Source organism: Lynx canadensis, chromosome B1 (genome assembly GCF_007474595.2).
Source record: "Lynx canadensis isolate LIC74 chromosome B1, mLynCan4.pri.v2, whole genome shotgun sequence".
Lineage (NCBI taxonomy): Eukaryota > Metazoa > Chordata > Mammalia > Carnivora > Felidae > Lynx > Lynx canadensis.
The window spans coordinates 117747405-117859292 of NC_044306.2; the positions used below are offsets into that span (position 1 = coordinate 117747405).

The following is a 111888-nucleotide window of genomic DNA, read 5'->3' on the forward strand; positions in this document are numbered from 1 at the left end:
TCTAGAAGTCAGTGTCAAGGTCAAATCTTCACAAGGAGGTCTGATCATTCTTACGATGTTTTTGTGTGTGTGATGCTTGTCTCCTACATTGGACAGGATCTAGAGCAGCGCCTGACACATAATTATCACTCAATATATCATTATAATAAAGATAATATTATGACAGTAAATATTGACTGGATTGGTGAAGGCACGAACGCATATACACATTAATAAGTGACCATGAGCTCCTCAGGGGTGGTGGATGTTGTTTTGTTTACCTTTGAACCCTGACTTCACTGCTCATATACAGTGTACCTTACTGCAATTTGCTGGGCACTCCCATTTCTCCCGTTTCTCCAACCAGAGATTGGCTGGGGTGGGGGATCCAGATCCAGACCCGGGGCCAGAGTGTTGACTCCGGCCAGTAGGGGACGCCGGCGCGAGGCTCTGCCAGGACCCCAGCACCGCCCAGCGCAGAGCCGGACCGCCGTCTACGCCATGCGCGTGCTGCTGCCGATCCTGCGCACGGGTTGGGGCTGGCGCGCGTGGGCCCCAGCTGCTGCCCGCTTGCCCCCGGGAACGAGTACAGGGCCCGGGCCGCACCGCGCCATGGCCCTCTACCGCACGGAGGAGCGCGGCCAGCCCTACACCCCCGATTACCGCCTTTTCTTCAGTAAGTAGCTCGCGGGGACTCCCGCGGACGGCGCGCCTAGAGGAGGCTCGGGCTGGAGCCTGTATGGTCCGCGCGGCCTCCTCCCTCCTTCCTTTGGGTGGCCGAGCGGCCCAGGCCGCCTGCCCGCACGCGGGGACCCGCGCAGAGCCACGGAACAGCCAGCGAAGGGGACGGCGAACCCAACCCCCAAATGCGGAGCGCAGAGACGCAGGGCAGCCGGCGGCGCCGCGCCGAGTCGCCCTGGGCGCTGCCAACCGCCCTCTCCGAGCCGGGCGCGGAGCGCGCAGGGACGCCCGCGGTACCCCGCTGCGGCCGCGCAGCCTTAGGCGAGTCCCTGCCGCCATTCCGGGCTCAACGTAATTTGTCGTGGGAGGGAAGCGCAGAATCCAACCTCTGAACGGCTTCCTCGGGCGCGTAATCAAGCTCCTCCTCCCGGGGAGGGCCGCCTGCAGTTGGAGAGGCAGGCAGAACTTTGGAGGTTCCTCGTCCCGTGGGTCTTTTTCTGGGGCGACTCTGGCCAAGGATCTTGTCTCAGAAGCATGAATTTATACTCACAGGTTGGCACTTTGAATGCTGTGCTGCGTCAAGAGCCTAGTGGGCCTCAGGGTAGCCAGTGTCCTCCTCACATTGAACAAGCCCCAGAGGGCGACACGAATTGCAGGGCGCTGAGCTGGCCTGCCAAGTCGGAAAATGACCCGGGTTCCCGTTATTCTCATTTTTCTTTGCAGCCCCATGTTGCACCGTGTAGGTTAGCAATAACGCGAAAATAGCGAGGTTGGTCGAGTTGCTTTCATGCCTCATTGATTTCAGAGCCCTAAGGGGAGGAGTACTCTTTCTGTGAAGTCGGCCTTGCCTGATCGCCCATCTCGTTGGAGCACCAGCTTTGGAGGCTTTCAGATTTAAGCCCGAATCCTGGATTTTTCAGCTCTTGGCTCTGTGACCTCTGATGAGTTTCTGACTTTGCTACGCCTTGTTTTTTGTCTTATCTGTGAAACAGGGCTGTAAAGATTACAAGGTGAAGTGTATGTAGTGATTAGTCAGAGTGTATAGAATATAAATTATTATTAATAATACCTGTCTCATTATTGATACCTGTAATTTATAAAATGTTTACACGTATCCTTAACTGAACTTAGCGTCGAAGGGTATTTTATGGAAGAGGAAACTGAATTTGTATACTCTTAGGATTATGATGCAACTGATAGTGAAATACCCATATTCTTCAAAATTGATTGCTTTTTTCCTCTTTGGTACATATTTTTTTTTACATCCTTGTTTAGTCAAGACTGATCAGGTGGAGAGGAACCCTTAACAAGAAGTCCCAAGTTTCTGAATGGATGTGTTACCAAAGGTTATGTATGATGTGATGACTTTGGGCACCATTTTCTATTGAAAGAGTGTTATGAAATGGCATTTAGGTTTTTGAGTAGATAAAAGCTTGTCTAACATACATGGCATGGTAAAATTATTCTAGATTTGCAAGAAGTACAGTTAATAGTAGACCAAAAACGTCAGTACGTATTTATGAAGTGTGCTGGACGCTGTTAGACATGGCACTGGGGAGATTTTCATTATGGGCCCTGCTCTCAAGAGAGTCATAATACCAATATATTATATTATTATATAGTAATTAAGGAAAATATAAAGACACTGAAAAATATTTTACTTGCATGTTGGCTGAGAAACAATATCTTGAGGAGCCTAGAGCATATGACATAGTTGACTGAGCACTGGCTTTGGAATGGAGAGTCAGTCCTTAATCCTGACTTTGCGGTATGAGCTCTCACTTCCTGTTATTTGGGCAGGTGATTGCTTCATTTCATACAGGGCCAGTGTCTTTAGTTGTAAAATAACGCAGTTGACCTAGCATTTGATCTTCAAGGTCCTTGTTGGTGCTGCCATTCATTGATTGAAGGTGTTGGATCAATATTAGATATTCTGACATTCTCTCTTGGACAGGGCCTCTATTAGGCCATCTCCAGGGCGGAATTGGCCACTCACCATGGTTGGTTTCTCTAGCTACAAGTGTATTTCAGACTCATGAGTTGTCCTTAACTAGAACGCCAGAGATATCTTTTTTACCCAGTTAGGATAAATGACAGAAAACAAGAAAAAAAGGTTTCCTGAGGTAAATGTGCAAGAATTGGAAGGAAGGGTGGTTTGGGGGAGGGGCCAGGTGGTGAGGTTGTAATTGGAAGGCTATGTAGGGTTAAACAGTTCCTGAACCAAAACACCAGATGGCATCCTTGGCCCAGGACTGCGTACTGCTTGCTGGCAGGGGTAGGAAAAGTGAAAGGAAGCCCCTTCAGTGTGAGGGAGTACGAGGAAAACAGTGAACACATTGCTCCTTTTAAGGATGGTCTCAGATTGGGTATTTTGAACTCTGGCAGTGTCTACATGCAGCAGTAGAGTGTAGTTGTACGTGACTTCAAAGAAAAATATGAGGGGCGCCTGGGTGGCTCATTCTGTTAAGCGTCTGACTTCGGCTCAGGTCATGATCTCGTGGTTCGTGGGTTCAAGCCCCGTGTCAGACTATGTGCTGACAGCTCAGAACCTGGAGCCTGCTTGGGATTCTGTGTCTCCCGCTCTCTCTCTGCCCCTCCCCAACTCATGCTCTGTCTCTCTCTCTCTCAAAAAAAAATAAACAAGCATTAAAAAAAAATATACGAGTGTAGCACCACTTGGCTGAAAAGTGTTATTCAGCATTATTAGAGTGGAATCATTTCCCACATTTCCAAATATATCCCAATTCCCTGAAATACTACTGCATTGGGAGGTAGACCATTTTTGAGCTTCATATCTGCAAATGCTTTCTCTTTACTGCTATTCAGAAGAATCAGAATAAATGATAACTTTAATACTTTCTTTTTCCTTTTTAATTAGTGTGGACTTTTTAGAAACAGTAGTGAAGTGAGACAGAATGATGTAGAGGAAAAGGGATCTTGCAGGGAATCACCAGGCCCCTTTGGTGCCAGCCTTGTCCCTTTATTAACTTTCTGTGTGGCCTTGAGTGAGTCATTTAACCTATCTGTAACTCATTTTTTTAAACCATAGAAAGAGGAAATTGGACTAGATGATCATTTCCCAAACTGTGCCGAGTTGAGCACAGATGTACCATAGTTTATTATTAGGTTTCTTTAAACAGAGGGCTTCATGGTTTAATAAATGAGCAGAACACTTCCCATTTTATCACCATCTTGGAGAGTCACAGTGCATATTAAAGTTCTGGGAAATTCTGATGTGAAGTAACTTGTCCTAAAATTTTGACTCCTAGAGCCCTTATTTCTCATCACATTTGTTAATATCATAGTGACTCCAGAGTTTTGTGGAATTAAGTTGGGGAAGCAGTGGGTGAGATGATTTCTGAAACTTCCCAAAGCATGTGTATCAAAGAAACAATTCTACACTAATAGGCATGTCTTAATGGTCTTGGGCCTCAGCTCAATTTCTCCATCAGCAAAATGGGGATAATGCTAATAATATTATAGAACTGCTGTGGTAGTTAAATGTGTAAATATGATCAGTGTCGCACACATGGCATATGGTAAATATTTAACTTATGTTATTTCCTTTTTTTTTTTTTTTTTGAGTTCAAGATATAAGACCAAAATTCTTGTTATAATCTGTGAAGAGTGAAAACAAAAGGATGCGGATAAAATTGAATCTTTTGAATATGTCTCAATGTATTAATTCCTAGGCCTCAGTTTTAATGGATACTGCCCTGCAGTCTTTTGAATTAATTGTGAAATCATGATGAAGTTAGACTTGTTTATATGGGACCAAAGATAAGCACTGCATGTCAATGTTCCTTTGATAGTCTGTATGTTTTTGTTTTGCTAATAACTTGAAAATTCATTATTTCAGGTTTTTTACATTTTCTCAAAAGATGAGTAGAAGCTATGCTTTTCATAGTTTGCACTTTTGTTACTATGGGATGGTAGGGAGCAAGTGACTGGTTTATTTAGAGAAACAATGCTGTAGGTAATTCACATTGCTTTTATTTAGCATGAGAATGAATCATGCAGTTCTTTAACAATGAATGAATTTGTTTTATCATTTATACTAACTATGTGCTTAAGTTAAAGTTACTATTGGTTTTCTTTTAAGTACATCATTTGAGTGGTAGATGATAGAATCTGCAGTTGAATGTACCATACATTTGAACTTACTAAAATTTTCTGTGAATAATCCATACAATGTGTGTTTGAGTCTTAAATATATGAGTTTTGTAACCTTTTTTTTTTTAAGTTGGCTCATACCATGGAATTTGAATTCTGTGTAGAACATATAGAACATTATGGTTATTGTGTGAATATTGAAGAATTATTTGTACTTGGTATTCTTCATTGTTAAAGCTTCCAGTAAGTCTCTAGAAATGCTTTTAGTAATAATATGTAATAGTTTGTTGGTACTTGGCATCCATGTAGCTATCTTGTATATATACATATAACCAAATACCGGTTTTGCATTCCATTCCATTTTCTCACTTACTAATACCATTAATAAACTTACTAATACCATTAATAAACTTTGATCCTGATACAACTTGGTGTTATGAGAGAAAAACATAGGTAATTTACAAAATAATAGAATAAAATTTCAATTCAGTCTAGTTGAAGGGAAAGTTTTGACATTGGCCATGTCAAGTGTATGTATATTGATGGGCCTGAAAGAATTCATTAGTTTATGCTCAGGGATGCAGTCTGATTTTTGACAAAGTGAAATATCAAGACAGGATGGTAGGGTGACTACAGTTGTTTGTTGGATTTTCCCTCTAATAAATTTCCTATTGAATTGATAGTAAGTGAATAAAAAAGGATAACCCTAAAACAACAAATAAGAAGGACTCATCAGAGCAGGAGATTTCAGAATATTTATGGAACATGAAAAATAGTTGTAACTGTGGTTATTGATGAAACAGCATGTATGAAATCCCAGCTTAAGTATATGTGTCAAGGGTCTGTAGTTTAAGAAGAAGCCAGACTCCTTGTAGAACTGGAGAGTGGTTATGGGTGGGATGTGGCACTTATCGAGGGGTCGATATAAGTTTTATTATGGAATAGCACACAGATGCTTACCATGCAGGTTTAGGACTTGTGGGATTGGCTGGCTTCCTCTACAGAAATTGAAGAAAGTGTTTGGAGGGAAGTAGAACAACCTGATGGTATTGCCCCAGCAGAGCCTTCTACATTCTAGCACTTAGGCTCCTACCGACCCCAACCCCCAACCAGTGCAATAGCCAGCTTCTTAGGCATTAGGTGCCTCTCCTGGTTACACATCCGTTTTTCTAATCTCTTATTTTTATTATTTTTTCAAAAAAAAATTTTTAACGTTTATTCATTTTTGACAGAGACAGAGCATGAGTGGGGGAGGGGCAGGGAGAGAGGGAGACACAGAATCTAAAGCAGACTCGAGGCTCTGAGCTGTCAGCACAGAGCCCCAGATAGGGCCCGAACCCATCAACTGTGAGTCATGACCTGAGCCAAAGTTGGACACTTAGCCACCTGAGCCACCTAGGCACCCCTCTAGTCTCTTACTCTTAAATGTCAACGAAATTGTTAAGGATCACCCTCAGGCAGGCTTTCATCACTACTATTCTACGAAACTGCTTTTGTCAAAATGTGACTTCCATGTGGCAAATATAATGACCAGGTTTTTTTTTTTTTTTAATGTTTATTTATTTTTGAGAGAGTAAGTGAGTACAAACTAGGGAGGGGCCGAGAGAGAGGGAGAGAGAATCCCAAGCAGGTTCCGTATTGTCAGTGCAGAGCCCAGCTCAGGACTCGATCTCACAAACCACGAGATCATGACCTGAGCTGAAACTGAGTTGGATGCTGAACTGACTGAGCCACCCAGGTGCTCTTATAACGATGTTTTAAGTTCTCATCTCACATGAATTATCAATAGAACTTTTCAGTTGATTACTTTGTCTTCCGTGAAACATTTTTTTTCTTTTATCTCTAGGATAACATTCTCTTTTATTTTGATGGCTTCTCCAGCAGTCTTCTTTTCTGGATCCTCATATTTCTGAACTCTAACTTTTGAAATGCTCCAGGATTCAGTACTTAGCTCACATCTCTCTCTCTAGGGCAAGGGTTGGCAAATATTCTGTAAAGGGCTGTGATAGTAAATAGTAGCCTATGCAGGCCATAAGGTCTCTGCCACAACTACTTAACCCTGCCTGTAGCACAGGAGCAGCCAGAGACAGTAAAAGTCTGAACATGGCTTTGTGTTCCAACGAACCTTTATTTATACAGACTGAAACAGGCCATGGGCCAAAGTTTGCTGACTATAACCATTGCTCTCTGTGATCCCTTTTGGTCCCTTAGCTTTAGATACCATCTGTGTTTCCCAGATGTGTAACAGCCTGAATTTCTCTTGAACTCATTTTTACACATCCAGTAAGTGCAGTCTGTATTTCCGTTTCATTGTCTCAGAGACATCTCAAGGTTCATGTGTACAGGACTCCTGATCCCAGCCTCCACTCAGTTGGTTGTTTCTGTCCTCATATGTGTAACCAGCAATTTAGGAACCATTCTTGTTGCCTTTCTTACTCTCACCTCCCTTCTAGGTCAGTAGTTTCTCCCTTCATCTGTGCTTTTGAGATGTATCCAGGTGATGTTTACTTCTCTCCACTTGCACCCTTGCCACTCTATCCATCTTTCCCTTGACTGACTGCAGTCACCTGATGCTTCCCCTGCTGTCCCCTGTGTCCTCCTGTAGCTGCTTTCCATACAGAAGTCCCCTTGATCCTTTTGAAGTGGAAGTCACCTCATGTCCAGGCTCTGCTCAAAACCCCAGTGACTTTTCATGTCACTCTAAATAAATTTTAAATATTCACCACAGTCTACAAGGTCCCGTATGACCTACTGCTGGGGCTCCTCTCTGAAGTCGTCATTTACCACTCTTCCTTTGGATCATTCTGCTCTGGCCATTTTGGCCTCCTTGCTGTTCCTGTAGCATTCCTCCGTGGATGTCTGTTTGACCTGCTTCCTTACTTCATTTCTGTCTGTGCGGAAATGTTACTTACCTACCGGTGAGATCTCCATTCTTTCAGTTTAGATTGTATCCCTTCCCTTACTCCTTTCTTGCCCTTGTTTGTTTTCCTTTGTGGTACTTATTGTACCCCGTATAGTTAGAACATACCTTTTCATTGCTTCCGTACCTACGCCCCTACTTGAATATAAATTTCATAAGAACAAGGAATTTGTACACCTACGACCTAAAACTGCTTGGTATAGTATATGTGTTTGGTAAATATCCAATGAATGCATTTAAGGAAATCTTATGAATTAAATAGGAAAAAGAGAAAGTAGAAAGAAGAGAATTCGAATTTTAAGTAGTCCAACGGGTATCCTCTGAGATTTTAGAAACCTACATCCTTTAAAAAGGAAGAGGAAGCTATGAAGAAAAGATAATCACGGATGTATTAAAATGCTGTGATTGTAGAAACAAAGGACTCTGTAGAAGGTGTAGTGGGACAAATGGTGTTGTTGTTTTAAGCCACCAACTTTGTGATCATTTGTTATGGCAGTCCTGGAAAACTAATACAGAAAAGTTAGAATATAAGGTAAAGAAATCTATGAGAAAGTAGAACAAAATGTCAGACAGAAAAATGAGGTAGAAAGAGGAGACATAGAGATTTAATCTAGGTAGTCCCAACATTTGACTAATACAAGTGTCAGAAGGAATGGAGAGGTAATTACAAAGGGTTAGATAACAGAAGAGATCTAAGAATTTAAGGACCTAAGCATTCCTAGTCCCAGACGCATTATAAAATCTCAGAAAACTGAGGCTTTTATAAAGAAGATTCTGCAAGACCTGGGGCTGGGGACAGAGGAGGGAGGGAGAACAGGTCACCTGCAAAGGAATGATAATCAAACTGGTATGTGACTTACCAGCATAAATGAATGCTTAAAGACTGGAGTAGTGCCTTAAAAATTCTGAGAGAAAAGAATTTTCCCCCTACAATTTATCCAGACAACATTAATCTAGACTGAAGACCAAATAAAGATATTTCAGACATTTAAGGACTTGGGAAATTTACCTTGTATGCATCCTTTCTTACAGAACACAAATTAGGGATATGCTCCAGCAAAACAAGTAAGTAAACCAAAAAAGATGGATGAGTGCATGGGGTCCAGAAAACAGAGCTGAGCTGGAGACCAAAGAAGCAAAATCTTAGGGTGCCAAAAAAGCATTCAGTCCGTGTTGCACCAAGAGGATAGCGATTTCAAAGGGAACTGTGTAAAGAGAGAATTCCATAGTCTCTGTGGAATCTGTGAGGCATTTGAATAATTTATAGATATGATTATGACTGACAATGGAAGAAACATAATTAGAAGCACAAGTCAAAATAGAAGCCAAACAGGAAAGGAAATTTAACTGTAACACTATACTTGGCCAAAAATCAGCACATAGACAATGCTTCTCAAACTTACTTCAGTGTAAGAATTATTTGCGGATGCTTGCTAAAAATCTAGATATCCAGATCTCTTCTTAAGATTCTGATTCCCGGGGGGCTGCCTGGTTGGCTCAGTCGGTTAAGCGTTCGACTTCAGCTCAGGTCATGATCTAACGCTCTATGAGTTCCATCCCCGCGTCGGGCTCTGTGCTGTCAGTTCAGAGCCTGGAGCCTTCTTTAGATTCTGTCTCCCTCTCTCTCTCTGCCCCTCCCCCACTCACACTCTGTCTCTCAAAATATGAATAAACGTTAAAAAAAGAAAAAGATTCTGATTCCCGGGTCTCCTGGGTGGCTCGGTCAGTTAAGCCTCTGACTTCAGCTCAGGTCATGATCTCACAGGACGTGGATTCAAGCTGCTCCGCATCTGGCACTGTGTTGACGGCTCAGAGCCTGGAGCCTGCTTTGGATTCTGTGTCTCCCTGTCTCTCTGCCCCCCCTTGCTTGCTCTCTGTCTTTCTCTCTCTCAAAAGAAATAAATAAAACATTAAAAAATTTTTTGAAAAAAGATATGGGGGTTCCAAATACTTTTTTTTTTTAACAAGCACTCCCAAGTTTTTCCTATGATTAGAAAAATTTTGGAAATACACTAATAGGAAAAGCACAGAGAATTCAGTGTGATTGTAGAACATTTGTCAACCTTGAAATGAAGAAAAGATGAAAATGCAGAAGATAGAAATTAGGAGAGAGAGAGAAGAATGAGGAAAAAGCCAGTTAGTAGGGTCAAGAAATACTGTATTTGGTGGAACATTGGAATCAAGCTATAGTGTGTTAAGATTGGTCAGTAGAGAATTTAAGAGGAATACGTTGGGGTCAAATATTATATCTTAGCATTGGAAACAGTAGATAATCTCTAAAATTGGTAAAGTAAAAAATTATCATACAAATATATTATTTAGGGAGATGTAGATAATCACTAGACCTAAGGTAAGTTAAAGAGGTTAAAGTAGGTTGTTCTAAAAGTGGATCTGAATTAGAGAGAGGTGGGTACTGATGTCATTTTTTTTTAATTTTAATTTTTTTATGTTTATTCATTTTTTGAAAGACAGAGACAAACACAAGCAGGGGTGGGGTGGAGAGAGAGGGGTCCACAGAATCGGAAGCAGGCTCCAGGTTCTGAGCTGTCAGCACAGAGCCTGATGCGGGGCTCAAACTCACGAACCGCGAGATCATGACCCAATCTGAAGTCCGATGCTCAACCGACTGAGCCACCCGGCGCCCCCTGATGTCATTTTTTTAACCATGTACATGCATTGCTTTGTTTAAACAACAAAATAGGTATTTAAAAAGCAAACTGATAGCAACAACTTGGTTTTAAATCTAAAGAAACAACCAGTCTGAACTTCATATAATGAAGTTCTCACTCAAGATTTATTACTAATTTATTATTCTGAGGCTCTGAGAAAGGGCTGTCTGTACTGTGCCTCAGTTCTGTTACCTTTACAAAGTGCCATACATTGCCACAGTGCTTGCTGCATATACCACATCTCTCTGTCTATGGTTCGTATGTATAATATAGATTACCCTTTTTGTTGTATAGAGAGGATCAGGATAGATTCTACCTATCTTTAAGTCTACTTTTAGGGGCTCCTGGGTGGCTCAGTCAGTTGAGCTTCTGACTTCGGCTCAGGTCGTTGTCTCATGGTTCATGGCTTTGAGCCTTGCATCGGGCTCTGTGCTGACAGCTCAGAACCTGGAACCTGATTTAGGTGTCTCCCTCTCTCTCTCTGCCTCTTCTCCACTTTGCTCTCTTGTCCTCTCAAAAATAAATAAATAAACTTAAAAAAAAATAAATCTACCTTTAGAGATTCTTAATACTCTTTATATGGAGCATACTAACATACTCATAGCACTGACCTTAGAAAACTTTTAATGGGTTCTCGTTCCTTCCTTTGTGCATTAGGTCAGTGATTAGCTTTCTGATAATGATGCCAAGAGGACCTTTGTCTTTGCACTTACTGGATAATGCTTATGTAGATGATTTAGTGCATTCCCTTTCTTGGCTGTGGATATAGCTCACTTTTAGCACGTTTGTATTCCAGCATCTAGTACATTACCTTTTATGTACAAATTGTACATTGCTCAATTGAAAAAATTGAGAAAATTAAGTTTCAGAGAAATTGAGTGGCTTTATCAAGCTCAGTAACTAGAAGTCAGGCTCTTGATCTCTGTATTCATTGCTCTGTGTGAATTTACTGGTGTATTGCTCATCAAAGCATTATCATCTGACATTTAAAGCCATATTTTATTTTTATTTTAGTATGTGTAATTCTTTTATTCTTTTTTCTTCATTAGTACATTTTTATTTATACTGTTTCATGATCCAGATGGCTTCCAGTAGGTATGGTTATCTGAGACCACTCATTCACTAATAACTCTTTTTACTTTCCAAGATGCCAATTAGATACCACTTAAACATATGTATTGGCATTACCATAGTGTTTGAATATGATGTTTGTTTTTAAAAGTTTATTTTTTTTTAATTTTTAATGCTTATTTTTGAGAGAGAGAGAGAGAGAGAGGGAGAGAGAGAGACAGAGACAGAGAATGAGTGGGAGAGGGGTAAAGAGAGAGGGAGATAGAATCCAAAGCAGGCTCTAGGCTCTGAGCTGTCAGCACAGAGCCTGATGCGAGGCTTGAACTCACAAGCTGTGAGATCATGACCTGAGCTGAAGTCGGACGCTTAACCAACTGACCCATCCAGGCATCCGTATTTTTTTTATTTTTTGACAGCACACACATGTGCTTGTGCAGGAGAGGGACAGAGAGAGAAGGAGAGAGAAAATCCCAACCGGGCTCTGTGCTCATAGTGCAGGACTTGATCTCTCGAACTGTGAGATCATGCATGACCTGAGTGGAATCCAGAGTTGGATGCTTAACCGACTGAACCACTCAGGCACCCCTGAATATAACATTTAGATTGCAATTTAAAGAGATAGGTACCTAAGCACACTTCACAAATCTTTAGCTTTTAGCAATCACAGCTTAGGCTAGTGCCATTTTTCGCTCAGACTTGAGTAACATGCATTCATCTTAAATCTTAGTTTATTGGGGCTTGTCCCCAGTTAACAAGAGCATTGGAGCTCTAGAGAAATTTAACACCAAATCAGTGTACTAGAGGTATTTTTCACTCTTAATTACAAAGGCAGCCCAGCTATTTTGTCAAATTTCCTATACTTCCTTAATTTTAATAATGAAGTTCCCTGGTCTGTGCAACATCCTGAATTCTTAGAGCTGGGATTATTGTTAATTCCCATCACAGTGATAGGTCTCAAATGTAATTATTGATATAATCTGCTAAAGGATTGCATTTTTCTCAAAACTGCCTTATCTTTGTGACTTAAAGTGAAGAATTACAGACTGATTGCTCATTGGAACAAGACCTTCCATTTATACTTTTTTTAAATTAAAAAAATAATTTTTTTAATGTTTGTTTATTTTTGAGAGAGAGAGCGCGCACATGAGCAGGAGAGGGGCAGAGAGAGAGGGAGACACAGAATCTGAAGCAGGCTCCAGGCTCTGAGCTGTCAGCACAGATGCGGGGCTCAAACTCACTAATGGTGGGATCAGACCTGAGCTGAAGTTGGATGCTTAACTGACTGAGCCACCCAGGCGCGCCTTTTATTTATACTTTAATACATACTTTCCTTAACTGATTTTTTTTGCTCCATATTTATTTTTTAAATTGCATACATTAGTTCACTTTTTTTGTGTGAACAGTTCTGAGTTTTGATAAAATATAGATTCATTTAAATACTGTCATAGTCAAGGCATAGAACAGTTCGTTACCCCGAAATAGTTTCCTTGTGGTCTCTCTTTAGCCCCCTTACCCTGAACCCTCAAGCCCTGGCAGTCACTGATCTGCTCTTATCCCTATAGTTTTGCCTTTTCCAGAATGTCATGTAAATGGAATGGTTTGAGTCTAGCTTCTTTCACTTGGCAATAGTTCATTCTTTTTTATTTGGGACTAATATATCATTGAGTAAAACACCCATTATATGGGTGTAGCAGAGTTTATCTGTTTACTATTTGTACATTTAGTTTGCTTCCAGTTTTGATTTTGAATAAAGCCACCTATAAACATTCACTTATAGGTTTTCATGTGAACATAAGTTTTCATTTCTCTCGGTCAAGTGCTTAACAGTAGGATTTCTGGGTCAAATATTTAACTTTATAAGAAATTGCCACACTGTTTTCCAAAGTGTCTATCATTTTCAGTTTTCACTGCCATAATTTATTTTAATAGAAAATAAAGGTGACCCATTTAAGTATCTGTGTTACTTATAGAAAAGTAAATAATCATGCAGCAAACTGATAATTTCATTTCTTGTGTTACTCACAGAGGATTTTAAATTCAGGCAGAGAATTTGACGTTTGATCTGGTATGGAAAAGCATTTTTTTAAGATGCATCTTTTTTAACTAATGAAAAGAGCTTTATAGGTCATGGCAAGATTTTTATATATTTTGTCACTTATGTACTCTTAGTCATCTTTATCCTACCTTGTACATGATCTTTCATGCACAACTCCCTTGTTCCTAGAGTGGGAAAAGAAAAATTACATGAACTTTTTGGACGGAAAAATGAAATTGTAATAGAGATGTATTTATTGAATGCCTACTAAGTGCTGGGTACTTTCTGGATGCTGGGGACTGAGGAGAGAGCATAACAGAACAAATGAAAACAAACAACAGAAACTCCTTCCTGCAAGAACTTTAGTAATAAGTGCTAAGGAAAGCCTGTGAAGCATGAGAAGAAGAAATGCAGTTTTGGTGGAGTGAGAGCCATTGTTAAATTCTATGCTTCTCACTTTAGTGGGCTGACGCCACAGCTTGTTTTTGTTTATTTATTTTGTTTTATTTATTTTGTTTATTTTATTGTGAAATAATTTCAGATTTGGCAGAGTTGCAAAGATAGTACAGAATTCCAGTATATCTCTTACCAACTTTCCCCAAATGTTAATATCTTTCATTAACAGTGTACATTTTTTAAAACTAAGAAACCAACATTGGTACCAACTGTGAACTCCAGATTTTATTTGGATATGACTACACTAATGTCATTTTTTTCTTACAGAATCCAGTTCAGGGTACCACATTATACTTAGTTATTGTATTTCCTTACATTCCCCCCAATCTAACAATTTCTCAGTATTTCCTTATTTGTTTTATGAGTTTGAGACTCTTAAACAGTATTGGTTAATATTGTGTAAAACGTCCCTCAGTTTGGATGTATCTGCTGTCATTCTTGTGATGAGAGTGCGGTTATGGGTTTGGGGGAAAAATACAAGTGAAGTACATACCCTTCTCATCACAGCATATCAGGAGGTACATGTTATTAACATGACTTTTCACTGGTGATGTCAACTTTGATCACTTGGTTAAGGGTACTTCTTGCCAGAGTTCTCTACTGTAATGTTATTGTTTTTCCCTTTCTATGTTGAAGTGAGTCAGTCATTAAGTTTAGTCTGCACTCTGGGAGAGCAGGGTAAGCTTTCCTTCTTGGAGGGGCGACATCTATATGTATATATTTCTTGGAATTTTTTGTAAGAAATGTTTGTCTCTTCTCCCTCATTTATTTATTTATTTTTTTTCTTTTTTTTTTTTTTTTTTTCAACGTTTATTTATTATTTTTGGGACAGAGAGAGACAGAGCATGAACGGGGGAGGGGCAGAGAGAGAGGGAGACACAGAATCAGAAACAGGCTCCAGGCTCTGAGCCATCAGCCCAGAGCCCGACGCGGGGCTCGAACTCACGGACCGCGAGATCGTGACCTGGCTGAAGTCGGACGCTTAACCGACTGCGCCACCCAGGCGCCCCTCATTTATTTATTTAAACAATCATTTATTTGCATTAGTGGGTCTCTTGTATTATTTATTTAATAATTTGGTTTGTGATCGAATACTCTTGTTATTTGTTCCTCAGTTTGTTCCACCTTTGACCTTTGGGAGCTCTTGTAGATTGGCTCCATTTCCTTTCATCTTGTATACTTTTTGTCCCAGCCTTAGAATCCACCTCTTCTTTAAGAAGTCCTAGTTCTTTTTACTGGAGAATAGTATTTGGAAACCCAAGATTTGGGAGCTGAGTATACTCATTGCTATTAGGCTGTCAGCCAGTTCATGTTTTATTTTGTTAATTTTTTTTTTAAAGTCTAAATTTGAAAATTATGACAAAGAGGTAGCAGGCCAGAAATAAAACATATCCTGACTTAGGTAATTATAAACTGAAAAATTTTTGTGGCTGTATTAAGCCCAGCTTTTAAAATATGCATTTTTATATGCAGTGAAGATAAGACAGTTTCTATTATTAAAGTTTGTTTTTGTTTTAAGCTTACCTTAATATAAACATTCTTATCACTGAGTGGAAACAAATGATTTGTTCTTTTCTTTTAATTGGGTAGGATCTTTACATCCTGTTCATAGGATTGTAGACAGAAATTGGGAATTCTGTTGTTAGATTACTCCTCTGAAAAGTGACATCAGTTTTAATCCAGTCACTTATTAATGAGTATCTGTTCACAAGTGAGATATTTCATATTTGGGGCTTTAGTCAATTTTAGACATTTTCTGCTTTGGATGTGTTAAGCTAGAGAGAGAAGTACAGTTGATCCTTGAACAATGCAGGGTTAGGGGCACCTGCCCACTTCACAGTTGAAAATCCACGTATAACTTTTGACTCTTCAAAAACTTAACTTCTTTTTTTTTTTTTTTTTAACATTGATTTATTTTTGAGACAGAGACAGAGCATGAACGGGGGAGGGGGAGAGAGAGAGGGAGACACAGAATCGGAAGCAGGCTCCAGACTCTGAGCCATCAGCCCAGAGCCCGACGCAGGGCTCGGGCCCACGGACCGCGAGATCATGACCTGAGCCGAAGTCGTACGCTTAACCGACTGAACCACCCAGGCACCCCTCAAAAACTTAATTTCTAATAGCTTATATTGACTGGTAGCCTTACTCATAACATAAGTAGTAGATTAACACACATTTTGTATGTTACATGTATCATATACTGTATTCTTACAATAAAGTAAGCTAGAGAAAAGAAAATGTTACTAAGAAAATCATAAAGGAGAGAAAATATATTTACAGTATTATATCAAAAAAAATCTGTACCTAAGCAGTTCAAACTTATGTTGTTCAAGGGTCAACTGTAAATTATTTCAGTAAACCAAATGTGGATTATTTGGTATGTATTCTCTGTGGTCATCATATTGGGGCAAGTTTTAAAAGTCGAATTAAACTTTAAATTGGGAGTTAAAGTTAATTTCGAAAAAACTTTAAAAACTCCTTTTAGGTTTAAAAGTGGATAAGGATATAATTGCTCTGAAGAACAGGATAGTTCATTGCTTTAAATCTGTATTTTTATTTTTGTTTTTTGTTTTTCCTTTGCAGAGAATGTAGCTGGTGACTACATTTCCCCCTTTCATGATATTCCTCTGAGGGTGGACTCTACAGAGGTATAGTTTTTAACTTGTTTTGGGGGTGACAACATGTACTTCTAGTATCACCACAAAATACTTTTTAGAAGCATTTTGAAAGGAAAGAATGTGGGTTGGAAGTCAAGAAGGATAACAGAGTTATCACAACAGGATTGTAAGCCTCCTTCATGAATTAGAATTAGTGTGAGAATAGCATCATTCCAGGAGGAAGGTTATGGAACACTGATGTGGGATTGGTGCTGCCTTCCAGCCCTTCAGAGGCCTGGACTGTCAATAAGATGGCTGCAGGGAGAATAATAGTGAAGATTTATTGAATGCTCATAGTGCTTATCCAAGCACTGTGCTCAGAGCTTGAGTTGCATTATCTGAGTACAGCTAGGGCTACTGTTATTACCCTTATTTTGCTAATGAGGTTCAGTACCTTGCCCCTGGTCACAAATCTATCGTCTGTTGTGGGAAGTGGGATATGAATTTAGGTGCTCTAACTCCAAAGGTTGTATTCTTAATTGCTCTTGTGCAATCATTCCAGCTCATTACTTCTAAGTAGTATTCAGCTGCAGGACAGGAGGTCATATAATCTGGAGAGAGAAAGAAGGCAAAGAGAGGGCAGAAAGAACTCCATTTTACTGTATGTATGTCCATGTGTTTTGTTTTGGCCGGTGAACAGTCCAACCCAAATATCTCCTGTCTCCCAACACCACTGCTTGCTTTTGGCCAAAAGTGCATGCATTTATTTATTCACTTACTAATTTCTTCTTTCAGTAAACAGTTCTTGCAGGCTTATTATGAGCTAGACGGCATTCCAGGCACTAGGGTTGCAGCAGTGAGTAAGATAGATAGGACATATAGTTCCCACTCGATGGAAGGAGGTGGACAACCAGGAAACAAGTCAATCAGAGAATGTTAAGTGCTGTAAAACTAGAACAGGATAATGAAAGGAGTGATTGGTGGGTGCTGCTTCATGTGTGGGTGTACCATGACAAAATCTGTTCACCTAACAAAAAATATTTTGTGGAATCAGGTAGTAGGTAGGGGTGGCGGTGGAACAAAGAATGGACTAGAAACATTCCAGTGGGCATGATATTCTGCCTAAGGAGAATGGGTTTTGGGGAATATGAGAAAGTTGAGAATAGGGCAGGACTAACATAGAACAGGATATGCCTGTGAATTCTGGGCACGTGGGGATTGGTACACACAGTGGTTGTGTACGTAAGTTTCTCCCATCCTCAACTATAATGATTAGAACTGTTGCACCTTGTACTTTGGGAGGTGGTTATTTTAGGAACAGAAATAATGTTTCAGGGCCTACTTGGGATAGTCATTTTTCTGTTTTGTTTCCTTCTTTGGTGTTTTTTGTTTGTTTTTGTTTTTTTGGTGTGTAAAGGTTACATGTAAGTGTGAGCATTTGTGAATGGAGTAATTTTTCTTCCCAACCCATCATGTAGTCTTTTTTAATTTAAAAGTGCTTGATGGAGGCGTAGTAATCACACCTTTGTGGAATTTACAGGCAGGAGGTGTAGCTGAGTACTTTCATGGCTTGTTAGTCATGCTCCCTAGAGTTTCATTTCAATAATGAAATGACTGTTTTAAGTGTAATCACGGGAGACTGACAGTCTTTCCTTTAAGACCGAACAGAGCCTTTGCTTATTTTTATAAAAACTAGGAAAATATACTTGAAAGCGATTTAGCTTTTCTAATAATTTATTTTATGAAACACCTTGATGCTCATGCACTGGGGATGCAAATGCTGAGAGAAAAGAAACTGGGCATTCGGTAGTTCTCTGTTGAACCCGGTGTCTGGACAGCTTCTATAGTGGAATATTTCTGCAGTAGGCTTACTTGGATTGCTTTGCAGTGCAGGTGTATTCTTTGATGAGATATTACAATCACAAATACCATCTTTTCTTTTATAGGAAAATGGCATTCCTACAAAGAGAGCACGAAATGATGAATATGAGGTATATCTAAAGGTTTTTATTTTTGTGAATCACTTCTGTTGTCCGTTAAAGACCTCGATGATTGTTTGCATTTGTAAAGTGCTTCTAAAGTTTTCCCCTCTATGAAGATTTTTGTGTGCGTTCTGATGTTTTCATTCTTCCAATATGTGTGTATGGCAGCTAGGGATGATCTTACCATTTCATTTCTTTTTCTTGTTTATAAAATCAAATTTACCGTTTTCTTTATTGCACACTTTTTAAAGTGTACAGTTCAGTGTAGTTAGGTACTTCCGCATGTGCAGCCATCACCACCGTTCATCTCCAGAATTTCTTCTCAGACTGAAACTCTGCCCACTGAACAGTGACTCTCCGTTCCCTCCTTCACCCAGCCCCTGGTAACTACTATTCCATTTTCTATTTATGAATCTGACTATTCTAGGAATCCCCTTAACATTTCAACTTATAAGTGAAAAACCAGAGAGAGTCAGGAACAGAACCCAGGTTTTAGTAGCAAGTTACTTATCATGGTAGATAGTCTAAAGTAAAGGTACTTTATGAAAATTGGTCACTTTGTCATTTTTTTATTATAAGGAAAAAGGTGGTTTGAGAGGCTGTTTTAGAATGCAGGGACAAATCTTTTTGGGGATAGAGGAGGAAAAAAGACCACCTATATGCTAGAATAAACATGTTCTAAATATATCTTTTAAATATGTGACTGTCAAACCTTCAATAGTTGTTGACTTAGGCCCAGAACGTCTGACTGATGTCTGTCATCTCATCTCATGTTGTTGATGCCTTTTTATCTTACTGATGCCAGACAGCATTTCTTATCACCTTCCTCAGCCTTCTTTTCCCTTCAACTTTATTTCCATCTTTTTTTTCTCTATTTCAACTGAAACTCATGACCCCAGCCTTTGAATCTACTTCCACAAATAGCCCTGGGTGTTGTTCAGTCCCCACCACCATTGCCTGCCGTCCATCTTGTATTCTCTTAAACTGGTGTTTGTTAAAATGGTCCTTAAACCACATACATTGGAATAATGTAGAACACTTGTTAAAATTTCAGATCCAGGCCTTAATTACATATCTACTACACCAGAATCTCTGCTTGATGGAGACTAGTTAGTCCACATATTTAACGAGTGTTTCAGGGCATTTTACACTTACTGAAGTTTGAGAACCACTGCCCCAGATGTTGGGTGAATAGACATTGAGGGGTTCGAGGCTTTATAGTTTCCTAGAGACTTTATGTATCAACCTGGAAATAGTTTTCTCATTGGGGAAAATGTATTCTGAGAGCATATAGCCAACTTAAAATTTAATTCTTAGAACATGGTTCATTTGTCAGAGACTGCCTGATTTGAGTCTGTTTGTGGTTTGTGTGTTTATTTATTTATAATTCTGAACGATTTTTCCCAACCCCAAGCCCTTGGCAGCCACTTTTCTACTTTCTGTTTCTATGAATTAGTCTGCCCCCCCCCTTTTTTTTAAAGAATTCCATATATAAGGTTTCATATATAAGAATTCCATATAAGTGGTAAAATGCAGTATTTGTCTTTCTCTGTCTGGCTTATGTCAATGAGTATAATGCCCTAACAGTCTACCCATTGTTGTCGCAAATGGCAGGTTTCCTTCTTTCCCATGGCTGAATAATATTCCACTGTATATATTAAGCACATCTTCTTTATCTGTTCATTCATTGATGGACACTTAGGTTGTTTCCTTATCTTGGCTATTGTAAGTAATGCTGCAGTGAATATGGGGGTGCAGGTATCTTTCTAATATCCTGTGTTCTTTTTTTTTTTCTCAGATAAATACCCAGAAGTGGGATTGCTGGATCATACAATAGCTCTGTTTTAATTTTTTGGAAAACTGCCATACTGTTTTCTGTAGTGGCTGCAGCAATTTACATCCCACCAACAATGCAGAGTGTTCCCCTTTTTCCACATTCTCGCCCACACTTGTTATTTCTTACCTTTTTGGTGACAGCCATTCCAGCAGGTGTGAGGTGATATCTCATTCTCTGATAATTGTGATGTTGAGCACCTTTTCATGTCCGTGTTGACTGTGTGTCTCTTGGAAAACTGTCCAATTCCTCTGCGCATCTTTTAATCAGATTGGTCTTTCCCTGTTGTGTTGCAGGAGTTCTTTATGTTTCAGATATTAATCCTTATCAGATACATGGTTTACAAATATGCATTTTCCCATTTCTAGATTGTCTTTTTATGTTGTTAATGGCTTTCTTTGCTATGAAGAAGTTTATTAGTCTGATGGTATCACTTGTTTATTTTTGCTTTTGTTGCCTTTGCTTTTAGTATCAAAACGAAAATTTATTTGATCTTTTAAGAGTTGGAAAGAGAAAAGAAGGGTGATTTCCTCCCATTTTTCCCAAAGGCATATAAAATTTACTGACTTTTTTTCGTATCTTATTAGTTATCTTTTTGGTTTTTGCAACAAAAATAGCAGGGAAAAATGGAGGAGATAACTGAAGGAGGTAAATGGTCCTAGCTCATACCCAACTTTCTTGGAAATGTGTCCCCTTGTGTCTTTGTGATTTTGTACTAGATGTCAGTAGACTGTTACTGGTTTATAATTAACAGTAGTCTTAGGATAACGCAACTAACACTGGCTTTGAAAAATTATAGATTATATGCATTTTATCTGGAAAGAAGAAAAGCAGACTGGAAATCTGTTCTTTAGAGATCAGAACAAATGATGAGGGGAGATGGTTTGCAGGCTTAAGATTCAAACCTTATCTTTTGTTCTTTTGGCCTAATTCAAGTCTCTGAGTGGTTTTGGTAGGTGTCATTGTGTAAAACAATTGCCACTAGCCTGGTCTTCTCTATCACCTCTGAGTATTCATCTGTATGCCTTTGTCCTCTTATAGCCAGGCTTTCAAGGATGAATAAATTATGTGAACATCTGCCATTTACTTAGGTTTTTCTTTTTAACAGCTACTTGAGACATATTTAAACAGGTGCTGGGATACCTCATGAAAGAGCATAGAAAATGAAACATAACAGCAAGACTGTGTATGAGGTTGCTAAGATAGGTATGAGACATACTTCTAAGGAGCAATTGTTGAGAATTCATTCTTGGCTTTGTTCTTCATCTCATTATGGATATGCAGTTCTGTCATTGGTAAACTTTAGTCTTACCTAGAAAAATTGAACAGCCGTCATTATTTTTTGCGGCTCAATTTAAATTTATACTTAGTTGTGTAAATGGCATCCTTTGAATTAATAATAGCATTTGTGTTTCACTTGGAAAGCCCTCAGATATTGTTTAGCAATGCTGCAAACCAGAAGTTCTCCACTCTGACTACATATTAAAATTGCTTGGAGAGCTTTGAAAAATAAGCAGTGCCCTGCCTCAAAACCATTGAATTCAAATAAGTGGGTATGTGGGGGGTGGGGCTCTAGGAAGTTTTTTTTTTTTTAATTGATAAAATCTCTCCTGGTGATTTTGACGTGTGGCACAATTGAGAGTAAGTATATTTAATCACTGGTTTCTCAAATGATCTATACTAAAGGGTTAGTTTTTTGGTTTATTTCTAATCTGTTGTGAACTGATACTTCTAAAAAATACAATTATTATTAGAAAAGTGTAATTAAAGAAAAGTGTAATTAAAGAAAAGTGTAATTCAGGGTTCAACAGACCTAAAAATTACTGCATCAGATTGCTGTAAATGTTTCTAAGTGAACCTATAACAGTCAGCTTGCAATTAGCTCTGGTTCTCGGCCACAGTTGGTGTAACACTGTTTTAAACCATTACTGTGCTATGGTAAGCTGTTAGTTACTGATATCAAAATGGCATGCAAGGCAGCCTTACCCTTGAGACTTTCTCTTTATAAGGCCCAAACTGCAGGAAATTATAGCCTTGTATTCCTAAGTATTGTGGGAAATTATTTTTGCTAACCATTGACCTATAATCTGCTTTGCTTTAAACAGTGCAAAATTCAAACATGATAAAAAGAAGTAGTAGTCCTTTTGTAACTTTAGGGAACCAGAGATCACTAGATAAGCAAACTAAGTGTAAAAAGGCGTTAGTCTGTCTCTTTGTAAACTTGATACCAACCTACGCAGATATCCTTAATTTCACATTATGATCATAGTAACTTGAATTTAAATAGTGCTTTGTGATTTTCAAAATATTTTATAATTTTTTTTTGTATTTTCATTTAAATTACATAATTGATCTTTATAACAACCTTACGTAGGTGGTGAGTAGGACAGAGTATTTACACTTACTTTGCAGATTGGAAAAGTGAGACATTCAACTCACAGGATGGACCCTGTCTATCACTCCTGTTTTAGTGGGAAAATAAAACTTGAAACTGGTTTCCTGACCCCATTCTAGTTGTGTCACTATACTGTGAAGGTATTTCCAGAAATATAGCAACTTCTGACACTGCAGCACTGTTCAAGTGACATGATGGCTTAAATTCTGCTGTGTTTTAGACAGCTTCTCTAATTTTTCAGAAGAAATTTAAGGCATATGCAGATGTATGATACAGTCTGCACACATTTTTGTAGGGAAAGAAACTAAAGCATTGTCACACAAGAGGTGAGTGATAAAGAATAGGTAAAATTTAAAAAACGATCTCTCTTTGTTTTTTGTTGTTGTTTTTTTTTAACTGCAGACTTTGTTTAATATGGTTGTAGAAGTACCTCGGTGGACAAATGCTAAAATGGAGGTATGAATATTTTCTATTAATATCAAATGGAAATTATAAGTAATAATGATATAAAAACTTTGTTTCAAGTCGTTTGGCATAATATTTTTGAATTTCGCATGGTTGACAAACTACTTTATGATACAAACAATTGAAAACACTTTTGTGAACTTTGAATCTCATTTCTAAAAGCAAAATAGAGCTGAATTTTTACTTTGAAGCACGTGTTTTCTATTTTTGCCGTTCTAGTTTGTTATACACATATTTATTTAATTTTCTTTGACTCTTCTGTCTTTGAAAATAACAAATCTTTTCAAGGTTTATTTAAACAGATTCTGAGATATATTTTTGTTCATAGATACAGTTGAAATATACTTATTTGGGAATCATGGCAAGTTTAGTTTGTAAGGACTTAATTGTCCTTTAGATTTTACTCTACCAGGAACGAAAACATTTTATTGGCCAACTCTTGATCAATGAGCACTACGAGTGTCTGCTAATTCCCCTGGTTACCTTTTTTTTTTTTTTTCTTTTCTATCTTTTCATGAGGAATGAACCTATCAAGAACTTCCCTTTTGCTTTTCAGAATTTTATTGTTCCATCTTCAGTTAGGTAAGATCCCTTAAAGTTCTGAGTGAAATTTAATTTGTGGCACTTAGTTTCTTTCATTATTTAAGTCTTTTCCTATAGCTTTGGATGCAATGGCAAATACTATTTAAAGTATTTTAATTAAAGATTATTATGTAGGTATGTATTTTTCAGAATTTATATTTAGAGAATTGTCACTAATTACTAGCATTGCTTTGGTTAATATTTTGATAGGGAAAAGTAAAAATAATAGGTTCTTTTTTTGGTCTTCCTTCAGAATGTTTCAGAATTCTGGCTACTTTCTACCTCAGGTATAGGATCAAGAATCTGAGAATCTACCTAATTTAAGCAGTGTTTATTCACTAAAAAATGGCTTCAGTTATTCTTTATAGGATAGATTTTTTTTTTTTTACAAGGCAGTTTGAGTATGTTTGATAGAAAGAAAACAAATGAAATTACTTGGTGAAAATTAAGTTAACCTTTTTATCATAAGATTGATGATAAGATGCCCAAAATTAGTATTTATTTTCACTAATTTTTACTAATTAAAAAAACAAAAACGAAACAGCAAGTAGGTTAATCTTTATCCTCTTGCCATTTCAGTCATTCTGTTATTTGTATTAGAAATGAATGCATAAATAATAGAATACTTAAATCTATAATGGGATGTTTCCTTTCCAGATGTTTTTTCTTACACAACACTGTAAATTAGAAATGAGAGCTGGCTTAGCTTATTTTACAGTGTCTTTGACCAGTAAGTTAGAATATAAATATTTAACCTGATAATACCAGATTTAAAACATACAATTTGAATATAGGATTAATCATTTCTCATTCTCCTTCCCCCTTTTTTCCATGATCTGTGTAGATTGCCACGAAGGAGCCATTGAATCCCATTAAACAAGATACAAAGGATGGCAAGCTACGCTATGTGGCGAATGTCTTCCCTCACAAGGGTTATATATGGAATTATGGTGCCCTCCCTCAGGTAACGTTCTTGTAATAGTGGTAAAACTTCTCTGTCTTCTGAAAAAATTTTCTTGTAAATCCTGCGGACTACTTGAAGTTAAATTGGTTCTGAGGACGTGTCAGTTTGACAGATTTGTAAATTTAAAATTTTTTAATGGGGAGTTTCATTGTATCTGTAAATTTTTTTCAAATTATATATATGTCTGTACTCAAGTTCTTGGAGTTAGGGATATAGAACACTCATATTTGGCATTTTGAACATATTTCCTTTTCTGGGCTTGGCTATTAACAGTCAGTGAAAAATGTTTTATCGCTTTATCTTCAGTCATTTCTTTGAATGTGACAAATTATGCTTTTATATACCTTCATATGTGATAGCATCCTTTCTTATCCCACTTTGTTTTCTTTTCATGTTTCCTCACTCCTGGAAAATGATATCTCCTTCCAAATTATTTAGTGAGTGAAACTCAGAGTATATAGAATGAAAATTTTGTCTAGGCTTAGTGGATATAGAAAAGTATTTGTCTGTATGATTATAAGAGCCATCTATATTAGACCATCTATCTGGATATTTAAGCTTTCTATTTTTATTTTATCTATTAATTTTAATATTTTACATGAAATTCCAAAATTATTTTGGAGAAATATCTGAAAAAAGGGAGACTTGCTTTATCCAACTCAAAAAACCAGCTGCCCTTGTAGAATAAATATTTACAGGGGAAGAAAAAAGAAAATTGTTTTCTAAAGAGTCAGCCTGCCTTTGATGCATTTAGACCACCCACATGGATATGTTCTTGGTTAAAACAAGCCTTTCTAAAATGATGTACTAAGAAAAAGAATGTCTGGCCTGTTGAAACCATGAAGGCAGGTGTTCTGACTCCCCAGGTGCCTAAGTAGACATTCGGTTTGACCTAGCAGTAAAAGGGTAAAAAAAAAAAAATTTGTTAAGCTTAGGGGATACTGTCTGTAGGAGAGGATGTATGGATGAGGGGAAGGCCAAAGAAGCATTTGAATTAGAGAAAGACAAAAACAGAGACAAAGTAGGCAGGGGATAAACTAAAGTTGATGTATTTGTTTATTTCATTAAACATTTATTAAGTATTTATGTGCTAAGCAGTGTATGGGTGTTGGGTATACAAAGAAAAATGATATATTAATATAAGGCAGCAAATATATATTAATGAAGGCAGCAAAATACGTGACTGAGAATGTGGGTTTTGGAGCCATACTGCCATGTAATAGTAATGTGATTTTGGTTAACTTACTGTGTCGTTCTGTGGCTCACTCTCTTTACCTGTTAAATAGAGATGATAAAATACCTATTGCATATGGTCATGTTGAGGTTAAATGAGTTATCGCACATTCATCTTAGAAGAGTGCCAGATGGATAGGGATCACATTATTACATCTACTATTACTTTTTTATTATATGATCTTTCTTCTAAAGGAATTCAATCTCATGGGGGTAATCAGCAACTGAACCACTGGTTCCCATAGAGCATAATAACTGCTACTAATCATCTACTAATTATGAGCTTTTGTAGTTTATCTAAAGTCCTGACAAATTTTTTTACTCCTCCAGATATGTTTGAATTTTCAAGATGCTCCTACCTTCGATTATGTTAGTCTGTTAGGTACAGTAGCTCTACTTTAATTATAACAGAATTAGACTGTGGCAGTCTCTTAATGCATCCTGAACTATTGCCTACTGAAATTTAATACTCCATCCAGCATCCAAGATAACATTTTAAAACTTAAATCTGCTAATGTTTTCCTCCTCTAAGAACCTTTTTGGTGGTTTCATATTGCCAAAAGGATAAAACATGATATTCTTAACATGGCTCTTCCACCCTGCCTAATCAGTCTGGCCTCTGCTTTGTGCTCCAGCCTCGTTTTGCAACAGTTGTCTTTTCTTGCTTCCATTTTACCACAGCGACTCCTTCAGTGTTTCCAATTTCTCTTGTTTCTACACCAAGCCTTCACAGAGCTGTTCATTCATTCAGTACATGTTTTTTGAGCGCCTGATGTTGCGAGGCAGGGTTGTCAGTACTGGAGTTAAAGTAGTAATCAGAATGACAGAGATCCTTCTGGGTCTTTTATTCTGGACAGAGTGACAAGGCAAAAAAAAGTAATAAAATGTACAGTGTGTCAGATGGTGATAAGTGTGTTGGAGAACGATAAAGCAGGGAATGGGGCTATAATATATTGGGATTGTTGCAGTGTTAGATAGGGGGAAGACCTCAGTGAGTAGGTGTTGAGTGAAGACCTCAAGGAAGTAAGGGGACAAGTAGCATGGACCCCTAGGGGAATCCAGCAAGAAGCAGCAAGTTGTAAAGGTCCCAAGGTAGGAGTAGGCCTACTGTGTTGAATAACAGGAAAAAAGGCCAGTGTGGCTAGAATGGAAGTGAGGAAGAATAGACCTGTATTACACTCTCTGCCGTTTTTAACCGGAAATTTTTACTATCTTTTTAAACCCAAATCCAAAAGAGTATGTTAGTCTTTAGCAAAAGAATATACTGTCTATCGCATTGAAGTTACTTACCAAACAAAAATAACTAAGTTGATTAATGTTTTTTTTTTTTTTAAGTTTATTTTTCAGAGAGAGTGTGAGCGGGAGAGGGGCAGACGGGGGGCGGAGAGAGAGAGAATCCCAAGCAGGCTCCACATTGTTAGCACAGAGACCATTGGAGGGCTCAAACTCACTAACTGTGGGATCTTGACCTGAGCTGAAATGAAGAGTGAGACACTTAATTGACTGAGCCACGCAGGCACCCCTAAATTGATTATTGTTTATAGAAAATTGAAATTAGACCAAGTGTTGATGGGATGGGATAATTGTATCTATTATCTTTTTGCTTCATTGTCAGTGTCAAGACAGAATTAATCTTTTAAAATGATAGCCAGCCCCTGATCCCATTTACGTTTTTTATTTCATCTCCAGCTTCCCATCCTTCTCCTCCAGCTCCCTCACTCTTACACTGGCCTGTGCACAATTCCTCTTGTTCCCCAGGCACACTTGTGCCTCAGGCCTTCACATTTATTGTGTCCTCTGGCTTGGAACACTCTTTCTCAGGTACACACATGGCTTACCTCCGTTATTTATTTATTTTTTTTATGTTTATTTTTTTGAGAGAGAGATTGACAGAGTGTGAGCAGGGGAGAGGCAGAGACAGAGAGAGAGGAAGACACAGAATCTGAAGCAGGCTCCAGGCTCCGAGCTGTCGGCACAGAGCCCGACGTGGGGCTCGAACCCATGAACCGTGAGATCATGACCTGAGCTGAAGTCAGACGCTCAACCGACTGAGCCACCCAAGCACCCCACATGGCTTACCTCCTTAAACGTTTGCTCATAAATGACCTTCATGATGTCTGCTCTGATGATCCTCTAGAATTTTAACCCTGCCTCCTTAATTTTTGTTCTGCTTCATACTTTATTTTTTCCCTTTTCTATAGAATCTACCAACTTCTAACACGTTCCATAATTTAGTTATTTATTATATTTGTTGTTAATTTCTTCCAGCTAGAATGCAGACTCCAGGAGGATAGGGATTCTTTCTGTGTTGTACATTGACATTTTCCAACTAACTGCTTAGCTTAGTGCCTGGCACAGAGTAGGTGATTAATAAATATTTGAGAAAGGGTAATGAATTCATTGTGTGTGTTGCATTTGTTTCATAAGCTTGTATGGTATTGGATTTTGCCGTTTTCTTATGCTTTGTCTTGTAACAGCAGGATATGTGTTAAGAGCAGTTACCAAGCCAGCCGTGCTTGGAAGAACATTAAGCTGTAGAGTATTGTTTAAGTAGGAGTCTCTCTCACTTACTGGTGATTCATCAGTGTGCTGTGTTTAGTTCAGATCTGTTGAACCTTGATAACTTCTCCCTCGCTGGCAGTAGTGCTGTCCCCAAAGGTTGAGTTCGGCCTGAGCAGAAGCTTGCTTTGTTTTCTCCCAGTTATATTTCCATGTATAATGGATTATTCCAATGTTATATCTTCTGAGTGAATATTTAGGAGACCTGTTAATGTTAGTGGACTGGGTAATGTTAAAGGACTAGAATCATGAAATTTTAGCTTTCTGTAATTTTTTTTAATAAACAATAATATTTTTTAGTTGAAGTATAGTTGATATACACTATTACGTTATTTTCCGCTGTACAGCACAGTGATTGGACAGCTCTGTAAGTTATGCTGTGCTCACTACAAGTGCAGCTACCATCTGTCACCATATAATGCAGTTACAATACCACTGATCTATCCCTATGCTCTACCTTTCATCTCTGTGACTTACTCATTGCATAACTGGAAGCCTGTACCTCCCATTCCCCTTCACCCGTTTTGCCCACCCCTTCCCTTATCCCCAAGATTTCTTCAGTATTAATGTAATGCTGTTGTGTTTATTATTCATATGTCATTATGAATGTGGTTTATTGACCCCAAGTATCGATTAGTACCACCTATTAGTTTTATAACCTGGAACCAGTGACTCAATCTCTTTAGGCCTATTTGTACATCTCTGTCATCATACCACCCACCCCAGAAGGTTATTGTCAATATCGAATGGGATAATCAAAGCAAATGTTTTAGTTCCATAGTTAGTTTTCAAGAATATTATTTCAATGTTGACACTGTTGCTGCTGATAGTAGCTGCTAATAGTAAAACATCTCATAGAGGCTTTTGCTTCAGATCGAATCTATTAAAATAGATAGTGGCTAGGTAGATCCTACTTCCTTTGATCTGGTTATAGGAATCCTGATTAATCAGGAAGTAGCTCTCAAGAAGCACCTGTATATACAGCTCTGTACAAGTCAGTTATGTTTCGACCTAAGGCCCAGAGCATGGTGACTACAGATGTATTGATTAATATTTATAGATTGTAAATAATGATACCAAACACCTGCACAAGGTTGAGAAAGATTTATTTTAGGCTAGATCAATAATCTTTGTATTTTGATTTATTTATTTTCATAGCTTATAGTCATCTTTTTTATGAGAGTAACATTATTTATATTTCTGCTGATAGTTTCTCATTTTTTTAATGTTTTTCTTGGGTCCATGCTAAAATTTTTCTATATAGGTGGTATACATACGTATGTACTGGTAGGTATATACCTATAAGTCAGATTGCCTACTATGCGTTGCACACTTATTTTACTAAGTATTGTCAACTGTTTACAAAAGACATTGTTACAGTGTACACACCCATTAGCAGTATATGGGGTTCCAGGTGCCTTACATTCTTACCAGTACAGTTGACCCTTAAACAACATGAGTTTGAACTGCATGGGTTTGAATCCACTTATATACAGAGTTTTTATAGTACAGTATTATAAATGTATTTTCTCTTTATTATGATTTTCTTGATAACACTTTCTTTTCTCTAGCTTACTTTAAGAATATGGTATATAATTCATATAAAATATAAAATGTATTAATTGTTTATGTAATTGGTAAGGTTTCTGATCAACAGTAGATTGTTAGTAGTTAAGTTTTGGGGAAGACAAAGGTTACAGTCAGATTTCCAGCTGTGCAGGGGTTTAGCATCCCTAACCCCTACATTGTTCAAGGGTCAGCTATATTTTGCATTATTAGATTTTTAGGTTTTTGACACAGTGTCATGTTAATGGTTTTAATTTTTATTTTTCTGATCAGACTAGGTATCTTTTCATATATTTATAAGTCATTCATGTTTTCTCTTTAAATTACCTATTCTTGTCTTTAGCCCATTTTGTATTGAGTTGCCCTTTTTCTTATTTAGTTGTGGAAGTTATTTCTATGTTCTGAATGCTAATCTTAACTTTTGGGAAACAAATACTAAGATTTGGAATTTTCTCTTGTGGATATTGAGGGTTTTTTTAGTTGTTTCTCTGCCTAGTTATACAGTTAGGACTCCACAAGAGGGCGTCATCAAAGTTTTAAATTTGTCAAGATTTCTTCTCCTGGTGATTACTTAAAATTATACTATATAATAAAGTTAAGTTAGAAACCATTTAGTGTGAATCTCTTTTTGTAATAAAAACTGAGGCCTGTGCATATAAAGCATTAAAGACAGGACTGGAAATAGAATGAACCAGTCTAGTGTTTTGCTGTAAAGGAAATCACGAAGAACTTGCCTTAGAAGTGACAAGATTGTAGAGCTTGCACTTACGTACTTATTTCCTCAACAGGAGGAATCAATTGATAGATAATATGGAAAGTTGAGTTCTGAGAGGAATATAGACCAACCAATTAACAAATGGAAAGACTTACTAAAACCATATAGAGTACAAACTTATGTGACGACTATTTTTGTCTCAGTTCACGGAGAGAATTTCTTAAAATTAAAGCTGATCAAAATGAGCTAAGTTATCTCATGAATTTGTGAACTTCCTATTCACTGGTAGTATTCATGTAGATTATGAATGACCACTAAACTAACAATCATAGAACTCAGGACTGAGATGTATCTAGCAATTGTCTCTAGCCATTTTTTTAATAGGTGAGGAAACAGGTCTGGATGTTCTGGCCAAGGTAGTTTGTGACTGAAGTAGGACTAGAATCTAGGTCAGAGTGACTTTAGCTTATCACATTTGTTGCCTGAGAGTGAAAGTGAAGTTAAAGGAGGTTCAAGAGAGGATTCCTGCATTAGGAAGGAAGAACCTTTCAGATATTTTTCTGCTTCTGCTTCTGGCTTTTCTGATTTCAGTTATAGTTCAGTCCCATCTTGGTTTCTCCAGCACATTAAGATTAATTTTATAGCATTTATGACAAATGCTGTACCATTTATTAACATGACATTCTTCAGGGTATTGACTGTGTCCTATTCATCTCTGTTCCTAACTCCTGGCCCAGAGTAGGTACTCAGTAAATATTGACTGTGTGAATGAATTTCTACTTGGGAGATTCTGAGAGTAAGAACAGGTATTTAAAAGAAGAGAACCATGAAATAGAATAAGGTTTTATCTGAAAGTAATTGCTGATCAGTTGCCATTGAAACTTGGGCATCATAGCCTAATAATTAATACCTTGAGTCTCATCCCATTGCCACCATTTAGAAAATGTGAGCTTGGGAAACTTAAGTTCTTTATGCTTCAGTTTACTTATCTGTAAAATGAAGTTAACATGTGTGGGGGGGGGGGGTGGTTGTGTGTATCATGCAGAAAGTGCCTCTCACCTAGAACCAATGTGTTTATGTCAGTTCTTCTTATATTTTGCTAGTAATATTAGTATTTGGGGTAGTGACATCTTGGTTTACTGATTTTTTTTTTTTTTTTTTTTTTGGTAAGGGTGGGTTCATTTTATTCCTAAATATAATTAGCACCAGAAGGAAAATATTGGAGTTTATCTAGGGTTTAGCTATAAATAAGGGTATATTTTTAAAATTATCTTTATAAAATTAGAAGAACCAAGCTTGGATAATCTGAAATTACCTCTAGATAACAGTCCTGAGGTAACACAGTCTCTGCGTATCTTGTAATGTAAATCTGAGGAAAATAATTTTGGGGAGCTTCCACATTTCCATTTAGAATTAGGTAATTATGAGGCTTTTTGGGAACGATTGTGCCTAGGAGATACTTAAATTTGGTAACATTTCTGTTAGTGGTGTGCATTTATAAAAATGCCCATGTGTATATTTTGTAACCAACAAGGTATATCTTTTAAGTAAACTATAGAGTTGACAATTTTTTGTCAAGGTCTTGAGATTTGATGGCAAAATAGAGGATTTTTTTTAACTGAAATGAAATGAGACAAAAATAGATTTTTCTTTTATTTGGTGTAGATACTATCTTGTTCTTTATGAAGGCAAAGCTGTTTTTTTGTTTTTTGTTTTTTTCCTAGTAGAAGTCATTTAAAGAATAGGAAGTGTATTTTCAAACACGGAAAGCTAGACTCAGTGCTGTTACCATGTCAAAGGAAGCAGTGAATGATGGAAGCAACAGTTTAGGCAGCCAGTGGAAATGGCATAGACAGTGGAAATCTCTGAACTGAAACTTGAAAAGTGAGCATGAATTTACATGCTGACTCAACTTGGAAGAAGAGTATGTTTGTATTTTCAGATGTGATTACACAGAAAAATGAGAGGCAGGAGGGAGGAAATACTGTAAATTTGTCTTAATTATTATGATGTTTAAGGTTTTACTGGCATGTTGGCATGGAGCTTGTGTAGTTTCTGAAAATGTTTCCTTTGGATTACGACTGCAAAACTTTGATCATGTGGAAAAATTGAGATACATTTTAGTGAGTATTAACCTATATTTTTGCCTCACTTCTCCCTTTTTTTTTAGACTTGGGAAGATCCCTGTCGAAAGGATAATAGTACAGACTGCTGTGGAGATAATGACCCTATTGATGTTTGTGAAATAGGCTCAAAGGTTTGTTTTCTAGACAATGCTGTTCTAATATATGTTCTAGTTTATTCATGCTGTAGAATTTCAGTTCTCTTTAGTTCGTCAGCTCTTCTAAGTTCTAGCCTATTGATCCCTCTGATACGAGTCCCTTTTTGTATCTTTATTTCTTTCTCTTACACTAGGGGTTGGTCAACTGCAGCCATGGCAAGTCAAATATAGGGCACCACCTGTTTTTATTAGTAACACATTATGCCCATTCACTTACGTATTGTGTGTGGCTGCTTTTGCACCAAAGTTGGGGAGTGGTAGCAGAGATCGTGCCATCCACAAAGTCTAAAAATAACGACTATCTGAGTTTTTACAGAAAATGTTTGCTGAGTCTTGTCTTTAGTTTCCTTACCATTATCCAGACAGGAAATGTAATACTGAGTAAAGCCAGCTGGTACTCTTGTTTTTGTGTCTGCTTCCAGGTTGCCAAGACCTACTGAAGGAGAATAAAACCTACAGTTTCATAGGTTGCTGCTACTTCTAGAATTCTGTGTGTTTTGGGTCTATTCTTCTATTGCATTTCTTGCTAATATTTGTTGTTCTCTGCAGACATTCAACGGCTTGCACTTCGTTCTCACCTAAAGGCAGAACATTTTGTCTTTAAATTTTGTAGAGCCCCTAGAAACCAGCAGATAAGAGCTCCCTTACCCTTCTTAGACAGCCAAACTACCTGGGTCCACACACATTATTTCTTCCCTTTCTTCTCTTACTGTGAGAACTGTCTTTCTTATGTGAGACCTGGGCTTCTACCTGTGCTCTAGATCCTGCCCCTTCCTGCCTCTTGAGTGACAGTTTTCTTATCCCTTCTCTGTTCTGTATTCACAACTTCTCTTTCTTTATTGGCTTCTTCCCCCTCACATGAAGACTCACAAAAAGAGTTTTCAACACTCATCTTCATCGCTACTTTCCACTTAATCTTTAGCCTGCTTCAGAATTGTTTCCATCCCCCATTATTTCTGTGAAACTACTCTCACAAAGGTCCCTGCTAACTTTCTTTAACCCAAATCTAGTAGGCCTGTTTCATAGGTTTTGTCTATCTTGAATTTCCCTTAGCATTTTATACTGTTAACTTTGTCTTTCTTCTTGAAACAGCCTCCTCACTGGACTTTGTGTCATAATATCTTGGTTGTGCTCTAATTCTGTTTTCTTCTTGATTTCTTTTTCAAGCTCCTTAATTCTTAGGTATTGGTTGGCCTGAGGGTCATGCCTTTGTCCAGCTCTTTTCCTTTAATTGGATCTACCTTTATTTTCCTTCCAAGGGAACAGAATCTTTGTTTTTCCCTGGTTTTGTTTTTATCTTTGACCCAAATTCCTTCAACATTTAGAACTTTTTGTTCCTTTGGTAATATTTATTGTTCAAGAAAATTGTAGTTATGTTAATGGAAATGAAATCAAGCATGAACCTTCCCTCACAATCCTGCTGTCCCAATAATTCATTTTGTTTTTTATCTTTTCCATGTTTTCTTCCTCTTGGGATAAACATATAAACATTTTGATTTTGTTAGACGTTTTTTCCAGTTTATTTTCTGTTATACAGTTAATAAAGTTAAAGGCTTTCCTGAATATAGCTTTTCCTTTTTTCATTTCTTTTGGGACAACTGGATATGGGGGGCAGGGTTTTTAGACTGGCCTCTCAAAGCTGTCTGCCCTAATCCCTAGAATCTGTGAATATGGTAATATAGCACTCCCTTGATAATATTATTTTATATAGCACAGTTTACTTTCAAGTAGGATTATCCTGGATTTCCCGTGCAGACCCAGTGTAATTAAATGAGCCCTTAAAAGTAAGGAGCTTTCTCTTACTGGTGGGAGAAGAACTCAGAGGTTCAAAGTGTGAGAAGTACTGATGTGCCATTGCTGGTTTGAACATGGAGAAGGGGGCACATGAAAAAGAATGCAGTTGGCTTCTAGTTGCAGTGAGTGGTCCCTAGTTGACATCCAACAAGTTAATGGGGTCCTCATTTGTACAACTACAAGGAACCAACTTTATGTGGATTCAGTTTTTGAACCTTCAGATCGGTGCTCAGCCTGTGCAGCACCTTGATTTCGCCTTTGTCAGGCAGTAAGCAGAGAATCTAGCCATGTTGTGCTTGGACTTCTAACTCATGAATACTGTGAGATAATAAATTTAAACTGTTTTAAACCTTTAGGTTTGTCATAATTCATTATACTACAGTAGAAACACAGGATAACAGGCTTTAAGCCGTTTTACTTGCCATGGTTTTCTTGTATTGATTGGGTCCAGCTGAAGTTTTACCTCCTTCAAATTTGGAATCAGAACTTTTGTGGTAGACCACTGTTATATCCTGCTCATACCAGGCCCTTGAGAAGTTAGCAGTTGACAAGTATGAGCTGATAAATACAGGTAGAGCCCAGAGAGAAAAAAATATTATCTGTAGAAGACTCTTACATTCTAGTTCATGAATGTGTTATATCTCTTGCTCTTTACTTCAAGGAATAAGTGATAGGATCTCCATTTCACTGTTGAGAAACCAAGTCCTAAAACATTATGTGAAGTAATTTGCCAAACACCTTTACGAATGATGGAGAAGGAATTCAGCTTCATAGTATTTATGACTTAAAAATCCTGTGTTTTGAAATCTTTCCATAAGAGCTAGAAAGGTTGATGATAATTCCCATCTGATTCTTCCTAAAAGCTTTGTGGCACACCTACATTGTTTGAGAATCTCAACTCATTTTTCAAGAATGAACTACAAGAACTGCAAGAATTAGTAACAGGCTCTTCTGGAGCCATTGATTTCCTTGGAAGGGTAGACTGATAGTTTTATAATGGAACTGGGAAAATAGGTTTTATCTTACAGCCAGTGCAGTGTATTCCTTTAGTTAATGAGACCTGAAACAATAGTAAATATGAAGTAAGTGTTAATCACCATCTAAAGAATAGGTCTTGGGGCATCTGGGTGGCTCAGTCAGTTAAACATCTGACTCTTGATTTTGGCTCAGGTCCTGATCTCATGGTTGTGAGTTCAAACCCTGCATCAGGCTCTGCACTGACAGCACTGACAGCATGCAGCCTGCTTAGAATTCTCTCTATCCCTTTCTTTCTGCCCCTCCCCACCCATGCTGTTTCTCCCTCTCTCAAAATAAATAAATAAACACTTACAAAAAATGAAGACTAAGTCTATGTTGGTATGGTGCTCCTTTCTTTGGTGTCTGGGTATGCAAAGAGTCCTTAAATCATCTGTAAGGAACATCATGGTGGAAAGCATCTTTGAACACCACACTGTAAATGGACAAAAGGGAAGGGAGCAGAGTCCTGGAAGTTGATAATAGAGTTAGAGCCACAGGATACAGAAAATTTTAAGGCTGTTGCAGTTCCTTGAGAGATCATGTATTATTCATTTGGTGTCTAACACTACTGCATAAATTTGTTGAATTGATTTAGAATGAATTGAGTTATGGAGGATTCATAAGAGTTTTACCATTTGTTCTTAAATATCTTATTCTCAGTTTTTGGTTTGATTGACAGTTTCCTTTCTAGTCTTTAAAGGTATTATAGCAAGGCAGTGGTTTGTCCAATCCCTTTCTGTTGCTTATGAGATTAGAGAGCATGTATCATTCTGATGAAACTTGATAATCCCAAGACATGTTTCCTGTTTGCTGGTGTAATCAGAAACATCTCAGATCTGCTCTTACATTATATGAAATTTCAAAGTAGATTAATTTTTGTGAATAAAAATAAAACAGTTTACAATGTGCTATCTTTAAATTTTTTTCCTAATCAATCAAGCTTATTTTCTTTCTTTCTTTCTTTCTTTCTTTCTTTCTTTCTTTCTTTCTTTCTTTCTTTCTTTCCTCCTTTCTTTCTTTCTTTCTTTCTTTCTTTCTTTCTTTCTTTCTTTCTTTCTTTCTTTCTAAGAGAATTTATTGCCAAGTTAGCTAACGTACAGTGTATACACTGTGCTCTTGGTTTTGGGGGTAGATTCCTGTGATTCATCATTTATATACAACACCCAGTGCTCATCCCAACAAGTGCCCTTCTCAATGTCCATCACCCATTTTCCCCTTCCCCCTTACACACCCCCCATCAACCCTCAGTTTGTTCTCTGTATTTAAGAGTCATTTATGGTTTGCCTTCCTCTCTGTTTGAAATTATTTTTTCCCCTTCCCTTCCCCCATGGTTTTCTGTTAAGTTTCTCAAATCCCACATAAGAGTGAAAACATATGCTATCTGTCTTTTCTCTGATTGACTTATTTCACTTAACATAATACCCTCCAGTTCCATCCACATTGTTGTGAATGGCAAGATTTCATTCTTTCTCATTGCCGAGTAGTATTCCATTGTATATATAAAACCACATCTTCATTATCCATTCATCAGTCGATGGACATTTGGGCTCTTTCCATAATTTGACTATTGTTGATAGCGCTGCTATAAACATTTGGGGTACATGTGTCCCTATGAATCAGCATTCCTGTATCCTTTGGGTAAATTCAAAGTAGTGCTGTTACTGGGTCGTAGGGTAATTCTATTTTTTATTTTTTGAGGAACATCCACACTTTTCCAAAGTGGCTGTACCAGTTTCCATTCCCACCAACAATGCAAGAGGGTTCCCATTTCTCCACATCCTCGCCAACATCTGTTGTTTCCTGAGTTGTTACTTTTAACTATTCTGACCTGTGTGGGGTGGTATCTCAGTGTGGTTTTGATTTGTATTTCCCTGATGATGAGTGATGTTGAGCATTTTTTCATGTGTCTGTTGGCCATCTGGATGTCTTCTTTGGAAAAGCGTCTATTCAGGTCTTCTGCCCATTTCTTTACTAGATTATTGGTTTTTCCGGTGTTGAGTTTGGTAAATTCTTTATAGATTTTGGATACTAACCCTTTATCTGATACATCATTTGTAAATATCTTTTCCTATTCCATTGGTTACCTTTTAGTTTTGTTGATTTTTTCCTTTGCAGTGTGGAAGCTTTTTATCTTGATGAGGTCCTAATAGTTTGTTTTGCTTTTATTTCCTTTGCCTTTGGAGACATGTCAAGTAAGAAGTTGCTGCAGGTGAAGTCAAAGAGGTTGTTGCCTTTTTTCTCTTCCAGGATTTTGATGATTTCCTGTCTCACATTTAGGTCTTTCATCCATTTTGAGTTTGTTTTTGTGTATGGCGTAAGAAAGTGGTTTAGGTTCATTCTTCTGCATGTTGCTGTCCAGCTATCTCAGCACCATTTACTAAAGAGACTGTCTTTTTTCCATTGGATACTCTTTCCTACTTTGTCGAAGATTAGTTATCCATACATTTATGGGTCCAATTCTGGGTTCTCTATTCTATTACGTTGCTCTATGTGTCTGTCTTGATACCACACTGTCTTGATGATTACAGCTTTGTAGTAGAGGCTAAAGTCTTGGATTGTGATGCCTCCAGCTTTGGTTTTGTTTTTCAACATTACTTTAGCTATTCATGTGGTCTTTTTGGTTCCATACAAATTTTAGGATTGTTTGTTTTAGCTCTGAGAAGAATGCTGGTGCTATTCTGATTGGGATTGCATTGAATGTATAGATTGCTTTGGGTGGTATCGACATTTTAACAGTATTTGTTATTCTAGTCCATGAGCATGGAATGCTTTTCCATTTCTTTGTGTCGTCTTCAATTTCTTCACTAAGCTGTCTCTAGTTTTCAGCGTGCAGATCTTTTATCTCTTTGGTTAGGTTTATTCCTAAGTATTTTATGGTTCTTTGTGCAATTGTATATGTGACTTTGCTGAATTCAGGTATCAGTTCTAGCAGTTTTTGGTGGAGCCTTTTGGGTTTTCCATATAGGGTATTATGTCATCTATGAAAAGTGAAAGTTTGACTTCTTTGCCAGTTTGGATGCCTTTTATTTCATTTTGTTGTCTGATTGCTGATGCTAGAACTTCCAACACTATGTTAAACAACAGTGGTGAGAGTGGATATCCCTGTTGTGTTCCTGATCTCAGAGGGAAAGCTCTCAGTTTTTCCCCATTGAGGATGATATTCGCTGTGGGCCTTTTCATATATGACTTTTATGGTAGTAAGGTATGTTCCTTCTATCTCAAATTTCTTGAGGGTTTTATTAAGAAAGGATGCTGTATTTTGTCAAATGCTTTTCTGCATCTGTTGACAGGATCATATGGTTCTTATCCTTTCTTCTGTTAATGTGATGTATCACATTGATTGATTTGTGAATATTGAACCAGCCATGCAGCCCAGGAATGAATCCCACTTGATCATAGTGAATAATTCTTTTAATATAGTGTTGAATTTGATTTTCTAGTATCTTGTTGAGAATTTTCATATTCATGTTCATCAGAGATATTGGCCTGTAATTCTCCTTTTTAGTGGGGTCTTTGTGCAGTTTGGGAATCAGGGTAATGCTGGCTTCGTAGAATGAGTCTGGAAGTGTTCCTTCTGTTTCTATTTTTGGAACAGCTTGCGAGAACTTAACTCTGCTTTAAATGTCTGGTAGAATTCCCCTGGAAAGCCATCTGGTGCAGGACCCTTATTTTGTTGGGAAATTTTTGATAATGGATTCGATTTCTTCACCGGTTATGGGTCTGTTCAAGTTTTCTGTTTCTTCCCATTTAAGTTGTGGTAGTGTGTGGGTATCTAGGAGTTTGTCCATTTCTTCCAGATTGTCCAGTTTGTTGGCATATAATTTTTCATAGTATTCTCTAATAATTGTTTGTTTTTCTGTGGTATTGGTTGTGATCTCTCCTCTTTCATTTGTGAGTTTATCTGTTTGGGTCCTCTCTCTTTTCTTTTTGAGAAGTCTGGCCAGGGGTTTATCAGTTTTGTTTATTCTTTTAGAAAACCAGCTTTTAGATTCATTGATGTGTTGTACTGTTTTTTTGGATTCTGTGTTGTTTATTTCTGCTGTAATCATTATTTCTCTTCTTCTGCTGGCTTTGGGGTTTCTTTGCTGCTCTGTTTCTAGTTCCTTTAGGTGTGAGGTTAGATTCTGTATTGGGGATTTTTCTTGCTTCTTGAGATGGGCCTGGATTGCGATGTATTTTCCTCTTAGGACCTCTTTTGCTGCATCCCAAAGGGTTTGGACTGTTGTGTTTTCATTTTCATTTGCTTCCATATATTTTTTAAGTTCTTAAATTCCTGGTTGACCCATTCATTATTTAGTAGGATGCTCTTTAACCTCTGTGTATTTGGAGGCTTTCCAAATTTTGTGTTTTGTTGATTTCAAGTTTCATAGCATTGTGATTGGAAAATATGCATAGTATGATCTCAGTCCTTTTATATTTGTTGAGGGCTGTTCTGTGACCCAGTATGTGAGCTGTTTTGGAGAATGTTCCATGTGCACTTGAGAAGAATGTGTATTCTGCTGCTTTTGGATGAAAAGATCTGAATATATCTACTAAGTCTATCTGTTCCAGTGTGTCATTCAGAGCCATTGTTTTTTAACATTTTCTGCCTGGATGATCTATCCATTGACGTAAATAGAGCAAATATAGTAAATAGTCCCCAATAATCACAGTATTGTTATCTGTAAATTTATTTATGTTTGTGATTAGTGGATTCCTATATTTGGGTGCTTTCACATTGGGGGCATAAACATTTATAATTGATCCTCTTCTTTATGGATAGACACCTTAATTATGATATAATATAATTATATATTTAATATATAATTAAATATAATTAATATAATTCTTCATCTCTTGTTACAGTCTTTGTTTTGAAATCTAGTTTGTCTAATATAAGTATGGCTACTCTGGCTTTCTTTTGACATCCCGTAACATGATAGATGGTTTTCCATCCCTTCACTTTCAATCTGCAGGTGTCCTCAGGTCTAAAATGAGTCTTTTATAGGCAGCATATAGATGGATCTTGGTTTTTTTATCCATTCTGATACCCTATGTCTTTTGATTTAGTATTTAGTCCATTTACATTCAGAGTGATTATTGAAAGATATGGATTTAGTGTCATTATTCTATTTGTAGGTTTCATGCTTGTGATTATGTTTCTGCTGCTTTGTAGTCTTTGTTGCTTTGCTGCTTTCCACTCGCAGAGCACCCTTCGGATCACTTTCAGGGCTGGCTTAGTGGTCATGAACTCCTTTAGTTTTTATTTGTATGGGAAAGCCTTTATCTCTCCTTCTATTCTGAATGACAGCCTTGCTTGATAAAGGATTCTTTTTTTAAACATTTTTAAAAATGTTTTTATTTATTTTTGAGGGAGAATGAGACAGTGTGTGAGTGGGGAAGAGCAGAGAGAGAGAGAGGGAGACACAGAGTCCGAAGCAAGCTCCAGGCTCTGAGCTGTCAACACAGAGCCCGATGCGGGGCTTGAACCATGAGCTGTGAGATCATGACCTAAGCTGAGGTCAGATGCTTAACCGAGTGAGCCACCCAGGTGCCCCTGGATGAAGGATTCTTGGCTGCTTATTTTTCCTGTTCAGCTCATTGAACATTCCCTGCCTTTCCTTTCTGGCCTGTCAAGTTTCATTGGACAGATCTGCTTACTACCCTTATGTGTCTACGCTTGTAGGTTAAGGCTCATTTGTCCTTAACTGCTTTCAGAATTCTCTCTTTATCCTTGTTTTGCCAGTTTCACTATGATATGTCATGGTGTTGACCTGTTTTTATTGTTTTTAAAGGGAGTTCTCTGTGCCTCCTGGACTTAGATGCCTGTTTCCTTCCCCAGATTAGGGAAGTTCTCAGCTATAATTTGTTCATTTTTGTTTTTTTTATTTTTTAACGTTTATTTATTTTTGAGACAGAGAGAGACAGAGCATGAATGGGGGAGGGGCAGAGAGAGAGGGAGACACAGAATCAGAAGCAGGCTCCGGGCTCTGAGCCATCAGCCCAGAGCCCAACGCAGGGCTCGAACTCACGGACCGCGAGATCGTGACCTGAGTTAAAGTCAGACGCTTAATCGACCGAGCCACCCAGGCGCCCCATCAGCTATAATTTGTTCAAATAAACCTTCTGTCCCTTTCTCTTTCTTCTTCTTCTTCTTCTGGAACTCCTATAATATGGATATTATTTCATTGCATTGAATCTCTTAGGTCTCTAATTCTCTTCTCGTGGTCTAGTAATTTCCTTCCTTTCCTTTTGTCAGCTTCCCCATTTTCCATAATTTTATCTTCTATTTCACCTATTCTTTCCTCTGCTTGTCCCATCCTTGCTGTCCCTGTGTCTAGTTTATTTCGCACCTCATTTACAGCATTTCTTAATTAATCGTGACTATTTCTTAGGTCCTTGATCCCTGCAGCAGTAGATTCTCTGCTGTCTCTTGTACTTTTTTCACGCCCAGCTGTTAGTTTTACGACTATTATTATAAATTCTTGATCAGATATATTGTATCTGTTTTGAGCAATTCTCTGGCTGTCAGTTCTTCCTGGAATTTGTTTTGAGAATTCTTACATTTTGTCATTTTAGCTAGTTTTCTGTCCTTTACATGTTTTAATAGCTTGTTATGTGTCCTGTACCTGTGAGTACTACTGTATTAAAAAGGGGTCATACACTGTTCAGGGCCTGGCAGTTCAGAAGGGGTTTTTGGAGTGTGTTACGTGCACTCTGTTCCTGTGTCTTGGCTGCTTTGTCTCACTCCTTGTAGTGGTGGATTGGATCATCCACCAGGTGTGCTTTGATTGGTTTGTTGAAATAAACTTCGAAATGAGAAGGATGGGGGGAAGAGAAACCATATCCCAAACAGAGAGAGATGATAGGAGTGGAGGAAAAAACCAGGCAGAGAATCAAACTATAGGGTTTAATCCACAAAGAGAAAGAGGAAAATAAAGAAGAAGGAGATACAGAAAAGGTGTAAAAAGAACAGAGTAAAAATGCCTGATTAAACAAACAACCAGAACAGAGAAAAAAAGAAAAAGAATATATATATATAATTAAGAATTGACCAAAAATCAAATCAGAAACTATATGGCTCTGTCCCACCAAGCTGTCTCCGTATACCCCTGGACATGCCTCTGTCAGTTTGTAGCCTGGGTTCCTGGAATTCCAAGTATTCTGACCTCAATACTACTGCCTTTGAGGGATGAGGGAAATTCTGGTATCCCTACTCCTCCACCATCTTGACTCCTCCCCTACAAGGTGCTTTTTAAAACTATATGATTCCTCGGAATTCCCCCTGCCACCAACGGCTTCTGCAGGGTCCTCTATTGGCACCATTGACATTTTGGATGGATAATTCTGTTACAGTGGACTGTCCTGTTCAGTATCCCTGGCTTCTTCCCATTAGATGCTAGTAATACCTCCCTGTTTTTGACAACGAAAATTGTCTCCAGACAATGTCAGATAGTCTCGAGAGGGCAAAATTACCTCTGGTTGAGAATCAATAATCTCATTTATAACTGAGCTAACCAGTGTGGCCAGCCTTACACTAGTAATTATGTGATAACTTCAAATTTGAACATTTTTGTTTTATAAAGATCTCCTGGCATGAGGTGTGTAAGTCTCCCCAGCAAGATCGGAAACCTTTGAGAACAGGGATTTTGTTAGATACATAGTGTTTAACATAGTGATGAGTACTTAATAGAGCTTAGACATATGAGAGTCTGGTTAATATAATTGTGCATATTGCCCTACAAGTGAGATTTCAGTTTACTTTATAAAATCGTGCTAATCTGTTGTGTGTAATTAGGTTGTAACTAATTATAAATTCCTGTAGATTTATATTAAGATTTTAGATTCATTTTGCGAATGTTCTGAAAGGACTTATTTGACTTTATGGTTTCAGATCTGGGTTTTTTTCCTTCTCAAATTTCAAGACACAAAAGTGACTTTCTTTTGCGTCCCTTGCTTTCCAAATGTAAAGCTGCATTTTGAATCGTGAAGGAATTTGTTCTGAAGCATGTGTTCAAATTTTAGCTTGCAGTGAAATTCTGTAGGGCCAACAGGATATAGGAAGGATGCATGCATATAAACTTGGCATTGGCAACTTTGAAGGAACCACTGAAATAACTTTCTTTAATGCATGGAACATCTGCTTCAACATCATGCAATTTCTTGGTTTCCTTTAAAATCTTGTTAAGGCATTTTATGAACCTGTTTTATCTGTATTTTTAACATATTAATTCTTCCAGTGTCATTCATTGTCTTAAGGCTGTATTCTAATATGTTAAAAATTTACTTTTCACTTGTAACTGATAAATGTGGTTTGCAAAACAGCATTTTAAGAGGATTCTCAGCTCTCTATTTTATCCCCAAGCAGCAAAATCCAGGTTTATACTATGTAATGATATGCATGGGTTTATTTTCTGTTTAGTAGGAGTTTCTAGGCCTCGTACATTAAATTTCAAGATCTATAAATAACTTTAGTTTCTAAAAAGGAATCAAGATACTTAATTTTAAAAGGGATATCATAATAGGCTTTATAGACTATTTTTACATTATCTTTAATTATTAAAGCTTTATTAAATTTCATTCTGTAATGCTTTTAACCTTTCATATGTATTTTCTGATAGATGAGTAAATTTCTCCAAAGCCTTGAAAATGCTGAATTTCTTTTCTCTTTAAAGGTTCTTTCTTGTGGAGAGGTTATTCGTGTGAAGATCCTTGGAATTTTGGCTCTTATTGACCAGGGTGAAACAGACTGGAAAATAATTGCTATCAATGTGAATGACCCTGAAGCCTCAAAGTTTCATGGTAAGTCTATAACTTTCCAGAAACAGAAGTAAATCAGTATGTCATTCGAATTCTTAGCATCTAAAGGGGGGCTCATGTAAAACAGAATATGTATATTTGATTTTTTTATTCTCTTCATCCACATATTATAATCTATTATGATTGTATCTGAGTTGTGTCATATTGCTAGGAAGAACAAGAAAGAGAAAAGGCTAGATAGACAGGTGGTACCTCAGACTAAGAAAATACAGTCTGTAGGTTCCCTCCCTCCTTCCTTCCTTTTTTTTGCTTAAATTTCTCTTGTTCATCTGAGTAAGTAGAAAACTAAGGAAGGCATGTTCATCAAGGACATACGCTGTTTCTGTATCTAGTTTTTGTCCTGTGTTGCAAAAGTGGAGGGAAAGATAACTGTCCTTTGACAAAATTTTGATGTCCTAGAAATTTAAGTTCTAGAAATAGCTTGGTATGATAAAGAGTGGGACTTTCTTTGGAGTCACACACACCTCAGTTTGAGTTCTGGCTGTGCTACTTTCTGAGTGATTTTGGGTAGATCATCTAACATTTGTGAATTTCAGTTTGGTCACCCATTAAGGGAGATAATTATATCGGCTTGTGAGCTTGTCCACAGTAAGAGATGATTCACTTAAAGCATCTGGCTGTCATATCAAGTGTTGAATACATGGCCACTGTTATTATTCTCTATTTTCCCCCCCTATTTTTCTAGCCTTTTTTCTTTCAGTTTCATTCTTTTCGCGTTCCTGGTTTCTTCTAGGCCTCAGTTAGAAAATATGCCATTTCTGAATGGATGGGAACTCATTAACACTTAAGTGTTAACCTCTCTTATTTTATGTGCATTTAAAACCTTTTCTTGCACATGGAACAGCTAGAGATTTTATGCCATTCTTGAGTGTAATTGAGAAAGGAAAGGATCTGATAAGGTGAAGTACAAATAACCTCAGGGGCAAAACTAAAACATAAAACTACAATTAAAATATGAGGCTTTAGTTCATAACCATATATATTTCTTGTCTGTCTTTTATTTTATCCTGGGTTTCTTTAGTATATTTCTCATATATATGTATGTAAGAGAAGCAAAATACACTGTTAAACATTCTTTAATGCATTAACTGCTCCTCAAATGAGAACTGATAAAATAATGGTGCAACAGCCAGTCAAAACAAATCACGTAACTAACTGATTGGTGATATGACACACTGAAGTTATGAAACTCTGCTAAGGGATGCCCCCTCTACACTGGAGAGGCTGAGTGCCTGAATGAAACTATGTGTTAGGTGGAATAAACTATTCTTTAGCCCAGTTCTGTTCCAGATGTGATTTAACTTTGTGAACTCTCATCATATGCCAAGCACTTGTACCTGTTCTAGTACATATTATTATTCTTAATTTAAAAGGTGCTCTAAGGATTTAAATAATTGGCTCAAGTTTGCACATCCATTACATAGTAGAACTATGATTTGAACTCATTTCTGTCTGATTATAAAGTCCACTGTCTATAATATTGTACTAAGCAGTTAATACTTGATTGTAGTAATTCGTGGTTTTTGTAACTAGCAGTATTATTGAAACAAGATTACATAAGGCTAATAACTACCTCATGTTTCTCTTGAGTTTGCTAAGGGTTAGAATGAAAAGTTCTCTTTCCTTACTTTAATTCTATTTGTTTCCTGAATGGAGATGACTTTGCACTTTGGCATCTTCTAAATTCTTTTTGTGTATGTTTGTACAAAAAGACACACCAGAAGGAATACTGAAGCTTATTTAGGTTGAGGTGACATCAGACCAGAATAATTACAAGAACTTGTTGAGTACTATTGACATATTTTGCTCTGAAATGATGTGCTGACATTGTGTTTTGTATTTATTTTCTGAATGAGTAAGGAATATGGGGGGAAATGGATATTATTTACTTTAAGGATATTTGCCTATTGTTCAATCTGGGTAGTACCTTAAGTAATCATAAATGTAGATTTTGTAGAGTAAGTTATTCTATAGTTTTTTTTTTTTTTTTTTATGAAATTTATTGACAAATTGGTTTCCATACAACACCCAGTGCTCATCCCAAAAGGTGCCCTCCTCAATACCCATCACCCACCCTCCCCTCCCTCCCACCCCCCATCAACCCTCAGTTTGTTCTCAGTTTTTAACAGTCTCTTATGCTTTGGCTGTCTCCCACTCTAACCTCTTTTTTTTTTTTTTTTTTCCTTCCCCTCCCCCATGGGTTCCTGTTAAGTTTCTCAGGATCCACATAAGAGTGAAACCATATGGTATCTGTCTTTCTCTGTATGGCTTATTTCACTTAGCATTACACTCTCCAGTTCCATCCACGTTGCTACAAAGGGCCATATTTCATTTTTTCTCATTGCCACATAGTACTCCATTGTGTATATATACCATAATTTCTTTATCCATTCATCAGTTGATGGACATTTAGGCTCTTTCCATAATTTGGCTATTGTTGAGAGTGCTGCTATGAACATTGAGGTACAAGTGCCCCTATGCATCAGTACTCCTGTATCCCTTGGATAAATTCCTAGCAGTGCTATTGCTGGGTCATAGGGTAGGTCTATTTTTAATTTTCTGAGGAACCTCCACACTGCTTTCCAGAGCGGCTGCACCAATTTGCATTCCCACCAACAGTGCAAGAGGGTTCCCGTTTCTCCACATCCTCTCCAGCATCTATAGTCTCCTGATTTGTTCATTTTGGCCACTCTGACTGGCGTGAGGTGATACCTGAGTGTGGTTTTGATTTGTATTTCCCTGATAAGGAGCGACGCTGAACATCTTTTCATGTGCCTGTTGGCCATCTGGATGTCTTCTTTAGAGAAGTGTCTATTCATGTTTTCTGCCCATTTCTTCACTGGGTTATTTGTTTTTCGGGTGTGGAGTTTGGTGAGCTCTTTATAGATTTTAGATACTAGCCCTTTGTCCGATATGTCATTTGCAAATATCTTTTCCCATTCCGTTGGTTGCCTTTTAGTTTTGTTGGTTGTTTCCTTTGCTGTGCAGAAGCTTTTAATCTTCATAAGGTCCCAGTAATTCACGTTTGCTTTTAATTCCCTTGCCTTTGGGGATGTGTCGAGTAAGAGATTGCTACGGCTGAGGTCAGAGAGATCTTTTCCTGCTTTCTCCTCTAAGGTTTTGATGGTTTCCTGTCTCACATTTAGGTCCTTTATCCATTTTGAGTTTATTTTTGTAAGTGGTGTGAGAAAGTGGTCTAGTTTCAACCTTCTGCATGTTGCTGTCCAGTTCTCCCAGCACCATTTGTTAAAGAGGCTGTCTTTTTTCCATTGGATGTTCTTTCCTGCTTTGTCAAAGATGAGTTGGCCATACGTTTGTGGGTCTAGTTCTGGGGTTTCTATTCTATTCCATTGGTCTGTGTGTCTGTTTTTGTGCCAATACCATGCTGTCTTGATGATGACAGCTTTGTAGTAGAGGCTAAAGTCTGGGATTGTGATGCCTCCTGCTTTGGTCTTCTTCTTCAAAATTCCTTTGGCTATTCGGGGCCTTTTGTGGTTCCATATGAATTTTAGGATTGCTTGTTCTAATTTCGAGAAGAATGCTGGTGCAATTTTGATTGGGATTGCATTGAATGTGTAGATAGCTTTGGGTAGTATTGACATTTTGACAATATTTATTTTTCCAATCCATGAGCAGGGAATGTCTTTCCATTTCTTTAAGTCTTCTTCAATTACCTTCATAAGCTTTCTATAGTTTTCAGCATACAGATCCTTTACATCTTTGGTTAGATTTATTCCTAGGTATTTTATGCTTCTTGGTGCAATTGTGAATGGGATCATTTTCTTTATTTGTCTTTCTGTTGCTTCATTGTTAGTGTATAAGAATGCAACTGATTTCTGTACATTGATTTTGTATCCTGCAACTTTGCTGAATTCATGTATCAGTTCTAGTAGACTTTTGGTGGAGTCTATCGGATTTTCCATGTATAATATCATGTCATCTGCAAAAAGCGAAAGCTTGACTTCATCTTTGCCAATTTTGATGCCTTTGATTTCCTTTTGTTGTCTGATTGCTGATGCTAGAACTTCCAGCACTAAGTTAAACAACAGCGGTGAGAGTGGGCATCCCTGTCGTGTTCCTGATCTCAGGGAAAAAGCTCTCAGTTTTTCCCCGTTGAGGATGATGTTAGCTGTGGGCTTTTCATAAATGGCTTTTATGATCTTTAAGTATGTTCCTTCTATCCCGACTTTCTCAAGGGTTTTTATTAAGAAAGGGTGCTAGATTTTGTCAAAGGCCTTTTCTGCATCGATTGACAGGATCATATGGTTCTTCTGTTTTTTTTTGTTAATGTGATGTATCACGTTGATTGATTTGCGAATGTTGAACCAGCCCTGCATCCCAGGAATGAATCCCACTTGATCATGATGAATAATTCTTTTTATATGCTGTTGAATTCGATTTGCTAGTATCTCATTCAGAATTTTTGCATCCATATTCATCAGGGATATTGGCCTGTAGTTCTCTTTTTTTACTGGGTCTCTGTCTGGTTTAGGAATCAAAGTAATACTGGCTTCATAGAATGAGTCTGGAAGTTTTCCTTCCCTTTCTATTTCTTGGAATAGCTTGAGAAGGATAGGTATTATCTCTGCTTTAAATGTCTGGTAGAACTCCCCTGGGAAGCCATCTGGTCCTGGACTCTTATTTGTTGGGAGATTTTTGATAACCGATTCAATTTCTTCTCTGGTTATGGGTCTGTTCAAGCTTTCTATTTCCTCCTGATTGAGTTTTGGAAGAGTGTGGGTGTTCAGGAATGTGTCCATTTCTTCCAGGTTGTCCAATTTGTTGGCATATAATTTTTCATAGTATTCCCTGATAATTGTTTGTATCTCTGAGGGATTGGTTGTAATAATTCCATTTTCATTCATGATTTTATCTATTTGGGTCATCTCCCTTTTCTTTTTGAGAAGCCTGGCTAGAGGTTTGTCAATTTTCTTTATTTTTTCAAAAAACCTACTCTTGGTTTCGTTGATCTGCTCTACAGTTTTTTTAGATTCTATATTGTTTATTTCTGCTCTGATCTTTATGATTTCTCTTCTTCTGCTGGGTTTAGGCTGCCTTTGCTGTTCTGCTTCTATTTCCTTTAGGTGTGCTGTTAGATTTTGTATTTGGGATTTTTCTTGTTTCTTGAGATAGGCCTGGATTGCGATGTATTTTCCTCTCAGGACTGCCTTTGCTGCGTCCCAAAGCGTTTGGATTGTTGTATTTTCATTTTCGTTTGTTTCCATATATTTTTTGATTTCTTCTCTAATTGCCTGGTTGACCCACTCATTCGTTAGTAGGGTGTTCTTTAACCTCCACGCTTTTGGAGGTTTTCCAGACTTTTTCCTGTGGTTGATTTCAAGCTTCATAGCATTGTGGTCTGAAAGTATGCATGGTATAATTTCAATTCTTTAAACTTATGAAGGGCTGTTTTGTGACCCAGTATATGATCTATCTTGGAGAATGTTCCATGTGCACTCGAGAAGAAAGTATATTCTGTTGCTTTGGGATGCAGAGTTCTAAATATATCTATCAAGTCCATCTGATCCAATGTCTCATTCAGGGCCCTTGTTTCTTTATTGACTGTGTGTCTAGATGATCTATCCATTTCTGTAAGTGGGGTGTTAAAGTCCCCTGCAATTACCACATTCTTATCAATAAGGTTGCTTCTGTTTATGAGTAATTGTTTTATATACTTGGGGGCTCCGGTATTCGGCGCATAGACATTTATAATTGTTAGCTCTTCCTGATGGATAGACCCTGTAACTATTATATAATGTCCTTCTTCATCTCTTGTTACAGCCTTTAATTTAAAGTCTAGTTTGTCTGATATAAGTATGGCTACTCCAGCTTTCTTTTGGCTTCCAGTAGCATGATAAATAGTTCTCCATCCCCTCACTCTGAATCTAAAGGTGTCCTCAGGTCTAAAATGAGTCTCTTGTAGACAGCAAATAGATGGGTCTTGTTTTTTTATCCATTCTGATACCCTATGTCTTTTGGTTGGCACATTTAATCCGTTTACATTCAGTGTTATTATAGAAAGATACGGGTTTAGAGTCATTGTGATGTCTGTATGTTTTATGCTTGTAGTGATGTCTCTGGTACTTTGTCTCACAGGGTCCCCCTTAGGATCTCTTGTAGGGCTGGTTTAGTGGTGACAAACTCCTTCAGTTTTTGTTTGTTTGGGAAGACCTTTATCTCTCCTTCTATTCTAAATGACAGACTTGCTGGATAAAGGATTCTCGGCTGCATATTTTTTCTGTCTAGCACCCTGAAAATCTCGTGCCAATTCTTTCTGGCCTGCCAAGTTTCAAAAGAGAGATCCGTCACGAGTCTTATAGGTCTCCCTTTATATGTGAGGGCACGTTTACCCCTTGCTGCTTTCAGAATTTTCTCTTTATCCTTGTATTTTGCCAGTTTCACTATGATATGTCGTGCAGAAGATCGATTCAAGTTACGTCTGAAGGGAGTTCTCTGTGCCTCTTGGATTTCAATGCCTTTTTCCTTCCCCAGTTCAGGGAAGTTCTCAGCTATTATTTCTTCAAGTACCCCTTCAGCACCTTTCCCTCTCTCTTCCTCCTCTGGAATACCAATTATGCGTATATTATTTCTTTTTAGTGTATCACTTAGTTCTCTAATTTTCCCCTCATACTCCTGGATTTTTTATCTCTCTTTTTCTCAGCTTCCTCTTTTTCCATAACTTTATCTTCTAGTTCACCTATTCTCTCCTCTGCCTCTTCCATCCGAGCTGTGGTGGTTTGCATTTTGTTTTGCATTTCCTTTAAAGCGTTTTTCAGCTCCTCGTGACTGTTCCTTAGTCCCTTGATCTCTGTAGCAAGAGATTCTCTGCTGTCCTGTATACTGTTTTCCAGCCCAGCGATTAATTTTATGACTATTATTCTAAATTCACTTTCTGTTATATTATTTAAATCCTTTTTGATCAGCTCATTAGCTGTTGTTATTTCCTGGAGATTCTTCTGAGGGGAATTCTTCCGCTTGGTCATTTTGGATAGTCCCTGGTGTGGTGAGGACCTGCAGGTCACTTCCCCTGTGCTGTGGTGTATAACTGGAGTTGGTGGGCGGGGCCGCAGTCAGTCCTGATGTCTGCCCCCAGCCCACCGCTGGGGCCACAGTCAGACTGGTGTGTGCCTTCTCTTCCCCTCTCCTAGGGGTGGGATTCACTGTGGGGTGGCGTGGCCCGTCTGGGCTACTTGCACACTGCCAGGCTTGTGATGCTGGGGATCTGGCGTATTGGCTGGGGTGGGAAGGCAAGGTGCACGGCGGGAGGGGGGGCAGGCTTAGCTCGCTTCTCCTTAGGTGATCCACTTCAGGAGGGGCCCTGTGGCAGCCGGAGGGAGTCAGATCCGCTGCCGAGGTTTGGCTCCGCAGAAGCACAGAGTTGGGTGTTTGCGCGGAGCGAGCAATTTCCCTGGCCAGAACCGGTTCCCTTTGGGATTTTGGCCGGGGGATGGGCGGGGGAGATGGCGCTGGCGAGCGCCTTTGTTCCCCGCCAAACTGAGCTCTGTCGTCCGGTGGCTCCGCAGCTCACCCTCCCTTTGTCCTCCAGCCTTCCCGCTTTCCGAGCAGAGCTGTTAACTTATGACCTCCCAGACGCTAAGTCGCGCTTGCTGTCGGAACACAGTCCGTCAGGCCCCTCCGCTTTTGCAAGCCAGACTCGAGGGCTCTGATTGGCTGGCGAGCCGCCCCTCCGCCCCGGCTCCCTCCCGCCAGTCCGTGGAGCGCGCACCGCCTCGCCGCCCTTCCTACCCTCTTCCGTGGGCCTCTCGTCTGCACTTGGGTCCGGTGACTCCGTTCTGCTAATCCTCTGGCGGTTTTCTGGGTTATTTAGGCAGGTGTAGGTGGAATCTAAGTGATCAGCAGGACGCGCGGTGAGCCCAGCGTCCTCCTACGCCGCCATCTTCCTGCCCCAGGCCTTTAAATTCTATAGTTTTAAGAGTTTGAAATGTTTTATTCTTAATTCCTTTTGCCTTCACCTTATTGTGATATATTCTATGTATCTGTATTGAATTTTTTCTCTCTTCTTTTTATAGTGACCCAAGAAAAAAATAGATACAGGCACAAAGGCTGAAGAAATCATAGTAGAAATTTTTTAAATTATAAATCATGGAATACTAGATGACTCTATGTGGCAGAGTCATAATAATTATTAATTATTTTTAATTTAAGCTCAAGTTTTTATTTACACTTGTTGTATCTCTCAAACATGATCCAGCTGTTCTCTCAACTATTTCAGACAAAAGACAGATTTTGTTGTCCTGCTGCTGGAGCAAATGTTAATTGACAGAAATCATTCTTTTTTTTTTTTTTTAAAGTTTTATTTATTTATTAGAGAGAAAGAGAAGTGGGGGGAAGGGACATAGAGAATCCCAAGTAGGCTCCACATGGTCAGCATGGAGCCCAATGTGGTGCTTGAACCCACGAACTAGAGATCATGACCTGATCCAAAACCAAGAGTTGGATGCTGAACCAACTGAGCCACTCAGGTGCCCCTGACAGAAGTCATTCTTAATTTTACTTTTTTTTCTTCATTATTTAGCCTGGTGTGTTGTTTGTGTTTTCATTACCACCTACTAAAGTGGGGCATTAGAGGGGATGAGAACTGAGAGATGCTCCGTAATTGCAGGGGTGGAAAGCTTCCTAAATTTATGAAGAAATTAAAAAAAAACAAACAAACAGTTAATATGATTTGATTATGATATTTAATAGTCTTCTATTATAATAATTTATCTTCTCAAGGTACCTACCGTGTAGTTCAGTAAGAGCCTAAGTATTGTAAGCATGTGGCTTATTTTATATGTTCCAGATTAAAAATTGACCTTTGGCAGGAGAGAGGAGACCTTACAAACAAATAAAGGAATCAATTTCTTAATTTCTAGATTAGATGAAATACCTATTATAACAACTTGTGATTTTATTGCAGTAAGATAAAAATGTATATTTGGACCCATATGATTAAATAAATATTAGCTAACAGATAATCAAGTTTGTTGCTGTTCTCTCTCTACATCTTTGAAAATTAACAATATTTAATCATAAATTAAGCAACATTTAAACATTTTATTATGTGTCCATTCCACATCTAACCTTCCAGAATCACAAACACAGTGTTTTGGATGGCATTTTTAATTATAAAAATAATCATATGCTTGGAAATAAAAACTCAGAAGTGTAAAAATATAAAATAAAAAGTACAATTCTCCTTCCCACTTCTCACGCCAGTCTGACTTCTCCAGTCTGTATCTTCTTCCTTGTATGTTTTTAGTTCCCCTGCACAGTTGCTTCTCTACTCAAGCATTGTATTTCTTAATTTATGTCTTTCCTTTTGACTCAAGTTGCTGCTCCAAAAACTTAGGAATTTAATTTCTTATACATTTTTAAATTATGTTACTGTATTTCTTCTTCGATTATGTTAATAGCTCTAATTATTATACTTTGGGCATTATTTATCACTTCATTACTTTTCAACAATAAATTGTGGTTGCCCAGTACAAAACCAGGGCATGGAGGTTTCTGCACTACTTCTCTGTCCTTTTCAGACCAGTTTCTCTGACCTGTACAGTAGCTCCACAGTGGCTAATTTTATCATATTTAAATTCTGTTCTTTAACTGGTTTTCGTATTTTGTCTCTTGAGTCTGAAAATTGAAAAATAACAAATAACATTTATAGTGTTTATGTGAATAATACTATTATTCACCTCCTTTATCATATTAATTATGGACACAAGAGAATAGCTTGCTGCACAGTGATCATCACGGGGTTTCTTTTCATTGCCCTGTGTTAATAGTTCTGTTTTTTCTTAGATTCTTTCATGTCCTCTTTTTCATTTTCATTGTTGGCTGGTGTACATTTTCCAAAAATTTTTACATGACGTGGTTGGGAGATTGATTCTGAGTCCATACATGTCAGAAATGTCTTTTTTGGGGTCACTTTCTACTTAAATAGCTTTAAAAAACCTAATGCAATAACTTAAAAAAATTACTGTGTATAATTTGGGATTTTATCACAAAGGAGTGATTTTATAACAGTGTAAATATTTGTTGTCTTTACTTCTTGGAATTTTTATTAGATCAATAGGAAGAAAGGTTAAAATCATGTAGGGGAAGGGATAGCTATCTATAATTTTTTTTTAATTCGGTAGTTTTCTGAGGATGTGTGTAATACAGAAATTTATAAAGAAATTTTTGTTCATTTTCATTGTTGTTTAGACATTTAAAAAATAAATCCCTCATTAATTTCCACTATCTTAAGAAAAAAGCTGTTTTTTGACATGTACCTATGTTTTCTTTTTTGAAAAAAAGAAGTCTGTTTTAATTTACTAACAGTATGTCCTTCTTTATTTCCATACATATTTTTAAAATTTTTTGGAGAATTATTACAATTCTACAAGGAAGTTTTAGGGTTGTTGTATTATGAAATCACTTCTTTGATCCAGATGAACAGACTGTGGTAGGCTGTAATGACCTGTTCTAGTATTTGTAGTTTTTAACTTTGACATGGCTGAACTAAAACTAGCCATTGCATCAGAGAACGTATTTCAGCTAGAAACTGTGATTGCTGGCTGTATTTCTGTAATTTTAATCTTATTATTTAAATCTTCCAGGTTTTTCTTCTGAAGCAGAAATAGCCATGGTGAAATTCCAAAAAGAAAAGTCTAAATAACATTTAAAAACAAATTTCTTGTGTTCCCTGGTAGAAAATCAGTCACTTTGGCTGGCTCATTAACACCTGGAGAGCACTAAGACCTTTTAATACCCTATAATTAGGTTCCAGGCTCTAATGCTCTTAATGGTACCTTAATGGCCTGAAAGAGTTAATAAGACTCCCAGGGCTCCTAAATTGTTACTAGAGAATGCCTTGGCCATTAGGGATAATAGTGCTTGGTTATGAAATAACCAAGTTCAGAGCTTTTTAAGAAAATTGAAATGCGAGGGCATGTGTAATTTCTCCTTGGGTTAAATTAACCACCTTCTATAATGTAGAGCTTCACATACTCACCAGACAGATGTTTGAACCTCTTCAGAATGCCAGTGATGCCTGAGGACCTTATGTCAGGTGAAGTAACCTCATAGGAGGTAATTTAGGCCTACAAGCTACTTCAGCTTGCAGACTGTTAAAGATTTTTTTGTTTGATCTTTAAATAAATGAAAACAATTGTCTGTTCTATTGCTTGTGCAGTGATTTTGCAGTTTTTAAAAACAAAAAATTAGAAAACAAAAATTGAAATCAGAACAATTATATTGGTTTAGATACATTCTGGGATGAATAAATTACATGAGTAAAAAGGGAATTATTGAAAATGAGGACTTTTGGGGACTTTTTCAAAGGCCAGCACTGTACTGATCTTAGAAGTATCAGAATTTATCTGTATTTCATATATGTAGAATTTCAGCTTACTTTTAGAGAAATTTAAAAGTCATATAAAACTGTATAGTTCTTCAATGTCTTTCAAGGCAGTTATAAACCTGTGAAAACCAACTCTCTTTGACTCAAATTTTCATTAGCTGAATGAACACCTAGTGTCCATGCAATTATGATCTTAAAAATAAGGAAATTTACATGGTGTTTGATTTCCTTACTTTTTAAAACACAATTTAATACTGTTATTTAGGGAGAAAAAAACAGAGAATAGCATAGAAATCTTAAAGGAAAATATTTGTGTTATCCTTTAGAACCAGCAAGAATAGAGTTCAGTTTGCTTTTCTGTGCATGGACTCGTTGGCCCGGAAGGGGGCTGGCATATCACCACTGTCATCTGAATGCTCTCACATTTCTGTAACATCTACTACATGTTTAGTAATTATGCTGAGTGTTTCTTCTGGAATATCTGTTTGGCTTATTTACATAAGTTTAGGCAAAATGTGATAGTGTCTCCCCTACCTTTTTTTCAGATTAAGGAACTGAGGCACTGGGGAGGGGGGATTCTTGGTTAGTAACTTGTCTAAAGTCATACATGGAGCCACTGGAATCCAGTTGGTCTCCAGAGCCTGTGCCGTTCACTGCATCCCACCACTCCTCTGAAAAATACTGGGGTAGTTGAATGTATCTGTGGCCTTGGACAGTGTTACTTTCTGGGAGTGCTGACCCTTTGCTCTTAAATAATGTAGGCATCAGTGAGTTAATTATGATTAGAGGTCCCAGTAAAAGGATGGTTTTTTTGATCTTCATTCCTTTGATTTCACTAATAGGTACTTCAATAGGCATGGGTGTGTAGGGATGGGGTGTGGGAAGAGGTAGTTTGAGGAACAGGGACAAATTGAGTAAAATGTACTATAATTAAGAATAGAATTACATCACTGGGAATATTTTGCTTCTTTTTTAAACCTTGACCTCTTCCAGTGTTTTTTAGGTTTCAGTCATACTCTTGTGGTATGGTGAAGGGTAGAGGAGGCCTAAATTCTAAAATCCTGTCTTGTGTTTGTTAGTTAGCTGGCCTTGGGAAAGTCTTATAAGCTCTGGAAGCTTTACTGTCCCCAACTCTAAAGGTGCAGAATTTATCCTCTAATCGGTAAATGATCCCTAGCATTTTTTCCATCTCGTAAATTTTGGTTGTTCTAGGAAATATTTTTATTTTTGCTTTAAATGTTTATTTATTTTGAGAGAGAATGAGAGGAAGGATCAAAGAGAGAGAGAGGGAGAGAGAATTCCAAGCAGGCTCCACACTGTCAGTGCAGAGCCTGATGCGGGGTTTAACCTTACAAATCTGAGATCATGTCCTGTGATCACGTCCTGAGCAGAAACCGAGTCAGACTCTTAACCGACCGAGCCACCCAGGTGCCCCGGAAATATTTTTAATTCATTATTTTCAGCTTTCCTTTAAAGTGGAAAGACCTAAATAAATTGTCTTCAAAGATAGTGCTGAAGGAAACACAGTTTAAATTAAAGGATTACGAAATAGATTTCTTGGGGACATGGCACATTTTTAAGTTTTCTAGGGTAGCTCTTAGATGATGGAGCTGGAACTTCATTGGAGGTCTGTCTGACCCCAAACCTGAGTTTTTATCCATTCTGTTAAATGCTTCCAGTTAAAATCAGGTTAGAAAAATTATTTGAATTTCTGCTGTGTTTAAGGCACCCGAATGATTTTCACTTTACTGGTCATAAAGTTTCTTGTGAAATGGCAATGAATATTTGTATTTTGGGGGAAGAAAATCTACCAAGGTCTTTTCCAGGAGGTTTTTCTGATACAATACAAATAGGCCTCTGTGTAGAATTACCTTGTTTGGTATTTCTTATTTTGTTGTGTGTTAATTTCCATTATTTTTCATGATATTAGTGTATATTTTTAGTACAGGTGTTGATAAGAGTAGAATTAGTAGAAAAGGGTAATGGAGAAGGAAAGGTCAATAAAATGAGGGTTACTAAATTCATCAGATTGTACTATGAAGCATGGATGTGCAGACCAGTGTGGAAAACACAATCTTTCAGAGATCTGAGTAAACTGAAAGTATTCAAAGTATTAATTCTGAGCTAGAGACTCTATTTGTGATGCAGAAAATATAATGAGTGTTGTGGAATGGAGCTGTTGTTTCTTGTGAATGCTTGTAAGATATCGTTAAAAACGTTATGTTCTTGCTTCCCACAGATTTTGTTTGAGGCCTGTTGTGCACATATTTAGCTCTGTGAGAGCAGCAGCTATAGTGCTGGAGTGAGAGCTTTGTGCATTATTTCCTTTGGTTAAATCCCATAGAATTGGAAACTCTTTTTTTTTTACCTTTTCCTTTTTCTTTTTGCCGCCTTTGGACAAAATTTCAAACGTGTGGCCATTTTCTAGTATCTTCTTCCCTTTAAATAATATGAGCAAAGAGATATGGCATTACATTTATGTTACTGGTTTTTATCTAAAAATAAAAACAAAAAATCCACAGCTGATGATATGCTTCCCTCCCTTTGTGTTGTAGCTTGGTGGAAATAATCCAGATAACAACAGCATTTTAATTTTTTTCTACAGATTACTAAGAAGATCTTGTATATTCTATGTTAGGTTCGTGTCTAAGTTTTTTTTTTTGTTTTGTTTTTTTTTTTTTTTTTCCAACGTTTATTTATTTTTGGGACAGAGAGAGACAGAGCATGAACGGGGGAGGGGCAAAGAGAGAGGGAGACACAGAATCGGAAGCAGGCTCCAGGCTCTGGGCCATCATCAGCCCAGAGCCCGACGCGGGGCTTGAACTCACGGACCGCGAGATCGTGACCTGGCTGAAGTCGGACGCTTAACCGACTGCGCCACCCAGGCGCCCCTCGTGTCTAAGTTTTTAATACTAATTTTTCCATTACAATAGCTTATTTTAGAGGGAGAAAATATTTATACTTAAAATTCTGGAGTTTTTCAACAACTGCTATTCTGTTTCTTTAGAGTCGTGTGTACATTTCCGTTACGTGTACATATCTATTCTTTGCATAATGCTTTGGAGATTCCTGCATATTGTGTGTAATCAGTATGCTTTGTTTCATTTGATTGCTGAATAGTGTTCCATTGTATAGATAACACCACAGTTTATTGATGTACTGAATGAAAATTTGGGTTTCCTTCCAGTCGGGCTGATACAAATAAAGTTGCTGTGAACAGTTATATACAAGTTCTTGTGTGAACATAGGTTTTCATTTCTCTTAGGGATATATCTAGGAATAGGGTTACTGGGTCAGATGATAATTGTATGCTTAATATCATGAGAACCTGTGACACTGTTTACCAAAGTGGCTGTGTCACTTTGTGCTTCCACCGGCAGTTGTAGGAGAGAGCCAGTTGCTCCCAGAACCTCCATCCATTCTTTGTGCTTTTGTTTCATATTGTCTTAAATAATAAAATGTCTTCTAAAGAAATTACGAGAAGTGGGGCACCTGGGTGGCTCAGTCGGTTAAGCATCCGACTTCAGCTCAGGTCATGATCTCACAGTCCGTGAGTTTGAGTCCCGCGTGGGGCTCTGTGCTGACAGCTCAGAGCCTGGAGCCTGCTTGGGATTCTGTGTTTCCCTCTCTCTCTGCTCCTCCCCCGCTCATGCTCTCTTTCTCTCTCTGTCTCTCTCTCTCTCTCTCTTTCTGTCAAAAATAAATAAAAACATTAAAAAAAAATTTTTTTAAAGAAATCAGGAGAGGCGTGCGCGCACACACACATATTCATTTACATTTACCCACGTATTTGCCTTGTCCATACCCATAGATTTTATTACAGAAAACAGAAACAGAAAATCTGTAGTTGCCATTTGGTGTCCTTTACCTTCAACTTGAATCCTTTAGCATTTTTTTATAGCTTATTATTTTTTAAAAATTTATAGAGAGAGAGACAGAGGGAGAGAATTTTAAGGAGGCTCTGTGCTGACCCCCAACGCGGGGCTCAGTCCCACAACCCTGGGATCATGACCTGAGCCAAAATCAAGAGTCGGGCGCTCAACCAGCTAAGCCACCCAGGCTCCCCGACTTCAGCATTTTTTGTAGTGTAGTTCTGCTGGTGATGAATTCTCTCCATTTCATTGATCCGATATTGTCTTTTCTGACCTGTTTTTTGGAAGTGTAGTTTCACTGGATATAGAATTTTGAGTTGAAGGGATCTTTACAAAGATGTTCCATTTTCTTTTCGTCTCCACTGTTTCTGAAGAGAAGTCAGCAGTTAATGTGTTGTTACCCAGAGTATATGTTGTTTTTCTGAGACTATTTTAAAGATTTTCTCATTTTTGATTTTCAGCAATTTTTCTCTGATATACTAAGTAGTATCCTTTCTTTTATATTTATCCTGCTTAGAATATACTGAACTTTGTAGACCTGTATGTTCATGTTTTTACACATTTGCGTAATTATTTGCCATTATTTTTTTCATCCCATTCTCTCTCACCTTCATTCTGAGACTCCTAACACATATTTTTAACCACTTTTTATTGTCTCACAGTTCACTAAAGCTCTCTTTATGTCTTTTCAGTCTTTATTCCTTATTGTTCTTCAGACAGGATAATTTCTGTTGTTTTATTTTCTACTTCTGTGATTTTTTTTTTTTTTTTTTTGCCATATCCAAATGCTGCTATTAAACCCATCTGACTTTTCATTTACTTCCTCATTTGGTTCTTTTTTTCTGATAGTTTTTTAGGCTTTTTTTTTTCTTCCTTAACTGAGATTTCCACATGTTCATCAATCATAACCATAGTTTTTAAAAGTCCTTGAACATATTTGTAACAACTACTTTAAAATCCTCATTTGCATGGGTTGTCTCAGGATTGATTTCTGTTGGCTGTTTTTCCTCTTGATTAGGAGTCTCAGAAATATTCTAGTATGTGCAATAAATCATATGGCCATCTTGCTTTTGCCTAACAGGCATTTTTGTCCCATATTGAGTCTACAGGGTGCTTATCTTGTTTTTGAGTATTTTTGGTTTTCCGTTTTTATGTTCTTTATCTTGGTGTTGGTTAACCTGTATGTTGAAACATGAAATCAGTGCTTATCTTTGACAGAGGTTTCTGTTTTCTGTGAAGAGAAATGCTTCATAAAGTTGGGCATTGTTTTTAATTATTGATAATTTGGTTAATATACTTGAATTGAGTCTCATTTCAGAAATAAAGGAATTTTATTTATGTATTTGCTTCCTTTCTGTTCCAATTGTTTTTAAAAAGTGGTTATTTAAGTTTAATTTAAACACAATAGAAATGAAAACACTTTATGAGAACTAGAAAGAAAGGTAAATGCATTTGTCATAAGAAATTAATTACAAATGCATTTGAGGCCCCATCTTTACCGTAAGAATAGATGTGTTTATAGAAAACTGTTAGGATTAAGTATGCATGTGTATCTGTGTGCATGTATATCCACATCCCTTTCACGTTATTTTTAGGGCATATTTATATTGTGTGTATCTGTGCCTGGCTGCATTGATTTCTCAGTAGAGTCATACACATTAAACATAAAATAACTGTCAGTATTAATATAAGAATGTTCAGTAATTTTCTAAATTATTAATTCATGTTTATTTATATATTTTTGAGAGATGAAAGCATGTAAGGCCCTAGGTTTGCCTGTGAATATAACTTTGTCTACATTCCGTGGAAAAGGTTTTAGGGGATTGGAGGGATGACAATTAATATTTCTTAAGAATGATATGATCCCTTATTTTTATTAAATTATTTTTAATATATTGCTTTATTTAATCCTTACAACAGCTTAGATTTTCTACATTTTATGGAAGAAAATATACAAAATAATGTCCTTTCCCAAGGTGATGAAGTATATGAATTCCAAAACTGGAATTTGAACTTAGTGCTGATTCCAAATGGGATGTTTTTCCTAATTTACCTAATTTCTTCTTATAAATTTTGAGTGTTCTTATTTTCATTGTTCTCTGAATATTCTTAGAGTTTTTATTTTCTTTTGGACCAAAAAGTTTTTTGTTAAATAAATAACAAAAGAGTATATTTTTCTTTTTTTTTTTCAATGTTCTATTTTTAATTATACAAAAAGTTGAAGGGACTGGGTATGGTTGTTTCTTGGAAGGCAAGAGAGGTATTTAAAATGTTTTATTGTTAATCTGTAGATTTATTGTATTTGCTTACCAAGTGTGTTGTCATAATTTTCTCATGCTTAAAATTTCTTGATGTTTTGTTTGTTTTTAATTCACAATCATTTTTTAGGCCCATTAGTGCTTTAATGTATCTCTAGATTAAAAAGATCTCATACCTTAGGTATTTCTTTTTCATTCTTGATGGGCGGTATGTATAAAATGAACCTTACCAGTTTGAGTGTTCGCCTCTTTTATATCATTTATTTCTGAAGTCTGGGTAAAATAGAAGTGACTAGAATCTCCCCCTGCTGTAAGAGTGTATCTTTAATTAAAAAAGAACAGGAGAAACTTTAATTCACAAACCACTTTCTTTTTCTTTTTTGCTTAATAGATCACAATTTGTGACATTCTTTTAGGTTTTAAAAACAAATGAATTGGTTTATATGGAGAAGAAACCTAATTACATGGAAGGTATACCACTGTCTCCGATGAAGGAAAAGCTAAGTCACAAAGATTGCTTTTAAAAAATGTAAAGTGTTATTATGATCCTCTAATGTTTACAGAGATGGAATGATAGGCTTTGACTAAGATATTTTTAGATTAATTTCTTTGCTTTTGTAAATTCCTAAATCAAAATTAGTCAAGGAAAACTAAATTAAACTGGAGAGTACTAGATTTGGAGAAGCCAAATTGAACTTTAAAATTTGTCGTTATATTTTATCATTATTCTCTGTTTTTCCTTAAAGCTAATATTTAATAAAGAAATTATAAATTTTCTAGTGAATTTATATAGAACTATGATTGTTTATAAATTTTAAATCTCCAGTTTTAACATAAAAATTCTCTTAAGTAAACTCCATTTAATCTTTTCTAATTAAATTTTCAAGTTTGGAAACCACTTTGTTATAAAGTAAATAATGGCTGTACACTATTTGTCAGCCATTTGACACCTTTTTATGAAACTTAAAAAAAAAACTACAGTGATAAATATTTAGGTGACTGCTTAATTGATTGTACTATAATTTAAATTGTTACTTAATGTTGCCAGCTATTCCTTTTTCATTCTTTGATACTTTAAATTTTATATAGGTCTGATCTTTACTGGGTTTTGTTTTTAACTTTTTTTCTTTGGTAATTCCTTTTAGTTCTGCTTTCTAAAAATATCCAAAATTGACCATTTGTCACTACCTCCATACAGCTACCATTTATCTCGGCCCTCATTGTATTTCATCTACAGAGACTGGATTTCCTGACTCCACTTCTTCCTTTATGATCTTTTCCCTACACAGCAGAAAGAGCAATCTTCCTAATCTGTACTGTTTGGCCCAGAACCCTCTAATGGCTTCTTATCTCAAAGTAAAAGGATGGCCTTTAGAGTCCCTTGTGACTGGCCTGTGGCTGCTTGCTTCTCTAATCTCATCTCCTAACATTCTTTCTTCACTCTGCTGTAAATACAGGGCTTTCTTAACTGTCTTCGTTAACCATTTTAAGCACAATCATACCTTAGAATATTGGCACTTCCTATCTTCTTCCCAGGACTTCTCCTCTTCTAGATATTTGAATGAGTTGCTCCCACACTTCATCCCAGAATTTACTAAAACTTGGGGTGCCTGGGCGGCTCAGTCGGTTAAGCATCCTTCTCTTGATTTGCGCTCAGGTCATGATCTCACAGTTGTGAGATCGAGCCCTGCAATTGGGCTCCACAATGAGCATGGAACCTGGTTGGGATTTTCTCTCCCTTTCTCTCTGCCTCTGTCCCTGCTTGTGTTCTCTCTCTCTCTCTCTCTCTCTCAAAATAAGTAAACAAACATTAAAAAAATAACAATTTACTAAAGTTTTATCAGAGGCTGTCCCTGACCTTTCATATCTAAAATCCTCTTTCCTCACTATGCAGAGCAATCTACATGCATAATTGTGGATTTGTATGTTTTTTTTTCCTCATCTTTAACTATTTTTTTACTCAGGCCTAATTTGACAGCAGATATTTTTAGCAAACTGTTTTATTGAATTCTTTCAAAACATTGAAGTCAACTTTATAGAAATAATTTTTTATACTGGTAAAATCACTGCCTTATATAATATTTTATAAATCTCATAATTACAACCACCGATACGGTTGGCATAAGTGCTTTGGGAATAAACATACCTGATGCATGATAAAGCTAAAACTTAACTGGTAGAAGCAAAGTGTGGACTTCTTTTCAGAGTTTTCTGCCAGACTCAACATACAGACCACTATGGACAGCAGTTAAAATATTTTACGGAAGTGGAAAGTCTTTGTTAATCATTCAGGGAGTTGATACGGTAGATCTCAGTTTTTTAAAAGAGCTTGATTTGTAGTTAAAAACAAACTGAAATAAATTGATTGACTATATAATAGAACTCTTTTAGATTATTCTGATTTTATTGTTGGGTTAGTTCATCTTGAAAATACACTGTGGGGCACCTGGGTGGCTCTGTTGGTTAAGTGTTTGACTCTTCTTGGTTTTGACTTACGTCATGAACTCAGGTTCCTGACTTCAGGCCTGGTGTAGGGCTTCTCGCTATCAGGGATTCTCGCTCTCTGCCCCTCCCCCACTCACGTGCACCTGCATGCATGTGCTCTCTTGCTCAAATAAATAAATATTAAAAGAAAATGCATTGTATAATTATAGTAGAAACTTCCATAAGAAGTTAATTCCAAGAATGGGTATAAATCATTACTAGAGAATTCCTTTTCTTAATATATATTCTAAAAAAATATATCTAATGAAAATGGAATCTGGAAATGGAGAATAGTAATGGTTATACAATATTGTGGATGTACTTAATGCCACTGAATTGTACATTAAATAGCAAGTTTTACCTTATGTATATTTTACCACAATAAAGGAAAACTAAAGGGGCACCTGGGTGGCTCAGTCAGTTGAGCCTCCGACTTTGGCTCAGGTCATGATCTCACGGTTTGTGGGTTGGAGACCTGCATAGGGCTCTGTGCAACAGCTCAGAGCCTGGAGCTCGCTTCCAATTCTGTGTTTCCATCTCTCTCTGTCCTTCCCTCCCCCCTCCCCGCCATCTCTCTCTCAAAAATAAATAAACATTAAAAAAATTTAAAAAAAAGAAAACTAAAAAATACATCTACACTTTCATTCATTCATTCATTCATTCATTTACTTATTTAATACATTTCAAATTTTTATTTAGATTCTAGTTAACATATATGGTAAAATTGGTTTCAGGAGTTGAATTTAGTGATTCATCACTTACATATAACACGAAGTACTCATCACAAGTGTCCCCCTTAATATCCATCACCCAGGGGTGCCTGGGTGGCTCAGTCGGTTAGGCTTCCGACTTCCGCTCAGGTCATGATCTCGTGGTTTGTGCGTTCGAGCCCCGCATCGGGCTCTGTGCTGACAGCTTGGAGCCTGGAGCCTGCTTCAGATTCTGTGTCTCCCTCTCTCTCCAACCCTCTTCTGTTTGCACTTTGTCTCTCAAAAATGAATAAATGTTAAAAAATTAAAAAAAAAATATCCATCACCCATTTAGCCCATCTCCCACTCATCTCCCCTCCAACAACCCTCAGTTTGTTTTCTGTTGTTAAGTTTGTCAGGGTTTGCTTTTCTTTTAATATAAATAAAACCAGTGACAATATAGCTGTACAGTGTAGAAGAAAAGAATTCATGGAAGACTTATATTTATAATACTAATTCTACCATGAATGTGTTGGATAAATTTTGGCAAATCTTGTACATTTTCTTAGTTGTAGTTTTCTTATGTTTAATATGAATATACTTACTCTTCTTAGTTTTATAAAGAACAGCTGAGTTTTTTATAGACTGTAAATCAGTTTCTAGATTATAGGTGTAATTTTTCATATTTTCAGAAGAGTAATTGAATTGACTATTGGTATTGATATAAGATTTTTGGCTTGAGGTATTTGCTGTTGATAGATTTTCTGAATGTTGCTTATTTTGATTTTTGTGTGTGTGTGTGTGTGTGTGTGTGTGAGAGAGAGAGAGAGAGAATACAGCTTTTATTCCAGGTTCTAATTGAGATTAGAAACATTTCGCTTATGTCTGCAGAGTTTTATTGGGCATTATTAAATTGTTGGGGTTTTTGTTATTGGTGTCTTTACCAAGTTCGCTTCATAATATCTGAAGAGAAAGCCGCCTAAGCCAAGATAGATACTGGCTTCTCCTTAAGCTTTTCCTTTAAAGTCACTGAGTTAAAAACATTTACCTTAAAAAAAAAAAACCAAAAAAGTCTATGCATTGGGACAGAGAACGGTAGATTTGGTAAGGTACAATGATAAAGTCATAAATCAAATTTAAGTAATAGAAAATGATTTATTTTGGACATTGATTAAATTACATTTCTGGTTGTTCACCTTCAGTGAACTAAAAGATTTCCTTTCCCTTTAAGAAGACAATGCATTGGAAGAACTCAGTAGTAGTAGTTAATTTAGGAGAGATTTTGCAAAAATATAGAATGTAGGAAAATGATCAATAGAAAGCTCACTTTAGAAAGAAGCACTTTTAATTAGATAAGTAGAAAGTCAGAATTTAAAGAGGAATCAATGTGCATTAGGTGAAATAAGTATCAAGTGTTCTATTTTGGGCATGACAAAGAACTCTATGACTCAGGGTACAATGTATACTACTAAAAATATCTTAATCTTTAGACAATGTATACTACTAAACATATCTTAATCTTTAGACTTCGTTATCCTAAACATCTTACACCACTTAATAAATATGTATTTACTGTGATTAATAGAGAGGTGTGCCCTGTGTTCAGTTTCAAGTGATTATTTGTTCCCTTAGTTATAATATTTCTGCTGTTTGTCCCAGAATTACCCTAGATAGATGTGTGGCCCATTGACATATTATAAAATTTTAAATTTGAATGCCTTAGGCAATATACGCAGTCTTTTGTTTGCCATGGTTTCTGCCATTTTTACATGCCTTACCACACTTACGTCACTTAAGCCAAACATCTGGCTTCTGGAGGCATATGTAACTCTTACCAAACCTTTTCAGAACAGGCAAAAGGCAGGCGTCCTGTCTACCTCATGCCTGCAAAATGCTTACTTTTCCCTATCATGCCTAGTGCTTGGGGATTCCCACAAGGTTGGATGAGCTAGTCTGAAACCAAGTGATCTTTAAATTATCCGAATGCATGGTGTCATCTTCTACTTTTAGTTATACCTTTCTAATTTCTCGAGTGCTACCATGTCATTTTATACTGTTTCCCGTAAGTCACAGTCTGGTGGTGAGTAAAGACTTCTTTCATTTAGTTATTTCCCATATTTTTTGAATTGGTATTTATTGGAACGGATACATTTCTTGGAGACCTGTTTTGGGGAGGAGTCTGTTATTAATATGGTACTGTTTCCAGTTATATTTAAATGAATATACTAAATATGCTCAGAATGTGATGGTTAAGTTTGTTTGTTTGTTTGTTTGTTTGTTTTTTAAATATAGAATGCTTCACGAATTTGTGTCACATCCTTGTGCAGGGCCCATGTTAATCTTTTCTTATCATTCCAATTTTTAAGCTGTTTTCAGTAGAACTAAAAATAAATTCTGAAAATCATTATAGAAAATGAATGTAAAAACTGAACCATCTAGATATCACTTTGTTTAAAATTGCCCTGTTTGCATTCTCTTTCATATTCTACTTTATTTTTCATCAGACTTTTCACCACTTAACTTTGTATATTCTTTATTTGTTGTCTGTTTCTTCCTATTGTATAAACTGAGAGAAGGGGCTTATTTCTGTTTACTGTTATATTTCACTGCTTAGAACAATGCCTGACACATAATGGGAAACTTACTGGAGCATCTGGGGGCTCAGTTGGTTAAGGGTCTGCCTCTTTATTTTGGCTCAGGTTATGATCTCACTTTTGTGAGACTGAGCCCCACGTTGGGCTCCACTCTAAGTGTGGAACCTACTTAAGATTCTCTCCTCCCTCTGCCCTTCTCCCCTGCTCGCGCTCTCTCAAAAAAACAAAACAAAACTCAGTATTTGGTGTGTGTGTGTGTGTGTGTGTGTGTGTGTCTGTGTGAGTGAAACCCTTCTCATGTGACTTTAGTATGTTTTCTTCTGGGGACTGCTCTCTCTTTATCTTCTGTATTCCTTTAGCTTAATATTTCTAAAACACAGGTCCTGATGTAACTTACCTTACTCTAAACTCTCCGTTGCTCACAGAATGACGTCAGTCCTTAAGTATATCTCACTTAATCTCACTTCATTGCTATTTGTTGTCTGTTTCCTTTAATTGGAATCTCTGAGCTCCTTGAGGAAAATAACTTTGTTGTCTTCATCTGCTTATACCCTGTACCTAACATAGCATCTGGAGGTGCTTAAGAAATGTTCGTAGAATGAAGGAGTAGTGTTTTACATATGAAAGAAACCCGCAAGTCCAGAGGCGGTTTGATACATGATGATTATGCTGCTAGCTAGCAACAAAGGTGGACTCCCTCAGTCCAGTGCTCTACCACTAATAGGAATGAATTTCAGTTTTTAACAAAGTATTTTGTTTCTTCACTTGCAGATATTGATGATGTTAAGAAGTACAAACCAGGTTACTTGGAAGCTACGCTTAATTGGCTCAGATTTTATAAGGTGCCAGAAGGAAAACCAGAAAACCAGTTTGCTTTTAATGGAGAATTCAAAAACAAGGTGAAGATGATACTCTTTATTTTAAAATACGCCTTGTGATACTTGTACAATACTTCTTTCACCTTTGGGGGTTTCTTATGTGAATATTTGTATATAACATGATAATGCTTTATACTGACTCGAATACTTAAGGACATTATTTTGTCAAATTTATTTTAAAGGATTTTTTTCAGGAGGTCTCTAAGTGAAGCAGTAAGTCTTGATAAATATCTGGATTAATCTCTTTATCTGTTGATATCTCCTTCATCTCAGAAAACGAAGGGTTTCCATGATCAGTCTCAGTCTGCATATTACGTATGACAAACCACCTTCCATTTACTATTGTGGAGAGGAGAAAGTTAACTTACCATTAATGTAAATCCCAAGAGGCTTCTCTTCTAAGTGTTCATTCTACCATGACTGACTTAAGCTGTTTAACAGTTAAGAAAGCACTTAAATTATCCTACTGTAATAGAATTTTTCTGTTGGAATACCACAAAGTTACCATGAAGTGTCTCTCATGTGATACAAATGGAGAAAATAGGCTAAGGATGTTAAGTCTAAGGCATGGAATATATTTTTTTTAAAGTTTTTACCACCACTGGGGCACCTGGGTGGCTCAGTCGGTTGAGCGTCCGACTTCAGCTCCGGTAATGATCTCACACTCCGTGAGTTTGAGCCCATGTCGGGCTTTGTGCTGACAGCTCAGAGCCTGGAGCCTGCTTCAGATTCTGTGACTCCCCCTCTCTCTGCCCCTCCGCTGCTCATGCTCTGTCTCTCTCTGTCTCAAAAATAAAGAACATTAAAAAAAATTTAAAAAAAATAAAGTTTTTACCACCATATAAATTACACACAGTACACACCAACAGTTAAGTGGATACTAATAAGTAAAACATGTTTTGTAAGTAAGGTAAGCCATGTTAATGGAAACTTACAGATTATAATAAATATCTTGTTATATAAGAATTTATTGCTTAACCTAGTATTTTTTAAAAGGGCACATCGAAAGAACCCTTAACATCTTGAGGGCTTTGTCTAAGACTTATTAAATGTAGATATAAAACTATTATTTTCAATTAAATACTCTTAAAAATAAATATTTAAGATTTATAAGATAAATTAATTTTTGTCTTTTTCCTCTAAAAATATGTTATAATATGTTATAATTTATGTTTGAACTTTTTATGGCTCCTTATTGCCTCAGAGTATGGTTTGGGTGGTTTTTTTTTTTTTTTGTTTGTTTTTGTTTTTTTGCTTGATTTTGATAAATGTTAATTCTTTTCTGAATGAAGACTAGATTATTTATAAACCTGGTTTCAGAAAATAATCATTTTTAGGCATTGCTTTGTACCACTTCTGTTTAAAATGTAGGGCCTAACTCAGGAAAATTAAGTTGTATCTCCTTAACATGTTTGAAAAGGTGACTCCTGTGCTATCTAGATTTTTCCTGCTGATTCCTTTAAGCAAGTGCTGGAAAAGTGATTCTAAATAATCATAATTACCCGAATGATTTGGTTAAAAATCTTTCCTTGTGTTATCCTGACAACAAATTGGCTTTTTTGTACCATATGTTAAGGGGGACTCCCCATATCACCTCATTTAGCCATTCTCCTTCATGTCACACGACAATAGACCTGAGAAAACTTTTTTTTTCTTTTTCAGAAGATTTCTCATTATTATTACATCTTGGTTCCAAAGATTCTTTAATTTCTTCATTTCTTACTGTAATATGTTTAGTTGTAATTGAAGGAGAAAAGAGCTAGTAAAATTAGTTAATATCTAAGGACTCTCCTTAAGAAAAAATAGCAAGGAGAAAAAAATCAAAAGAATTTGCTGCTTTGGAATAACAGAACAAGTGTTCCTTTAGATGGTCTTGCTAGATAAATATCTAGCAAGAGGTGTGTGTGTTTCATTGGTTTTGCATTTTCAGACACCATATAAGTTTATACTAAGAAAAATAATTGAAAATGTTAAGGAGGTTTACCACCTCTAGACAGTGGATGTTCTTTAGAACATGTTTATGCAATTAGACTATAGTTTTGATGATGATGAAGTTAATAGGTGTATGGTTACCTTATAAGCAAGGGACTAGACTAAGCACTTTGCATACAACTTATTTATCCTTTCAACAGCTAGGCCTTTTGGATTAGGTGTGGCATCTTGACTTTGTAGGCCATATGGTCTTTGTCACAAGTTCTTAACCTCTGCCATTGTGGTGCTAAGGCAGTCTTAAACCACGGCACAAATGAATGATTGTGTTCAATAAAACTTCATTTACAGGGGCGCCTGGGTGGCTCAGTTGGTTAAACTTCCGACTTCAGCTCAGGTCATGATCTTGCTGTTCATGAGTTCAAGTCCCATGTCAGGCTCTGTGTAGACAGCTCAGAACCTGGAGCCTGCTTTGGATTCTGTGTCTTCCTCTCTTTCTGCCCCTCCCCGCACTTGCTCACTCGCGCATGCTCTCTCTCTCTCTCTTTCTCCCTCCCTCCTTCCCTCCCTCCTTCTCTGTCTCAGAAGTAAAGTAAACATTAAAAACAAAAAACAAAAAAATCCTTCATTTATAAAAATGGTGTTTTGGTGAGCTAAATTTGGCCCATAGGCCCTAGTTTGCCAACCCTAAATTACAATATCTCTATTACCTTCCATTTATAAATGAAGACTTAGTGAGATTAAGTAACTTGCTCAAAAGTCACACAGCTGGTGAATAAGGATGCCAGTGTTTATATTCAGGTTTGCTTGACTCCAGAGCTCATGTTCTTAGAAATTAGCTGTCATAGTGATAATAGTTCCATGTTAGTATGGTGATGTGATCTTTATATCTGTTTTTGGTTTGGAATTAGGCCTTTGCTCTTGAAGTTATTAAATCTACTCATGAATGTTGGAAAGCATTGCTTATGAAGAAGTGTGATGGAGGGGCTATAAATTGGTAAGGATTTGTCTCTTCTATGTAATGTTATTGTATTATTAATTGGTACTAAACAGCCATATAATACTATCCAATTTGATTTTTTTAAAAAGAGAATTACAATTCTTTTTCATTTAAAGAATACTCATGAAACACCAATATGGAAAGCATTACCAAGTGCTGGGTGGACAGCATGAAACTGGGAATTGACATGGTCCCTTTTCCCAAAAGATTTATAGTTTAATGGGGGATATTGTTGAGTAAACAGGCATTTAATTATAATACATTGTGATATGTGCAAAGAGGGAATAAATAGCGATTTTTCAATGTGCAGACATGGTTGTTTATGTGTAAACACCACATCATTTCTTGATGAAATAGTACAAAGCCTTTTTATCCATCATGATCTGGGTCACTAGCTGATTGATTACAGGGAATCAAACAACAGTAACAGATGTAACTCAAACATTTTATTTTAAAACATTTAAATGTGTACTCACTTATCTTTGGATATAGGGCTAAGACCTTTTCTATATAAGTTCCATATAGATTATATATATAATCTAGTGTAATATAGAATAGAAAACCAAGATAAGATCCTCTAATTCTTAAACTCCTTACAGTTAAAAACCTTCATAGGTTTTTAAGGGTCTTTTTTCTAACCTTTTTACAGTTTTCTTACCCACATCTACTTTGACACCAAGTTATTATAGTGAGTCACCTTTATTGAGGCTTTTTAGCCTTACTAGTTTTTAGGGCCTGCATAGTATTCATAGAATCAGTTCTCTTTCCACATCCTCTTTTTCAATAAGCATAATTACTGCTTAAATTATGAAATAGTAATAAAGACAGCTCTTATAAACAGGTTTAGAAACAAAAACAACTGACTTTTGGCAAGCCTAACTACAGAAAGCAAACACACGTGTCATCCTGTAGAGTACCCAACTCCACTGTCCCCTTCTCCGAATCAGGAGAAATTGGGAAGCCATTCACTCAACAAACACTGATTTGAAGATCTGCGACCAGGGAGTGTGCTGGTTCCAGGACTATTACTGTGACTACAATAAATAGAGTCTCTGCCCTTTTGGAGCATGAAGTCTGGGAATCAAGAGAGACATTAAAGAAATCATTAGAATACAGTAATCACATGGAGTAAAGAATTAGTCTCAAGATATATTTTATCTATGTCATCAAGAGACTCATCTTGCCTATGACACAAATGCTTAGGCATTAACCTTCAGGTTGTGTTTCTTTGTAAGCTCGAGTAACATTGTCAACTCCTTGATTTTCTCCTTTCTTTCTTCTTAACCACTTAGGCAGATCACTCCTTTTTTTTTTAGCAGAGTCTTAAAATCAAGTGATTATTTCTAATTTAAGTAGTACAATTTATTAACAAAACTGGGTATAAGTGAATGTGTTCTAGTCCTGACTATCCTAGTAATTAGTAGACTGAGCTATTCTTTATAATATTCTAAGTCATTCATTCATGTGGTGAGCTCCTGTAAAAAGGGTCTCTCACTGTCCGAAGAAGTATTTGCTCACTGTTTGCTTTCATCTTCTTCCTCATGATACTTTTGGAAAAGTTTTTGCAGTCCTTTAAGGGCCTGTGTGTTTTCCAGGTTCCTCAGCTACACAGGTAGAGATTACCTCTGCTTAGTTTTTCTGTAGCTTGATGTCATTCCTTCTGTGCTGAGACTAATTACCTTTTCTCTGAGGGTAATTTTATTTCTACTCTCTGGAGTCATTTTGCTGTAGCCTCCTGGGTGATGATAAGGATTACGTTAACAACAGGAGTCGACATTTATTGAACTTTGTACTATTTTGCAAGTTCGAAGTGTTTAGTATGTGTTACCTAATACAACGATCCTGTAAGATGTGTATCATTGTTTCCATTTTATACATGACGAGATTGAAACCACATAGAGATTAAGTGATCTAAGGTCACCCTGAGTGGGAGAGCCACCATTTAAGCCAGATACCAGACTTAATGTTCTTGCCAGCTATATTCTACTTCTGTCTTTTCAGAGAATACAACAAAATAAATCTTTTTTTAGCTTAAAAATTTTCAGGGTATACATTTCTGGGTATAAATTTTATTCATGTAGGTAATTTAAAGTTAACATCTTTACATTTTAATTTATTTTGGCCATTTTTTTCTTATTTTTATCACCACTTGATTGTAAAAATGTATTCATAGTAGCTTTTATGTCCTGTCTTAATGAGTTGCTTCTTCCTCTTAATTCCTTAAAATGTACACTGTTACTGATTAGCAAGCTCCCCCTGTCTTTTACAGTATATTTTCCCTACTCAGTTGAGTGTAGGCCCACATTTTGTTACCCCAGCATTTCTGTCACTATATAGTGCGTAATAATTACCTAGGAAAACTTGGAAAATTCAGATGCATTCGTCTCCTTTAAACCTAGTGAATTAGGGTCTCTGAGGAGTAGTGTCTAAGAATCTGAATGTTTTAAAGCTTCCTACCTAGGTGCTTCTGATAAGCCTTTCTGCTTAAAAACCATAAAGTCTCAACTTCTCATAGAAGAGCAAACAAGGCCTAGTCTAGGATTTGGTCCCTGCTCTCTGTCTGGCCTCATTTTCTGTCACTTCTTGCCTCTTATTTTCATGTTCCAACAACTTAGAACCACTTGTCACTCCACAGACACCATGCTCTGGTTGACCTCTAGGCCATTCCTCATGCTGTTACCTTTGCCATGATTATCTTCTCATTTCTTGAACTAGCTAACTTCCTCATCTTTTTAAGATTTAGTTTTGACTTCACTTTCTCTAGGAAGCTTTCCCTCGTAGCCAAGCTGCCATTATACTGTGCATTCCTTGCTTCCCTGTGTCCTTTTGTTATTACGCTTACCAGTTCTTAACTGCGTGGTTTATGAATTTGTCTCCTCCTCTAGCACGTAGCTTCCTCAAAAGCACACGAAGAAGGATACCTTATTCATCTTTCTCTTCCTAATGCCTGACATGTGCTAGCCACTCAGTGAATACCTCTTGGAGCAAATTGTTGACTAATATTTTAAAACCAACAGATGTTTGTTGTTTTTCAAATCTAGTACTACTCTTCTGCTTCCAAGATCCCTGCATTTATTAAATTCTGTAATTGATACTCTGAGTAATCCTCTTCTTCACAAGAGGTTTGGTTGTTATTTTGGGGTTTTTTTTTTCCCATTGCTTAATATTTACTCTGAAAGCTACACATTCTTTTAACACAGAGAAGTTCATTATTTCTGTTCTTCCCTAAAGTCACTTTCCACTGTGTTGCAGGAGAAATAAAGTTTTTTGCTGTTGAGTTTTACTCTTCAGCCCCTCTTGCTCTTTCTTCAGCCGTGGCTTATTTGCCTTATTTTTAAGAAATCAGAAATGTACTGTTCATTTTGCCAGTTTATTTTATTTCATTAACCATTATCTATTCTGACCCATCTAAATTTTTCAAATTTTGGCTGATTCTCAGATGCTCTTCTAGAGCATCTGGGTTTCTTTAATTTAGTTTTTAATTTAATAATTAATTCAGTTTTACTTACTTGATTCAGTTACTTGTCATTTATTTACTCAGTTGTTTTATATTGCAACTCCTTTCTTGTTTAATAAATCTTTGTGGTACTGTCAGAATTATATTTGAAAAATACAAATGTGATTGTCATTTTTTGCTTAAAAACTTGTCGTGGCTCCCTTTGATCATAGAATCCAATCCTACTGTTCTATGTATTAATATGTCTAGACCTACTTTTCCAGCCTCATGTTCTGTTTCCTCCTGTCTCCTGTTTTTCCTCCATGAATGCCTGCTCATTCTTCAAGGAGCAGTTTAGATGCTACCTCTACAAAGAGTTGTTATTTGTTTTGGGCAAGATTACCTGTACCCTCACATCACTGCTGTACACACCTCTGTGTAGAACCTGGAGTGTTATTATCTTTTTATGCTGTAAATTGAGTTTGTATCATGGCACTTAGTGTCAGGACTTGCCACTGGTGGTTTAAACATGCTTACTGAATGAATGAATATATATATAGATAGATATATATATAGATATATAATTCATATAAATATATATTATATATAAGTATATAAAAATAATATATAAATCTATATTATATATATATAATATTTATATAGATTTGTTCTTCCAAATTGTTTAGGTCTTAAAATTATTTCATTTTACTTTTCTAGAGGAAGGTGTACCTGATCTATATATGGGTAGCTATATATATAGCTTTGTATATAGATTTACTTCAATGTCAGTTTTCTTCTATAGACTCTGGAGGTTGTGGTTCAAAATCCTTGTCATTCTTATCTCTTTAAATTAAATTTTCTCTTTTTTTTCTTGACTACTTTGCTTGAAAATGAAAGGCCTTGACAGATCTGTATCCTAGACACTGTCTTTGGGGATTCTCATGAGTGTGTGCCTTTGTCTGCCTTGAAGAAAATCGTTTTCTCTTTACTAAAGAGTTCCATATCTCTGGCCTTGTAAATTTCATCTTTATATGTCTGCTTATTATGTGCAGGTAATTTTCTGTTTCTGTATCTTTTTATGTTATCAGTTATTTTGCGCGATTATGTATCAGTACACCTTTTTATTATTTTTAAATGCAATTTGATTTGTCATCCACAGCATTTTTGGTATTGCTGATCTTTTCTTCTAATGTCATGTCTGCTTGTTTTGGTCAGCAAGATTGCGTATAGGCTATACAATTTGTGTAAATTTACAACAAAATACTTAGTATCTTACTGTAAAAAGGAAAGCAGCACATTTTTCTCAGTCATTATTTTAAATCTCATTTATAATAGATACCTCTAGCTTAGTCATCCTTCAAGTGATTACACTGCTTCTCTTGCAGGCCACATTCATAGTTTTAAGACTAAAAAGAACCCTTAATGTTCTAACCTCCACGGGAGCTCTTTGGTTCAATACTGTATCCCCAGCATCTAGAAATGTCCCTAACACATAGTATAAAAAAAATTCTTTGAATCAATCAATAAATATGAATCAGTGTTAACTCTTTTTATACAGGGGCCAATTTAGAGGAAATAAAAATAAAAATGTTTCTTGATAACATGCCTTCAAACATTCAAAGTATTTTAAATCTCGGGGGAAATCTATTACAACCCAGATTATATACTTTTTTAACTAAGAGAATGTCGGTGAGGAAGTTGGGACTATTTTTAGCTAACCAAATGCTACTATAAGAGCCTGTTGAAGAAATAGTAACAAGAGGCTTTATGGTCTCTCATCTTTATATTGTCTTGTACGAATCTCTCAAGTCTGTTTGTATACCTTCCATTTCATTATTGAGCAGTCATACTAATCATTTGCCCAAGGCGAAAATGGCAGAGCCTCTTGGCTTTCCTCAGCTCCGTTGGTTACTTGTCAAGATACTGTATGAGAGATATTTAGAAAGTTATTCAAAATTTTAAAAACTTACCGAGTTGGCTTTAATATTGTCTGTTTTTGCCGTTTCTGTTTATGATTTGTTGAGTGGAGGGTTACTTTATTTTTTTTGTATTTTTCTAGATTCAGTTTTATTTAAATCCAAGTCAGTTAACATATAGTATAATCATGATTTCAGCAGTAGAATTTAGTGACTCATCACTTACAACACTCAGTGCTCATCCCAGCAAGTGCTCTCCTTAATGCCCATGACCCATCTAGCCCTTCCCTCCACTCAATACCCCTCCAGCAGCCTTCAGTTTGTTCTCTTTAAGAGTTAGAGGGTTTCTTTAGAAGTAGGTTATCAAATTTAACATAAAATACCAGACGACCAGTTAAATCTAAATTTCAGAGCAATACATCTTTGTAATATAAATGTCTCATGCAATATTTGAGACATACTAAAAAATAGTTTGATGTTATCTGAAATTCAAATTTAATTGGGGATTCTGTATTTTATCTGGCAGCCCTATTTAGAGAAGTCTCCCCTGTTCTGTTACCATCATTTTTCAGAATTTCCAAAGGTATGTTTTACTTTGGCTTAGTTCTAACGTTAAAAACATCATATATAGCATATTTAGAATACACCATGCTTCCTTCAGAGGACTAGCACTTAAGACTTCACAGTGTCTAATTTTTTGCCTTGTTCTTTTAAATTTAGTTTTGACATTCTTTAGGGAAATATCTGACTTATAACCTTCCCTTTTTCATTTTTTAGCTTACTTAAATATGGGCTGTGGAGAACAGAATAAAAAATAGCCTTAAAGATAATGCAAACTTGCATCAAATTTTATTCATGCCAAGAATGAAAATAAATCCCACATTTTGAGTCTGGATAGAAAAGAGAACAACCACTTACCTGTAATTGCTATATACCCAATGTCTGATTACAGACATTATATAAATAAATAACTAGGCAGATCTTTTTATCATATATATCCCAATGTATTTTTCACAAAGCCATTATAAAAATGTATCCGATAATCTATATCTCTTAGGTCCACTTGGGGGACAAGTGTGTGTATGTGTTTCCTCTTATTTAGGGATCTGCTAATTACTTTTTCCTTTGGCTTTAACTCCCTTCTCTACTGCTTCTTTCTATATCCATTTTAATCTGATTTCTTTGATAAAATTTTAAACAATCAGTCTTAATATGTTTGAGAGGAATGATGCCTTTGCTTTCATCTAGGAAGTAGGAAATACACAATGGGCAGCATGCTTGTGGAGATAGCATGCATTCCCTGTTGTGTGGGAAGGCTTTGATTTCATAGAGCCTTTCCTGACCATGGAAGGGGGTCTTGTCTTATGCCCTGCTGATCTTCCCTCCCTGTACGAAAACCAAGTTTTCATATCATGTGCTTTCCTGTCACGACTCTTAGCTTAGCCTTCCTCACCTGTCTGAGAAAGAGATTCCATAGCATCATTCAGTAGCCAGTAACTGTTTATCACCTCAAAGGAAAATTCTTCCTTATAGTCATCATTTCATGGGTCAAGTTTGGTGTTTCTTTTCCTCACAAAAGGTAAAGTGTAGTTGTGATGTATAGTCTTTTATATTCAAGGAGATTATTTAGATCTGTGTACTATTTAAACTAAAAACATATTCTGGAATATGCAGTGCTGGGAGCACTGTATTTATAACTCTGCCTGAAAGAATGTACAAACATCTCAGTTTATATTCATTCAGGTCCTTTATCACTGGCTGGAAATAAATAACTGGAGTTACACAGCCAGTGTGGGATATTTGGAGTTGGTTTTCTTGTTTGGTAATTGCTCATTTTTTATCCTGATTGATAATAACATTGTCTTTTCCTCACCAGCACAAACGTGCAGGTATGCGACAGCCCTTTCCATTGTACTCAAGAGGAAGCGAGATCAATAGTTGAACTGGTAAGGGGCAAAGCATCCTTTAATCTTACAAATGTCATGGGGAAGTCTAGCAGAAGTTCTGAAAACTCTAGCAATGAAGTGTATCAAGTCTTTTGGGAAATATGAAATTAAAAAATAACATTAGAATCCATCTTTTTTTAATCCAGGGAATTTAAATAAAAAACCTGAAAATCTTTCAGCTTAGTTTTTAAATTGTTTTCTAAAGTACATTAACCACTTAGCCAATTTACTATGATGCTACTTTTCTTAAAATCACCAATTTATTGCTTATATGTATTTGCTCTCCTTGTACCATTCTGTTCCCTTGAGTTACCCACCATCTAGTGTCTAAATTGCAACTGGCTGTTGGTACAGGTGCATTTTGGCTCAAGAAAGATGAAACAAGACTTTTTCCTTTATTTCCATTTAGTTAGGCTGTCTTACAAGCTTTCCTTCTAGCTAAGGTGGTATCTTGGATTTTTACATGTCTGTCTCATTGATAAGGCTGCCTGGAGGCAACTGAATTTATTAGGAAAATAACGGCTTGATTTAGAGACCACTAAATAAGAAAATTCATACTCAGATAATTAAGTAATATTGCTGTATAAAGTGTGTTCAGGAGTGGTTTATAAACTAAGCTTTTCTTTTTTTAATCTTAAACTACTTATGAGCTAGAAGCTAGTGAATTTAGATCTTTACTTCAGGAACATCAAAAAACGTTTACCTACTGTGGCTGCTTTGAATTTTTTTCCCCACTAATTCATCAGCTATTTAATTAGTACCTGCTATGTGCAGTGAGATCCTAGGTACTGGGGATTCAGCATTAAAGAAAAGATGTGAAAATGTCTGCCCTTGTGTAGCTAATATTCTAGTTGAGGAAATGGATAATAGATAAATGCACAAGTAAAATACTTGTGTATTGATCCTGAACAATGATCCTGAACAGTATGGGAGTATTGGGAGTGCTGACCCCCCTGCATACTTGAGAATTCATGTACAACTTTTGACTCCCCAAAAAGTTAACTACTAAGAGCCTACTTTTGACCAGAAGCCTTACTGATAACATGATTAGTCTGTTAACGCATTTTGTATGTTATATGAAATTGTATACCGGATTCTTAGAATAAAGTAAGCCAGAGAAAAGAAAATATTAGTAAGAAAATCATAAGGAAAATACATATGCATTTACAGTATTGTACTGAATTTATTGAAAAAAAAATCTATGTGTAAGTGGACTTGAGCAGTTCAAACCCCTAATTGTTCAAGGATCAACTGTAGTGTGTCTGAATGTAGTAAATGCTATTATGAAAATGAGCAGGTCAGAGGGGATGAAGTTCCAGGAGCAGATTGGAGTTGGAGTTATTAAAAAGAGACAGGGACAGCCTCACTGGGAGAAGCCAGACATGAGTCATGATTTGTAGAAGGTAAGAGAATGTGCCGAGTTACCATCCGAAGGAAGAGCATCACAGTCCATAGGCCCAAAGGTCATGAGACAAGAGGATGCCTGATATGTTTAAGAACTACTCAAGGAACCACAGTGACTAGTGGAATAGAGTGAGTTCAGGGGAGATAGGAGGTGAGATCAGAAATGTTTACATCTGGGGGTGAAAGTCGTGGTAAATTATTATGAAAGACCCTGTAAAATGGTCTGTAAAGAGTATCTTAAGAAATTTGTTTCTTATTCTGAATGACATACGGAACCACTAGCTAGTTTTAAGCAGAGCAATAATAGGATCTGACTTAGATTTTGACCAGATCACTGGGGCTGCATGGGTGAGAATAGATTGGAGTGAGGGAAGGGAAGATGAGGGAAGCCGTTGTAGTAATGCAGAACACAATTTATTTTCTCCAAGTTTTCAATTTTGTATATAAGCAGATTGCATTCTGAACTTAGTTCTCATTAGTATACTTCTTTAATGAGAAAAATAAAGGAAAACAAGAAACTTTTTATCTTTGTCCATGGAGTCTCCCTCACTCATCTCAGATTTTAGGGCACCTGTGTGGCTCAGTCGGAAGCATCTGACTTGATTTGGGCTCAGGTCTTGACCAACTGAGGTCAATTAGGAGCCTGCTTGGGATTCTGTCTCTCCCTTGCTCTTTGCCTCTGTCCTGCTCACACTCAAGTGCACACTCTCTCTCAAAATAAATAAATGAACATTAAAACAAAGTCAATTGCATTTTAGTTTGGGATTTATAAATAATAGATATAACAGATTCTTATCTTAAAATTAGCTTCAAGATTAAAGTTTCTATCTTACATCCTGTTTTTTAATTGTTTCCTATATTAGTAGGAAAACAATCCTTTTGGGAAAAAAAATTGGAGGATATGGATGTGATCTACATAGTTAGGTCTGAGGAACAAGATTAGAATTCAGAAACATTAACATCCAGCTTTAATTACATGGTCTGGTAACTTTGTTGTGCTTCATAATAATGAAGAAAGAGAGTGCTATACTGATTTTTCACTGAGATCACCACAGTAGACAATCAAAATGCAAGAAATCAGTCTCTCTTCACTACCTCTAATGGAACGTATCATATATGGGATTTCACCATTAAAAGCATGGAAGTCAAGGGGCGCCTGAGTGGCTCAGTTGGTTGAGTGTCCAACTTCGGCTCAGGTCATGATCTCGCGGTCTATGAGTTCAAGCCCCGCATCGGGCTCTGTGCTGACAGCTCAGAGCCTGGATCCTGCTTCGGATTCTGTGTCTTCATTTCTCTCTGCCCCTCCCCCGCTCATGCTCTGTCTCTCTCTCTCTCTCTCTCTCTGTCAAAAATAAGTAAACATTAAAAAAAAATTTTTTTTTAATGTGGAAGTCAAAGAATTGCTCTATTAGCAGCATCTAGTGATTCAGGAGATTAGATAGTACTTTCTTGTGAAGATTTTATTAATTTGTAATAATGAAATTCTTTGTAGTCAAAGCATTTTGACTTGGCATTTCATCTCTTCAGAACCACACTGAGATGTTTGAATCATAATTATTCCGGTATATATTCCAAGATCTCTCTATTTTGCTATATACTGAACATTGCACTGATGTCAAGCCAAGTTTTTCTTTGGTTGCTCAAAAAAATTAAGATGTTCGAGTTACCCATCAAACTTCATCATATTCTGACCACAGCAGTCCTGGAATTGTGTGGAATCAAATTGTAACTCCAGTTTATTGGCGGGCTCAGAATGAATGAACTCATTCTAACAAGTTTAATCAACAAGATCTATATTGATAGACTATTCAGGATCAGTTGATTAGGTGAGATTTTAGGATAAATTAACTGCTTTGGTGAATGGATAGTTTTAAAATACAAAAAAGAAAAAAATGGATTAAACTTTTGAGTGATTAACAGAACTGTTGCAGGAAGTATATACTTGTGAATATGTATTGAGCACAATTTAATGTAGTAGCATTGAGACCAAAAAAGAAAAAAAAAATGACCATTAAGTAGTCAACTGACAATATGTACAGATCAGTTAGAAAAAATATTGTCATTATTACCAAGAAAAAATAAAAGCCAACAACCTGATGAGTATTATGTGAGAGCATTTGAAAAACAAATTGGAAAATATCTATAGCAGTCGTTTGCCATGCTTAGGGCAGAGATCTTAAGGGTAGTGGCTCTGAGGAAGATGAGAATAGAAATGATCAAAAGAATTATGGGATGTTGTTTATGAATATAGATGTTTGAATGTATTATAATCATGAAAGGCCAAGCTGTGTCAGAATGAGGATGTTGTGCAGATCTCAGTGCACTGGGGATCTTCAGAGGCAGAGAGCACTGCCCTCTTACTGGGTGTCCAGGCCACAATGTGGGTCTCTGACAACAGGACTAACGTCCTGTCACAGTTCAACCACAAGACCATCCAGTTGTGTGTTTTGGAATATTGTGTCAAGCGTTTTTTAACATTTATATGACTTTACAGCCAAAAAATACGGGATTCCTTCCCAATTCTTGAGGACCATGTGACTAGCAATTGGGGCTTCGTTTCCAGGAGCAAGGTGCAGAACATTTATAGGGAACAGATGTGTGTTTGTATATGTATATGCATACATGATGTAATTTGTCTTTTATATCTAATATTAGTTGCTATTAATGACAGCTTATTTGACTACTGAGATTTAAGATACTGTTTTTAGGATCCTTTATGTAAATATTTTTTGAAAATATGTTGAGAAGATTGAAACAAAGTTTACAAGCTTAACCTAACAGACATATGTTATTACTCAGTCCATATATATAGTACATGTGGACACTTTTAAAAATTGAGTATTAGCCCACAAAGCAAGTTGCAAAAAATGACAACATTCTCTGTCTACAGTAAAGTTACCAATCAGCTATGAAAATATTAAAAGAAAAGAAATCCAAATCCATATGTTTGGAAACTAAAACCACTTCTGAATAAGTCATGCCTCAAAGAAATGAATTATAAGAAATTATAAAATACTTAAAGTTGAATGACAGATGGGTCAGTATATGTCAAAGCTTGTGCAATGCAGCAAAAATAGTTTTTGAGAGCAGTAAAATGATATAGCAGAAATGAAGAAAATTGAGACTAAACATTGAACTCAACAGTTACTCTGTTCTTTTTCTTATCTTTTAATATTATAAGAAAGGAGATTACAGAGTAGAGCAAATATTTAATGAAAGAAAACAGATAATGGCAAGAATCAGTTAAAAGGTGGGTTTCTTTCTTTAAGAATAATAATATAGGGGCACCTGGGTGGCTCAGTTGGTTGAGCATCTGACTTTGGCTCATGTCATGATTTCATGGTTCATGAGTTCAAGCCCCACATTGGCTCGCTGCCGTTGGCGAGGAGCCCACTTCAGATCCTCTGCCCCCCCCACCTCAGCCCCTCCCTTGCTTGCACTCTCTCAAAAATAAACATTTTTAAAAGAATAATAATATAAACAAAACTATTATAGGAAGAATGATGAAAGAGAAGCACAAACAAATATATCAAGAATTACAGACAGAATTATGGACATAGGAGATACATAAATAATCAGATGGGAATACTGTCAGATGCTTTTGGCAATACCTTTCTAAACAGATGAATTGACAGTTTTGTTGAAGATATAAATTACCGATATTAAATCAAGATTCAATGGAAAAGTGCAAATAGAAAAGCATATGTAACGAGTTAAAAACTAGAAAACGAATATACTTATAACAGTTATAAAGAATAGTTAATTATGAAAACGGCAATTTCTCCCATATTAGTTAATGAAGTCAGTTTATTTTCAATCAGAATCCTAATTGGGTTTTTAATTGAATTTGACAGGATGATACTGAAATTTATATGGAATAGTAAAGGGCCAGCAATAACGTGGAAGGGATTGATAAATTTAAATGAAGTTAAAAAAAAAAACCCTGTAAACAGTTATAAGAGACCATAAAATAAGTTAAAACATAAGCCATTGATTGGGAGAAGGTATTTGCATATAAATGACAGAAGATTTAACAACTTGTTCAGATCAACAAGAAAAAGATAACCTAGTCAGATAAAAATGGGCAAACAATATTAATGGACAGGTCACAAAAGAGGATTCTTAAATGACCAGTAAACCTGTGAAAATTTGCTGTATCTCACCAATAATCAATGAGATGACGCTAAGACACAATACAATTTCATGGTTATCAGGTTTGCAAACGTTTAGAAGTCTTATTTTCCAAGTGTTTTTAAGCAAGTGAGGAAAGGAGACCTCTCATACTTGTTGATATGTTTGATGGGAATATAAATTGGTACAGCCACTTTGAAGAGCAATTAAGTCATTGTAAGTAAAGTTGAAGATACTTATAATCCACCATCAGAAATTACCCTTCTGTGTACACATTCTTTAGAGACACTAATATGATCAGATGTGGGAAAATTGGAAACTGAATAAATGTCTATGGATAAAAGCTGGGTAAATAAACTATAGTTTATTTCTGTGGTGCAATACCATGCCATAGGTGAAATAGGTAAATTAGAACCATGTGACTACATGGATAAAACCTGAAAGTGCAGTGTTGGGCAGAAAAGCTTTTGCAGCAAGGCATACATAGTTCATAGTATGCAAAACACCCAAGGCAGTACCGTATGTTTTTAATGAATACAGACAGATACGGTCTTCACATTTTAGAAACATAAATAAGAATAGTAAACACCAGTGTTAGCATGGTGGTTAGAAGTTACTTCTGAGAAGGAAAATAAATATTTTTATTTCTGATGAGTATGGAGAAAAAGACTTCAGTTGTAAAGTTTCTGAAATAATGTTACTATTTTAAAAGTGTAGGGAGTAGATATGTGTTATGTCTTCGTTTTTTGCATGTTTGAGGTATTCATAGCTTTAAAAATTTGTATGCCTAGGAAAACAATAGAAAAATTAATAAAACTAAAAGCTATTTTTTTAAATGATCAGTAAAATTGATACATCTTTGGCCAGAATGATCAGGAAAGAAAAGAGAGAAGACAAGTCTTCATTGTCAGGAATGAGCCAAGTGACATCACTGCTGATTGTGACAGTCATTAGGAGAATAAAAGGAAAATACTGTGAAAAACTTTACACCAGTAAATTTGACAACTTTGATGAAATGGACAGATTCCTCAAAATACACTGACTACCAAAATTCCCTGAAGAAGAAATAGGCATAAACAAATTAAATGGGTACTTAAGAAACCTTTCCATAAACATAACGCTTGGCCTAGTTAGCTCCCACTACTTTTATTCAGCATTATAGGTTCTAGCCAGTGCATTAAAAAGAAGGAAAAGGCATCCAACTTGTAAAGGAAGATGAGGTGAATGTCTCTGTAGAATGTTCAATAAAATCTACCTGAAAGCTACTAGAATAAGTGACTTTAGCAAGTTTGTTACAGGATACAAGATCACTATACAACAAACTATTATATTTGTATATGCTAGCAATACACAATTGGAAACAAAATAAATACATTATTTATAATGGCATCAAAAATATGAAACACTTAGGGAAAACACTGGAAAAAATATGTGAAGAACCTGTGACCTATAAAGCATTGCCAACAGAAATCGGAGAACTAAATAAATGGAAAGATATATTTATAGGTTGGAAGATGCAACATTGTTGTGTCAGTTCTCCTCAAATTTTGATCTATAAATTCAGTGCAACATCAATCAAATTCTAATACACTTTTTTTTTTTACAAATTAATAAACTCATATACATATAAATACCAGAGACCTTGAATAAACAACCTTATGAAGAAGAAAGTTGGAATAGTAATTTCCTTTTTTCAAGATATTTTATAAAACTACAATAATCAAGAGAGCTGAGTAATGGGGTAAAACTAGACAAAGAAATGAATGGAATTAAATACAGAAATAGACCTACATGTATGTGCACAACTGATTTTCAAAATGATAATCTTTTAAATAAGTAGGACTTGAACAGTTGGTTATTCCATAGGGTACCAAAGAAACCTCACTTCAGTCCATACCTTGCACTTTATATGATAATTGTCTAAAATGTATCCTAGACCAAAATTTAAAACTTAAAACTATAAACCTATTTTGGTCTTGGGTAGTTAGGCAAAGTTTTTTAGATATGGCACTAAAAGCATAACCTGTTTTTTAAAATGGTAAATTAGATTTCACCAAAATTAAAGTTTTCTGTTCTGTAAAAAATACTCTTAAGAGAATGAAAAGAAGCCACATACTATAAGAAAATATTTGAAAATCATATACCTGATAAAGGGACTTGTATTAGAATAAAGAACTCTCACAATTCATTAATAAGAAAATAAACCATCCCCTCACCTCCAAAGGAAATGTGCAAATGGTCACTTTACCAAAGAAGACATACTGAAAACACATGAGATGATGCTTAACTTGACTAATCATTAAGAAAATTCAAATTAAAAACCACAGTGACATGCTTATGCACGCTTTTTAGAATAGCTAAAAATTTAAGAGATTGGCCATCCCAGTTGTTGGCATGAATGTAGAGGTACTTCCATAGCCTGCTGGTTGGAATGAAAAATGATACAACCACTGTGGAAAACAGTTTGGCATTTTCTTGAGAAGTTAAATATCTACCTACCATATGATCTAGCCATTCCACTTTTAGATATTTACCCAAAAGAAATGGAAGTATATGTCCATACAGAAACACTTATACACAAATGTTTATATCAGCTTTATTTGTAATAGACAAAAACTGGAAACAGCCCAAATGTCCATCAACAGATGAATGGATGGATGAATTGTGGTATTTTCAGAGTGTATGTTAAGCATGGGAATACTGCTCAGCAGTAAAAAGAAATGAATATTTGATCTGTGCTATAACATGGCTGAGTTTCAAAAAAAATGTTGAGTGAAAAAAGGCAGACATACATATATATATTAAATCATACCATTTATATACACTTTTAGGAAATGTAAATGCTAATGTATGATGACACAAAACATCATTGGTTGGAGAGTTTGGGAGAGAGCCAGGAAGGAAAGATTTTACAATTTCTCTTACAGGGACAGGAAGAAATTGGGGATGATGGTGAATATATTTATTATCTTGATTGTGATAATGACTTTATGAGTGTGTACATGTGTCAGAACTACATGCTATAAATATAGTATGCACAGTTTGTTTCATGTCAGAGTTAGTCCAAGGAAATTTTTAACAGGAAAAAAAAAGGTTTGTTCTGGAGTCAGGCTGTCTAGGTCCAAATCCCAGGTCTTTCACTTATAACTTAAAGCAAATTATTTAACTTGTTTATGCCTGGTTTCTTTATTTATAAAATGGATCTAATAATAATATCTTTCTTACAAGAGTTAGTGTAGAGAACTGAATGAGATAATCCAGGTAAAATGTGAAACAGAAAGTATTCAATAAACGTTGATTTTACTGTTACTTGGCATTAATGTTGTTGAGTTAAATTGACCACATAGAGAAAAATCCCTTCTATTCCAGCCTCTTGAGTATTTCCAGTGTTATACTCCCTCATGGGATAGCCCATTCCATTGTTGGGTATTGTAAAAGTCATTGTGACTAATATAAATTATTCAGTGAGGATTAGTCTTACATTCAGAGACTTAAACAGGAAGAAGAGGAGGGGGAAAGAGAAGAAATTAGTTTTCACAATATAACAACTTATTCTAATACTTAACTACTTTTCCCATCTGGGAATTTTTACCCAGAATTCTCCCACATGCTTTTATTTAAGCACTTTCCTTGTAATCTGCTCTCTGAGGAAATGGATTGGGGAATGTCTGAATTGGGTAATTTGTAAGGTTTTTAAATATTTGGTGACAGTAGTCATTTTACTGGGGGAATAAAAGAACTTTGTGAGGTGGCACACACAAACTCAGTATATGTAGGGCGACAAAGAACCACACTCATTGTTAAAGAAATTCCTAGACCTGCCTCAGACCCTCTACACCCTGGTAGCCATGGGGATTAAAATTCTTAAAATCTAGGATTCAGGGCAAGGAGAATAAGCACACTCCTGCTCAGTTGCAGGGGCCCAATCTCATGAGACTGTGAATCTTTAGCTCATAGGAGTGATGGAAAGCACTAGAAACTTCTGGAACTGGGATGAGAGAGTGCCTCTCAGAGAAGTCTTAGCAGCTGCAGTGTTTGTTTTTGCTTTCACATGGCCAGGTTCCCCCTAAAAGCAGTCTCAGGTAAAGCTGGAGCACACAAAGCTTAGAGATGGCAGTGGTGATGGTTCATGGATGCACAATGAGTAGTACTTGGAAGGAGAAGGAAAAAGGGGATTTTTCTATTTTACTTAAAAATATATTCTCTCTAAAAAATAAAAGTGGGGCACTTGGATGGCTCAGTCAGTTGAGTGTTCAACTCTTGATTCCGGCTCAGGTCATAATCTCAAGGTTGGATGCTCAACTGACTGAGCCACCTAGGTGCTCCTGGACAAGAGAAATTAAAATAAAATCAACCATTTTGTTAGATTCTAGCCAATTACATACATTATTGAAAGGGAGAGGCAGTAGATTAAACTTACACGACTTAAAATACTTCTACATTTTGTCTCTGGATAACTAAGAATTGGTCATATTTTGCTGGATTTCTAAAGCAAAAATCAGAAAAGGAATATAAAAGTAAAATTAATGTAGAGCAACTGCCCTATGAACTTTGGAAACATAATTCAACCAAAAACCCTGTTATACCTGAAAGAAAAACCAGGAACTTTTTTTCCCTTTAATTTTGAACCCTTATAATAATAAAGTGAAAGAATATCAACTCATACAGTAATAGCACAATTTTATATTGTTTCAATTAGTGTATCGTGTTAGTCAGTTTGAACAAATGTAACCTGGAATGAAAGATGCTCGTAGGGACCTAGTGGGCTTTTTAGAAGGAGAAACACTAAGTACAGAGCAGTTTTATTAATGGTTCATATCAACTCAAAATACAGTTTATGCATGAATAGGGATGAGGCTAGAGTAAGCTTTCTTTGATGGGTCAAAGAAAAAGACATACTTTGGTAATGCAAACCGTAGATTAGTTTGAAAGAAATCAAATATACTAATATTCATGAGGAAGTATTTTTGGAGTGGGAAAAGGGGAGAAGATAGTATTTTGAAATAAGAGTATAAAATAATACTCTTTTGTGGAGAATTTGTATTGGATTATTAGAGGGTGCCCACATTTTTCCAGTAAGTAACTAAAAATCCTTTGTATGTTTCTAACCATGAAAATGTAGTGATGGGGACACCTGACAGAATTGGGATTGGGTCAGTTTTAGGTGCTTCTCTTAGTTACTCCACTTCCTGTAAGAAGGTGTAGTTTGTTGTCATGTTTATGAATCAGGAGGCCATTGACTAGGTGAAGAATTAAATAGTAGTGGCTGTGTATCATGCACCCCTTGTTGTTTTCAAATTTAAATATCCATCTCTCTTTTGGCACGAGTTAACATGGAAAAAGGTTAAAAAAATGACCTTGAAACTATAATAGTTCTTATCTCTGAGTTCTAGACTTGTGATGTTTGTTTTCTTTTATACAAAGCTTTGTGCACACTGAATATTTTTACAGACCAAGAAATATATTTTAAGAATGAGGAAATAAGAGGGCACCTGGCTGGCTCAGTCGGTAGAGCATGTGGCTCTTGATCTTGGGTTTGTGATTTCGAGCCCCATGTTGGGTGTGGAGATTACTTAAAAGTAGAAATGATCTTTAAAAAAGAATGAAGTTATAAGAACATTCCAGAAATTATTTTTAAAATAAAATGGGATGATGTTTCTGCTAGAGTAGTTTGTCCATTTCTTTCCTGAGGCTAATGAGGAGTTGCCCAAGTGTTCTATTTTGTACAGGCATACCTCCTTTTATTGCAGTTCACTTTATTGTGCTTCACAGATACTACATCATACTCATATTGAGGTTTGTGGAAACTGTGTTGAGCAAGTGTATTGGTGCCGTTTTTCTAAAAGCATTTGCTCACTTTGTGTCTGTGTCATATTTTGGTAATTCTCACAATATTTCAGACTTTTTTTATTATTACATTTGTTATGATCTGTGATTAGTGAACTCTGATATTACTCTTGTAATTGTTTTGGGGTGCCACAAACCATACTCATATGAAATGGTGAACTTAATGGATAAATGTTATATGCGTTCTGACTGTTCCACTGTCTGGCTGTTCCCGTCTGGCCCCTAGAGAGGCTTTTCTATTGCCTGAAACACAATATTGAAATTAGGCCAATTAATAACCCTACAGTGGCCTCCAGGTGTTCCAGTGAAAGGAAGAGTCGCACATCTTCCATTTTAAATCAGAAGTTAAAAACGATAAAGCTTCATGAGAATGCACATGTTGAAAGCCAAGACAGGCCGAAAGGTAGGCCTCTCGCTTAATAAAATTAACCTAATTGCGAGCACAAAGGAAAAGTTCTTGAAGGCTACTCCCGTGAACAACCAAATGATAAAGCAAAACAGCCTTATTGATGAAACAGAAAGTTTGAGGGGTCTGGATAGAAGATCAAACCAGCCACAACATTCCCTTAAGCTAAAGCGTGATCCAGGGCAAGGCCCTAACTTTTCTGAATTTTGTAAATTCAGAGCTGAGGAAGCTGCAGAAAAAAAGTTGGAAGCTAGCGGAAGTGGCTTCATGACGTTTTAGGAAAGAAGCCTCTCCATAACACAGAAGTTAAAGATAAAGGCAGCTGCAACATGTTACCCAGAAAGTCTAGCTAAAATATGAGAGTGGCTACACTAAACAACGGATTTTCAGTGTGGATTAAACAGTCTTCTTTTGGAAGGTGCTGCCATCTAAAACTGTCATAGCCAAAGAGGAGAAGTCAGTGCCTGGCTTTCAGAGTTTCAAAGAATAGGCCAATGGAGCTGGTGACTTTATTGCCATCCCCCACATCCTTCGGCCCTTAAGAATTAGGCTAAATCTACTCTGTCTGTGTTCTGTAAATGGGACAACAAAGCCTGAATGACAGCACGTCTGTGTACAGTATGGTTTGCTGAATATTTTAAGCCCACTGTTGAGACCTACTGTTTAGAAAAAGACTTTTCAAAATATTATCACTCATTGACAATGCACCTGGTCCCCCAAGAGTGCCAACAGCTATACAGTGAGATTCATGTTGTTTTCGTGTCTGCTGACACAACATGCACTCTGCAGTGCATGGATCAAAGGAGTAATTTCGACTTTCAAGTCTTAACATTTAAGAAGTACATTTCACGGGACCTGGGTGGCTCGGTCAGTTAAGTGTCCGACTCTTGGTTTCGGCTTGGGTCATGATTTCACAGTTTCATGAGTTTGAGCCCCACATCTGGCTCTGCACTGGCAGCCCGGGACCTGCTTGGGATTCTGTCTTTCTGTCCCTCCTCCACTCAGGCTGTCTCTCTCTCAAAATAAAAATAAAACTTAAAAAAAAAATTTCATAAGGCTGTAGCTGCCATAGATAAGTGGTTCCTCTGACGGATCTGGGCAAAGTAAATTGAAAACCTGGAAAGGATTCACCATTCTAGACATCATTAAATACATTATGATTCATAGGAAGAAGTCATAATTTGGAAGAAGTCGATTCCAACCCTCATGGATGACTTTGAGGGCTCAAGACTTCAGTGGAGGAAGTAACTACAGATGTGGTAGAAATAGCAAGAGAGCTAGAATTATAAGTGGAGTTTGAAGATGTGACTGAATTGCTACAATCTCATGATAAAAGTTGAATGGATGAGTTGCTTTTTATGGATGAGCCAAGAAAGTGTTTTCTTGAAATGGAATCTGTTCCTGCTGAAGATGCTTTAAAGATGGTTGAAATGACAATAAAGGATTTAGAATATTACATATATTCAGTTGGTAAAGCCAGGGGCAGGGTTTGAGAATACTGACTCCTGTTTTGAAAGAAGTTCTACTGTAGGTAATATGCTATCAAACAGCATCACATGCTACAGAGAACTTATTCATGAACGGAGGAGTCAATCAATGTGGCAAACTTCGTTGTTGTCTTAGTTTTAAAAATTGCTACAGCCACCCAAACCTGCAGCAACCACCACCATGATCAGTCAGCAGCCAGCAATGTGAGGGCAGGTCCTTCCACCAACAAAAAGACTGACTCGCTGAAAGCCTAGGTGATAGCATTTTTTCTCAGTAATTTTTAAATTAAGGTATGTACATTGTTATTTTAGATATACTATTGCACACTGTATTTTAATAGACTATAGTGCAAACATACTTTCTTACATACTAGGAAATCAAAAAATTCATTTGACTCACTTCACTGCAGTATTTGCTTTATTGCAGTGGTTTGGAACCAAACTCTCCATGTCTCTGATGTACATATGTATACCATACGTTTTCTTCCCCTGAAATGTTTGGCAGCTCCAGCAAGAAACAGCTGCCCATTCTAAACAGGAAATCTAAACAGCTAACTTTCCAACAAACTTTGTGATAGATGTCCTGCACTGTTGATTGAGCATACCAATTTCCAAGACATAAACAGGTTACTCTGTTTTATAATCTGTGTAGTAAAACAGAGCCATCAAATCCCAAGGGCCTACTCTCAGTATAATTTTTATACTGTGGTGGTGCTTTCATACCCAGTTTTTTTTAATTTTTTTTTTTCAACATTTATTTATTTTTGGGACAGAGAGAGACAGAGCCTGAATGGGGGAGGGGCAGAGAGAGAGTCATACCCAGTTTTTACATAAGTTCTATCATCCTCAAAACCAACCAGGATTAAGCATTTTCTCTGTGCTAGGAAGGTGAATAGAATTTTTGTTTTTTTGAAGTACTTGGAAATCTCAAGGAGGTTTTACATGACATTATACAGAGGTCTTCTTTATTTATTTACATTGTTACCTGATTTTTCTGTGACCGAAAATAAAGCATATTTGATTGGCCTTTTTCGTAAAGAGTAGAGGGAAAAATAACTAGAAACCATTTATGATTCAGGAGAATATATTAAGGTTCTCCAAAGAAACAATAGGATATGTAGATATATGTAAAAAGTGAGTATGGAGGCTTAACAAGTCCAAAATCTGAGTAGGCCAGCAAGCTGGAGACAAGAGGGGAGCCAGTGATGTAGGGGAAGTCCAAAGGCAGTTCGCTGGAAAATTTCCTCTTGCTTGGGAGGCTGGTCTTTTTGTTCTCTTCACACCTTCAACTGATTAGTTGAGGCCCACCCACATTACAGAGGGCAGTCTGCTTCACTGAGAGTTTACCAATTTAAATGTTAATCTCAGCTAAAAACACCCTCCAAGGTAACACATTAATCATTACAGGGACTATTTTAATATTGCTGAAATTTAAGTTTTTCTTCCTTACTGACTTGATCTTAGTAGTACCCTTATACCTAAACAAGGAGAGCCCTACTTTGCATTCTGCTTTGTAGAGGGTCCTGCTTTGGCCTTCATCCAGTTACATCCCTTCCCACAAGACCAGGGGACCATAGTTGTGCATTCACCAGGAGCCAAGCGCCCCCGTTCCATACCACCCTCTAGCTACTCAAGACCCTGGAATTCTTTGCCCAGGTTGCTACAAGCCTGTTCCTACAGCCTCTGTGGGCATTTCCCCAGGTCTGTGCTCATTCCTGTGTGAATCATTTGCTTGCATCATTTCTGCAGGGGCCAGTGGGTGGCTGTTTGGAGGAAGGGAGTGTGTAGGTTTGTGGCCTGGAGTTTCTGCCCTTGCACAAATGAGGCCCTCAATACAGACTGGAGCCTGAGGAAAGAAGAGAAGTGGGGTAGGTTGAGGGCCCTGTGCCTCTCTTCCTTACTCGGCTATGTTCAGGCAGTCTCTGAGGTGTCTAGAATGCCAAGCAAGGCTTCCAAGTCATCACAAAAGTATATTTATCAAGATAATAGAATGGAACATACTTTATGTTCAATTTATCATTTTGTTAGCTTGATTTAGAACTTTTAAGTATTACCATGTGTGGTATGTGGTCTTCCATTTGTACCTTTGCCCCAGACCTCAAGTGTTAGAGGCAGATCTTTCCTACTTAGGATGAGCAAATTCAGAGAATTAGAATTAGAAGTTGATTGTTAAATTTGAAATCTGAAATGTGTTACAAAATTTGGGTAGTGATTATCCCTAGGGGAAAAGAGGTTATGACTGGGGAAGGGCCTGGCCTATTCCATTTCTCGACTTGGGTGGTGACTGCATAGATGTTTATCCTTGGGCTTTGTGCATTCCTCTGTGTGGATGAGGGAATCTCTAAATAAAACAAGATGAAAGAAAAAAAAAAACTAAAAAATGTATTGTTCTTAATTATGAAAAAAATCTGGTATCTCAGAAAAGCTTTTCTTTCAAACTTGTCTATCACAGATTATACTGCATCTGTTCTAAAAATCTTGGCCCAGTCATGGAAATGAACAGAAAAATTAATTTAAATGCTCTGGAAGACAGCTAAATAAATTCCACAATGTGTGTGTGTGTGCCTGACGTATCCATGAATGTGTGCGTTGGGTTTGCGTCCCCTAGTCCTCGGCCAAAGAAACAACTGAAAGGAAACCTCTCTCTCTTCTCTTCACATTCTCAGTAGTTCCCATGGGTTAATGAGAAAAATATTTTCGAGCATGCTTTTTCTGTTTGACTCTGAGTCTGTGGTTTGTTTATCCAAAAGAAGAAGCAGTGATAATTAAAGGCAAAGAGAAGTACTTCCTTTTTTCAGGTTAGAGAACCGTTGCTTGTAAACTTTGTTGTATAGTTCCATAAAAATACAAAACAAAACGTTCTGGGCGTAGTTTCCACATCTAAATATTCATAACAGGGATTCATCTCTGTCTTTATCTTTCAGGTGTCCTCGTCACTGAATAAGGAAAGTAATGAAGAAGGTATGGTATATTTTGGTTCTTGAGCTAGATGTGGAAACCAGACAAAAAAGCACAATAGATTAATTAGAGTTATATAAACCAAGTAAAATAACTGTTTTAAATAGTCACTAAAATTTTCAAATGAAATCATTTATTTTGTAATTTCAAAAAATGAGAAGGAGCACATTTACTGCTTTTAGGCTAGACAATAGTTTGATTATGTTAGCGACTTTTGGTGAAGTACTGAAAGTTTTCAGGTAATTCTGATAAATTTAATGAGACTCCAGGTAATCTGAATTTGGAAGATTGTTTTAATTATCGTGTCACCTTAATGAATCATTCGTTTTAAATAAATATCTTAAAATCACAGTTTATCGTAGGATGGAAAATAACTTTATTTTTTGTTGCCATTATCTGAAGCTGTTTTGAGAAACAAGTAAAAATGTTCTGTAGTAAAAATTTCAAAATACAAGCATAGACACATATCATTTGTCTTTGAAACTTTGCAAAATTTTTGGCCCTTTGTTTTAATATAAAACATTAGAAGAGCATTCAGCTCGCAAAATTGGAGGAAGACTGAGAACTGTTTACTCTGTCAAGTTCTACGGTGTTTAGAAAAGAACAAATCCATAGACATTTCATGGGAAAGCAAGCTATATTCCTTATATGGGAAACTAACAGATTGTTTCTCTGCAATACTATTCCATTTTTTGGATATTTGACAAGCAGTCAAATTTTACCATACAGGGTTTTTTCCCTAGACCTTTCATGCTGACGCTAGGGCACTAACTTCTGTGTTATTCAGTAGAGACTAAAATGATCCAGGAAAATGTAGGGAATAAAATGGGAAGGCTCCGGAGTGTTTAGCCCAGTTTTATATAAGGCTTGAGCCAAATGAGAGAACTTGGGATTTAAAGGGGAGTAACTTTAAATAGGGAAGTGTGTCATAGCAAGCTCATGATTGTTTTTATCTGCCTAAATACTTCCTCAAGGTGTAACTGAAATTTCTCTTCCCTCCATCTCTCCCTCTCTCCCTTGCTGTTTACCCCTTCCCTGACACCCCCTTCCACCATTTCAGACACAGAGCAAGTATGGCACTTCCTTGGCAAGTGACTGGAACATTTGAAGTTCTGTCATCAAGATTCCAATCTCCGAGGACTCCACGACTCCCTCTCCCCAAATGCTAGAGACCAGCAGAGCTATGAGAATTCACTGACTTCCTGTTAAAACTTCATTTTTTTTCCCCAACTTCTTTTGAGATATACAATATGTAAATAAACTGAAATTTTTGAATTATTTGGGATATTTATTGGTATGAAAAGAAGATTTTGTTTAATTTCATAGCAGAAATTTAGAAGCAGTGAGTTTTGACTATACTAATTTCTGGGTTCCAAAGGAACCCAACCATTGTATTAGCTTTATTTCTATGGGTTAATGTAGAATTTATAAATTTAGTAAGTTAATAGATTTGTATAGATATTATTCTCATTTTCACACCATATTATCTTTTTGCAAGTTGCTGGTGGAACCTTTCTTTAGCCAACCTGTGTCCTCTTACTAGTCCTGTGTACGTGTTTACATTTATGAAAGCTCTTTCCTGTAACTTAATATTTTGGAGGGCCTAAACTCTCTGAATCTCAGGCCCCTTAGTTTCAATTCTCATCCCTCTGGTGATGACACCCAAATCTACAAAAGAAGCCCAGGTCTGTCGTCTGGGGTCTCTGTTGGATGTCTCCTCAGATTCCTTCAACCCCTCTGGTCCAGAACTGTACTCTTATCTTCCCGGGGCCTTCAACAGTGGAATTAACATTCTCCTAGCCCCCCACTCAAACCCTTGGAATCATATTGAACCTCCCTTCTCCTGTCTTTGTTGATGAAGATCATCTAAATGTTGCTTTTCCCTCTCCATTCCTTTGTACCCACACTGTGCTGGATTTCCCATCAGGTCACTTGGCTCCATTTACCAGCTTCCCGGCTCTTCTCCATGCATCCCAGACCGAGCCCTCTGCCTCGGCCTCACTGGCCTAGCTCCACTTCATGCCCTGTTGTCTCCTCAACATGTTGTTCTGCCTCTGGCTTTTCTCCTTTTCATACCATCCTCCACATTTCCAGTTATTTTCCTAAAGCATAGGTCTTGCGCAGTTATATTTTTCTCGGAATGCCTTCAATGGGGTTTCCACGTTCTGGAGAATAAAAACCAGACTGACTTCCTCAGGAGTCTCACCCTCCAACCACGCCATGCCACTCACTCCTCCCCAAGCACATCTACTGTGTTCACACACTCCCTGTTCTGTACTTCCCTTGCTGATCCTGTTCACATCTTTTCTCCCCCTTCCTTTCTGTTATCATTATGAGCATGCTGTATCTGCACAATGTGCTTTGAAGTTTACAAAGCACTGTTCTAATAGCTACCATTTCTTGAGTGTTTGTTGTGTATCAGGTGCTGTTGTAGGGGCCCTGTGTGCGTATGCCCTTGTACGGTGGAGAGTGCTCACTTCATACTGAGGCTCTGAGAAGTTCTATAACTTGCTTGAGGTCATACAGTAAGGTTCACAGCCAGAATTAGAACTCTTGACTACATGGCTCTAAATCCTGTGTTTTCCCAGGGCACCTGGGTGGCTCAGTCGGTTAAGTGGCCGACTTTGGCTCAGGTCATGATCTCGGGGTCCGTGAGTTCGAGCCCCATGTCGGGCTCTGTGCTAACAGCTCAGAGCCTGGAGCCTGCTTCGGATTCTGTGGCTCCCTCTTTCTCTCTCCTCCCCCGCTCATGCTCTGTCTCTCTCTTCTCAAAAATAAATAAACGTTAAAAAATTAAATCCTGTTTTCCCACCCTGCTGTGCATGCTGCTTCTCACATACAGCCACCGTGGGATGTAGGCGAAGCCCAGAGTACGCCTGTCACAGATGAGGAAACAGGTGTGGACAGTTTAAGTGATTAGCCCAGGTGACATAGTAATGTTCACCTGAGACATCTTTGGGAATGTGTAAACTTCTTCGAAGGACATCAAAAAATGTGAGGGAATCTGTTGTTTTTAATTTTATTTATTGACACATTGATTTTTTATGTTGTGGAAATAATAAAACACCAAAAGGGAAAATAAGGAACAACTATTACTGCAGTAGTTGTAAACAGTAAGCCAAATTATCAAAGGATAAATTACTGGGCTCTTGGCATACGGCATAATTAATCTCCCAAGAGTTGGAAGAGAGAGGCCATGTCTGGTGGGGTAGCTCACACCTGCTTTACTCCTCTCCTCCTGGAAGTCCGTGACACTTAGATGATGCCTGATTAGTGAGCCTTGCTCACTGCAGTATGGTTGATCAAAATTGTCTTCATAGTGTATGATTTTGCATAGTTATGGTCTTAAAAAATACATAATGTTAGGGGCGCCTGGGTGACTCAGTCGGTCGGGCGTCTGACTTCGGCTCGGGTTGCGATCTCACGATCCGTGGGTTCAAGCCCCGCGTCGGGCTCTGTGCTGACAGCTCAGAGCCTGGAGCCTGCTTCTGTTTCTGTGTCTCCCTCTCTCTGCCCCTCCTTCATGTTCTCTCTCTCTTTCTCACTCAAAAATAAATAAATAAACGTTAAAAAACTTGAAAAAAAATACATAATGTTAAATTTTAATTTTTTCTTATAAATGTCTGCATTGCTACATGGTCATCATTATAATGGTGACAGTTATATTTAATTGAATGGCTATTTCATAGTGTCTCCCAAATGAGCTAATCTGATCTTCGCCAGCCCTTTCCCAGAGAACAACTAAATTGAATAGATGTTATACTGTATAGTTACAAAGGAAAACTCCTGGGAAAAAATAGAGTGAATCATTGTTAAAATTGCCTAAAACTAATTAGGAAACCAAAAGTGATCCATGGATGGGTTAGGTAACACCCACAACCAGTTCCCGTGGCTATGAAAAAGTGGGTAGACTATCGATTCATTGTTCTCAAACTTACTGTTATTACAAATGTCTAAAATTGAAATTTTTATGAGGTTTTTTTTAAATACAGAATTATTTTATACATGGTATATTTAATATCACACCACTGTTCTACAGAAGGAGTGCACTGAATTTCATAAAATCCATTTCTCCATCAAGAACTACATGTATTTTTAGCAGTTTGTGTACTCATTAATAGCCCCCGGAAGAGGGCTCATTGCATTGTCATAGGTAAAGATATGTCTTTTTTTAATGTTTATTTATTTTTGAGAGAGAGAGAGAGTGCAAGTGGAAGAGGGGCAGAGAGACAGGGAGACACAGAATCTGAAGCAGGCTCCAGGCTCTCAGCTGTCAGAACAGAGCCCAACATGGGGCTTGAACCCACAAACTGAGATCATGACCTGAGCTGAAGTCAGATGCTTAACCGACTGAGCTACCCAGGCATCCTGATAAAGGTATGTCTTGTGACTGCTCATTTATCTTTATTACTTATTACTATCTTATACAGTGGATCACACCTATAATTTCTGAGTAGCATCTTTTTTCATCATCCTTGTGCTTTTTTTTTTAATGTTTATTTATTTTTGAGTGAGAGTGAGTGTGAACAGGGGAGGGGCAGAAAAAGGGGGAACAGAGGATCCAAGCAGCCTCTGTGCTGACAGCAGAGAGCCCGATGCCCTAAGACTTGGACACCCCACCAGCCCCACACCTGCCGTCTGTCTTCCTGAGGCACAGTGAGAGATGAGGCACTGCTTCTGTTGGGACGGCCTCTGAGGAGTTGAAACCGTCAACAGGTGGCTGTGCTCTGACAGGAGCAGCAGAAGACCGTGGTGGCATCAAGACACAAGAGCTTTATAAAATGTGTGAGCCCAGCCGAGGTCAGGGCTGCTGCAGCTGACCTGACATTTACCCTATTTGGATGACCTGTTGAGAACAGACTCCACTTCTCAGGTTATTCCCCAACTTAAAAGGAGCTAGCAGACCAGGGCAGCTAGAGAGGAAGGCCTAACTGTTCCTTCCTTCAGTCAAAAAATATTTATTGAGCTCTCTTTGTGTCGGGACCAACAATGCATCCATCAGTCAGACCCTGAGTGCCGTGACTCTAAAGGTATCTTGGTACACCCCGAGAGGAAAGCTGTCAGAGCGTCTCTTCTCTCTTCAGAATGCCCAATACATCAAGGGCTCTTTCCCCTTGTAAAATACCTGGTTCCTAAGGGTTGAATCGCACAGAAAGATTAGAGGGGGGTTAATTACTCCAGTCCTGAGTGCATCCCACTACAATGATTTTTAATTAGCCAACCCTCTGTTTCTAGAAATGCTTCCTCATTTTTTGCTATTTTAAAATTCAACCATTATTTATTGACTACCTGTATATGGGCCAGATACTGTCCCAAGTTCTTAGGATATGTCAGTGCAAAACATAAATACAGAAATCCCTGCCCCTGTGGGCCTTGCATTTGTGTGGGGAAGACAGATCAGGAACATTGTAGTAATTTATATCATATGTAGAAGAGAAAGAACAGGGTAAGGGGAATTGGCAATCCAGCTTGTGTTCGGGGGTAGGAGGGTGACTTGAACTATTAAATTGAGTAGGTCAGGGCAGGCCACACTGGGAAGGTGGCAGCCTGGCAAAAGGTTGAAGAGAAGCAGAAGTGGGCCCACGTGGCGTCTGGGGGAAGAGCACTGAGGCAGAGGGAATACCAAGAACAAAAGCCCTTGTACAGGTGCACGGCAGGCTTGCAGGAGGGACAGCAGGAGTAGCAGAGATGAGGACCCAGAGGTGACAGAGTATACAGGCTCTTGTACGTCAATGTAAGGACTTGGCCTCATACTCTGATAAAATCAGGAGCCATGAAGGGTCCTCCAGAGAAGTGGGTCACTACTCACTGTGTTGAAAGTAGACTGTGCTGGAAGTGAGGGGGCGGGGGCAGTGCAGGGCAAGGATAGAAACAGGAAGATCACTTAGGTTTCTACAGTAATCCAGTAAACTGGCAAGCAGATTGTCCCTGTTTGAGATCATTTTCTTCGTATGAGTTCCATAAGATAGAATCGTAGAATAAGAACATTTTGGGACCAGATAGATTTTCATAAGTGTTGTTCCACGTTATATCGCCACCGGCAATATATGAGATTTCTAATTTCTTTTTTCCTACCTTCCTATGATAGGATATTTTGTTGTTGTTGTATTTGTTGTTATTCAAAATAGGTTTAAATTTTTTCCTACATATTTACTAGTAATAGTGTCATCAATGTTCTGTTTATTTTCTTTACCTATTTTATCTACTGGCTCTTAATGTTTTTATCAACTTATATGATATCTTTAGTCTTAGGCGCAAAAATTGGATCCTGAATACTGCATCCAAGTTTAAAGAGATAAAAACATCTAAACCTGGGCCCTAAAAATATTTATGCTGAGTGAACTGGGGAAGCAGGGGTGAAATCTACTAACTTTCCTTGTTTCAAGCAGGACTAACTATAGGACTATCGGACTATCTTCATTATGTTATTGCTTCTTGATCTCTGTTACCCAAAGTTAAAAATGAAAAGTAAGATAAATATTTGTTGTTTTTTTTTTAACTTATTTATTTATTTTGAGAGAGAAGGTGAGCAACCGGGGGCGGGGGGTGGGGGGAGGCACAGACAGGGAGAGAGAGAATCCCAAGCAGGCTCCACACTCTCTGCAGAGCCCGATGCAAGGCTCGAACCCATGAACCCGTGAGATCATGACCTGAGCCAAAATAAAGAGCCCGCCGCTTAACCAACTGAACCTCCCAGGCACCCCGGTAAAATAAATGTTTTAAGACTAACACTCTACATTAAAAATGGATAAAATCTAGTAGGACCAGTACAGTTTTAAAAGAAATCATGAAAAAGTGCCAGTGAGACTCATCCACTCAAAGCAGCTAACACCTGATGGCAGACGTGCCTCTGCGGTCCTCCACCAGAATTTAGCAGTTGGCAAGATCAGGGATTACCAATCTTCAGTAAGCGTTCTCCCCACCTGGGGAGAAGAACGTAAGTACTAGGATTCAGGGCAGAATCTCATACATCAGGAGCCTTGCTATGTACAGGTGGATAAAAATCACAGAGTCCACAGTTAAATCAGAAAGTAGAGGGGCGCCTGGGTGGCGCAGTCGGTTAAGCGTCCGACTTCAGCCAGGTCACGATCTCGCGGTCCGTGAGTTCGAGCCCCGCGTCAGGCTCTGGGCTGATGGCTCGGAGCCTGGAGCCTGTTTCCGATTCTGTGTCTCCCTCTCTCTCTGCCCCTCCCCCGTTCATGCTCTGTCTCTCTCTGTCCCAAAAAAAAAAAAAAAAAAAAAACGTTGAAAAAAAAAGAAAGTAGACTTTGCTGTTCCCTCCTGTCCCCACCAACAGGGACGTGGGCAAAGGCACCTGCTCAGGGCCCCATCTGTGCGGGAGATTCCCGCAAGCTTCCGGTGCCAGGGCAGGCGCAAGTGCAACAGGGCTTGGGCTCTTGGCTCTGAGACTGCGTGAGGTCCTTTCCGTCGTATTGCGATGCTTCTTGAGCCCACTCTTACCCTCTCAGCCCAGTTTAAATGCTGCCTTTCCTGTGAAACCTTCCCCAACCCTCGTGTTGAAATCAATCATTTTCTCCTCTGTGAGGGGAGACTAGCACTATTGATTTATTCCTCCTTCCCAGTATTTGGGTCACTCCAGCTTCTATCAGAATTGTTCATACTGTCTCCACTACTGGATTACAAACTCAGGGCAGAGACTGTATCATGACAATTTTGGCATTTTTGTTTTGCACATTAACAATTCATGTCTGTTGTATTATATTGACACAGCATCTTTCCATTATACTTATTACACTAAGTAAATTTGGAGGTTAAGTGGATGCCTGGAAATCACAGGCCTTTAGCATCTGCACTCAGTGTTCCATTACTGCAGTTGAAAGCATTTTGAGAGAGATATCTGCTGTGTTCTGAAACCCCACGTAATATAAGAATCTATTCCTTTTAGGGATCTCCAAAAGAGGAGATTTAACATATCTACCCTAACAGTGCTTTTGATTTAGCTTGATTTATTTTTTTTATTAAAAAAAGTTTTTTTTAATGTCTATTTATTTTTGAGAGAGAGACACACACACAGAGAGAATGAGCAGAGGAGGGGAGGGAGGGGGGACACACAGAATCCAAAACTGGGTCCAGGCTCTGAGCTGGACCCATTTGGGGCTTGAATTCAAAAACTGTGAAATCATGACCTGAGTCAAAGTCGGACGCTTAACCGACTGAGTCACCCAGGTGCCCCAGCTTGTTTTACTTTTGATAGATACGATCCTGATCACTGTACTTTGAGAAGTCCTCATAAATCTCAGGTATGAAGTTAAGTATTAAATTTCTTTTTTTCCAAGTTGTACAATTCTTCGTTCCTAAATTTGTACTCTTCATTGAGAGTTTTCTCGAAATTCTTTCCAAATTATATATTTTTTATTTTTTTGGCTGTGGAGCCCCCAAATGAATATAGTGAACATCTGCCTAGTGTAAAAAATAAAAAGAAAAGAAAAGAAAAACAAAAAAATGGATCCTTCATTTCTTATGCATTCCATATACTTTTTTTTTTTTACTAAATTTTTAAAAACTTATATCCAAGTTAGCTAGCATATAGTGCAATAATGATTTCAGGAATACAATCCAGTGATTCATCCCCTACGTATAATACCTAGTGCTCATCCCAAGTGTCTTCCTCAATGCCCCTGCCCATTTAGCCATCCCCCCAACCCACAACCCCTCCAGCAACCCGCAGTTTGTTCTCTATATTTAAGTCCCTTATGTTTTGTACCCCTCCCTGTTTTTATATTATTTTTGCTTCCCTTCCCCTATGTTCATCTGTTTTGTATCTTAAATTCCACATATGAGTGAAGTCATGGGATATTTGTCTTTCTCTGATTAATTTTGCTTAGCGTAATATCCTCTAGTTCCATCCATGTTGTTGCAAATGGCAAGATTTCATTCTTTTTGATTGCCAAGTATAATCCATTGTATATATATATACCACATCTTCTTTATCCATGCATCAGTCGATGGACATTTGGGCTCTTTCCATACTTTGGCTCTTGTCAGTTGCGCTGCTATAACCATTGGGTTGCATGTGCCCCTCTGAAAGAGCACACCTGTATTGGATAAAAATCTTGTAGTGCAATTGCTGGGTTGTAGGATAGCTCTATATTAAAATTTTTGAGGAACCTCCATACTGTTTTCCAGAGTGGCTGCACCAGTTTGCATTCCCACCAGCAGTGCAAAAGAAATCCTCTTTTTCTGCATCCTTGCCAACGTCTGTTGTTGCCTGAGTTGTTAATTTTAGCCATTCTGATTGATGTGAGGTGCTATATACATTTTTAATGCAGCCTAGAATATTTTGTGGTTTCAGAAGCAACGATTGGTGTTACTTATTTTTTTCCCTCCCAAATGAATAAATGATATCCAGAAAGAAAGATTCTCTGAAAGGGATCTTACCTATTATTACTTTTTAAGTCATTTTGAGAATTTTTACATAAGATTCCTCTAATACTCTGGGAAAAAAAGTTTAACTTACATAAAAACAATACGTTAATTGTGGAAATACTAAAGGCTGATCATCACATGTTTACTGCTGCTCTTTTGGTGGAGTAGACAAAAATAAACATAAAACACTTAAAAATAAAAATAGGCTCAGGGCCCCAAGGCCAAACTTCTTGTTCCTTTCTACATGGGTTTCAGTGTAATTGTTGATGATAGCATCCATGTTTGAAACATCCCAAACTTGAAAGTAGAAGTAACACATTTTGATTTTCAAAATAGAAGTGTTGTGAGGAATACAGTGGTTGAAGATCTGAATAATCTTGAGAGGGATAGAACAAATGAGAAAACTATATAGTGAGAAATTAGAAAAATGCAATCCATGTGGATCTAATATAAATAGTTTCACTGAGGAACTCTCATGAAAAATGGTTTTAAAGGGCATCTGTCACACTTAAAACTCCACTTACCCTAAACCGTATTTCAGGGAGTGATTTTCTCACCGAAAATTTAGCTTTCCCTTTTCTTTCTCCGATATCAAATGTTGCTCCTCTAATTTCTCCTTTACTTTTTTAAAGCAGTTTAAAATTGCTAACTTATTCATGAAGATTTTAGAAGATCTTGGTAGGTTCTCAGACCACAATTTGATTTTCATCAACACCCACCCCAGCCTCTATCCTGGCCCTCCAAACAAGTACTATACATGGAGGTTTCAGTAGTATTAGTATTGTCTCTAGAATATACTTAACCATTCACAGATAGATTTCATGTAATTCGGCAATCTGCCAAAAGCATGACAGCTATTGGCTCTAGGTTGCTTTTCTGAATCCAAAGGAGGATTTACAACATGGAAAGTTTGGAACTGGAGAGAATCTTGCATGTAAGATGAGGTAAGTAGAGTCCAGAGGGGTTAGTTGCCTGCAGCCATCTAGCTGGCCAGGTGGGGAGACTGACCCGAAACTAGACTTCTGCATCCAAGCTGGTGTTTTGATTTGGCTTTTAGTATTTGTCATAGTTTCCGGTGAACTTTGCCACCTTTAAAGTAGAAAGGTATTCACTTGCCCCTTCATGAGGTATGTGTTTAAAAATAATCGTCATGACTATGGCAATGAACATATGCAACATTTTGCCACTCTTGGCTGTAAATCTGTTCCCAGCTAATGGTTATTTAAAATGTTTGTGGTTTTAATACAAACCATTATTGTTCATATGGCGATTTCTTTTTTGTAATAAGAACTTCCTGGTTGGCTCTCAAACCCTAATTTGATTTTTAGCACAGCCGAAATTGTTATTGAAAATTGGAAAATAGCACTTGTGATTGACTCACAGCCACTTTTTCAGGCAAAATTATGTTTAGTTTTTCTGTAGGAGTCTGACAATAAGCTCTTTGCTCATCTTTGGCATGTTTCTGGCCAGTGGCTCCCAGTATCCCATACTAGGAACAGGAAAGAGGTGAATGCAAATCTATGGCTATTTTCCCCTTAACGTTTACACTGGGCCATGAAACTGTGGGCCTATCTTAGGTTTTTCACAATGTGTCAGTACTTTGAGCAAATGGCAGGAAGAGTAACCGGCCGCGCCACTAAAAATACTGTCTTTATATTAGCATCTGTTTGGGTGGATGTTTTCCCATGGCATAAAACAAAAAGTGCAACAAATCGGGTTTGCCACTCCTTCCTGCTTTTTTCCAGTGTGCGTTGAATGAAAGATTTAAAACAGACAGAATTCCAGAGAAAACAGGTGGCATGGGAGCTGGAATTGATGTTGGCCAAATACTCTCTGGTGCAGATTCATCCTTTCTAACCAATTGTCCATCCCATGAAAGCTCTTTGCAATTTATTACAAGAAACATATTATGTGAGGAATGTGAAGGGCTAGCCTCAGGGTTGGACAGTTAGAGGGCTGTGACAAACAATTATTTGCTGATACTGACATGCATATAAAAGTGGCCGGCTTAGAATGCAATTTCAGTTTAGATTAGTACCAATTTCTTTGAGAAAGGAGATACTTAGTACATGCAAATGGAATTTGGCTTCTTACCCCCCCTTTCCTCCACTTGAATGGGCAAACATTATTATAACATATATTACTATATGTTATTATAACATATTATTATGTTATTACAACTTGCATTTGACTATTTTGGTGTGTGTACCCATACGTGTGGTGTAGGTACCTCTTGGACTAAAAAAGGGAGAAACAATGAATCTGTGTTTATTTTCTCCACAAACAGAAATCTGACTATTGCTTTAATAGGACATAAAACTTTGATGACAGAATCAGCGTACAAATTCTGCTCTCAGGAAAATAAATCACAAAAACAATTATCTTCCTGTACTTGGTGCAAAGAGGAGTACAATAACTTCATGTTGAGCCCCTACCTGAGGGAGGGGCTACCCTTTTTTGCTCTTTACTGTCACAGAGAACATGGTCATTAACACCAATGTTGTGACAACATCATAAGAAGGGGTTGATAACTTTAATTTCTTCACTGCAACTGGTAATTTGGTGATGTGGCAGCCTGATTTGCACTAACTCTGGGATTAATATTAGAATCATTTCATATTTTAAAAAGAATCTTTCCTGCTACTCTTACTTATTCAAGACTTCTGAAGTAAATGCTCTATTTTTACACTTTGAAATTTAAATTGTCAGTGTGTAGGACTTCGGCAAAAGAATATTACATCAAAAAGTTGGTGGAGAAAGAATGTTAGCTGAGTGACCATGGCAAGAAGTCATATTGAAAGACTCACATGAGATAACAATCATGAGATTACTTTTAGATTGAGGTGTCCCGTGACTGTGTTCGGGGTGTGCCTTCTCCCATTTCCTGAATGGTGGAGCATGACAGGGGAAAAACAGCCTCAGATTTGCATTTTGATTCTTCCTCTGTTTCTGGCAAAGCAAACTGAGAGCCGTTGGCTGCAAACACTCTGAGAATGAACAAAAATAGCCCTGTTGTTACCTTACTGATCTGTTTCTGCATAATAAACTATCACAACATTTAGTAGACTGTAACAACACGCATCTCACAGCTTCTGTGGGTCAGGAACACAGGCAGAGCTTAACTGGGTCCTCTAGTTCAGGGTCATCTTGAGGATTGACTGGGGAAGGATTTGCTTCTAAGCTCACATGATTGTTAGGAGGTGCTTGCTGGCTATTGTTTGGAGGCCACGTTCAGTCCCCTGCCATAGGGGCCTCTCCAACATGGCAGCTTGCTTCTTCCATGTACAAACCAGGAAGGACACAGTGCTCCAGCAAGCTGGTTGTCACAGTCTTTTGTAACCTAATCATTGAAGTGACATCACATCACCATGCCGTATCCTATTGGTTAGAAGCAAGTCACTGGGTTCAGCCTACACTTGAGGAAGAGGATTAAACAAGAGAGTAGATACTAGGAGGCAAGGATCATTGGGCACCATTTTAAAGTCTGCCTACCATAACCACTACAACCACTGACCATAACCAGTGGAAGTTCAACATAGGCCCACAGAAGGTTGTGCATGACAGGAGTTCAATACCGCCACGTCCCAAGATAAAATGGACTCCGGCAAAGAATTTGTGAGGTTTGCCTGAGTTGAATTTCCAGAAAAGTATTATTCTCGAAAATTAAGGCACATTGTGGGAAAAGATTTTCTTAGAAATAGTAGTAGGAGTCTCAAAGTGAGGGACAGCCAGTCAAGGAAAAGGTAAAATCTGTCACATAGGTCAGCAATCAATAATGTCCAACTAAAGCATTTTATGCTTTGGGATTTTTGTAAGGTTCCTGGTAAGTCACAAAAAACATGGAGGATAAGAGGAATAAATGGTTTAAAGGGAAGATAGAACAAGTAATACATTTAACTGCTTAAAAAAAATTAAAACAAACTTTGAACAGCTATTAGAGATTTTAACATGCAACTGTCAAGGAACATAACACTGTAACTGCCGATGGTCTGGGAATCTCGTATTTGACTCCACGCTCCCAGGTGTAGGGGAATGGAAGTGCCAAGGCTATTTGTGTAGATGCACAAGGTGATTGGAGAGGGATCTGTAGGGTATGAGATATCAGAAATATTAAGTAACAAGCATGTTTCAGAAGCAATGAGATAGTATGGCATGGTTGTTAAAAGCTTTGGTTCTGAAGTCTAACTAATTTAAATTTGCTTGTTAGCACCATTGCTTAGTAGCTGTCTGATCTTGGGCAAGTTGTTTAATTTTTTTCTTTTGAGACTCAGTCTCCTTTTTTTGTAAAATAGTTTTATCAATAGTATCTATCTTGTGGGTTTGCTTTGAGAATTAAATGCAATAATGTATGCGCACAGTAAATGTCCACTCAATATTAGCTATTACTATTATGTGGACAGATGTCTGTACCAGAGAGGAAAGAGATAGAGATGGGACAGGATGATTCAAGGTTTTGGCCACGGACGTGGGAAGAATACTGGTGCTCTTCACTGATGAAGAGAGAGGGTGGGGGCAAGGGTGGCATATTGTTTGGGTGAGGAATGATGAGGTCCCTTTCGGGCTTGTGAAATTTGAAGTGTTAGCACGTGACAATATCCAGCAATTCTTTATGTGTTCAGGTAGGAGCTTAAGTCTGGAGGTGACGATTAGAGATACCATGTTCTTATGACCACTCAGTCATAGTTGACCCATCCAAGCAAGCACCCAGGCCTTTCTATGATGGAATCCCTGCTAAAATAGATTTATTCAAGACCTATCCTCAAGCTGAGCCAGTCATTATCTTTCCTTAGAGATTTGGAATTGAGACTAAGACATTACAGCCCAGTCTTCCTGTTCTGTGTAACAAAAGAAATGTAAATTCAGACTGCATGGCGGAAAATGAAAATGACATACAGAAAAAGAAGACAAAATAGGTAATAAAGGCTATGTGTTTTAAGTCCCTGATCCGAGGTGTTCCTAAGGCTCAGTTCGTTCTTGTTCGCTCAGTTTGTATCCTTTAGTTAAATATCTTTAAAATTTTTATGCTGGTTCAGATTAGATTACTTGCAACTCCCAACTAATACCAAGAAGCCATGTGTAGGTGATAATTGCAAGTATTTGGAGTGTTGAACCTCCTGAAGGAATGGGAAGAAACCGGGAAGGGAACAGAAGACGTGTGTGAGAATGAGAGCAAAACTAAGCCAGTGTGGTGGGTGCCATGGGGCCCGTGGCCAGGCTGGAGGGGTAGGTGGCCAGCCGTGTGAATGCTGGAGTCGTCAGGGAGAATGAGGTGGGGGAGAGCCCACTGAACTTAGTTTTTACTTTTAATTAAAGCTCTTTATTAAAATTAACCTTTTTGATGTTGCCACTGGTAACTTTAAACATATCTACCATTGTCAACAGATCACTTGTAATGAGATGTCTTTCTAAAACTTTTTGGAACTTGGCAAATAGTGTCTCCTCCTTTATGTCTTCTTAGCACACATGTTCTGTGTGTCTATATTAAATTAGAATTGTTGGGTAAAGGGATTGACTGCATTAAATCCACATTGGTTATGGCTCAAACAGTCTGATCTTTTAATTGCAAGGTTACTGATCCAGGCTGAGTCACTTAGTCTTGAGCTTAGGAACCAGCTCAGAAACAGCTGGAAGGGACATCATCGTGGCCACTACCAAAAGGCAGGGAAAGAGGGGCATTTCAGGCTGCTTCAGGAAGACAAGAATGGAGACCTTCAGTGAATGTAGTGGCTCCAGGTCAGAAAGAAGTATGACTCAGAAGAATGGAGCTGATCAGAGACAAGCTTCTCTGAAGATGAAGAAAGACAGAACAGGTTAATTGAGCACATTGCAGCTTGCAGCAACAGACTAACAAAGTAGCAAATTGTTTAGCTTTTTAAACACTGAGTCTTGATGTAAAATAAGAGTGAATCCCCTTACAGAGGTAAAGCTGAGTGATGATCAGCAAACACACATTAAGAAACAGAGGATACTTCTTATTCCCTGCCCTACCCCTTTTTGTTATTATTGCGTGGATCCAAGTATTTGTGTTTGATAAGGAAATGAATTGATTTGTTTTGAAAAGTGTGTGTGTGTGTGTGTGTGTGTGTGTGTGTGTGTATTTTAGGATAAACACTAGGTTTTTTTTCTTGCCTAGATTTACATTTCTCTAGGCCTAAATCACTGTGTCTTTTCTACTAGCCAAAAGAGGCACACAGGCTTTCTAGAAGCACTGACTGAGGGTCTAGATGAAAAAAATTAAAATGTCCACTAATAGTACTAGAGACACCTCAAGTCCTTCTGAGTCTTAGCTGTGATCAGAAGGGAGAAACCTTCCTAGATTTTTCTGTAACATATTTGGGACCTATTTGGACAGAAGGTGGAGGCACACAACTTTAAATGCTCATGGAAAATATGAATTTCAATTAGAAATGCATACCCACTCCTGAACTGCATTGCCATTAGGACAAAAGGCATCAGTGCCATGATTCCCCAGCTTCTTTTTCTGTTGCTTTTGGACTCTAAGTTAATTATGAAGGAAACTCTCAAAATCTTCTGCCAAGATTACTGCCAACAAAGTGATAGTCCTATATTTACCCCCTTCCAGGCAAATGATTAACTGAGTATCCTGGGATCAACTCCCCTGTTGCCATTTTGGCTTCTGTTTGCAAATGGTCAATGCCTGACAATGCTCATGGTAAGGAGAATGACGGTGAACCTGTCACCTAAAAAGCTAGGTAGTTACCAGATTTAGAATTATTTAAAGAAGTAACTGGAAGCATGAAGTGTTTAACATCTAACATTGGTGGATATGGCAATTCAAATGATAATTTTAAATATTAGCAGTACAGAAAAGTGCTTCCTGACAAGTTGGGTGAAGGGAAGATAAATACAAAGAAGCATCTGTTATGGTTAAAAGTGGGCAAAAAGTGTATATTTATGCAAACAGAACACAAAAGAATGTAGACGAACCGAGGAAGGTGATTTATTAGCATGGTGGGCATCTGGATACTTTTTTTAAAATTCTTGTTGATGCTATAGTATTATGAGTGTAACAAATTTAAAGTAACGAAAGTTGATGGATTTATAGCAAGTGATGGTTTTTTGCTTGAACTACAATAAAAACATCTTAACCTAAACCATGTACAAAATCACTGAATCAGAGTGGCCCACGTCCAGATTCTTGTGAGCCAAGCAGTTATATGGGGTGATAGATTGGTGAGGCCTCACATCCTAGGA

General features: G+C 37.3%; 1 protein-coding gene and 1 non-coding gene across 3 annotated transcripts; one reads left to right on the forward strand and one right to left on the reverse strand.

Moving 5' to 3' along the window:
* Window positions 1-303: 303 nt before the first annotated feature.
* Window positions 304-96564, forward strand: PPA2 (inorganic pyrophosphatase 2). 2 transcript variants are annotated; one of them, XM_030313327.1, is made up of 12 exons: window positions 466-655; window positions 16508-16572; window positions 18468-18512; window positions 23135-23188; window positions 24624-24743; window positions 32987-33073; window positions 44563-44689; window positions 68720-68847; window positions 71667-71752; window positions 78984-79053; window positions 95253-95289; window positions 96347-96564. In XM_030313327.1, exons 1-12 carry the CDS (start codon window positions 481-483, stop codon window positions 96379-96381), a joined length of 1029 nt encoding a protein of 342 aa, XP_030169187.1. In that variant the 5' UTR covers window positions 466-480; the 3' UTR covers window positions 96382-96564. The 2 variants fall into 2 exon arrangements, with proteins under 2 accessions (XP_030169188.1, XP_030169187.1); XM_030313328.1 differs by lacking the exon at window positions 32987-33073 and having other exon boundaries at window positions 304-655.
* LOC115513174 lies at window positions 67637-67740 on the reverse strand. Its single transcript, XR_003968597.1, has one exon. It is a non-coding gene; the product is annotated as a U6 spliceosomal RNA (small nuclear RNA).
* Window positions 96565-111888: the final 15324 nt, after the last annotated feature.

What these genes read in the sequence shown, in the direction of transcription:
- PPA2 (XM_030313327.1), top strand. Translation starts at nt 481, where the DNA reads ATGCGCGTGCTGCTGCCGATCCTGCGCACGGGTTGGGGCTGGCGCGCG. An exon ending in CGATTACCGCCTTTTCTTCA is followed by an intron (nt 656 to 16,507) that starts GTAAGTAGCTCG and finishes TTTCCTTTGCAG; the next exon opens with AGAATGTAGCTGGTGACTAC. An exon ending in GATGGAGGGGCTATAAATTG is followed by an intron (nt 71,753 to 78,983) that starts GTAAGGATTTGT and finishes TTTCCTCACCAG; the next exon opens with CACAAACGTGCAGGTATGCG.